Consider the following 123,283-nt stretch of genomic DNA (forward strand, 5'->3'; position numbering starts at 1 on the left):
TGTGGGACTCCAGTTTCGTTCTGTGAGGGTGGCTGCCTGGAAGGGCAGAGCTGGAGCCAGCAAGGTGCTTCCTGCTAGACTCTGTACAATTATCCTGGAAGCATGGGGAACAACTAATCAAGCTACCCTCAAACAGACTAATCAGTCCGAGTTTCTGTTATGAAGCTCTAGCACAATGTTGCTGTGTCTGCCCTGCCAAGGAGGTTTAAATCTCATTTAAATTCAAGCTAAAATACTCCTGCTCTCATTAAAAGTAAAATGATTGAAATGGCCATGAAATCACTTTTATTAATGTTACAGTCTTAAAGAGTTCATCCATGGAGCAAAACAACAGCACTATCACAGGATCTGTTATTCCTTAAAGGGGAGGAAAGGAAGGATTTTGATTATGAGGCACCTCCCAGCAAACATAAACATATCTGGAATTGGACTTGTACATAAGGGCTTGCTGAGGAAAGCCTCAACCTTCAGGACTCCAAATTTCTGTAATATTCTATTCCACGTTTCTCTTATTGTAATAGGACTAGAGATCACCCTCCCAGCTACCTTTCATCCATGTTCCACTGCAGCACTTTTCCTAATATGCTGCTATAAAGGCCCAACTCTTGCCATCCTAAATTCATTTTAAGAAGATATGCTGATTTCAGCGATACAGGCATACAACATAAAATGATCTAACTCCTTTTTCTTCCCAACATCCTGCTCTATTGAAAACAGGCGAAAATCAAACACTTTCCACTCGGTACACACACACAGAGTAAGATATTATTAAATGTTGTCACAGCAACTGGTGCAACAACTGAGTTTGTAAAACAGCTGTTTGATTCCTCAACATGCTGAAATCACTTTGGAAATCAACACCACAGTTGGGGAATAGTTTTGTTTGCAAATTAGGAATGCAAAGAAGGCTGTGGTAAATTAAAAACAGAAGCTGAGCTCTTGGGATAGGAACCAGTTTTCTGTTCTGCATATGTTCGACACCTAGCTCAAGGAATCCTCTACAGCTACTGCTACCATATTCTTCATCTGTTCTCATCAACTTTTGGCATAAAAATTAGTGGTAAAAAATAAATCTCTTTGCAGAAAAATAAAAGGCAGGTCACGAAGGCCTTGTGTTCCTGATGAAAGAGTATAAAGCAATTTGAAGGGAGTCAATGCCCTTATCCAAAGCTGTGATTGCTCACTGCCATTGTGGTGCAGTCCTCAAGTAATGAGCTCTGGTCCTCAAAAGACACCGTGTTCCAGTGTCTGACACAAATCCCACCCTTGTTATGGAGCAAGACTTTAGAGTCTTTCAGTGCACAGCAAATACAGTATCTGAGCAGATCTTTTAGACAACACCTTCTTTGTACAGTATTGCATGGTGCTGCAAGGCCTTTCTTATAGAAGCAAATATGGAACAGCTCCATAATTCTGTGGGAGACCTTTTCCTGTTTGTTTGCCAAGCTGTAGTTAAAATTCACCCGAGAAGTCCAGATCGGGTAGGAAGGATGTGAAGGTCGTGGGTTTGGGCAGACACCTACCAAAGGAAGATGAACACACAGAGTACCAGAAGTAAAACCACCTAATTTTCATAGGAAATGGGCTGATACTTAATTGAGAATGGTAAAACAAAGGATTTGTATGTATGCCTCAACTGTTCCACAGAAGGGCTGAGCTCCTTTGCAATCTGTGCTCCCAGCAAGAAGGCTGAAGAAACAAAGGCTCATTGATGTGAGAAGGGAGGGAAGTTTTTAATAGAGGAATCCCAGGAGCCAGCCAAAGAAGCATTATCTTGTATTAAAAAAAAATCTGCAAATAATGAAATTCAGAGAAAAGAGAAGCCAATTTTCTTTGCCTGGCCCATGAAATGAGCAGCAAATAAAAGAAGAAACACGTGTACAAAGGACTGGAGACTAAATCTTCCCAGCAATGTTCTTCTTGGGGTATGTTGCTCAAAATTATACAGGGATCCATGTTCAGAAATGCTTGGGAGGTTCAGTTCCTCTTGATCCCAACTGGAGCTGTGAATTCTTGGTACTGTGGAAAATTAAGTCCCAAAATGTTCATTCCAGAACTCAGACTCCCAACCTAAAACTAACTGGGTACAAGCAGGAGAATTGTTATCAGAGATCTTATCTTCAAACTGATGCCAGGACTTGTGGGAACTAGTCACATTAGCAGAAGTTACCTTTCCAGTCCAGTAATAAAATGAAAAAGCAAGATAATATTTCAGGCTTGGGTGTGATGAAGCAACATTACCAGGAATGGGGGAGAAAAGCATAACTTTTAGCCTCTGTTGGATGAAACAAATATATGTTGTTTAAAGACATGAAAAGAAGAACCAGTAAGAAATTCATGAGGAACCATTTCATCCCAATGCCATTTGTTTTGGGGGTGGAATAATCTCCTACATTCCTAACATGGAAGACAGAGGTGGAAACTTACATATGGATTTTGTTTCTTGGCCTGGTTTATCCTTTTCTGGGGTGCAGATGCTGGCTGACTGTAACAGGGACTGAGCTTTCCTTCCTGCATGTGATGCCAGAGTGTGTCTGAAACCAATCCTAGTATCTTAGAAGTAATTTGCAGGGTTTTTAACTGTGTCTTTGTGACTCTGTAGGCTGCCCAGCCTTCCGGGTAGGGTGCAAATTGTTATTTATAAAAAGCATTTTCAAAGTGGATCTTTGAACCTGCTGGACTGCACAGTTTCTCCTGTGCCATTTTTGATCCATTGTATAAATACAAATTTTGGCACGTGCACAACATTATAAACTGCATAATTGTTTTTATTAGAGTTCTGTGAGTTTGGAGGTACCTGTGCTTTAATTACCCTTGGCACGCTTCCAGGAAAACACTTCTAAAATGTAGTGCTTGCAAAGCCTTCGTCGGGCCACCCACAATGACAGCTTTTATTTTTCCTCTATTAGTGATGGACATTTTCATTTCATTTCAGTCTGGGTGTGTGACAGAGCCCCCGTGTGCTGAGCTGCAGCTTCCCCCTGCTCACTTTCCAGCCACAGAGCAGTCGGGACACCGTGGCAGCCACTTGCGACGTTTGGACCCAAGCCAAGAGAATGCTGTTTGCAAAGTTTTTTAGGTTGTCTGTCTTGCTTCCTTGGTCTCCCCTCCCCCTTTCAAAAATTGCTGGTGACACTAGAAATGCAAGTCAGTTAATCTGCTCTAACATCTAAGCACCAGCCTACAGCAGAGATGGCTGGAGAAATGCAGAACATTGCTTGGAAGGTGGGTTTAGTTCCGCTCCTGAGCCCAAATCTCTTGTGTCGCAGGACGGAGCAAGGACAATGGTAACAAGTCAGCAGGATAGCTGGAACTTCATACTCCATGCCAGAAAATGGGATGTCCAGCTAGCACAAATAAATGTGTAGAACTAATCAAATTAGGATGGACGTGCTGTGCAATACAGAGAAATGCATGTAAGCAGAAAATTGTGTTTAATATTTGTAATCAAAAGCATTTATTTGGGACTATAACAGCCCAGTGCTACGTGCAAATTGGGTGAGGAAAAAATGTAAACATTGTTTCTTTGATTTTACGGAGTTAGGGTGCAACAGGAATGCTAGATGGAGCTCCTTTTCCAGGGGCTGTGATTAAAAAGCTATGTGAAATGAACTTAGGGGCTTATTGACAGAAAATATTACTGCAAATGGTGGTGGAAACCTATTCCACAATGATTACTCTTTATTGCAGGGAGTTTGCCAGAATTTATAGGATGCAAACTGAAAACTGTGGGTTTAGAGACAAGATGAGGATATGACTTCTGTCCTAACACCATGTTTTAAGGCTTCTGCAGAGAGCAAATTTAATAGAGAAACTGGTGAGATAGTGGAATTTTATTCTGTGAACTTTCAGGTCTTTAAGGATCAGGAATTAATGGAGGAACTACACTAAGTCAACCAGTATGTGTTTTTGTTACTTACAAGTTTTCATGTCAGCTGAAATATAGTTACCCATAAAAACAGAATAACCAGTGAAATGGTGTAGCCTATGCCACGTGCCACTGAAAAATGCAATTAACCATCATGCAAAAGCAACTCTATTCCAGTAGCTCATATGGTAAACTGAACACTGGTCAGAAATGCAGAAACATGCTTTTGGGAACATGCTAGACTAGCATTTTCCATTCCTCAGAACACTGTAGTCAGCTTCAGATTTTGTGGAAGTAGACAAAGGAGTCCTCGGAGTTTCTATTTATGAGAGTAGACTTTTAAAATTTGGGATGGAGGGGGGAAGAGGAGAGTGCAGGAGTGGATCTGCTGTCAGCTGCCATTCCAGTGCTGTCTGGTACTTTATAACCTGCTCTGTGTAGTCAGAGCAAGTGCAGAAGGTGCTGCAGCTGTGGGGAAGCTGAGCAGTGTCCTCAGACCATCAGCGTGTCAGGATGTGTCCTCATCCCAAACCTGAGGGGCACCAGCTCTCTCTGTTCACAGCCTCCTCTGCACAAAGGATCTTTCTGGCAGGGAGGATACAATGATTATGTTCTCAGGTTCTCTAACCCACCCCAAGAAAGGAGCTGTAGTCGGTCATGGCAGCTGGCTGATTTAGCCTCAAATTGTACAGTATTGCATGGGTCTAGATAATGTGCAGATAGCCATGCCAATGGGGTTTGATACCAGCTGAGCACATCCCTGCAACTCCACTGAATCTATAGGAACCCTTCCCCAAGGTCTTTTTTAAATTGTTCATATTTTGTTCAACCAGTGGTCTCATCCTGCTACAACAGCTGCTGAACTCTCTAGACAAATAATATAAATTCACAAAATGCCTTGAGGTTATTGAATGAAAAATGCAATGAGAAAGGAAAGCCTCCTTAGCTGTTTTGTTGAGTATGGAGCACAACCAACTTTGGAGCATAATTTCACTAGGAGGCCTCTTCAATTTGTGACAAAGATGAACCTGATGGGTTTTAAAAACTACCAGCTCATTCTAAAGAGGGTCATTTGTAAAGGGGATTCTAAGAAGACTTCTCTGCAAAGAGTTTCACCCAGCATGTGGTTAATCACCACTCACTAGAACTGAAGGCAAAGGGCTTCTGTGGCTCACAAAAGGGAAACTTCTTCATGAGGATAAACACAGAGGGGGTAAAGACGGAGCTGGAAGAATCCTATGGAGTGCTTATATGAATCCTGAGTAACCCGGCAAGTATGTAATTTGACAAGAAATGGTCTCAGAAACAGTCAGGCAGGAATGGACAGTTGCAGAAACTGAATGCTGAGTTAGCAAAGGAAAATTCTGTTCTGATTCTACTGTGCATATTCACTGAATATTGATTAAAATGAGCCCTCCCTGCACCATTTCCCATTGGAAGTACTCTGCCTCCAGTCATCCAACCATATGTGGTTTAACTAAATTATACAAATTAATTTTAAACACAAATAAATCTGGAAGATAATCTAGATTGACAGCTCTCTGTATTCTGTGAATTGTTTGCTCATCTCAGTGGCCACAAATGTCCCATATGATGAAGAGTTTACTCTAACAAAGATGGCAATACGAACATGGTGGTGTTTTAGCCCAGGGCTTGTTTCTCCTGCGTGCCTGTCAGTCATGTTAGCAGTAAGCACAGGATCATAGAACCAGAGAATGGTTTGGATTGGAAGGGACCTCTCTTTCCAACACCCCTGTCATGGGCAGGGATGCCTTCCTTTAGACAAGGTTGATTCAAGCTCCATCCAACCTGGCCTGGTAATCCCAGAGATGGGGCAGCCACAGCTGTGTGAGTTCTGTGTGCAGTTTGACTCTATCATGAGGGTCATGACGGCATAGTTCTTCGGGAAAAAAATCCAGGAAGGTTTCTTGGAAAATAAGGATTCAGAATTAGAAAGAATAGATTCCTGAAAAATAGTAATCAAGTTTTCTAAGATATGTTCACAAGTCAAAACAAGAACATCTAACATCTTTGCATGCAGACATCAGGACAGTGGACAGACACTTTGCATGCAGGAGTGGTCTGTCTAGAGAGGGGGCTGAGACATCCTGGTGAAACTTGGGCTCTGCTCTTGGTTGGACCTTGGTGTGGGGAAAGCGAAGCAGTAACTCACTGCTGGTGTGGAGCAGCAACCTCCTACTCTGCCTGGCAGCTCTGAGAGAGATCCTGACCTCCCAAGTCAGGGTCTGTTGGTGATCTCTTTATGCTGGAGATTGCTCCAAGATTATTGCTACCTGCAGGGCAATGCTGCTCCAGGGTGACAACCTTCACTGGCTCTGCACAGTTCCTTGTATTCCTCGGCAATAAAGGTGTTTCTCACATGGGTAGAACACAATTATAACAGGTGGATACAAAGCAGAAGGGGAAAATGATGACCTATTAAGGACCTGACAAACCTGATCAGAATAAAAAATTGGTGGGAGCATCCAGCCTGAGAGCTTAGGGAGGATAGAGCCCAATGAGACTGCAGTGTGGTAATGGCTGCCTCTGAGGAAATCAGTGTTTATGATTTCTGAGGTGGGACTTGCTAGGGCGAGGGGGGAGGAAAGCCCCCCTCTGACTGCATTGTTTACTCCACTGCTGGCTGTGGAGCTTTAGCTTTCTCTGATGTTTTGCATGGTGTGTTTGCACATGGAACGAGCTGCCTTGCAGGATTCTCTGATGTTTATGACCGTCACGGCTGGGATCTCGATCGACTTGGGGAGCAAAGGATGATGTTGTCTGAGCGTGTTAACTGATCAATGTTGCTGCCTATGGGCCAGGAAAGGTTGGGGTCCCCTGCCTAATGCCAACTCAAATTTAGATGCATGTCATTTACAGTCATACAAAGCAGTGTCACATTTTTTTCCTTCTTCTTTGATTGTACCCAGAAACTATAAATCCCCAGGGTGAAATCTTAACTCTACAGAAACCCAGAGCAAACCTCCTTTCAGTGATGCGTGGTTAATAGGGAAAGTTGTGTTTTTATTTCTTAAACAATTCTTGTAATTGTTAGAAAACTGTATTTATTTCTCCCCCCTCACAGCAAATGAAATGTCAGTTTTCATGGTCAAATAGTCTACTGAAAACAGTCAGGTCTATCTGTTCAAGGTGCTGAGGGCTGATAATAAATTTGCAGCCCAGTAATTTTATATTTTTCTCCTATTATCTGCCATGCACAGCATATTTGAGGTGTTCTACACCACTGGGACCGTTGTAAACCTGTGGCCAGTTCTTTCATTTGAATATACTCAGTGGGAGGTGGCAGGTGCGCTGTTACAAAATTATTTTGAAACTTTATCACAATATATTCAGCAAGGTGATAATGTTAAACCTGCTGGAAAATGGAGAGAGGTGGAGCAGAAATTCCACGTCTAGGAATTTATGTAATGTTTAAAGACAGGAAATGCTTTAGAAGCAAAAATATCTCAGATCTGTCTAATTCACTGCCCCAGACTAGTTACCACAATACTCCTGGTGAAAGGAGCAGGTAGAGGAGATGACCTCCATCTCACCTCATGTTCCCCAGCTCCTGTGCCAACTGGGGCAAAGAGGCACCTTAAGCTGACACAGTTACTGCTTATTTTCACTGTGTGACTGTGGGACAAGGGAGATTTTGAGTGAGATTGGATTGAGACACATACTGGAAAACTGTCTGGCACAAAAAGGAGATCATGAGGTGAGGGACACTTCCAAGTGCAGCCAAAATCATCAGAAATAAGTTCTGTGTTGATTTCTAGCCTGGACCAATCCCATCCACTTCAATACTTACTTGCTATTAGATTATTTGGATCTTTGATCCTTTCCTGAAATTTCTGTAGAAAGGTTGGGACCAGAACCGGGTGCTGTGTTTGGCTCCATTTGTGTGAGTGACTCTGTGAAAATCAGCTCCTCGATGGACATCGGTGTTCAGTGTCCAGTACTTGTCACAGATGTGTTCACTTCCCAGGCACCTTAATGTTTTTGTGATTTGTTTCTTTATTTTCCAGTGATGCAACTTTAAAAAAGAATAGAAAATAACAGCACATTGTCTACATGTAAGTGGTGGAAGCTGCACAGCTTGTCCTGGACTGTGCTCCCCCCGCAGGATCCAGAACTCTGTGAAGAGAGGGGATCTCATCAATGTATGAAGTCACTGTGCAAAGCATCAGAGGCGTCTGAAGGAGGAGTGCCAAGGGGATGGAGCCAGGTGCAACTTGGAGGTGCCCAGCAACGGGATAAGAGGCCATGAGCAGAAACTGATGCCCTGCAAGTTCCACCTGGACATGAAGAAGGAGTTCTTCCCCGTGCAGTGGCTGAGCACTGGAAGAGATTGACCAGAGAAGGTGTGGAGTCTCCCTCACTGGGGACATTCCAAAACTCTCTGGCGACAACCCTGTGCCCGCTGCCCTGGGCCGACCGCGGTTGGACCAGCTGATCCACTGCGATCCCTTCCAGCCTGCCCATCCTGTGCCAAGCCCCTGCGGGCCGGTCCCCCCCATTCTGCAGGTTCCCCGCTGTCTGCACATCCCCCCAAGTGCGCCCGCCCGGCCCGGCCGGGCCCGGCCCGGCTCACCCCGCAGCTGCTCGGCCGTGCCCGGCCCCAGGTGCCTCCCGCGCGTTGTCCCGCCCGGCCCGGCCCCGCTCCGCCCCGCTGGTCCCGCCCGCCCCGCTCGCCCCCCGGGCGCGGCCGCGCCAGACGCGGCGCCGGAGGCAGCGCTGCCCCGCGGCGGCGGCGGCGGCGGCGGCGGCGGGGCTTAAAGCGCTCGGGCGGCCGGGCCGCGCTCACCTGGGCGCCGCTCCCCGCGCTCCGCCGGCCGCCGCAGCGGCTGCGGGGCAGCGCCCAGGTGACCATGCGGGGCGGGCGGGCGCGCCCGCCGCACGCTCCGGGCAGCAGGTAGCGCTCGCCAGGTGCGCGGCGGAACATGGACTGTCTCCTGCTGGCCGTCTGGACCTTACCTGCCGCGCTTCTCGGCGGCAGCTCCATGCAGTTCCAGACTCTCCCGTGGCTCGGCAGCGCTGTAAAGGCAGGTCGAGAGCACTTTCTCTTGCAGTTGCCTAGTGTACTTTCATACCAGGTTGCTGCAGTTTCTGGTGCCTTGTCTTTCTGCCTTGCCTTGTCGAGGAAACTTCGCCCAATACTCCTTTTCTCTCTCCCTCTTTTATTTTTTTTTTCTTGCAGACCCTTCAGCTGTGGTGCCTCTGTTGCATTTCTCATGCAGCAACTTTAACCAGTGACAGCATCAGTGAATTGACTCATGGTTTGTATAATTGTATAGCTCTTTCTATGTCTGTATGTGAACATTTGCATGGATTTTTTTTTTTTTTTTTTAATGGAGTGAATATTTAGAGAGGAGATGTCACAGTGTTTAGGGAGCATAAAGTGCAAGCAGGCTGGCTACTGTGGGATGGTGAGCCATGGGCAGGGATTAACTTGTTAAGCCCTGTGTGCTAAAGCTGAAAGGAACAATATGTAGCAGCAAAGAAAATGAATGAGATGGTAAATACATCCACGTTTCCATGTGCGATTAGAAAGATGAATGCGTGTGTAGCCACAACAGAAAAACCTCATGTGTCTGTTGTGGAAGCAGTGAGACAAAAGCAATGAAAAAATTTGTGTGGGGGAGCAGGAGGAACTGTGCAATGCAGGCTAAGGAGGGGAAAAACCTGGAGAAAAAGGGCTTGTGTGAGTGGGAGCTCAGGAGTCATTTGTTCTCAGGTTGGAGGGACTAACACGTAGATGCTGATGGCTTTGGGACTTTCGAAGAGCAGTATATGCTTTGTATTGTGTGTGAGTAGGAACAAAGTACAATAGAGATCCACACCAGGGTGCAGAAAGGAAACTCCTCCTGCACCCTATGCTCTGCTTACTGGGGGATTCCCTCTCTCCAGCAGCTGCTTGCATTTTTTGGCCACCAGCCTGCTTAGCGCCCTCAACTTCTGCCATTGATTAACACCACTTGAGGAAAGTGAAAGCTCTTGATGCATTGTTTCCACTGTCTTAGGAAAAGCAACCTGTCAGTGGTTACGTTTTCAGCCTAATGTGTGTCCAATAAAGTCTATTCAGGCAAAGGGATTGATTGAGAGTGTTTGCAACATCTGTTACAACACAAAAAGGACGGGGTTTTCTTATTTTTTTGATGGTGTTATTTCAATTTAGGAAGAGAAATTAATTGTTTGCCAAGTGCATGGACATCTCTAAGTGTCCACAGAAAAACACAGCTCACAAATTAAATTGGGTTGGGAAGCAGTTTTTTCAGCATAATTACTTAGGCTGCCAGGAATGGGTGCAAAGATCCTAGTTCATGAAACAGCTAAAACTCAGAGCCTGGTTCCAGGACACAGGTAATCCCTGCATGGCTAGGTCGACACCAATGGTAATGTACTGCAAGTGAGGCACCTGCTTGTACAGCCAGCTGAATTATGGCCTCTTTCCCTCGCCTTTTTTTGGGTGGTTCTGAGTAGATCAGAGTGTTCTCCTGAAAAATAATTTTGTAATATTTTGCATATTTTATCCAAAACAATAAACTTCTTTGACATGCAATTAGCAATGGCTGACTAAAGGTTATTAGGTAAGACGTAATCTCTTTCTGCTGGAGGTCAGTTACAATTGAAACCCAGTCTAATAAAGTCACTACAAAGAGATGAGGTCTCAGTTAAGGCATTAATAAATTAATCCTTTAATCCATTTGAACAAGTGGTACAGTTCTGCAAGGTCTCAGTCATGGTTACCCCTACAGTGATACAATATTTGCTGCATTCTTTGGGAAGGGAAAAGCCTCTCAGAGCGGCCTTCACATTTGACAATAATTAATACAGGGGGAGGGGAAAAATCTACGGATCTGCTGGTGATGACAAATGTCTTCAGAGGAGCAGCTGTGGGAATGTTCACAGCTATGCTAGTTAGTCTGTGCCTCTCAGTGGGGCACAAAGGAAACAAACACAGGCTGAGAGCCTTTGTGACTTACAGGGGTGAATTTATGCAGGCGAGACAGCACACACAGAGCCTGCAGGCCAGCCCCAAAATGAGGGAATGCTCCGTGCCATAGGAAATGCCTGATACCGTGTCAGAGTGCCTTGTTTGTGGGATGCCAGAGCTGATGGCCAACTCTTTATCGTTACAGATTATGTGTTTGTGACACCTGTCAGAGTGGATGCCAGCGGATCGTACATTTCACATGATGTTTTGCACAGTACTAGGAGAAAGAGATCAACTCAGAGTTCAAAGAGTTCCTTGCACTACAAATTTTCAGCATTTGGACAGGAACTTCACTTAGAGCTTAAACCTTCGACCATTTTAAGCAACAGTTTTATTGTCCAGGTACTCGGGAAAGATGGAGTGTCAAATTCTCAGGAACATGAAATTGAGCAGTGTTTCTACCAGGGATTTATAAGGAATGATAGCACCTCTTCAGTAGCAATATCTACATGTGTAGGCTTGGTAAGTGTCTATTTAAAACAAATCAGCATTAAAAGTATTTTCATATGTGGAATAGTAGCTGAAGCTATGTAGTTCATATAATATTCATGACACCATAAACCCTTTTCTGCTTTTTCTAGTATCACTAGTTGCTATTGTATTTAACAGAAGAGACTTCGTTCTGGCCAATGAACAGTATCAAAACCTTTGTAATTTTTGATGACAGTCTTTCAGAAAAAAAAAACAAAAAACCAAGACTAGCTGGTAGTCCTAGTAATTATCCATAGCAATTTGTTACAGTTTGTAATAGTTTATACATTTCTGCTCACTCTTAAGTAAAAGTTCTTCCTGCTTTTGTGAACTGTGGTGAATAAAAAAAAACCAGTCCACAACATTGTGAAAAAACATTGACAATCATAAAGTTTGTCAACTACCTTAAGGAAGGGTGAATTTCCTAACTTGGCAGGAGTTATGAACAAATTTCCCTTTGTACCTTTTGATAATTCAAGCATTATTTGGGTTTACAGGTCTTGATGAGTTGATCTCTTATCAATGTGTTAAATATTATCATTGTGTATTTTCCATTTATGGCTGTCAGCCAAGTTCATGAAAAATCATTATTCACAGGTGATTTTTTCAAAATATGTTTGACAGTGCTCACTGCCTGCAGAGAAGGCTTTACTGATGTAATTTAGGAGAATTGTCGACAGAATTAATAGCTAAGGATGTTTTTTAGGCTTAATCGCTTGTACTTGCAAAGCAGTCTGCTATGGCTGCAGAGGAAGGCAGTGACATTGAGTGGGAAGTCTATGAAGTCATCTGTGTGCTTTGTGGTTGACTAAAGGTCCAGAGGATATGTTGGGTCACCCTCTAGAAATCTGTTTTGCAAAGGTACTTGTCTCTGAGGGCTATTAAACTGTGTGACGGGACCAAAGAAGGAGCACTTGAGACAGCCAGTGTTTCCTTTGAAACTGGAATCACTGACTTGAGAAGCCTGTTCATTAGGAAGGGCTGTTGATAACTGGTTGAAGTGGTCTGGGTTATATTTTGAATGCTGTTCCCTTTTTCTTTTTTTTTTTTTTTTCCCTCCCATCAAGTTAGAGGAATCTTAACAGTTCAACTGTTCAATTTGACCAGTTGCAAATGAGAGTTTGGAGCAGATGCCAGGAACTGGGTTGGAGCTTTGTTTTGCTTTTAAAGTTGTGTTTGTGATGCTGAACTCTTAATATCAAATGTGGTCAGTTGTTTTAATGGAAGCTTCATGTTCGCAACTACTACATTTTATGAAATTTACTTGGAAAAATACCCTGTTTTCACTCATTGCAGTATTTTGTCTTTTTGCTACGGAAGTGCTCTACATACACACAATAGATACCGTTTGGGGGATCTCCCTTGTTTCGCCACGTTTTGGTTTTTAACATGCTTTCTGAGCTAAGTGAAGTTGGGCTTGTCAAGTCTTGTCTGGAGAAGGAAGGTTCAAGCCTGCCTCAGGTCACAGAGGAACAGAATGTGGTGATCTTAACTGAGAATGAAATGGATCTTTTACCACTGTCTCGACACAGAGGTTGTTATGACTGGTAAGCTTCACTTAGAAAAGATCCAGAAACTGATCAAAAGAGAAAAAATATTGTGGTATGAACAAACTTATTATGGAAGTACCTAGATTATCAACAAATAGAATCTCTGTTTAAAATTAATTTCAAGGTTCAATAGATTTTGCCTTAAATTGTTGTTTTAAACTAAATGAATAACCCTTTACTTACAATAATCTCCTGTAGGGTAGATATCCCAAAGTATAATTGTTCCTCTCTCTCCCTATCCATCTATTAATTTCAGTGCACCTAATGAATCCCAGGCAAATTATCAACAGGATTCCGAGTCTTTCAGTTTACAAGGCTGTTATCTTAAAGATGTCGTCAGCTGTCTGTAATGACACCCACGTCACTTTTCACTGGGATCCAAATTCAGTAATCATATGTTAAGTCTGGACGCTGTGCTCTGATCAAGAGAACCTTGTGAATAGCTTCTATATCCTTTTTCACCAACTACTTTTGTCACTTGGTTGCCCTTCTTTCCTATTTGCTTTGTTCACTGCAATTAAACCGAAAGTGGTGTTTCTTCTATATGGTTGGTAGCACTAATCTTTCCATTGTTCCTTTCATTAGCAATAGCTTCTCTACAATAAAGCTGCAGTGACCCATTCTTTCAAGCCTGGAACACCACAATGTGATTTGGAAGCAATTGCATTTCAATAGACTACGGGGACTCTTTGATCTAATTTTTTGGATGACCTAGAGTATTCAGTCATTCAGCTGTCTGTTATCTGCCAGTGCCTGCAGAGGAGACTTTGGGGAGAGGCTGTATGAAATGGCTTGTTAGGCAGGATGACCTTAACTTAACACTGGAAAGGAGCAAGAATTTGTTGCTTTGGTCTAGATCTGTTAAGAGATGTGTGTATATTACATTTTAATGGCTTAGTTGACAGGAAGGCCCCACGTTTTTATGCTGATTTGTTGATTTGAGACCAAATGTTTCCATCAGTCAACACAATTTTCTTGGTGTGTCAGAAGGCAGAACTGGATCTTTATCTGAACAAGTCTCTAATAGAGTAAGTGAGCATTTCAGGAGAATGTGCACAAGATTACTGTGAGTACTACCTCTTTTCATCATCAAACTGCTTAGACTTTCAAATGGAAACTTGCTTTTTTCTGTCTTCTGCCCTTTTTCTGCTTCAGTCAGCATCCTTTGCTTGCTGGAGCATCTGTTATACTGCAAAAACCCAGTCCTTTTACTTGTTTTGCAAATGAAAACTGTGTTCTTGACCTTCTGTGGAGAACATGATATATTCCTTTCGCAGAAGTTACACATTTTTTCACATATTTTTTAATGAATTCTCCCTCCCTGGGATAATTTTTTTACTCTTACAACTTTACGACAAGGGGATGCTGCTTCATCCCCTTTTTACATCCTCCAATTCAAACTGTTCTTTCCACATTCAACCTTTTGTCCCCAAAATCCTGATTTGAGCTAATTCTTACTTACTATAATTGTATTTTTATTACTATTATTATTTAGCAATTTATTATTACTTATAATTGCCTTTAGATGGCTCATTGAGAGGCAGAGTACTCCAAATCCACAGACTACCATGGTTTTTCAGATTTTTCTGAATGATATTATGCTGGCCACTATTAGAATAAGAAATGGGTTTTTTAGGACCTACTCAGTAGGATTGTGTCTATTCCCACCTCTTTCCCCCTTTCCCATTCTCATCCACTTTGTGCTATTTAATCTGGAGATCTGTTGTAGGTTCACCACCTTTAACTCCACTTCCATGATGGAATCTGAAAGACTTACTGCTGCCTTCCTAGCCTGTATCACAGTGTTGTTTGCCTCTCTTTATAGGCCAGTTTTTGTCTCCTTATGTTATGTTTATGTGTACAGAATCTCCTGTATAAAGTGAGTTGTTTGCAGTCGCACAGTAAATCGGGGCAGAATACAAGAAAACCTCAGAGGTCTCCAGCTGTATTGTAGAGACATTTTCAAAAGTAATTTATAACTGTGCTTTTTGGAGCAGAAGTTGTGTTCCCCTTGTGAACATGAAAGTCAAACAAGTTTATAATCCAGTACACAACATAAGAATTGGTGGCCCTAATGAATGACTGGTTTGTTATACAGCATTTGTGAGCTACAGGACACAGGTGAAGGGTCTAGATCAGGTACAAAATGTGTGCCCAGAGGAAATAACTGTTTATCCAACATAAAGAACTCTCCTGCCATTCTGTCACAGAGAAGATGTGTGTGTATTTTGGGTCAGAAAAAGGGAGTTCAGTTCAGTGGAACAGTTCAGGTCCTTTAAAACTATATGACACACAGTGTTATCTTCCAGGCCAAATTTGGCCCTGGCATGGAGGCCTGAGAGGCTGCACCTGCTCACACCAGAGGTGGGCTGTTCTGTCCTTTGATTTGTGTACCTCAGTTAGAAGTAGTGGTACCCTCCTCTGGTTTTGGCAAAATGTGTTTGAATCTGTCATTGTAAAGAGCTTCTTGTCTCAAGTTGTGTTATGTTTATTAGTGTCTAGTCAAAGGAAGAGAAAGAGGAGGGAGGGATGAATCATGTTACACTTGAGCTGTCAGAGGATTCTAGACAAGAAGCGTTATAGACATAGCACTGAGAGATAAACAGGAGCTGTATTAATTCAGTGGAGGGAGGTGTGTGTGTCTCTGAGGGCAGGGTTTTGCTAAAAGTATCAAAGCAGCCACAAAATTAAAGCTTCCTGATGCAGTCTGATCACCTAAGAGGCAAGCAGGCCAGGCAGCTCATGTACCCACTCTTTGTAGTCATTTAATTGCACCTGTATTATTTAAGTTGATGCTAACAGCAGCCTCCTATTCCTAGAGCTCACACTTTAAGTCCAATTAAATATGTTGAAACAAATCCTAAGGTTCTTATGCAGACAGTCTGCCATTAAACTTGTTGAGGCAGACTGCTGGTGAAAGTACAGAATAATTGCTGTTTGCGATGAGGGTCCTTTAGAAATAAATAGCTGTAAAAATACAAAAAAATTTGGCCGAGTGGGACCTTCAGGAGAAGTTAAGTAGAGAGCTGGTGGTTTTTCTCATTCTTAAAGGTGTTCTTAGTCCACCCAGAAGCTGATACACAAATTATATATTTTCTGCCATTGTACCAACACAATGTGAACAGCATATTTCATGGCAGTTCTATGATCTTCTTGTAATCACACACTATTGCATCTCCATCCTTTATAAACCACAACCTGTTTTTTACAGGGTCATCCTTTTGTCCGCTATTTTGGTGGACATTTTTCCATTATTCCTTTACTCTATATTGCGGTAAATATGAAAATAAGAAAAATCTCTACAGGAAAATGAGATGACAATGGGAAATAGTAATATTCTTGAGGATATTTTAGGTGATACTAGAAAAATACAAGGCAGTGTTTCTGGTCTCAGCATTGACCTAACTGGTGATGAATTGTGTGATTAGGTTATTGATCAACCTTCTCTGTATCTGTCTGATAAGCTTTCTGTTTAACTCTGCCTTTAGCTGTGCAAGACAAAGACAGTGTTATCCCAGGTGTTTTGGCACTAATGGCTCCTGATAGGTAAGAAGTGGAATTAAAGAGGATTAATGATGAGAAAGAATCTACTTCTGCTTGGCAGCAAAAGTAATAGAAGCTGCATATCTCCCTGTTTTGTGTTAAAAAACCTGGAATGTACATAGAGGAAACTGAGCACAGTAGGCTGTGGCTAACCAACTGCTCTTGAGTGTCCACAAGAGCTGGTCCTCTGTCACTTGTGCCTGCTCTGTCATTGCTCAGCTGACAGCAGAATGTGAAAATAAATGGTTCATTGGTGTGTTTCCAACCATGGGCACCATTGCTTTAACCCTTGGAGTGGTTTTCCAGAAACAGGGAGTATCTATTTGTACGGAGATAGTTCACCCTGCCCCTTCTTGTGAAGCAGCAGTCTTATCATTGCTTCCAAAGGAATCAGTAGTTGCTATCTATGCTTGAAACATCAGTGTTTTTCTTGCTGTAGCAAAGCCTTTCCACTGAACCTAGTTCCCACACTTTGCCTAGTCCAGTAGAGAGAATCTTATAGACAAATGCCCTTGTGAGGGTCAGGAGTGGATGACCTGCCTGCACAGATGTGACCCCATCATAACAGGATGTCTTTGATGTCGTGAGGATTTTTATTTTCAGCGCCACTATTTTCATGTGGGCCATACCATCTCTGCTGCTGAGAGGCAGTGTATTCTCTTCTGCACAGCTGGGAACTGCTGGACATCACAAATAGTTCTCCTTTTGGAGGCAGATTTTAATAACTAATAGAGGCTTTTAGTCACTGATTAACATAAACAGGATTTTATTTCTGTCTTTCCCCTTTTCTTCCTCCACTTTGGAAGTGTTTGAGGAGGATACCAGGTTGGCAGACCTGATGTGTAAAGGCTTTTGTTTACCCAAAACACAATGACAGTCTGTGAAACTGCAGGTGAAGTCCAGCTCAAGCAGCCCCCTCCTGGAGATCTGTACCTGACCCACAGCACAGGAGTGGGAAGCACAGAAGTGTCTTGGTTGTGCCCTGGTCTGCACACAATTCACTTATTTTGAGCAAATGCTGCTATCAAATCTCTTCTTAAATACTGCTTTTTCCCCAAGCTTATTGTCTCCTCACCCTGTGCAGAACCAGAGCCCTGATCATGATGACACTTTTGTGACATACTTGCACTTGAGTTGACTTCAAGTCACTCAAGGCTGCTCAGTCCTAACTACTCCGGATGCTCACTGGGGGTTCTGTCACCAGCTCCAGAAGTCCCTCACATACATTGGCTCCTCAAATTTTTGTTTGTTATGGTATTGGGCTCAAGTTCACAAGATATTTATGATAATGTTTTCTAATTTGCAGCTTTTTAGGGAAGGGTTTGTCGTCCTGATATACAGCAGGTTCTTTACTCTTTGAAAGAGAGAATCACTGGGTCTGCTGTCCAGTACTGCAACAGGAGGGAAGATTCAAGGTCCAAGACCTGTGGTTTGGAAATTTGCAGCTCATGGATCAAGATAAAAGCTGGAGCTATGATAAATAAGGCCTCCACGGTGATGATGCCCATGATATATCAGTCAGTTCCTCAAGATCATTTTAGAGCTGTTTGCATCTGATTTCATTCTCTCCTGAGCATTATTGTTATTGATTTACAGAGATAAAGACTGCTAGGGATTTTCTAGAAAATGCCTACTTTCCAGGAGCTCTGTGTGCCTCACTTTGTCATGGTCTTCTCCCAGTGAGCTGGCAGGAGATGGGTTAAATGTACTTATTTCTGCAGTGAGAGCTGGCAGTGGACCTCCAGTGAGTTTTAGCAGCTGAAACCCAGGCTTGATTTTTTTTTTTTTTTTCCAAAAAACACTTATTTTGTCTTCAGAAGGCTCTGGCTAGCCCTTAAGTGGTATCTTGAATTGAATTTTAATGAATAATTCAATTGCAAACAAGGTTTTCTTCTGTCTTTTTGATCATGTCACTGGGAGCAGAAATGTTGGTTCTTTCTTGCCTTTTCTTATCCCATTTTAATCCCAATTCTGTTGCTACAGGTCTACCATAAATTACTATATGCTAAAGGAATTTCCTATTGATTTGCTCTGACAGTGATTTGACCAGCTATGTGAATAGCTGATGGAAGCAGAACTTATCTTGGGTTCAGACAGTGGAGCATTGACTAGAGCTCTGAGGTAAACATTTACAGAAGAAACCTGAAATCATAAAGCCTTGCAGCTCAGCACAGTTTACAAACATGTATTAATTAAGCTTCAGTGTTGGCTCTGCTCTGTGTTTGATGAGAACAACATCCTGGCACATAATGGGTTGACATCAGTAACCTTTTATTGTTTATCGTGCTCGGAAGTCACCAAGAATGAGGGTGAAGAAATGTCAAATAATCAGGTCAGATGTGAGTGAATGAGTCCTGATGGTTGGAGCTTGGTACCGTGGGAAACATTATTGTCCAGAGTAATTTCTGGAACATGCAATTTCTTTTTTTTACAATGTTAGTTCATAAGCTGTGGAAATCTGCAAACAACTTCTACAGTCAGATGAAAACCCTTTTCCTGAATCTCATATGTGGCTGCCCAGCTAGTGACTGCCAAAAAATGGTAAAAGACAAAAGTTGGATGGCAAAGATAATAGGTCTTGAAGTTATTACTACTGCAATAACAAGGCCCAGATCAAACCTGCTTAAGAGAAGAGGAAGCTGAGGCAATAACGTGATATTTACTTGCAGAGACAATGGGGTGTTGCCTTTTCACTCCCCTGGGCATTTGCATTTCAGGCTGCCCCACTCTGTACACAGCACACTTGGGGCTTTATTCTTTGAGGGCTGGATTCTTGCTGTTCACAGTGGGATCACTTGAATGCTTGTGCCTGCCTGCCTAATATATGTTAATTGAAGGACTTTTGTGTCTCAACATCTTTATTAATATTAATGGAATGAGATTTTTAATGGACCTATACAAAATATGCTTGACCTAGCTTGAGGCCTCACTTTTGTTTTTATACTCTGCAGCACAGTGTGGCTTCTGACTAATTTAAGAACGTAATATTATATTCTGTGGCAGAGTACACAAACTAATGAAACATGGATTACTCTTCAGACCTGCAGTTTCCTTGCCATGAGATATAGAATTGATATAACATCAGAATGTAATTAGTTCTTTTTAAATTATGAAATTTAAAAGAGGTTTTCTTTTTCTTTGTGAGAAGTATTACACTTCAGTGAAAATATTTTTAAAGTAATTCTTTCTTGATCAGGCCTGTCTTATGCCACACACTTTTTTTGGTTGTTTTTTTAGGAAGAAGTCATCAAAACAGTAGGCCTTAAATTAGGCTAGATTAAACCTCAAGAAATATTTCAAATTAATATTGCTGTTAAAGTACAAGCTGTTCATGGTGAGGGATAGGTATAAATGGTGTAATGCAGCATCACTTCTCTAACAGTGTGGCTACCCAGTGTCATTTCTTGTTAGCACTTGACAGAAACCTATGTTGCTTGTTTTGTTAGATGCAAATATAAATTAAATGTTAAAATAACCTAGTCTTGGACTAGGGCAGAGATGATTTTTGCTTTGCAGTCTGCTATGGATGATTATGGCATATACAAGAAAAATGCTTCTGTCATGTGTGCACTTTTGTTACATTTTCTGATAAAGAATAATTCCTTGTAGGGTGCTCTACATTTCATTGTTTGCAATAAACATCTTTGCAACCACTGTGGAGACCAGTCTACCACAACAGGAGCTCTGGGCTCTGGCTGTCAGCTGGTTCTCTTCATGCTGGAAGCTATGCTGGAGGCCATATGGATATTTTTTTACACTACATCACATACTGGTGGTGGGACTATTATCCTACCCCAAGCAGCAAAAGCTTGAGCAAAGGGGCAGGACAAAAGTTTCCAAGCTGAGACAGCAGTGAGCTGCTGATGTCTGCTGATTCCTGCAGCCCAGTATTGTCCACTCTTGATGACAGGCATTTGTTTGCTGGTTGATGGGCTTCATCTAAGGCTTCTTGTGGTGAGTAAAATTTTTCTGGTGACTGCTTTGGATCTGAACCTGGCCTCGGGAAGTGTCTTTTATTCCTTCCTACATCATCTTGGCCCTTAAATCAGTAGGCACACCACTTTTTTGAGATACACTGCTGCAATTGCTGTTTGGTTTAGAAAGATATTTTGAAAAGGGGAGGCACCACTGGCTCATCGAGAAAGTGAAACGTGTCTGTTGCTCCTGGCAGACCCCAAAATGCTTGTTGGACATAGTCTGGGGTGGTGCTGTATAATCAGATTTCACTGAATCAGAAGTTAGATGGAGGCAAACAGTGTGCTGGAGGGCAAACCCTGTCTGCAGGCTGAGCCTTGCTGTTCTCATGGACTGCTCAGACCAGAGCAGACAGGAGTGAGATGTGGCAGGAGCTCAGGCAGTTTCCAGAGAGTCAGCTGCTACTACTACTGCTGGAAAGTGCAACCAATTACTTGGCATGTAGTGCCTGCAGTTGCCAGATAGGTTTCAGTGCCCTGGTGCCAAGTGCTGTCATTTCACTCTGCTGCCAGAGCATCCTGACAATGAAGGGGCAAAGGAAGCGCAATGGCCACCAGAAAATTCAAAGCCACATGTAAATGTCAAGGGGTTATTTGGCTTAACCCAAATCCAGTCCTGATAGAGTCAAGTCTGGTGATGGGGATAAACAAGGATGGTACTTTTTGAGGCCTGTTGTCCTTGTTAGACAGGAGATGCACTTGGCAGGTTTTGAGCTGTGAAACTGTGTGGGAACATTATCATATGTCATCACAGAACACCTGTAGGGGACAAGATGTCATTCATCTCCTGCTCATGGTAGGAGAGCTGAGTAATTGCAGAGAGGGGAGCAGGTTACAGAAATGGTCAATTGATTCCTGTGTTTACCAGAGAGAGCTGGGTGGTCATTTGAGCTGCCTGAGGCACAGAGCCCTGCAGGTCTTGGTAATGAAGACCACGCATGATCCCAGGGACAGAACGGGGTGCAGCATCAGGATAATGCTGTGGTGACACAGGTTTGTGTTTTCCATCATATGGGATGAAATACCAAGGAAAGGACAATTTTGACCAGCAGCTGGATCAGTGAGGGCTGATATATTACCAGTTAAAGCTAGGAACAAAAATGTGCCAGACTGTGCTCTTGGCCTCTGAGTAATACACTGGTTCTGTTTACAAGTTCCCAGCTTTTGCATTATAGTGCCATCAGAAGTTTATTTTTGTTTTAATTTTCCAAGCATTTCTTGAAAATTAGCTTTCTGGTGCTCAGAACAGCACCACAACACTAAATTAGTGGCAAATAGCTCAAGGGCTGAGGGAATAGTATATTTTTTTTTGTTGTGGCTGTTCACATGATTTATTTAGACATTTGAAAGCCTACAGTTTGGGAAAGTCAGGAACCCACTCTAATGTGAGAAATAAAATAGAAGGAAATGTTATTCCTACAGAATGAAGGTCTGTCTTCTGCAAGCCAGCATTTGTGCAAAGCCAAGGTCATTCTGTCTCTACAGCCCTACTCCTATGTTAAGATTAGCAGAAGATAGGGAGTATTTCCCATTGGGAATGTTTCCTACCTACCATCAGCCTGCTCAGAATGGTGCCCAAAATATCTCCATGGATATCCCACATCCTTTAATGACAGTTTAGCCTTTGGACCTAATTGCCAATAAAGAGGAAGAAGAATTCATATACTGATATGTTCTTTTCTATACCAATGCACTGAATTGGTGCCTATTCTTTATTAAATCTTTATCTCTAATGGTGAATGCAATTCAGCGTCCACTGTATCCAAAATATGAATATATTTGTTTTTCTATAAACATGACAATGTTGTTTATAGCTGTAGTCTTTTCTGCTTTCAATAACTTGTTCAATCATTATTATTATTATGATTTAAAGCAACACTGTTGTGCTTCTTTCAGGAAAGGAATTGGATTTTAAAGAGAAGGTTGTTGTAGTTTGCCTTTAATTTTTGTAGTAAATGGAGGGTATAGGTTTTTTTGCAAAAATGTGTAATGTGGAGGATGTATATAAATGAGTCTCACATGACTTCCTTTATTATTTGTTAAAATATGTTAAAGGAATAAGTCAATGTAAATCTGTATTTTTTAAAATTTGCTATTTAAAACAAAACCAATTTTATTTCAGATTGGTGAATCTTGTAAGAATTAGTATAAATAATCTGAAAAACTATGATCAGTGTCCTATTTTAGTCCTTTTGAGGGGCTCAGTGGAGGTGTATAAAGAGAAGCCCTGGAGCGATGTGATCAAATGTGAAATCTTGGGGTGAAATGTTCCGACAGGACGGGGGTTGTAGCTTAGACCCTCTCTTATCTTGCCAGTGTTCTTGTGTGTGCTACCTCTCTCTCCCCAGCAAGATGCCTGACTGATCCACAGCAACTGATGGGCAGTTTAAAATTACAAAGCTTTCGGTTTCCTTGTTCCTAACAGATAAAGAGAGTGGGCATTTCCTGATTATATGCTATACACTCCAAATATTTAAGTTCCCCATGGTGCTATTTGTGCCTAATTTACTTCTCTAGCACATTAACACTGCTGGTTTTCTGCAGGGGGAGGAGTGTGTGCTGTAACATGCTGTGAAGAGAGGAAATGTTTCACAAGAGCTCCTTCTGGCTTTTCCTCTGTTTGCCTTACCACCTGGAAAGAAGAAAAGGTGGAGGGACTGACTGATGATCCAGATGGATTGCAGGAACAGTCACATCTGTGGTCAGATGTGTTAAGCTGGGCAAATCACACTGGGAAGTGGCAGTATTTCACTGCAACTCCTGAAGCACATAGAACTTCCAGTAGGAAAGTGTGTAGGCAATGAGGAGGGCTGAATTACCATCAGCCAGTGACCCTGGGGCAGGCTGTGTCCCTGCAGAGGCCACTGAGCAGCCAGATTGTTTTGGGGAAAAGTTGGGGATATGATGCTGAGAGGGATGGGGGTTGAGGACAGGCTCCAGCAGAGCAGATACCATCTGAGAATAATAAATCAGAGGCTGTGCAGGTCACATGGAGCTTCAGAAAGAGTGGAAGAACCACATTTATCACTTTTCATGTTCACTTTTCTAGTTCTTGCCTATGAAAGCAGATGAATTATCTCCTGATTATGGGAGTTGGGTGCTTTGCTGTACTAATTATTCCACCCATGTGGTACTTCTCAGCAGAGCAGGCGTGACCCAGTTCCTGGCTAAGGGCTCGAGATGCAAGAGCAGCTGAGCTGTGCAGCACTTCTGCCACTGCTGGCTGTGCTGTGCAGCCAGCTCAGGTCCCGTGCTGCCAGGATGGAGCAGAGAGCACCCTCAGACCCTGGCAGTAGGAGCTGCAGTGGAGACTGGGGTGTCTGTGACTCTCACACTCCCCTGATGTCCCAGAGCCTCTGTGACCCTAGCAGCACATTCCTCTTCTTGGAGCTTTTTCTTAACCTGTGCTTAACCTGACCTTTGCTTAACCTATTGCTCAGTAGATTCATTGCAGAAACAAGGTCAGGCTGCTTAAGAAATTTTGCCTTCTAAATCTTCTGCTGTTACAATTTTTTTTACCATCCCTTTGTAACTTTGCAGCATTCTGAACTGTCGACAAATATCTCCCTTGTCTTCACTGTATCTTTATTTCAGTCAGAAGGCCTGTAGTGTTTTACATAGTGACATCTGTTCATTAGATATCTGGTTATCTTGGACCAATTTAATATAAAGAATATCACACAGAATAAAAACTTGCTTTCAGACACTACTTTCCCTTTTGCCACTTAACATTTTCCAGCTTCCTGAGGTTTCAGAAATATCACAGGGTTACTTTGAGCTTTGATCCACAGACTATACTTTGAGAGCCTTATATGTAAGGTATTGTGCTGAAAACACTCTACTGTACAGATGCTTTTGTGAAGAAATGCTGTTCACTTGCACGGAAACCCTGGCAAATGGTGTTTTGGTGACACAACACATAATTGAATAGATTTCTTCAATGAAAAGACACAAGTAAATGTTCTCACACTGTCTTTTTTCCTGTTGTTTTCTTAACACTCATCCCTGCTAAACAGTTGCATAATTCAGATGCTTGTACTAAAGTCTGATGATGGCAAAATCAGTGTAACCTTTCATGAGCAGTTTAGTTCTGCAGGTCTGTTCAGGGGGTCCAAGTCAAACATGGGACTGAATACCTGGAAGTCATTGTTTAACACTCCAAATGATGCTTTAGACCTGTGTGTTGGGCTCTGACCTTGTCATGGGCAGCATGTCAGGAGGGGTAAATTGGGTTAAAAAATGGATTTACCTCACCTTTCCACAACCTGGGCCAGTATTAAGTAGTATTTCTGTGTTCATTTTAAGACAGTTGTGGAATTATGTTTTATTTTACACCAAACCAGGACCTTGTTGTGGTGGGGTTTGCATGTCATCAGACTTATTTCTACTACAGAGATTTAGAAAATAGTACCAAAAATTATTTCTCATCAAACTTTCATTTATAATATTATTAAAAGTAGGAAATCTGGCTGGATTTGTCACAGACTAGCAAAGTTTTTAATTTGCTCCAGCAGAGCAGTTATGACAGGTTCACCCTTGGGCATCATTGCCTTAAAATAGAAGCTGAGGCTAATTTGTGGGAGATGAGTGAATGAGTGCATAGCTTTAAAGCAGGCCCAAGGTGGGTGTAGAATGGCTGAGCAGTGCAGATCGGTGGCATTTGACTACAAGGAGGGAAACAGAGACTGTCTGGACAGGGTACACTTGGCAGTGTAATATGGTGAAGGCAGGTTTTGTAACTGTAAGCAGGGTCTGCAAATAGGAGGCTTTTTCATGCCATGGAATGTAGCTAAAGTAAGCCCTGAATGCTGAGGGTGTTTGTATGATCATGGAAGTGTTTTGTGGAGTTGCCATTGTGCAGGTTTTTAATCTTATGGGAAACAGAGAAAAGGATGAGGTCTTATTTCAACTTGGTGGATTTCTGGGATGCTTCTGCCTTGTACATTGGGTTTAATTGTGTGAATTACAGTCAACGTGATACTGCTTTACCTTTTTGTGGTGGCGAGAAGAGATTCAGACACACCTAGGCTGCTGTTCTGCTTCAGAGAGATGACTGCAGCAAAAGGGCAGAGGATGCCATGGATTCTCCCCTGCTCTGCCTCTCACAGGGGTGTCACCCTGGTGCAGAGGGGTGGTTGAGGGAGTGGCCGTGTGGTGTTTCATCCCCAGCTGGGTCTGATACCGTGACACCAAGTAGCACCCTTTCTCCAAAGGTGTGTGACAAGTGGGAAGCCCCATGGCAGAGGAATCCCGGCTCCCAGCCCAGCTCCCAGCCCTTCCCAGCTGGCTGTGCTCTGTGTTTCTGGGTCCCTGCTGTGGCCACCTGGCAGGAGCCTGTCCAGGATGTGCTGATGGACAGGGCTATGTCTGGGGCCGGTGTCCCTGAGCAGGGCAGTGCCAGCTGGGAGCCCTGTGAGGTGGCACACACCTGGCTGTGCTCTGGGTTTGTGCTCGGAGCTCGCTGTGCTCCTGGATCACGGCTCTGGCTGCGGCATCCTGAAGGCTGGGGCTGCAGCTTAGAGTAGAAAAAGTGAAGGCACTTTAACAGAACAACCAAGCCAGGGTCAAATGTGATCCTTCACAAGTCCCTCATGAGCATTTTCTGCATTGATTACAAAATTCTGCCTATTAAACTGATAAATAAGGAACAGAGAAGCTGAAATGCTGAAGAGCAGGGAGTTTAATCCAGATAACCCAGGCGCCAGCCTGACATTCTCACTCTTGGGCCATCTTTGCTTCTTGTTTTTCATTCCCTTGATGTCCTAAGCTCTTTTGTTCCACTCCCTTTCTCCTTCCCACATAGATATTTCAACATATGGACATGTCTGTGTATGTGGAATATCAGCAAGGCTGATACTTTGCTCCCTACAGAGTTCCTTGTGACCACTCTCTCATGTAACTAATCCATAGCAATGTATACTCCAACAAGGAAAATTAAAAGGTTGGGAAGCACTGACCTAACTTCTTAGTAAGCAATACAGCTGGCAATCAGATGTAACCCGAGCTCCTCGTTATTGGAGCTGCCTGAGCTATTCATAGCAAAGCAAAATTGCTATGGGAATTGAGCTGGATTTATTTTGTTTGAATGCAAATTATCCCAGGTCAGACAGGCTCAGATCTTCTGCCCCCTCAAATTCATTTGCATCAGCTCAGGCAGGGCAAAGCTCTTATCTGGAGGATCTGCGCTGGGGAAATGCGGGTATGGGTAGGGAACCACCAGATGTGGAGAGCATTTGCCTTGGGCTTTGATGCAGTTGGGTGTAACTAATTGCAGCCCAGAGTCCTGCCCAGAGTGAAGGTGCTGCCATCAGGTAGCTCCAAGTGGAGTCTCAGTGCCTGGGCAAGCGTCTTCTCCCTCTATTGTCTGCAACCCCAACAGGGTCTCCTGTAAGGGAGAGGGAGTATTAGACTTTGCCTAATTCTCACTTACAATATGAAATGTTCTGAAGGGTCCAACTACCAAAGTCCCATCATCACATGAAAGCTGTTTTTTCACTAAAAAAACCAAAAACAACCCTATTCAACTTTGATTCTAATATACATGCTAATAAAGGGTAAAAAAAGGTTTCAAAAACTCAGCTGAATATGGTTCAAGAAATCAGAAAGAAAATAAAACACTGAAGCCTTTTGGCATTATTTTAAAAAATCTCATAATTTATAGTGTTGTTTCCTGCAAGGCCTGATTCATGACTTTTAATGTTTGGAGTTGCCTGTCTGATAGGGAGGAATGTTGCTGATCAGAAACACTCAAGCAAGCATCTGTTAATGCTAAGTACCTATGGAAAAGGAATTTCCAAGTACTGATTTTAGTTATATATCATCAATTTTTTGTTGTTTTGGTTTTGTTTGGTTTTTTTTTTTTTAGGTTTTTTTTTTAAGCCGTTCTTTTTCTGTGTCACTCTGCCCTAATCTTATTGGTTTTGCCTTTATTACCACTCCAGGAACAGCAGCTTCATTAAGAAGGCATGCACTTTCTCTAGAATATTGGTACATCTGAATTCCTGCCCTGTAAAATTGATTAGCTGTACAAAAAGAGGGAGGAGGATCTTGCCAGAACATTTTCATTTCACCTAATCCTTTGAGCAGCATAAATAATTCATAGCAAACCCACCTTAGGGTGAAATGCTGCCCTGTCTGCAGATCTGGGCATCCTGAAGGCATGTTTCAGATATTTAAGAGGATGTAAATGGTGCTTTGTTTTGTGCTGTTATAGTGACAGGACAGAGAGAGCTGCATTTCCTGTGCTTGTGAAGGTTTCTAAAGGCAATCCTGCTTTCACCCGGAGTGCTCTCTGAAGCTGTGCACCTGGTTACATGGGATGTTAGCTCAAGGGACACACTAAGCTACCCTCTGAAGTCAGTTTTTCTGTTATTCTTGAGGTACCCTGAGTAACTAATCAACTGTCAGCACATGACAAATAGTGGGCTGCCTCTTTTTAGGGAAAGTGAAGCATAAATGCACTCATTAAACAATCCTGCTGTTTCCTGTTTGCTTTGTGATGGATTTCAGAACTGTCATAACTAATAAAAGCTCTAGATTTTATCTTACAGTTGCAGGGATTTGCTTAAACAGGCCATACCCAAGTGCTTGTACAGCTACCAAGGCTAAATTTGAGCTGTTGGTTTTAGCTAATTGCCTTCCAAAACCTTTATAGGGAGCAAAGAGCCCCACTGATGGAACTGTAAATGAAGTGATCCTGACTGTAACTTGGTAAACCTCTGGCACTTCATTTAAATATTATTGGTGTATAGTTAGTGTGGTTATGCTGTAGTTTGCTATAGTGTTTTTCTTCTAGTCATTTATCATGCCTGTTCCTGGGGTGGTTTCTTTTCGGTTTTTGGCTTTTTTTTTAAACCCAAAACATGAGAAATGAGTGAGCTCACGTACTGACAAGCAAGTATTTAATCTGTGGCAAAGCAATCAACTTTGTGTTAGTTCTAGAATATCTCATTACCCTGCAATAAATACCAATTTAATACATTTAAATACCAATGTGACTGGTTCAATTACCGTAAGTGGAGGAACAAATAAGAATATTTCCTTATTTGCCATATGGTGACAGGGGGTTGCATAAAGACATTTGAAACAAGCTCAGTCAACTGCAGAAATACAAAGGCACTATTCAGAGATAACGTTCGCTTTGTTCATATAGCAATAATTAAAGACATGCAATTTTGTTACCTTGTTTTAATTGCTGACTGTTCTGCATAGCACTTCTTTTGAGCAACCAAACAGAGTAGTCTTTCATGGCTAACTCAGACTGGCAATTTAAACCTTGTACTCTCCTGCTGTCAGATCGTCAGGTAATAAAATACTATATTGTTAAGAACCCTTAACATTTTATATTTGCAAGAAATCCATATTATGTTAGAAAACAGAATAATTGAGTTATTTTTCTGAGTCAGATTCTACAGAAAAATGCCATCTGCTGACAATTCTCAAGTCAGAAAAGGCAACCAATGATTCTAATACTTCTTTCATGATAAAAAATATTTTAGTGTGTATAAGGGCCATTAACTTAACCTAAACATTTGCTGTGGTACAGAGCCAGGTATTCCAGTCTGGTGAAAATCAGTAAAGGTCTGCTGAGGTTATTCTCATCAGCCAAGGAGCCAGTCATATAAAACATCACTTTTTACTTCCCTGACTCTGAGGCCAGCATTAGGAAGTGCCCATTTACAGGCTTGATACTTTTCTGGAGGATGGGTGAATTTTTTGGCAAAATAAAAGCTAGGGAAAAGTTTAGTTAACTTAAATTCTCTCTTCTCTTCAGCGTGTTCACATGCCTTTGTGCTGCCTGGTTTGGGATAGGATCAAAAATGAACATGCTCTTGAGTTTTACTCGTGGGATTTCTGACTTCAATAATACATGTGTATTATTGGAAACCTCATGAGAGTCCATTCTCACTAGTTTCCCAGAACATTTTCTTTCCCAAATTGGTATAAAAGCACTCTGGAAATTCTTGCACAGACAGTGTTCAGCTCAATGGGAGCTCCTGGGTGCTTAACACTCTGTAAAAGTCTGTCATTAATTTAACAATCTATGTATGGATTTAGGGTCCAGACTTTTCACTTTTTGTGGGTGGATCACGGATCATTGTGTCCCTGTCAGGGTGTCTCAGAAGCTTGTTCCATTTACCCAGTGCTTCAGTAACACGGGTGCATTGTGCAAGTGCCTTTCCAGGGGGACAGAAAGAGGCAAAATGCCCCTCAGCCTTGTGGCTGCTGCTGTCCCCTCTGCAGCTACCTCCCAGAAAAGGGGCTGTGGGTCAGAGTGGAGAGGGAAGGAGCTCCCTTAATTACCATGATTTACTGCCATTGGCTTGCCTGTTTGCTCCTGATGCTTCCCGAGGGTAAAAATAGCTTTCACCTCAGCAACACTTTCTGCAATCCAGTCCCTTTCTCCTTTCCAGATATGCTGCTTGTCATTTTTTTTCTACCTAATTTCACATCTTAATTTGCTCATTTTGATTATATTTTCCAGAGCATTGACACTGTGACCCTAACTTGAGAGGGGCTCAGTAAGCCATCTCTCAAAAAGTCAGTCAGTGCTATCGGGTATCTGCAGTTCCAGGTCAGGCTGTACTATCCTGCTGGCTATAATTCTTGGAAGAAGTTTTGCTTATGACTGTAGTAAGGTTATAGTCTCACATATTTTTCAGACTACCAACTTAACCCATCCCAAGAGGTGAGTCTACTTCATTACACATACCCTAAAGAAACAATTTATTATTTAAGCTGCTTACACGATGCAGGATTTCTTTGAACAGCTTCGTGATGGTATTGGTTGAATACCCTTGCTTTGGAGGAAAGAAGAATTCATAAGATGAATATTGGCAAACTTAACATGACTTTATTCTTCCTGGGATTTTTTGGCATAATTGAGAAAATGATACATTTACCACATTTTCAAGGCTTAACCAAAAACCTGTTCTAAGCAGCTGGCACTTTTCCCTGCTCTCTTGCCATGGTTTTGTCTCTGTCAGGGTTTTGCACAGGGACTGCCACCTCCTCACGGGTTTCTCCCGGGGGACATTAGAAATGTTTCTGAAATTGCTGCTGCCGTGAACGCGCTGTTCCGCAGTGCTGCGTCCACACGTGGATGATGGGCTGTCCTTCTCTCAGCATCCAGGCTCTGAGCAGACCTGTGGCTCCTGGGCTGGGCTGGCTTGCTCTGGCAAGGGCAACAGAAAGGCAGGAAAGTGGGATGGTGGCAAACGCCAAGGTGGTTTCTGTACTTGCTGAGGGCATTGCCATGATGTGCTCATAAAGCCCGAGGGAAAGGCCCCCCTCATCTCCCCTCGGTCTGGGGTGGAGTCTGAGCAGAGGTACAGGACTTACAGTGAGACCTCTCTCCCCTTCTAGCACATGTTGTTGTATGTTGGTGTTTAAAAATTGACATCTGCCCAATTCCAGAGACCAGAATTTGACATCTGCCCAATTTTTGGCCAAAAGGCAGCTTCTGGCTGTTTTCAGGGAGCTCTAAGCTGAGTGAACAGCTTTGTGTTCTCTGGGTCTCTGCCATACCCTCTTTTGGCTTCCAAGCTGCCCTTGTTTCCCTGTAGGAAATGGTCTGGCAGGCAGAACCCCCAGGTGGGACAGCTGGGTGAGGACAGTCTCTCCTCCAGCAAGGGAAAGCTGTGGTGACAGAACTGGGCCTTTTGTGTTTCCTTTGTGGTGCCGAAGCACTGGAGACTTAACAGAGCATCAGGGCAGGAAACAAGAGTTGGATGGAAATTAGCTGTAGGTAAGGTACTTTCATGAGTTTTCTCTCTGCAAAGCGAAAGAGAAAAGACTCCAGTATGCTGTAACATGAGATGGCCCCAGCCACACTGTGATGTGTATATTAGATTTCTAGGAATCTTTGGCCTCAGATGGTTTTAAATAACCAGCAACCAAAGTTCATAGGTCATCTGCTCTCCTTATTCTTTGCTTTCAGGGAAGTTCTTAGTTTACATTTTTTATGTGTTTTAACTAGAACTAAAGACTGTACTTTATGTCTCTGTACTTCACATTCTGTAATTCTTGTTGGGATGTGTTTGAATCAATTATTTGGGTTTTTTTAGAAGCTGGACAGTTGTGAAATAACAGAAGTCTTGGATCAATGTCCACTGAAGTCTGTGGAAAGCTTTATGCCAATTTCAGTTGGCCTTTTGTCAAGTCTTTTAAAACTTTTCATGAATATTTGAAACTATTTTAATGGGTGTGAAATGACATTTAACTCTTCCTTTTTAGTGATTTTTACATCTTGAGCATGCTCACATCCACATAATGGTATAGATTTCATTGATTTCTTTGGCCATTGTTTGTTAACACCTCCTTTTATGTATATGCTCCTAACATAAGGCATTCTGGGTATGAGTAGTATTCCTTAGAAATATGTGCATGCTTTTTCATACCTCATTTAGTTGAGATGCTCTAGTACTTGTGCAAACTCTAATTTAACTTTACATCAGTCAGTATTGAGTAGTTATGTTTAGCAGAGACACTGAAGTTCAATATTTCATCTGTTTTAATTCTCAGTTTCATTTGTTAGGCTTTTACCTCATTATTTGCATCTGGTTTCTTAAACTCCTCTAACTTTAATATGCATAAAGCTGTTGCCTTCAGTTTAATTAGCATGTAATAAAAGTGCCTTGTATGCAAACAAGGCATACAAGGTACTTGTATGCAAGAGAACCCTCAGCCACGAGGCCTTTCCAGTCTGGAGTGAGGATTTGTCAGCACTCAGCTTTGTTAAATTATGGGAGAAGCAGAAGTTCTGCAAATCCTTCACTCACTGTCACTGCGCTGCTTTTAATGGAGGTTCTGTTTTTTCTGGAGATGCTGAAACTACAAAGTGAATTAGGTTTACAGGCTGGTAAGCTGCCAAAGGCTCCACCCGAGTCTAAGAACACAAGGGAGCAAATGGGAGCAGAAGTAGCCCCTGCTGTTCCAGTAAGAGGCCAATGGGATGTGTTAGGGACAGATATGTTAGTGACTCTGAAAATTCTTCCTTGTGGATTGAAAATCAGTGAAAAATCTACCCGGTTTTGTATAGTTAAGATGATCTTTTTCAGTGGTTTAAAAAAAATCTCCTTATTTTTCAATTTACAGTCTATATTAAATAAAAAAAATCTTGAAGCAGATGCCATGTTGTCATTGCCCTCATCCAAATCTCATTTGGAAACTCTTCTTCCTTTTGAAACACACCAAGAAAACAAAACAAGTTCCTTACCTTGGTGATTACAGCCAGATATTGAGGCATTTCACAGAGGTGTATTGGATCTGAAAATTCCTTTAGCCCAGAGCTAAGCAAATATTTCATAACAAATAACGAGAGGAGGAGGAATGTTGCCTTTTTATCTCTTCTCAACTTTTCTGCAAACAAACTGCAAGTTCCTCTAAATTAATGATTCAAAATTATTTGCTAACCACACAGGTCAACTTGTGTCTTTCCATTTTCTTCCCAATGGCATGGAATATCCCTACCAGAAGGATAGCAAATATGTGTTATGAGGAAAGAAGAAAACAGAAACAGCATATTCCAAGTGAGCAATCTCTTGGGTGTTCTTTCCCACCATATTCTCACAATTATTGCTATTATTAGTGATAGCCACAGTGGGATACAGAAGGAATAGACAGGAGTCCTTGGCCTTTTTCATGCTGTGTTGTCTAGACTTACAAGAATGTTAGATTTTGTCATCCTGCTTCCTCTCATGGTGTTATAATTGCACAGAATCTGAAATAAAAATGGAATTTTGACCTATATGACCCTCTCCTCATTGTGTCCTAAACCGATCGAGGTTAATGGAAAGTCATTAGTGATTCAGGAAAAATCATATGTAATGCATAAAACTATTCTGAATGTAGAAAACCCAATGCATAAATTTCCACAACAGTTTTGACAGTATTTGTTCTGAAGTATATGAGCTGGATGAATACATTAAATTTAACTCAGACTTATGGAGATATTTCATGTATTTGTAGAAAGAATTTCCAGGAGTACACAGTAACCAAAATCTGGCCTTCAAAAACTGGAATTCCTTCTTGATGTAAAGCTGGAAAAGATGAATCTGTGCCAGTCTCCTGCCTCTGTGCCATGGCATTTCTCAGCTGGCATGTGTGCCGGCCAGCACAGTGGAGCCATAGGCCACTTTGCCTCACCCACCACTACAATTTAAGAACCTGCAGGAAAAGAACCTGGCAGCTGCTGTCCCACTGCCCCCTTTGCAGTACTCCAGAGCACTGTGGCTCTGTCTGAAGCCAGGTCAGCATTCTCTGCATTGCTTTGGAATTCCCAAAGTGATTAATTCAATACAAATGCTTGAAACCATCCCATGCCTGGAAAAAATGGCAAACGGTGTGTGATTGAATGAGTGTCCAGACTGCTCTGTGGCACATCCCCTTTCTTCTTGACAACCTCACAACTTCATAAAACTGGATGTTATCAAAAATAACGTGTCTTTCATTCACAGAGCATTTTTCAACTTGGAGGATGAGTTTAATGTAAAACCCAAAGGAAAAATGTCTTATTGGAGCTTTAGGGTCATTTCTGTTGGAAAAAATGTGACAACACTTGTAAGGCACTCAGTCAACTATTGCCTCTGTAAAGGTGCAGCAAAATACAAGCAGGGACCAGAATTCAGTCACTTCTCCCCCAGCCATGAATTCTTAATCCACCTTTATAATGTTAAATATAGAAATTATGTTTGGGGCTGAGACTTCATGTGCATCAGGGACAGTTTCTTACAGGAAAATGTAGAACTCCCTTTTTTTTTCCATATGGTTCAAATCATTTAGAAAATGAATCCTACAGGAATAATTTCAGATGTGGAAACCTTAAAAATGGGGAAATAAGAACCAGATTCACTACATTTCTGTTTTCCAGCTGAAAAAAATCTCTTAGCAGTGCCCAATTATCAGTGCCTTTGAGATAAAGATTGCCTCTCAGAACCACTTGTAAATTGTGTGATGACACACATCATAAGGATTAAAATATTAGTCATCTTCCCTACAGTAAAGTACTTTGTCATGACCAAATGTGATCTGACATTTGAAATATGCTGAATTATTTCAGTGAGCAGGCGAGTTAAGTTCCTATCAATTATTTAAAACCTTTCATTGATTGAGGCCATTTTAACCTTCTTTTACAATGTTAAGTAGATACAGGCTGAGATACATAATTATTAATTCATGTCAAAGAAAGGAGAACAGAAAAATTGTATCAGAATATAATTTATGTGGGTATTTATTATTATTATTATTATTATTATTATTATTATTATTATTATTATTATTATTCAGAGAGCAATTAGACCCTCTCAGTTCATAGTGTGGAATCTCTTCTATTGCCAAAACTGAGATTACAGTGTGACTTTGTGAGCACTGTTATTGGGCCCCTGTGAAAAGTGCTTATACCAGGGAGTACTGCAAAGCTGCCTTTGATTTGGATCAACAGAAGAGGATTTCTATGAAATGAGTGCAGTGGATGACTGTAGTCCGTTGAGGACCTGTAGATCTTTGATAAATCTTTCCATCTGGAATAGACTTAAAATCAGTTCCTGCATTGGTTTAGTTAACGGTTAAAGCTGTGAAGATTCATATGTAACTTTCAATTTTCACGTGCTTTTCACTGTGTTGAGTTTTCCTCTTGGAAAACAGTTCTTAAAGTGCAGAAAATTCCACAGATCCTTAAAAAATATAGTGCTTACATTAGGCATTCAAACTGCTCTCCTTGTCATACCCGTGGCATTCGGGCCTTGGGAGGTTGCACTGAAGAAGAACATCCATTTTAGAAGGCAAGAGGTGATACATATGACGTGTCTGCATTTCCAAAAATTTTTTTAGGAAGGAGGTTGGAATCATGGTCTTGGAGGACTCAAGATATTCAGCAAGATGGTTTGCAATTGACATTTGTTTGTCTGCACATATTTTTCTGAAGCCTAAGAGATATGTAGTCCTCGTGGGATGTCAGTTTTGGCAGGACAGTGTTGGCACATGGTAGAGCCTCACTGATCCAAACCAAAAATCTGTATCTAGTATTACGTATATAATGTAATAGAATTACCTGATGAAACTTCTTTTTGGTTTTTGACTTGGTAAAAAGGGGTGTTTATTACAACATGTTTTAGAAAACCAAGAAATGAAATAAAATCATAACTGATTAATGAGCTGCATGGAAATACTTCCTCAATGCCACCCACATTTCCCTGGCCCTGATCCTGGAAACACTTCATCACATGTGCAGTTTTATGCACAGATCCTATGTGAAAACTACAGTGTAGTTTTCCCATACTTGTGTCTTTCAGAGATCCAAGAAGGAAAACAATCAGATACTTGCTTTTACTGATTAGCTTTCCCTTGTAGGAAGGTATACATTTTATATTGTGTTTAAATTATGATTAAATTGCAGGGAGCTGATTACTGAATGATGTTCCTTAAATGTTCAGATGCTTCAGCTTTGTGCTGCTGACCTTTGATGTAATTCTACTTGGAATCCCCTTAAGTCCTGTTTGGTAATACCTTATTGTGAAAAAGCTGTGAACCTTAATTCAACTATTTTCTTCTATGATGTGTGCACTTATGAGAAGTTGTATTTTCCAAAAGCATTTCCTTTTTATGTATATCTTGTACACAAACACCCACACAAACCAAGCGATATTGTGAAGAGTGGGTTCATATTGGGAATTAATGGGAACTTAATTCCCAATATTAACTTAATTAAGAGAAACTTAAGAGAAACTTCTCTCTGTTAGACTGGGGATAAATTAATGGGAACTATCCATGCTATTGTGTGAAGGTGCTGTGCTGCCCATCGGTCATAATTTTAACCACTACACCATCCCACAACATTCCTGGTTTGTGTTTTTCCAAATGGGAAACCTGGCCATTTCCGAAAGGAAACAATGCATATTTAAATGGGAAGAATACCCAGTTCATAACTTGAATAATCGGTAACGTGAGTAGCTAACCGGTGTCAAGGTGCACATTGTGGGCTTTGCAGGGAGGTCACGGTGTGTGAGCTGACAGCCTCCTCTCTGATTTGTGGTGCCGTTTCTCGTTTCAGTCAGGTTTGATAAGGACGCGGCAGATGGAGTTCCTGATCTCTCCGTTACCCCAGCAGCTGGCACGGGAGCACAACTACACGTCCCCCGCCGGGCACCACCCGCACGTGCTGTACAAGCGGACTGCCGAGGGGAAGGTGCACGGGTCCCCAGCTCAGCCCCATCCCAAATCCTCCCCTCCTGGCCGCCGCAGAACGCGCGCGTCCCACGCGCATCCCGCGCGAGCCAGCGGTTACCGCCACGGAAGGTTTCAAAAGCAGCATTTTTGTGGACGGCGCAAGAAATGTATGTAAGGAAACTTTCTCTCCTTTCTTGAGGTAGAAGCTGTTTCAGGCTGTGTGGTGGTCCCGAGGTGTGCTTCACATCTCTTCACATCCCTTTGGGATGGAGGTGTAATAACTTTAAATTATATATTTCTAACATAAAACGCATATGAGAAACTTGAGTTTTGCTCTAAGTTCATAGAATCATCTCTTTTATTAAGCCATCAGAGTCACTGTTTAGTTTTCTTGTTCTTTGTCTACATTAAAAGATCGCAGTGGTGATTTTTTTTTTACATTGACATAATTTTCAGGAAGCAGTTCTGCACAGTCATGGATGCCATGTCCCTGAACTTCTCTCTGTTAGATTGGGGATAAAAAAATAACTAGGCTTGAAGATGGAGGAAAAAGCTTCAAAATTATTAGTTTCTGAGAGGATAGAGAAAATGTCTTTCAGAACTCACCATTTGAATAATGAAATTTTCAGCAGCTGAGATCTTCAAAAAGAACCACCCATGTAAATTGTTTAAATAAGATTTTGGAGCCATGTCTTAAAAAATATATTGAAATATGTTATCCTGCCAAGATCCATTCTGAGTCCTTCATTAGGCCCTCAAATTGCAGAACATTTTAGAGCCCCCTTGGACCCTATATCTGTACTTTTAGCATTCAGTTGAGTCTTTTTGAAAGCTGATCAGCTTCTGAGCTGAGGTTCTTAATGACGGTTTCCAGGATTGCAAACAGTATTGAAAACAGTGCCTGAGTCCACTTATATTCTTCCAACTTCCTACAGAAGTTCTGAAAAAATGAGCAGCTTCCTTTTCCAAAGGTGTGTAAGGAGAAAATAAAGAGAAGGGAAGGAATGAGAAAGGAGTTAGTGGGAAGGTGGCTGTCTGAGACTGAGGTCTGAAAACAAATGGCTTGTTAAAATTTCATAAATCCTTCTCCCCATGTTTAAAAGCCAACCCTCAATTGCCAGATGCACAAGCCTGTGATTCAACCTGTAAACATTTGCCTTCTACTGCAATCCAAAACTGTCTCATTACATCCTCCCTCTCCCTCCTGTCTGGTTTTCTTGCTGCAGAGCAGGGCTGATGGTGCTCTCTTATCTCCCTGCTCTACACTGGCCCATTTTGTTTGGATTGTCCACTGTGAGTTTGTGCTTTATTTACTGCTCCTCCTGTGAGTGCTTGTCCAAAATGAGAATTATCCATATGCTCTTGAGCTTTTACACAGTCCTTACCCCTATAATAGATGAGAGCATCTTGAACACTGTAAATGTATGACCTCCGGGGATGTGAGAAGATATTATTGTTATTCTTGTCTTACAAATGGGTCACAGACAGGAGAGGTCAGAATTAACCAGTGATTCTGGGAACCTAATTGAGAAACTGAATTTTTCTTTAAAATACTTTGTGCTTTTGTAAGTCTACATGTATATCTATTTATTCAATAATCCCACTTACAGCTATGAGGTCTTAGCTGCATATTCAAGTAGATTTTATGTTAAATGAAGAACATGCAATTAGCATCCAACTATAATGAATTTAGTAAAAGTGATTTACTCATCATTGTTTAGGAACTTGATGTCAGTCACACTTTTAGGATCTGATTCAGCAAGATGGCATTTAAGTACCTTACCCTCAAAACTATTTCTTTGCACACTTATGTGGTCTTTCACTTGGTGCAGTTCATACCTGTAAAGAGAAAGGAAGAGTTCTAAAAAATGATAACTTACGTACACACCCAGTTGTGGTTAATTTATAGAACAAATCAATCTCATGTTCACTGAATGAAATACAATCACATGTCATTGTTAATTGAGTAGAGGAAAATACAGGATGCAGAAGAAATTACCCCAGTAAATGGAACACTTTTTCTATGAGTATTTGGTACTGTTTTTCTTCTTGCCCTTTTTTTTTTTCTCTCTTTTTAAGTCTTTACATTATTTTCCTGGTCTTATTCTGAGATCTGGAGTCATATCAATTTGAAATTTTCATTGAAATCCAATCTGGTCACCTGGAATAGAGTTTCAGCTCGAATGAACAAAGGGATGGAGAATTCAGGCTGACAAAATGTGGTTCTCTGCTATTAACCCTGCCTAGTCAGGGTTAATTTATCCTAACCCAAGAATGAAATCAAACTTGCTGCGCAGTAAGAGGGAAGAGCACATTGCCACTTGGGAGTCATAAAAATAACTTGTTTCACACCACCTCTTTTAAAATTTCATGTGCAGGGACTTTGTAAGCACTAGAAAAGCCATTTCTAAACTCTTTGTCACAACCTAAATGCTTTTAGATCATGAGAGTTAACTGGACTATAGTTAGTAAAACATGCACGAAACTGCTGCTGCTTAGGTTTTATGAGTAGCAATGAAGTAAATTCAAGAGCAAAACTTCTCTGCTCATGGATACATGTGTCCAAAGCATTGGAGCTGCATTGCCTTCAGAAGAGTACCTGGGCACTGAAGTGCCTTGAACCTGGCACTTCCCCCTTGGGTGAGGCCTGTCCTTTGCGTTGATGTGCCTCCAGAAAAGAAAAGTTCTTTAAACTTGTAAAGGATAGTTGTGTATAATGAGTGATACACTTGAAAATCACCATAACCTGGTCCATTGTATACTAAATGCATGTCAGAGTGCTGAGTTCTTGAAAGCAGATCACTGTTGTGCATTCTATGTGTTCTTGATTCCCCAGCTTGGCAGGGTAGAAAGTAGGGTCTGTTTTAGCTCTTTGGAATAAATTTCTGATGAGGAACAGGCAGGATTTTTTTCATTACCTGAGACTTTCTCACTTGTGTTGTTACAACCGGTGTCAAAAAAAAACCCAATATTACCCAAAGAGTTTGCTAAAGTGGCCTTTGAGTTAATTCTTTATGCAAAGGCAGTGTAGGTTTCTGCAGAAGGACCTGTGGGTACGAGGAGCCCTGAAGAATGTGGGAGATGGATTTCTCTTCCAGTTCCCTGAAGAACTGGAGTAGAAACCACTCTCCAGCTGTGGCACTGCCTGTGCTGCACCAGCACAGAGGGAGAAAATGCTCCCTAGAATTGGGATGTGCACTGCCTGCTGTCAAGCCCTCCTTGGTGTTGCCTGACTCAATAAATACATTCCCAGCAGGAATTATCTCACTGGCAGTTTGGCATGGAAGGCCAATGTCAGTCCCAATACCAAGCTGGCAGGAATTTACTTGTGGTGTGTATTTCTGATTTCTGTACTGCCCATGGACATCTGGTGTGGAAAGGAATTTTTTGCCAACTGCTATGTAAGTAGTACATGCCAAACACCTCAGGAAGTTATCAAAAGGACAGGAAAAATGCAGATACTCTGTTAAAAATTCTGTTGTACTTTTTTTGCACAGATGCTACCATTTTATTAGATTAATTCCTTATTTTAAACTGCTTATTGAATACGAATGTGGTTCTCCCATTTCCTTCTCTCCCTGTAGCAGTCCTTCCCTCAGGAATGAATCAGGTCTTTTTTAATAAATATGGAAGAACTTAGCCAGAAGTATTAAATCACATGCTATAAAAATAATCTAAGGCTTTAAACCTGTGATACTTCATTTTCTGATGAAACTGTTCATGGGTGATCTGAACTCTTTCCAAAACAGTTTTATTTCCTTTTAGATGCACCCAAGCCACCCACAGAAGAGACCTACATTCGCTCAGATGAGTATGGGACTTCTGCAAGGTTCAAAAGATCATCTGCTAAAATTCAGAAAAATGGAAGTCTAAATGTTGAAACCCTTGTTGTGGCGGATAAAAAAATGTTGGAAAAACATGGCAAGGAAAATGTAACAACATATATCTTAACTGTCATGAACATGGTAAGGTGTGGTGTCACTGAAGTGTCTTTTGACTGGGGAATATTGTGTCAGAGTAGGATCTTTATTAGACAAATACTGATAAAAAGAACAAAGACACCTTATACAAGCCCTTCTTCAAGCCTCATCTAATGCAGTACTTTTATCAAAGAGGCTTTAAATACACATCTTTAGAACATCACAGCTCTGGCAGCAGTACTGTAGAGTTAAAAAAAAGTTAGAAAGCATTTAAAATGTTAAATATTAAAATACTTCCTCTGTAGTAAAATAAAGGCAGATACTCTGAAATTGAAACTTTAATTTAATATCATGAAGCTTTATCTGTTTCATCTCACGTCTCCTAGTAACCCTTATTTGAGAAAGCACAAATGTATTTCCATAAAATTGATATAATTTGACTATGTTTTCCTGCATAGCCTTGCTCTTTACTTTTGCATTGAAAAGCTTGAGCTTGAACTTTGGCTTTAATTCCATTTGATCCAGGAGACCAAGGACAGATCAAAGCCTATTAAAGTCAATAGAGAGTTTTCAAATTTTTGACTAAGCATAGTTTGGGGCATAATTCTTCTGCTTTGAGCTCTTTTGGATTAATCCTACAAGGTATATAACTCCATAAATTAGTACTGAAAATTGAAGTCCATGGCAATAACTCAGTAGATATGTTTAATCTATTAAAAAAGGATTATGCGTGTAGGTGATATTTCCTCTCCAATAATCATTGCAGGTCTCTAGTCTGTTTAAGGATGGAACAATTGGAAGTGATATAAACATTATTGTTGTGAGCCTGCTTCTTTTGGAACAAGAGCCTGTAAGTTGTGTCAGAATTTTTGTCTGAGCTACTTCATTTGCTGCTGTTCTTGGGAGCATTGGGTGCTCCCATGTTATGTGCAGGGAGGTTTCTTAAGGCATAGAGTGTGAGAAGAAGATTAAAACTGCCAAAATCTTCAAAATTACACTTTCTACTTTTCACTGGTTCTTGGGTTTTGATTCTAAATTCTTCATTTCATATAAATATTCTTTAGAAACATTGACATGCTTCCAGTAAGATAAAAACTAACATTTGCTAGTGTTTCCTTGAGGAAAAATGGCTGGAATGAGAAATCTATTTAATAAGTATTTAAATAAATGGAATAATTTTGAACTGGGTTTTCCAGGGGGTGGTGATCAGAAGTGTAAAGGAGTCAAAGGTCCCAAACGGAAGAAAACATGTAACAAAAGGTGGGAGTGGAGCCAATTCTTGTGTCAAGGGTGCTGAGACAAAACAAACCTCCAAAAATCTCTTTTGCTGAAAAGAAACTTGTGAAGGGTCGAGCTACTTTGATAATACTCTTCTTCCCCAGCAATTACAATACATTATAATCACAGTATTAAATATGGCTTAGTGTTCAGCATTCTCAGGAATCAAATACATTTGTACACTAATTCCAGCCACCAGCTTTGGAAATATCTGTGTTTCTGGAGAGAGACCTAGTTTTATTTTACAGTTGTGAGAGATTGCCTCATCAGCTGACTCAGCCATCACAGACAGTTAACATGGGAATACATAAGCTGATGTGGAACAAATATGAAATACTAACTCTCTTTTCCCTAAGCAACTCTTTCAATCTCCTTTCTCACGCACTGCTGGAAACACCTTGTCTGTGTGTCTGTGTCCATGCCCTCCCTGCAGGGTGGGTTATTGATCAACCACCATGCTGACCAGTCCCTGAACAGCTTCTGCCAGTGGCAGTCTGCCCTGGTTGGGAAGAACGGGCAGCGCCACGACCACGCCATCCTTCTGACAGGCTTTGACATCTGCTCTTGGAAGAACGAGCCCTGTGACACTTTAGGTATGACACCAAAACAGGGCTGGGAAACCTGGGGGTGGCCACAGCAGGAGATGAGTTGGTTTCAAATAAGAGAGTCCATTTTTGCACATTGTTAGTCTTGTTTGTTAATCTTCTTGAAGAGGACAGGACAGTATTATTTTTGGATTGTCACCTCTTCAAGGAATATTTTTGATTTTGAGAATATTTCTGAGTCACTCTATTTTCTTTTGTGACTGCTTGCCTTTTTTGAATGGGATTCCTTCCTAATTGGAGAGCAGTGAAGGCATGGGGGGGTGGGTTGGGGGGAGATTAATCTTTACAAATAAAGTGTAGTTGGAGAGGTTAGGTTTGATTTATACTTTTTATATAGGAGTTCCTTTATTGTCAAATAAAAGTCTGCTGTAATTCCTCCATGATAAACTTGATGGAGTAGACAAGTGTCTCCATGTGCCAAAATAAACTGGCTTATTAGGACCAGTGCAGTGAATATGAATTTGGAATTATGTAGAGGAACAATCTATTTCACTGCTTCCTTCTTTCAGGATTTGCACCCATCAGTGGCATGTGCAGCAAATACCGCAGTTGCACCATTAACGAAGATACAGGCCTTGGACTGGCTTTTACAATTGCTCATGAGTCTGGACATAAGTAAGTTTCTTCTTCTGTAAACAAAGACGTAACTGAATAGAAACATAGCCTATGTAATATAAATCAGTTAAATATAGATCATTTGGATTGGCACATTCTAAATACAAATCATTTGGAAGCCCAGTGAGTGGTGGTGTACAGGGTTCCATCCAGCCAATGACTGGTCACCAGTAGTGCTCTGCTGGGCTCAGAACAAGCTAGTCCTCTTTAAGACCTTTGAGATTCCCACGCTGCTCCCATATTCTGGTAGGCAAATCCCTTCTGGTGTCCCTCCTGTGGTTGCTCCAAAAAGAGAGAGGTTGCTGCAGAGTACTGCAGCTACACTGGAGAGGTGATCTCTCTGAGCCTCTTGGAGGTCTCCTTTTCCCAGAAGACCCAGTGTTTCATAAAAAACTTTGAACCTGTCCTTTGTTTTCTCTGCCTGTTTAATGAGTGATTTGGGTAAAAACAACCTTTGTAATGTTTTCTGCCTTTCTGTATTTATGTCCATTGGTTTTCCATTTGTTTTCTAATGTACAAAGACTAATTTTCTTAGAACCTGGTGTCTCTCATACAAAACCAGGAATAATCTTTTGTGGCGCTTCAGCTATTCTTCAGATTGTTGAAATAAATCTAAACAAAGTGATCAGCTTTTGTTCTGCTGTTTTTTGTAGCGAGTGCTGCCTGCTCCCCAAAAATTTGGAATTACTTTTCCACAACTTTGTGCATGGTTTTGATTTCCAGTTTAGCACAGTTCAAGCTGGAGTCTGTCTCACTACTGGCAGTAGAGAAGCAGAGTTTCTCTGTGTGGGACAAGCCTAACATCAAGGCTTAGTTAAAAAGTCTATATTTTTAGGCAACATTAATGCACAGAAAACCTTTGGAAAGCAGTGGTGCTGTATTCTGCTGTATTCTGCTGATTGGCTGAGGCATGAAGCCTTCCCATTCTGCCTGACTGCATCAGGACTATTCAGTTTTCATTGCACTGAAATGCTCTGCAGTGCACATGATGACCTAATGTCTACATGAGTGACCCTTTCACAGGTTTCTGTACATCTGAAGGGAAACAAGGAATTAAAGAGTAATCCAGCTGCCACTGAGGCCTGTGGGAATTGTGCCAAAGCATTCAAAGAACCAGATATGTAATATGAATATTGTGCGATCCTCCTGTCAAACTAATCCAGTTTCCCTGACCTCAGTACATTTTTAATGCCCTTTGATTAGGATTAGGAGAGAATCAGGCCCATAGCTTATTTTTAAAGAATTATCACATTTAATCTCTTGATGTTCTCCTCCCTTTTTATTTTTTCTTATTTGCTTTGAGAGATTCAAATTGGAATTTTTCTTTTCCTTTTTCACCACTGTCTTTGATTCACATATTATTCAACCTTTCCTTGGTATACTTCCATGCTCCTAATAAAATGTTTCTTATCTCCTGGGAAAAGCCTGTGCCAGACACAAAATGTCTTTATGATCATTTGTCATGTTCATGGTCCTGAGACTACCCAATATGTGATGTAAGCCAACAGAAGTTCGTTTTTGTGATACAGAGATTCTTGGAAGAAAAAAACCTGTGAGAGTTTTGGAGGTGCCGAGGTTCACTGTGAATGTATTAACCAAAGGTCTTACGGGGGGAATATCCCACTCTGTGATCCACTGAAAGCTTCAGGGGTTAGACATTTTACTGTTTTGTTAGACATTTTGATGATTTTCTAAAGTTTGTGTTTTTATCTGAAACCTTAACAGTTCCTCTGGGTGTTCAGAGCCCATTGTGTCAGTGGGATATAAACTGGGGATTCTCTGGCTGCAGTGCAGTGGAACACAGTATTTTATGAAGGGTTCTAAAAAACTGGCTCAATTGGTACTTTTTTTGTCCATTTATAGGAAGAGCCATATATTTTAGGAAGTCTGGAGCCTCAGCTGGTGGCAACACATGCAGTAACTCTGATGAGCCTGTAATGATTTATAGCAGTAGAGGCTTGAGTCCAGTAAATGAGATATTCCCTGCACATTCACAGATTGCATTTATAAAGTTGCCAGTGTTCTACAATATTGATGTAACAGATGATGAAATTTCTATCCCAAACACATTTAAATTCACAGATGTCCCATACAGTCAGTAAAATCAGAACAGGGAAAGGAAAACCTCTAAAAATTAGCTTTATTATATCCATAAAATACCTGTAATTTGTAATTATAATGTGATTTTTTTATTATTGCTTATTATTCTTTATATCATCCTAACACCTCTCCTAGTGAAAGCAGGGCCTCCTGATGCTCAGACTGAGAAAACACCCCATAAGAGGCAGTTTTCCCAGTAAGAGGCACTATTCCCATTAAACAGTTCCAGTCTAGACAAAATGACACTGTATAACAAAGGTGAGGAAACCAATGTGATTTCCCTCCGATAATATAGCAAGTTAGTGGCCAAAATTAGAAAAAAAAATAATATTTTTATATTCATACTTCTGTATCCCATTCATTCACACCCATTTCCTTTGCTACAAATGCAGCTCTGTAGTTCTTCCCTTCGATCAGCAAGGCAGTTATGGTGTGTAAAGCACATTCCTATGGGTGGTGTTTCCCTGGATTGTGATCTCCACAACACTCATGTTAGCAGGCATTGTCCCTGGACAGAGACAGGCTCACACTGCTTTGCAGGTTTTAAGCTGACAGATCCTGAGGAAAGGCCAAGTGTGGCTGAACTCAAGATCTGTGATGTCCATCCACCTCACCATGGAACTGTTCTGCTTTGGGGCTGAGAAATGGCTGAAATGGGTAAACTGGGAAACCTTGGGCACAGGTTGCAGCTCCTCTGTGCAGAGTCCTGTCACTGGCTCCCTGTGCAGCACCAGTGTGGCTCTTCCTTGGAGCCTGACCATCCTTTCCCATCAGTGTGTGATGACAAAAATTGCTGCTAATTGGAACTTATACCAATGCTAATTTGTGTGCTGCGTAAATTTTCATCCCTTTGGAATGAAAGGGATGAACTCCACTTTCCCTGTGGAGTTCAAGCATAGAGCTGTTACCCGGAAAGTGTTTCTTTTCCCCCAAATTTTGTCTTGCTTCTGTTTAATCTAGACTATCTCTCTCCCACCTGGTTCTCTTTTCAGCTTTGGGATGATTCACGATGGAGAAGGAAATGCTTGTAGAAAAGCTGAGGGAAATATTATGTCTCCCACACTCACTGGAAACAATGGAGTGTTTTCTTGGTCCGTGTGCAGCAGGCAGTATCTCAATAAATTTCTCAGGTAGGTCAGATGTAAATCTGGGCCAGTGCCAGGGAATGCAGCTTTAGTGACTGGGCTTGAATTCTTGAACAGCATAAAAATTACTGAAGTGTGAAATTCTCCTCCTTTAACATGTGCTCAAACCCTTGCAGTGTGTGAGCCCACACGCTCAGGCTGCTGCAGCATTGAGGTGGTGTGGCCTGGAAGGGCTTTTTTGTCCTGCCTTGTTTCAAAAACATGAGTTTCACCCTCCAGGATACCCTGCAGTAATGACTGGCATATCATTCTTTCCCAGGCATTCCTGTCAGCAGCTGGGTTTATTAGAGAATGAGTAGGAAGTGTACACAAAAGAGGGCAGACACAGTGGTACCAAAGTCATTACAAAATGTAAATTAACATCAGTGGCCTTTCTCACTAGAGTTTCTAGCTCATGTCACGAATAAAAGACATTTTACATTTTTCACATCCTGTTTCTGGGAGAAACAACAAAGGAGAAAGGAAGGTTGTCAGTTTTTTCCCCAGCGTGTTGTCATTAGTCAGTGATGCCTTTAGAGGAACTGTTCTTCAATCACTGTTTAACTCATTATTACATTAATATTTCCCTTTTTTTTTTTTTTTTTTTTGTATTTTTTCCCCTTATTCATGGTTAGACTATACAGAAATACTAAAAAATGGGTAGGAGGTATTTTGAGCAAGAAGCAACACAGGCATTTTAGATGTCCTTAGAGTGAGAAGCAGGCACCTCGGTAGTTATGTGGATCTGGTCCTTGAATTCCCAGTCAATATCTTTGAGTAGCAGCCAGAAAAGGTAATGGAAGTCTGGGTTTTTTTCCATGCTGCAGTGATGAAATATATTTTGTGTACAGAAGCAAACTGCAAGCTAAAAAGTCACATGAGCCCTCCATCCTGCCATATGGTCCCAGAGACTTGGGAGGCAAATCCAGCATGGAGTGACCTTCTGTACTCAAGGGTTCTCAGGCAGAGGCGAAGAGAAAAGGTGGAGCTGGGAGCTGTGCTCTGCACAGCCCAAAGCACACACCCTGCAGCAGCCTGCTGGCAGCTCCACAAGGGCAAATGCTGCAGTGGGACACTGTGCCTGCTGCTTCTGCTGTTCCTGATTTGGGGAATGCACTGATGGGAAAGGCACAGATGAGATCAGCTCACTCTTGGTTATTCAGGAATACAGGGAGGCAAGGAATTTGACATCATTCTTTCTTCTTGTCACAACAGTCCCAAAGCCTGGGAATTCCTGCTTCCTTAAAACTTTGCAGGTCAGGCTACCAACAAGATGTCAAGAACTTTTGGTTCCTGCACATAGATGTTCTTGTTTCAGAGCATACCTCTAAAACTAGTTAAAGGTACTGTATACCATATTACGTATTTGTGCTGGTCTGTAGCAAATGAAAATATTTTGATGTCAAGATCATAGTCATGATTAATTTACCTTCTCATTATAGCACAGCTCAAGCTGCCTGCCTGATTGATGAACCTAAGCAAACAGGACAGTATAAATACCCTGACAAACTGCCAGGGCAGATCTATGATGCTGATACCCAGTGCAAATGGCAATTTGGAATGAAAGCAAAACTATGCAACCTCAGCTTTGTAAAGGTACCTATTGATGCACTTTTGAGAAGTTACAATGGTGTGAGAGAACTGCAGTACGCTGAAAAAAAGTACAAAAAGTACAGGGTTCTTCAGAGGCCTAGGCTATTTCTCTGCCTCATCTGGCTTGGCAATTTGCTTTGAAGGTACTGGCCTCTTCTGAGGAATATCCCAGTCCCAGGGGAGTTTCAGAAGGAAATGTGTTCCTTCCAGGAGTCATAAGGGGGGCACTTGAATCCACATGAGCCATGAACCCTTGCCTGCTGTGCTAAGGGAAATTAGCAGGCAGTAGAGTTGTGATCAAAGCTTGTGTGGGGTAAGAAGGACTCAGTTTCTTGTGTTTTACTTTTATGACAGCAAAAGGCCTGGGAGAGATCTATGGGGTTATTTTAGAGCAGTGAAATGTAACTTATGCTCTTGACTTCATGATGAATGATTAATTTAGATTAACCTATTGTTTTAATGACTGTTACACTCCTTATTGGTCTCCTCAGAGAAGGCATTTTTTAAAATAAGCTGGAGTGCTCATTCTGAAAAAACGTATGGTAATTTCTTTTACTCCTGCTATTATCCTGGAGTATTATGATTTATTATATACTAACCACATTATTCAAGTTGTGGCAGCTGTGTTCCTTCCACAGCTAATAGACAAGGAAGAGGGAGTGAACAGCACTGTGCACAGACTGCCTTTCCAGATATCTTCTCTGGTTTAGAAAAATCCTGTCTCTTCACAGTATTATAGTCCCTGCAGACATGGTGAAATTTTAGCCATGAACTTTTAAACACTTTGTTTGTGTTCTATTATAATCTCACACTCAATATAATTTTAAGAAATATATAGTGAAATGGTGCATAAACAAGAAGGCAATATACCGTGTACATCTGTGCTAGGAAACTTTAACCCAGGCTTTTCCAAATTCAGAAAAGTTTATTTATATGTCTTTTAAGGTGTCAAAAGCATGTTTCATTGATTGTTCTTTTAAAATACCAGGAAATAATAGAAATTATGAGCACTGTAGCAAGTACTGTTTCCTTTTCAGGATATCTGCAAATCCCTTTGGTGTCACAAGGTGGGTCACAGGTGTGAGACAAAGTTCATGCCCGCAGCAGAAGGAACAGCTTGCGGTATAAGTATGGTAAGTTGTTTTATATATAAAATATTGTCATCCTGACTTGAGTTTAGACTCTGTTTGGTCAAATACAAGCTCCCATCAAAAGCAGTTTTAGCCAGATCCCTCCAGATTTGCCATTTTGGGCTTTGAGATTGCTTTGTAAATGATTCCACTGTGATGCATACTCAGGATGTGGCCTCCCAGCAGTACCTGTTTGATGGCAGGGCCTGCTGCCTCTCCCAAGGAGCTGTAGGATCAGATATCTCTGGCAAATCTAAATCAGTAAGAAAATACATGAATTATAACAGAGGTTAAGTCAGTGTTTCAAATTCTACTCTGATATGTTCATACCTTAAGCCATACTATTTACTGTACAGACTAAGGCCATATTTTCACCAGAGATCACCACTGAAAGAGCTTATTTGTTTGAATCAAACCTTTTAATTTACACTTATCTTATTTGTTTGTATTTACCCTCATTTTTTTGCATTTATTTGAGTTGAACCTTCTAATTTACTCTCATCTGTAGTTATACAAAATATTTTCTTTACCTATAAGGTTTCTTCCAGCAAAAAACTGTTTTGATTTTCAAGTTATTGACAAATGTTCTATTTTGCTTTTTCTCTTTATGCAGTTTTTCATAATTGAATCATAAAGGGAAGACAAGTTAGAATTCTAGGAGGCTGTGTGTAAATTACACAGGAAGTGTTGAGGCTCTGCAGCACAGGGACATAAAGTAACACACATTTTTGGGGGAAGAGTAAGGCAAAAAAGCACTCTTCAAGAGAACAGTTTTGAAAATTTGCTACCTCAGGGATCTTCAACTCAAAACTTGGACAAATATTAAAGCATCACTTATCTATGCCACTGTATGGATCAATGTCTCACTCCAGAATCCTCGTCTTGCTGCAAGCTGCTCTTTGCGTTCAGTGGGTATTAGGATCAAGCACTGGAGTTTTAAATGGTTTTGTTGGGTTTTTGGGGTTTTTTTTTGTCGTCTCCTGGGTGCTGCTGACTGTGTTTTCTGTCCCTGTTTTGCAGTGGTGTCGCAGAGGACAGTGTGTCCAGTACGGTGACCACGGGCCCAAGCCTGTCCACGGCCAGTGGTCTGCCTGGTCCGAGTGGTCAGAGTGCACTCGCACCTGTGGAGGAGGGGTCACCTACCAGGAAAGGCACTGCAATAATCCAAAGTAAGACATAGATATGGATGGAAAGGCAGTGTTTTTATGCTATTCATGTGACTAGGACAGAAAATGAGTACGGTCCCTTTCTGCAGGGAAACAACGTGTGTGGAAATGTTTGTAAGGCTTTCTCCCATGCCCGCTAAGGGTGGAACACAGCTCTATGCAGAGGCTGGCTGCAGACTGCTGGGGTACCTCAGCATCTCCAGCCCAACCTGCTTCATTTATTTTGGGATGCTACAGTTTATCAAATACCTGCAGAAGTAAGGAAGCACTGTACAGACATTTTTACATTTTACACTTTTAAATTTTATGTTTAAGGAAGCACCATACAGACATTTTTATACCTAACAGAGAGTAGGGGAAAAATATCTTAAAAGCTATTAAGACTTCCACTGAGATCATATTTTCCAGGATGATAAGGACAGATGTCTTTGCATGTCTGTCATGTTATTTGCATTCTTTTACATTTCATGAGTCAAACAAAAGTTGCTGAACCTTGCAATTGTGTGCTAACTCACAAAACATTTTATTTATTTGCCTCTAATAAATATCTTATCTCTGTAAAGACTATTCATAATGATAAGTATTTAAAAGTAGACTTAAAGTGTTAACTGACCAGCATCTTTCCCAAGTACTCAACTGACCGCAACCTACAAAAAAAAAAAGATTTCCCTGTTTTATTTAACACACAAATTCAGAAATTCAGCAGGCATAGACACATGTATTCCTTATTGCACACAGTAAAAGCAGCATTTAAACTGCAGTAATAAAAAAGAGAGAAAATATGACACAGTTTATATGAGGCTGTAAAGAAGCCTCTCATCTACTATTCAGTGCTGCAGTATAATATCCACGCTTCATATACTATGTTATAGGAGAATGTGAGTTAGTTAAAATAGTCTTTATTACCCACAGTCAAGCCAATTTTTGCAGATATGTAGCAGAGCGTTTTGTCAACCTTTTTTATTATTTCTTTGTTCATTTTCATAAATAAAATTACTTGGATATTTCCCTTTGTTAAGCAGTTTAGCACAAGAATGCAGGGTCTCAGAGGCCATATGTATATGTTTTGGTCTTCCTGCTTTGGTTCCTGCTTTTCTTGCTGAATGTGTATGGCTGTATATTGTTCTTTGCATTTATGCATAAGCTCCTCCTTGCTCTCCTTGTGTGACAGGAGAATGTCCAGTGGAAATGGTTTAGTTTGGTGCACTGGTGTAATTGTTAATGGTTTCTGGGGTCTTCTGACAGAATCTCTTCAACATGAAGTGTGTCAGCTGCTGTAGCATTTGGAACTTTCCTTCAGAGTGAACTGTCTGTTCTAATGAAGTAAGATTTGATGTAACCGAGTCATACTTGGTACCAGAGCTGGATCATGTTTACACTAGATTTAATTCCATTGTATTAGTGATAATCCAGTTAGGGCAAAGAGAAGAGGGTATAATTCTCTCTCAGAGCTACATTGATGGAATGACGGGGGTATAAATAAGCCACACAACAGTGCACAAATATGTGTGTACTGTGTATTTGCTATCACAGCATTTTGTATGGATGTGGAATCAGAAGAAAAATAATACAATCTATTTTCAATACTACACCACACAGAATGATTTAAGGATTAATCCTGTTCATTGTTAACCTCTAAAAATGAGCAGCAATTCAGAATATGATTTCTTTCTTAATTTCTGAAACATATTTCAGATGTTTATATATTTTGGTACATATATGTATGTTATTTTCTGTGTGGTATATTTATGTCACTTTTCCTAATCCAGGTTTGTGTAGGAGCTAATGATTTTTTTATTCAAAAGTTTGATAGATGATTTTGGATAGCAAACTTTTGAAAATTACAAAGCATTTGTCATTTCTGTTAATTAGATTAGAACAAGGGTGTGGATCTGTGAAGAGCTGACTAGACTCTAAAATGAAATCAAAATTATGAACATTGAGGGAAATGTCTCAGTTTCTGGTGATTTTAAAGGTGACCCATCTTACCAGAAATTTAATGGCAAGTGAAGAATACAGCGTCAGGCTGTTGTGTGTGAAAATCTTGTTACCTGTGTGAGTTTGTGGAATGTTCCTTATGCAAATAATATCAAAACAATTCAATTCCTTTCCTCTTGCCAATTTTCAGGCAGCCCTTGTGACCACACCCAAACAGCTCTGGGTATGGCTTTGGAATTCCCACTGGAACTGTGCACAAATTCTCACTGACAAACACCCATGGGGATCATCTGCAGTCCACAGAGCTGGGCAGATTTGCTAAAATCATTATGTTCCTGTAAATTGTCACAGTGCAATTTCATGGGTCTGGTTTTCATACACCACAGCACTTTACAGTTGAGGTACTTTTCCAAGATAGAAATTGATTGCATAATTTAATAGTTTAGCTGGGAAAGAGCCCGAAGAGTGCCCGAGAGATTTAAATTAATACCTGAATCATATCTGTGGGACTGCATCCTACGCCTCACAATAGTGCATTGTTCAGCAGAGCAGAATGGAGTTGTAGGCATTTGTGCAGTCAGAAGACTGAATCAAAACTGCTTGAACACACTTTTTAAAATCTTTTGTGTATAACGTCTGTAACAGTGATTACAGAAAATTTGAGATGTAAACTGATGCAAATTAATGATGCCATTTAAAATACTTCTAAAAAAACAAAGACTTTGCGGACCTTTCAGAATAATAAAGCTTTGTGATATTATCATAATATGGCCACAAGATGAGCAGAAGGGTTCTTACATGAAATTAAATTATTACAAAAATTGAAAATTAGGAGTCCAGAATTTCAGAGTCTTAATTGATTTGGTATTGCATTAAATACTTTCCTTGATCACCTGAATTTCAGGATTTCTCACTCTGTGTTGTGTTGCAGTCAAGATAGTGGTTTAGGAAATCTACCCTTAAAAGGGTACTCTAGAATTAATTTAAGCTACTCTTGTAGCATTTTAGTATTTGAGTCTTATATGGAATGGAGTACTTACCTGTTTGCACACAGACTCCTTTTCCAAATCTATCTTTGGAGACTTTTTATTGTTGGCCTTTCTTACCAAATTTCTCCCTTTTCCAATTATCCTGAGCAAGACCTCATGCAGGTCAGCCTGTTTATATCAGTTCTGGAGGGGGTCACAGAGGGGTGAAAGCTTTAGACTGGGTCCGTACTGGGGGAACTGTACCACTACAGAAATACTGGAATGTCCTTCATGCAGGGCAATCCACTGTAAGTGTGGATACACCAACAGCTTCTGGAGGCAGTCCACCCAAAATCTACTGGTATTACAAACATCCTCAAGAAAAGCATGATTTTCTCAGTGTAGATAATAGTATTTCCACAGATATTTGCATTTGTAGATCTCCATCTCTTTTCCTGTGAATTACTTAACTCCTACTGACATCTTGTTGGTAAAAATGAAGGTGGAGAAGTTTCCATCACTCTCAAGCCAACAGTTTCAGTAATGGGAATGTACTGTAATATTAAAATGCTGTCATGGAGCTGGGAAACAGAATGCCTTGTTCAGAAGTGTCCTGGATCAGGACAAATTTGGGAGAGAACCTCCAGAGGGGTTCATTTAGGCAGCAGATTCAATTGGCCCCTCCCCACAGCCGGTTCGGGGAAAAAACCTCCTTGGAGAAAAGTGGATAAAAATGTTTATTAAACATGAAAACATAAACAATATTAAACAGTAAAACCTCTTGCTGTTCCAAAAGAGAGACAAACTCAGAAAGTCCCTCGCTGGGCTGCAGCTGGGCTCACTCAGTCTCTGATCCGTCCCTCTGGCTCTGGAAATGCCGCGGCCCTGGCCTGACCCGCTGGGCCACAGGTGCGAGCTGCCAGTGCTCCTCTGGGTGTTCAGTCCAGAGCAGGTTTGAGCAGGTCCAAAAGAAAAGCCAGTCATGGGAAATTCTTCACCTCAGCTAGCTAAAACTAACTGGAAAAGCAAAGGAGAGCTCTGTCCCTCTGTCTGTCCGCAGACAACGCAGTCCAGGAGGAGTGGAGGAGTGAGTGCCGTTTCTGAAAACAAACTCTGCGCTTCTTCTCGCCCCCCTTCACTCCTGGAACAAGTCTTAAAGGTGAAAAACTTATTATTCAGCATAAACAGAACAGACGATTGGGGATAAAAGCATAACGTCATCCTAGGACATTCCACTCCTTATCCCCATATAGTCAGCTTACTACTAAAGCTAATATATATATTCTAACTCTACAAACACATCCAATATACAGCTATACAAAGACAATTGTAGTAACATTCAGCAAACAGTGATATTTACACATAGTTCTCACCCAACAATCAGATCTCCCTGAGGCAGACATTGTGTTCTTCCATCTCTCTGCATTATCTACCATGTACAAACTGGTCCCTGAGCAAAGACAATCCCACGAATGGGTTTGTCTCTACTCGAGGCAGAATTGATTCACACTGCCTTCCCTAACAAACCTCTGACATGCACCACTGGGACTTTGTCTCCATCTACTATACGCAAAGGTTCAGACTGGGCAGGGCCCACTCGATTGGTAGAGCCTCGGGTGTTAACTAACCAGGTGGCTTTTGCCAGATGCTGCTCCCAGTTTTTGAAAGATCCCCCAGCCAATGCTTTCAAGGTGGTTTTTAACAGTCCATTGTGCCTCTCCACTTTGCCTGCAGCTGGTGCATGGTTTGGGATGTGGTACACCCACTCAATGCCATGCTCCCTAGCCCAGGTGTTGATAAGGCTGTTCTTGAAATGGGTCCCATGGTCTGACTCAATCCTCTCAGGGGTACCATGCCTCCACAGGACCTGCTTTTCAAGGCCCAGGATGGTGCTATGGGCTGTAGCATGCGACACAGGGTCGGTTTCCAACCATCCAGTGGTGGCTTTTACCATTGTGAGCACGTAGCGCTTGCCTTGGCGTGTCTGGGGCAGTGTGATGTGGTCAATCTGCCAGGCCTCCCCATAGCTGTGCTTGGACCCCCACCCACCATACCATAGGGGCTTCACTCTCTTGGCCTGTTTGATGGCAGCACACGTCTCACAGTCATGGATCACCTGAGAAACACTGTCCATGGTTAAATCCACCCTTCAGTCTCATGCCCACTTGTAGGTGGCATCCTTGCCCTGATGGCCTGAGGAGAGCTTTCTTAGTTTGGAGGAATTTTATCCCATCCTTAAATGCAAGAGTGCATCTGGAAATCATGATCTAGCCATAAATAAATAATTCTATTATATCGCTTATTTGGTAGCATTTATTTGGAAGGAGGTTGCTTCTTTTCCTTATACTAAAGCAGATTTGGTCTCTGGGGTTGAAGGAGGTCAAAAATTCTCCATGTACTGAAGCTGTAAAGAAAGTCTGTACAGAGTTGAGTCAGCACCCAACAGTTTGGCTGCTTTAACTCAAAACTCTCACCAATTGCACAAAATCAACATAAACACTCCCTGATTTCATTGATGTTCTGTATCTTCCCTGCCCTTCACAGGCTTGATTGCCAACAACTAGAACAGTAAATCTGACATTAAGACCTTCACCATTATAGCCAGTATCAGTGTAGCTGGCAGGTGACCTCAAGAAAAGTCAGTGGAAGTTGTGTTTTTTTTCCACAGCACTGGTGATTTAACACAGTTTTAAATACAATAACAGGTGGGTTTGCATCTCTTTCTCTGAAAGACTGTTTTGCAGCCCAGAATTCTGGAAAAGGCAGATATTGTGTAAGTAAAACATTTAAAAAAGCAAGTCCCAGCTTGGTTAGAGGGTTAGACATATGGGAGTTAAAACTGATACCACAGCAAACAGAAGAAGCACCTGGATTTTCTCCTCCATGTTGCACAGAGCTGTGTCCATGCTACGCCAGGCATGAGCAAGTCAGGAGTTGCATGGGATCCTTGGATGTGGGGAATAGTTAGAACATAGTGTTTAGGGATTTCAACAAACAATATGTTTCTATTGCACATTCTATACTCTTAGAATTTTAAATTTTGATTTTAGTTAATATATTACTGTTATTCAGTATCTTTTCTATTAATCTGGGTTTTTCCCTTAATGTGTGTATAATATGAGCAAAGCTGTCTACTCAAAGTTTATATCTTGTCCTTCAAGTATTGAAGTTCCCTAATTTTTAAAAAAGTCATTATATAAATAAGTGCAAGTGTAGCATTGGTACATTTCTTTTTGCTAGGTGCTGGAAATGTATACTACAACAAAGAGTTCTTAGAATTTGTTATTTTGAAGACTTGGCTCAGTGCTTGCAGATGTGTATCTGAGCATTGTGAAACTGCACAAATGACATCAGTGAACTGCTAAGTTCAAAAGAGCAACTCTCGCATTTTATATTGTTTTACAATATCTGTGGACAGACCAAATGGTTAAAAAAATATTTCGTTAATGTGAGGTATGAGCAAAGTAATAGAATATGATCTTTCCATTCAGGCCAAGATGAAGGGAAATGCCCAGGTGAGGTTTGCTGAAGTGGATGTGACATGTTTAAAATTACCTCAGAATTCCAGCACTTTCCTAAAGCAGGACAACTATGCACAGTCCCTGTTTCCTCTGTCTATTTAAAAGCACATTTTTTCCAAATGATTTACAAAATAAATTAACAAGCAAATGCAATCATTCATTCTCTTTTTGTTTGATCAGTTTTATGTTATCATTTATTAACTCTAATTGTGATAGGTAATTCTTTGCACATGTTCATTCCTCGGTTACAGCTGAGTAAAAATAGCTGTATAACAAGGTTGAACCCAGCCAGCACTAAATAGCCCTATAAATTTAAATTAGTGCAAACATGACTCACCTCTAGATGGTTGCATCTTTGCTGAGTCTGCAGCGATCCAAGTAGACAACTCATGTCAACTGCTTTGCTTGGTTTTAGGAACCATGAAAATTAATGGCCCATATAAGAAACACTGATCTCCCAAGGCAGAATGTCCTCTCCTGTTCCCTGTATTCTCACACGTGTGTAACATGCCAATCACACAAAAGGGAGGCTTTGCAAAATCACCTTTTTCTCTTTTCTTTGTAGGCCTCAGTACGGTGGGAAGTTCTGCCAAGGCTCCAGCCGTGTGTACCAGCTCTGCAATAAGCAGCCTTGCCCGGCAGGCAGCCTGGACTTCCGAGCCCTGCAGTGTGCAGAGTACAACAGCAAACCCTTCCGGGGCTGGTTCTACAAGTGGAAGCCCTACACCAAAGTGGAAGGTGAGAGTGGCCCTGCTGCCAGGGAGCTCGGAGCTCTGGGTGAGCATCACACCTTGTGAGCAGACACAGCTCGCTGGCCCTGGCTGAGATGTGTTTGCTTTCTGGCAGAGCTGGAGCCAGGCTGCTGTGTGATCCTGCCTGCAGGGACATGCAGGATTGATCTGGGCTGGGAATTCGAGTCCGTGTCCTCACCGTGACTCCCCGGCTGTTGCTGCCTCTCTCTCTCTCATTTTATATTCCATATTGCTTAGTCTGAAACCCAAGCAAAACAATTTCCATGGAATTTTCAGCATGGGAAATGTAAGCTTCCACAATAACACTACCAGAATCATCCTTCTTTTGGAATGTTCTCAGATTTCGAAATGTAACAGTAAATCAACCTTTTGACTTTTCTGCTGGTATGGTCCCATGAGAAGTGGAAATGCAAACAATATACTGGCATACATTTTTTTAAGGTCATCTTTTACTAAGAGATCTTTATCAAGTTCAGGTCTCAATAACTATTTCTGTTATTTTGCGCAAGCGAGTTTATTTTTATTTTATGCATCTTAATTTTGTAAATATTTTGAATCAGTATTCACTTTTATCTGCTAAAACAAATATTTTCTCCAGTTTGAAAGCACTACTTGAATAAAAGTGTCTGAATGTTCTCACATCATAGCTGCTTTGTTTAGCACATGTACAAATTTGCTTTTGATGGTAATGTGTGTAATTAAATATATACGTGCACAGACATTAATTCATAGCATGATTATATTTTCTTCAAAAATCTTTGTGGATATTTTCTCAGGTATTTAAAAATATCCTAACAGGTCAGTGTGAACAGGGGAAAGAAGTAATATAGTTTCACAGTATGCAGCAGGATATTCTATAATAGGGCAAAAAATACATCTTGTTTAATAGAAATTAAGGTGGCCTATATTGGTTTTACAAGGGGGAGCTGTGTTTAGTAAAAGAGGTTTAAAATTAGGGACAAGGGGTGTCATTTTCAAAAGTAAGATGTCTCCAAGTAATTCTGAAGTTGAAAATTCCCAGCCTTCCTCTCAGCTGCTTTGTAAAAGCTCACCCAAGATCTATATTTATCATCCTGGAAACATAATCTGGTTTTCAAAATTGCCACAGATTCTTTACCTGTGTAGAAGAGGCTACTGGAAATCCAGCTACTTGATTTAACAATAAAAGGATTCTCTTTTGAGTACAATTTCATATTCTTAAAAACTGTTTTATTTGCTGCACTTCAATTTGTATTAAAACTCTGCATTTCAGCAGTTATGATAATATTTATTATTTCATGACTGGTTTTGTCTGTGCAGAATTCATCAACCTTTTATAACACACCACTTGTGTGTAAGGAGAAATTTGACAATGGTTGGGATTTGTTGGAGGAAAAATACTTTTGTTAGGGGAAGTCTGGCTGCAGTTCTAGCTTTCAGCAGAACTGATCATTTGTGCCATGTTATCTCTTTCCCAAATTTAAAGTAAACTTCAGATAAAGTTATTGCAGTCTCCCATTTATCTTAATAAAAATGAAATTTGAGCCTGTGAGGCAGTGGAACTGAAAGCAGGGTGCAGCAGCAGGGCTAAGGCAATGCTTTTACACTGAGTTTGAATTCTCAATTCTTTGTGTGGACAAGCAAATTCACATGTGCTTTTAAAAAAGCATGATATAAACTACTTTATTTAGCTATATTTCTATTTAGCTACATTCTGGTGTCCTAAGTTGTCATCATGCATGGTTCATCCTTGCAGCTTATCTTCTAGAATACAGGAAGAAACAACAGCCAAGATGCTTTTTATCTCTTTAAGAGTGCAGGTCTCCTAATGCTTCCTTGTCTTTTGTTTGTTTGTTTTCTCCTCAGAGCAAGACAGATGTAAATTGTATTGCACAGCTGAAGACTTTGACTTTTTCTTTGCAATGTCCAGCAAAGTGAAAGATGGAACTCTGTGTTCTCCAAATAATTATGATGTTTGTATTGATGGAATATGTGAAGTAAGATAAAATTAAGTTTCTTACAATCCTAATGTCTATTTATTTTTTGTTAGTGGGCAATTGACTCCTTTAGGGAAAATGCAGCTGTTTCTTCAAATTCCCTTTTATCTGAGTCCTTCACTTGTGCCTTTTGGTTGCAGCAAGTAGGGTGTGATCATGGACTTGGTTCCAAAGCTGTGTTGGATGCTTGTGGAGTTTGTAAAGGAGATAATTCAACGTGCAAGTTCTTTAAAGGCCAATACTTGACCCAGCACAAAGCTAATGGTAAGGAAAACTGTTCCCCATGATCATCAACTCACTGCTCTGCTCTGTCCCCATGCAATATGTATGACTCCTTGCTCATTCATGCAGTGGCTGAGGGTCCAGATGTGAGGAGAAAATCACAGGGAGAGTGAGAGTTCACATTTCTCCTGTTTCTTGGTAACAAGAAGGCTGTGAGCATAAGTCTTGGTCAGTTAAACAATTCTCTTGTTACTTAAGCCACATTTTCCCTTTATACATGTGAATCCTCTTAAAAGAGATTTTAGGATTCAGGCAAGAAAAAAATAGCTGTCAGCAGCTCTGACTGGGGTGGGACTGTGGAACATATAAAAAGCAATACACAGCATAATGCCAAACATGACAGTATTTCCATGTCTATTTTCAAATTGAGTAGTCTGGAAGCTGTTTCAGTGGAAGATCCAGGCACAGGGAGGTGGACTTTTCCTTAGTGTACTTTCACAGGCTTCTTGGGAAATAATCTCACTGTGCTGCAGGTTTTTTATGTATAAAATACAGATAAGATTTCGGCACCCACAGGGGTATTTTGAGGATCTCTTTGCTGTTGGTCATAAGACATGTCCTTACTGCAGTACTATAGGCCAGGGAATTGTCCAGGATGTAGTAATGCAGCCCTGGCTGGCAGCAGGGAGATCCTCTGGTATCCAGGGCTTTGTGAAGACTTTGCATCCCAGTGCACCTCACCTTACAGCCCTTGTGCTTGGCAGTAGTACCTTCCAGCTACTGTAGGGAACTGCAGGAAAAGCTACAGTGGAGCCACCATTAGTGTGTTCCGAATTTTTCTAAGGCGAACTTGCTTTTTCTTGCCTTTAATCACAAGGAAAAATTTCAGGAATTGAAATACCTCAGAGTTACTCTGATTACGGGCCACATGGGGCGGGGAGGGGGGGATGTTAAAATCAGAACTGGTTTCTCCTGGTGAAAACGGACTACCTTGGCGGGTCAGAACAGCTGTGTGTCTTCTGAACTGTGCTGATTTGCAAGCTGGCTCAGGGAGATGAGCTAGCTGTGTGTGTGCCAGCTGCCAACGCGTTGCTGCCTCCTCTCCTCACAGACTACTACGCGGTGGTGACGGTGCCGGCGGGCGCGCGCAGCATCCAGCTGCAGGAGATGCACGTCTCCCCCAGCTACCTGGCCGTGCGCAGCCTGGCCAGCAAGTACTACCTGACAGGAGACTGGACAATCGACTGGCCAGGGAAGTTCCCTTTTGCTGGCACAGTTTTTGATTATCAACGCTCCTTTAACCACCCCGAGAGTCTCTATGCTGCAGGACCCACTAATGAGACGCTGGTCTTTGAAGTAAGCCTGGCTTCTGTTTGCTCTTGCCCTGATGTCCATTACAGAATTGGTAATGACAGCTTCAGCTCTGCACTGGGGCTCTCAGAGAGATTAAAGAATAGTGTTGAGTCATGATAGCATTCAGGCTTAATTGTGTGGTCAATCATGCTGGATTGAAAGGCCTTTCACTGCTTTACCGAGGTCTGAAATTTAGTAAACTGTCACAAATTCAGTGAAAAGGAAGGTGCGTGAAACACCCTATAGCATAATTTCTGAGTTTCACAGTGGTGATGGGGATTATGAATGCCTCCCATACATGGCATACAATAAAATCCAATAATGTAAAAATTAAAGGTACCATTACTTCAATGCTCGATGGTTACAGGTTCAAATAATGCTTCTGAAACTGCAGGTGAGTGGAGCCATTTTCACACCCACCTTGGAATGCAGTCAAAATACCACACACAGGTTCCTGTAGAATTAATTTCTGTTGGTTCAGTTATTCTATTATATATATATTTATCTCACGATCAAATTTGTGTCACCTATATTGTTTGCCAGATGTCCTGTGTTGAAACTATTGTAAGTAGAAAGGAAATTTGCGATTTACATGGTTAGTTCAAGTTTTACAATTTTGAAATTGGCCTTTGCAACTGTTCTAAGAAAAACCTCTTTCTGCATTAGGTTGCTTAGCTAGATTTTCTTCTAAAATGCATCAGAACATCTGAGGGGCCATTTCAGTCTGAATCACCAAAGGCTTTGCTTCCCGTTAGCTCCATTAGTTTGCCCTTTTTAGCTCTAGCAGGTATTTGGCTTTGTAACTCAGCTGTTAAGTCTGTTTTGATGAATCCTTTCTTCCCTGTGAGAAGGAAGGATCCCTCCCCAGCAGGGATTCAGGGCAGTGGGTGCTGTGCTCCCTGGCCATGGGGGCATCCTGCTGTCCTTGCTCCCATCCCATATCCCAGGCTCTGGAATCCACTCCCTTGCCCAGCTTGGGTTTGTTAAACCAAGAAAGAGCAAGAACAGACTGGGACATGAAGCATATTCTTCAAGGGTTATTAAAGCTTTTACCAGTGTCCAGTGAAGTGTGAATCTGGAATACTGAAGAGCCTTGCTGCTCTTCCTCCTGGCTGAGTAATGGACTGAAATGTGTCCTTAGGAACCACTGAAGGCCCTGGAGCATGGACATGTTAGAGCTGGAGAGTGAACACAAGTTTTAGAACAGGAAGTTTGACATGGGCTAAGGGTTTGTCTTTCCACAAATTGCCATCAGAATTCACAATGCCTTTTGCAAGGTTTTTCTTCACTGAAGAATTTTCGTTTTGGTTATGTGTGTTCATAGGCATCTTCCTTTAGTCCAGCTTTGTCTACAAGCTACAGACATGCTCCCCTCTCTGCAAATCATCTGCCTTACACCAAAACCACCACACTTACATATACTGTGAAATGTTAAGCTAGACTCCCAGGAATCTTATTTGTCAGAACCCAAAGTAGATTTGAGCTCTGTTATTATTATAGAGCTGAAGTATGAATAATTAATCGCCTGCAGGAAGACTTGGCTGCATATCATGCACATACTTCGCAGAATAAAGATTAAAGAAAATAAATTAATGCCAAATAACACTTCTATTTTCATCCTTTCAAATTACGCTGAACAGTTTTATTAAGATGTAACATTTAAGTGGAGGCTGTTGCTCCTTTTAGAGCTTATTTAAGCTTCCCTTGTATTTTTACTAAACTACCTACACCACTGGCATTGGTAGCTGGGGATTCTAATGACTAAAAATGTTATGTGTTCCCCAATTACACGTATCTATGAGCTGCATTTAAGATGTATTTCCCCCCCTTTAATAATTTAGGCATTCAGCAAGCTTAATTCTGGAAAAAAAAGAAAAAGCAGATTTTTCTGTTCAGATATCTGCATTATTTATAACTTACCAGTAACTCTAAGAAGAAAAAATGCCAGAAAACTGAAGAAATATGTTTCAAGAAACAAAATTGCTGAATGTCTGCTAGCAGCCATAATAGTGAAATAAATCCTGCTTCAGCTCCAAATACCAGAAACTGATAGCAGGCTTAAAAAAGGAGCGTATAAGCATACTACAGTGTAGCTTCATCTTCATTTTTATCTCACCTGTAATTTTCAAAGAAGCACACAAAAGTGTCCTGCTGCAATTTTTTATTCAACTAAATTAGTTTTATATAAGTTTTTTTCAGGATTTGGACCTCAACTTCTTCCTTCAATCTTGAGATTTTTGTTTTTTAAATTAGGCTGTATTCAAAAGAAATTTAATACTTCTATTCTAGATTAGGGCTGTTGTTTTTCTTCCAGAATAATTCATTGTGAGCCCTAGTAAAATGGTGCCTTGCAGGTATTGAGGACTTGGATAAATTCTATATATAATACAGGAGCTTTTATTTTTCAGGTGGACTGAAAATAGAAGGTTTTGCAGATGTATTTATTGCCATTCACCTATGACTGAATGGCAGATTAACACAGCTCATGCCCATTTAATTCTGCAGTTATAATTCTGGTAGAGATTTGTATGGTCCAGGGTTTTGCCTTTGTTTCTGCATGCAAAGCAGGCTGCAGGTATCCAGGAAGCTCAGGCTGTGCACGTCCTCGTCCTCCGAGCAACATTCCCAGGAGAGGATGGGACCAGACAGGTCTGGCAAGTCTGTGCTCAAGGCAATCACTTCCTTTGAAACCCAGTCATCCTCCAAGATATTTTCTTGAAAGAGACATCTGAAACATGTATTGAGAGAGCAGAAGGAGATGCAAATAAGAAAAAAAATCCACATTTCCCATTGCCTTGCACACCACAAGTTGAGCCTTGCAGTTCTGTGAGATGTGGTGTGTTTATTTTTTATTGTACAGTGTGTTCCTATACATCTGCTTTTCTGCCAGGCTTTTCAATAGTTCGGCTGAGCACGTATCATTTCATCAGATATTGCAGTCCTCAACACTATTCAAAAATGGGTCAGATACCAGAAAAATACATAAAGGGCTTTTCTTATTTACCCTAGAATTTCACCAAACCCTCCCCTCCATATCTATACTTCTATATATTATAGATATGTAATTATGGGAATGAATCATACTAAAAAAGACAAAGAGTACTGACTCTGTAATTTAAATGGGTTGTGGGAGAAAAAGTACAAACTGTAGTGGCCAGATATTTTCTGAAGAGGAGAACATGGTGAGATGAATGTGGAATTAATATGCATGACTAGTATTTCATGAGCACAACTGCTGGAAGGGTGAATGCATGATGAGGTTTTAGGTTTCATCAGGATCCCTTCTGGATTGTTCAGGAATTGATTTCACAGAGGAAGGGAAGGGAAAACCCAGTAAACTGATGTCCTTCAGAATTTGTGTATCATTGTCCTTCTGAAGTTAACACTGATATTTTTGGTGATTATGGGTTTTCAAAAGCCAGTAAAAGCTGAAATGAAAAATATTCATAGATTCAGAAGACAGTAGCTGAAATGGCCCAATTGAGATTATGTGAAATAATGGTCAGTGGTCAGAGGGGTAGAAATATGGTAGATGCCAATCTAGGATGAGAAGTTGATACCTGCTTTTTAATATATAGCTTTCATAGCATATTTGTCTCATCTTAAATGGAAACGTGCTGGATTTTTTTTTTTTTTTTTTTTTGTGTGTGTGTAGCTGAATACCTTCAGCTCATTTATCTGTTATTTGACCCTAGGTAATCCAAGGTCAGTTCATCCAGAAAAAGACCTTTTCAGTGTTTTTCTGTTAACTGAAAGATATTTAACTTGAGGAAAAACAGTCAGTATATTTATCATTAATTATCTAACTTTGCAAGCATGGGCTGCCAGTGGGCACCACCAGCTGCTGAAAATCATTTGGAGAAGGAGAGCCTCCACAGGGCTTTGTCACCTGTGGGGCTCACTAGGGACATTCATTGGTGAAATATTCAGTCACCCTCCATGACTCACTAAAATGCTGAGAAAGATTCTGAAAGGGCACAAGAAAACAAAACTTTATGTGGGCATGAAAGAGGCTGCATGGCCAGGGATTAAGGAACTGATTTAAAACCATGAGAGTTTTGTAATTTTGTGTTCCATTCTATCAATAAGCAGATGAAGGAAGAATTGACTGATTGGAGAAGTCAAATACAATTGGAGAAAGTAAAGTTTCCCAGGATGAGACAGGATGAGAATCCTCATTGAAGTTTACCTCAAACTTGGTGAAACATTAAATCAAGAGATTGCGACATCTTTGTGAAAGAAAGAGTTTATTTTAACATCAATAAGTAACAGATGGAAAGGATGCTTTGTAAAGAGGCAGACATCCACAGGAAGAGAAGGTGAATGAAGCTTCAAGGCAGGAATACATCTAATTAAATCCAGTAAATCACTTCCTCTTTATCAATAGGGGAAAAGAGGAGAAGGGAGGCCAGGTGGAATGGCTTTGCTGATGATGTAGCTGCCACTGGGAGAAAGCCAAGTTGCAGTTATAAAGGATTACATTTATTATTAGCTACTAGATGATAAATTTGTACTGATTTCCCCTGAAGAGAAAGTAGGCTAAAGAGACCTAAGATGTACTTATAAGATACAGATGTTGACTCAATACAATGGATAAAAGGGTTCTCCTGTAGTGAGGAGAGATTAGCTGGACAGCATCCCTGAAGGTTGTACATTTAGCTTGTGAACAGTGAAAAAATGGAACATAATAACAATGGAAGATAAATTTGAAACAGCTGAAGTAGAAATGAGATCATCTAGGACCCTTTCAAGGGTACTTATTTTTATTTTTTTTCCTTTTAATGACCTTAGTGAACTCGAAAAACAGTAGTTTGTCATAAGCTTTTAGTTAGGACTGTGTTTAAAGTTATCTTAGAAGTACTGAAGAGATAAAACCCCTTTTGTTTTAAGTTTTGGCTTAAGTACCCAGTGGGTAATTCTTCCTTTACTGCTTTCTAAGCAGGTGTTCTCCCACTTTTCTTTGAAGCCCTGGTGCTGCCACTGTCAAGGATCCCATCCAGTAACTGCCCACTGAAGACAACAGAGTAGTTTCAAAACTTGTTTTAAACACTTTTCCACCAGAACCATATGCTGCATGCTTAAATATACCAGAATAAATTCATAGAAGTCCGTGGAATTAACCTTAATTGAACAGAGAAATCAGAATATGGCTTAGGATATTGGCTAGTATTTATTAAACAGCATGTAGATCCCCAGTGGATGAGAACTGCAGGTCTCAAGCAAAGCACAGCTAGGCACTTGACCTCACACAGACTTCCCTGTCTTCCCTCCCTGCAGATTGGTACATCCCCCTAAAGAAATTATCCAAGGCCTTCAAAGAATGGGAATGACCCAGGAAGTGTAGATGATGTTTGCAGTGTAGATGCAGCTTGAGGATGCAGAGCAAAGGCACCGTGGATACTGGGATTCAGTTTGGGCTCTTGCCCATTTTGTGAACTGGGCACATGCAGATGAAAATAGTCCTTTTTACCTGGATTTTTTCCCCTATGCTCACCGTCACTCTGTAAGTGATTTGTAAATATCTGTTAGACCTCCACAGAGATAGAGTCTTTTTCTCAGCATGCTACAAGCCTGGCATTAGTATTCTTTCCTATACATTGAATAAAACATCATGAAAGGAATAGGAACTTAGCTTATATCAATTAATCTCTCTTAATTCAGTGTGCTGCAAATAATTTCACATGCACATCTTACAATAAAAAAAATACTGGAAAGCACCAAGTCAATCATAACAAAGCAATGTTAGTAGATTCTTTAAAAAATTGATCTGCAAAATAGAGTATTATATTGGAAACTTAGGATGGCCATGAGAAAAATATCTCAAACAGAGGAGCAGATGCCCAGCTAGTTTAGAGAATTTATTGGTTTAGCTTTCATATCAAAATTAGCAGCAAAAGGAAAAGGTTCTTTACTCAGGAGAGTTCAATTTATCCATTGTTTTACCATTTGGTGCCGTAAGCTAAAGGCAGAGTTCTTTTCCTTCGGAATAGACCCAGCAGATTCCAGCCACAGAGCCTGTGGTTTTCCAGCTCAAGAAGCTGTAAATTTTATAACTCTGCGCCCCGCGGTCAGAGCTGCTGAGTGCTGTGTCTGAAGTCAGGTGGTTGGTGTGTTAAAGGTAGACATTAAACAGTTCTGTTGAGGAACTGGAAATGTTTAAGGAGGTTGTTTGCCAGCTGTAAATTTGGGAGCAAATGCCAGTTGGCTGAAAAGATGCTGGAATGCATCCAGTTAAGTAGACTAGCGCTGGAGGTCTTTCCAAATTTGTAGGTCTGATAACTTGGCTGAATATGCAGACTTCAGTTATTGGGTTGTTAAGAAGGGGCTTTATAATGAATGTTTGAAAATACGATAGAAAACTTTTTATATGCTCGTTACTTTGGCAAAATTGCAACTTTGCAACAGTATTGCATTCCTGATGAAAACTCGGTCAGACATTATACACCATGTACTATTTTTCAGCTGAGCACCAGGGACTTCAAAGCATATGTTTTTTTGTGCCCTGCAATATTTTTGTCTCCAATACTGCTCCATAGTTTGATTTTACCGCTTTTTCTGCATGTCTGGGATGATACTGGAGGAGAGACACCTGCCAGTGATGCAGCTCCTGCTTGGTACACATTCCCTCTCCTCGCCTGCTGGGTGGGAAGGGGCTCTGGCTTTGGCTGCTGGCCAGGAAATGGAGAGGAAGTTCCTTTCTCCAGCCTGTTAGAATTGTGGCTACTTCCCAATGTGCAAGGAGGGGGTGTAACCCAAAGTCTAAAAATGTGTATGGCCCAGCTTGGCTGGCATGCAGGATTTACCCCCCAGGCACCCAGCCGGCTGCGAGCTCCGTGCATCGTGTTCCCTGCTCTCTGAAGGGATGGATTCCCATGGGGCTTGTTCCCACTCGCCCCAGACCATCCCCTTCACTCTGCTGAAGCACCAGCAGAGGATTGCTCTAACAGGAGTAAAGCTGCCACTCTTACCTTCTCATCCTCCCCCTTTCCTGTTCTGAATTCCGTGTTCAGAATGCATTCCATCTGTTCCTTGCCTCCACTGTCACAAAGAGCACTTTCAGAAGACAAATGTTCAGTCTAATACTTCAAGATATTTTTATTAGAAAAGTTTTAAACTTTGCTGCTTTTTGGCCACTGGCACAGCACAGTTTTATGGCAGTTGTCAGAATCAAATGAGATGAGAACTAACCCTTACACGAGTTTTTGTGGTATGGACAAAACCTCCTCCTCCTTTGACACAACTTATTAAAAGGCCAGACAGAATTTCAACCTCTGCTCTTGAAGAAACACAGAGCACCCACTGAAAGGGGAGAAAGTGTTTCTGGCTGCCTAAGATGCCGAGATCTGTGCTAATACCTTAGACTTGGATGATGAGTAAATGTAAATTAAAATATTTTGAGGTCTGGTCTTCAAGAAGAATCAGGAAGGCACTGTTTTCAATGAAGAAAAATTAGAGGACTTAGTTCTTTCTACAATTAACACACTGCTTTTTTTTTTTTTTTTGAAGAACATGCTCTGAATCATTATGCTTCAGATATTTGTCTCAATTTGTCCTTGAGAGAAGAAGAGTGAGCACATTGTTGCAACCTGTTTTATCTGCAAAGCCATTGGACTTGGGGTTCAATATTCAAACTGTAGAGCAGCTGTTTTAACAGCTGGACTTTTTGCTGTCAGCAGTCTGATAGATTTGTGAAAATAAAAACGTTACTTTGGCAAAATTGCAACTTTTCAATAGTATTGCATTCCTGATGAAAAGTCAGTTGAACATTATACATCCTGTAGTATTTTTCAGAAGAGATGTTTCCTTCATCTGAAGGGGCTGTTAAATTTTACCACATTTACATCAGATAATGATGAATAACCAAGGGGAAAAAAAAGTCCCAAAAAAGTTACACTGGGACTGGTTTGAATAGAGTATAGCAACTGGGGTGCAGAAGCACACCCTGAGGAAGGAGCCTAGAGTGAAATATAAAAGCTGTGTGAGATGCTCATTAGTGAGCCCCATGTGCTGGGAATGCTGGACACTGTGGGGGTTTCCTGGGGAGCCAGTAAGAGATCCTGAGATCTGGGGTGCATCTGGAATGGGCAAAGAGGAGTTGCACAGCAGCCTCAGTTCTCATGTTTCCTAATTTCAGAGTATTCCATTTTCATCCTGTTCTTGTAAAATAGTTGTGATATATACTTGCATCTATAACTCATCCCTAAAGCAGATCTGGTAATCCTATTTCTACCAAGAGTTTTCATTCAAAATAGGGGTCAATAATCACTCTTAGATCTATTTCTTCCATAACCTCACTGTTATTCTAAGGTATTCATGAATTAAGCTTGGATGGATGAAAAAATTCACATGAAATACTGGATTTACCTGTGCTTGAAGGAGTTTCTAATATGAATCGTCCCAGGAGAAGGCATATACTCTATGATTCATTTGGAAGTATTTGCCTTTTGCAGCCCTAATTGCTGTTTTCTCAGTTTGGATCATTATTGTGGTTCCCTGACTGAAATAAAATCTTTGGCTACTAAGAATGGAAATGATAGCATCCATTTTTCTTTCTTCTAGAAAAGTAAACACTGTGCAGTCCAGATCCTTCATGTGTTCAACATTATTGAACTGCAGGTCATGTAAATTTGGTATGAATTTTCACTGCCGTGGGCAATTTCTGTTTTCCAATAGGTATATTTTCAGAATACTTTAAAACCCTTGGCTACATTTCAAAATGTTACCATATTCCTTGGTTTTAAACAACATAAATGTGAGTTTGTTGCTATTTTATGAAACCAGTCTCTGCAGAGATCAGTTCCACTTGTATGGATTACTTAAGTTCTCAGGTCAGACATTGTGTAAACTTCACTGATAAGTTATTAATATTTTGAATGGCAATAATTAACATAGACTTGAATTGTACTTTAAATGCGTATCAAAAAGCATATTTAGGAACTGGGTGAACTGTACCTGCTCTTTATGTTACTGTGACAAGACCCATATTGGTGATGAGTTAAGAGTCATTAGAGCTCTGTAACTGTAAACTCCCACACTGCTTCTACTAAGTGTGGATATAAATGAACTTTGCTGCCAAAAGTTTCTAAAATAAATGTTGTTAAGTAGAAATTTCTCCCCAAATTTAGGTATGTGTCAGATGTTCATGCATCTTGCAGTGATTATAATTCAGCCTTGAAATGAATACGGTGAATGAAAACTGCAATATAATTCACCACTAAAATCATACACCCTTGAGAGCTGGGCTCCCTGAGTTAAATGACAGAGATTGTTATTATAGTCAGTACTCACACTTTCTATAACTTTTCCAAAACATTATGCTGAAATAGTGAATAAAAGATTTTTCTAATTTTTTTTTGCTCTGTAGACACCCAAGGACAGGTTCTCTCCTGCACTGAAGCTTTATCAGCTTCAATCACCATGAGAAAAATTCCAGCTGAGGGTCTTACAAACAAAATTTATCACCAGTCCACATAGAAAAGAGTTTTTTACAAGAAGGAGACTTGTGTTTTATACCCTTAGCCCCAAGAACTGAGGAAGCCACCTCCAGCCCCACAGCTGTGCTGCTGCTTTGCCCAAGCTTCTGCCAGGAAAGCATCTGAGTCCTGCTTGGTGGGCAAAGGCTTCCTCCTTGCTAGATGTTGTATGTAGGTAAAACCTTACCAAGGGAAGGCCTTGCAAACCATGGCCCAGACCTGCTAGGTAGAAAAGGGCTGTGGGAAGGTGACTCAGCTGAATTAGAGATAGAAAAACAAGTTATATAACCATTATGTGTTCACATCATGGTGTATGGTGGTAGGTTGAATTATGTTTGATATGGTTTAAAGCTGTGTAACTGAGAAAGGCCTGGATTTTGCAATAAAACAGCTCTTCTTTGCACTGCCTGGGGACTCTGTGTCACTACAGACCCTCACCCACAGCTAGAAGGATCAGCCAGGGCTTTGCTTACTAAAGAGAGGTGATGTCTCCCATCCCCAGATGCCAACTCCGTGTCCTGCAGTGCCCCAGGCAGGTCCAGCCCCTCAGTGAGTGCAGGGTCAGAGGTGATGTTCTGGGGGTGATGTCCCACCTCTGCTGAAGGCAGGGCTGCTGCTCTGACCCAGTCAGGTGCCCCTGATTCTCTTTCTGCACCTTCTCTTACATACCTGCAGGTGCTTTTCCAGACAATGCTTTGCTGTTTAGGAATTGTTCTGATGGTCTTTCCTTTGGGTCTCCTGAAAATCCTCTCACAAGCATGCTGTGTGTCTGTAAATTTTGTGTGTATCGTGTTTAATTCATCTTCCTTCAGACTGACAGAATCCTTTTATTTTTTTACCTCCTCCCCACCTTTAAAAAAAAAACAAAAAAAAACCCCAAATATCCCTCTACAGATCCTGTTACAAGGCAAAAATCCTGGGATTTCTTGGGAATATACATTTGGCAAAACCAGCCTTGAAAACAAGACATCTGTCAGAAAACACAGCTACTCCTGGGTGACGGTGCAGTCTGAGTGCTCAGCGACCTGTGGTGGTGGTAGGTGACTTTCCCATTGCCAAGCCTCTACTTTTTCTTTTTTTTTTTACAGCATCTCAAAGCTTTTCAGCTGCCTTTAATTTTGCAAATATATACTGATGCATACAGGGGTTTACACCAAACACCTGGTCCTTATTTTTTTATCTGATAACTTAGAACACAGAGGAAATAACTTTGTATGGCCTTTAGAGTAAAAATATTCATGACAGTGAGTAAGTCTTTTTTGTTTAGGTCAACCTGTATGCATATCATATCTTCCTGTTGAAGTAATGTGGAAATTAATTATGAACTTTGATTTCCTCTCTTGTACAGGCACCTATTTGTTTTTATAAAGTCTGCATGTTTTGTCAATTAAAGTAAAACTGGGATGTTATGAAAGCAAAAAGCTGCCATGTGGGAAGCCTGTAATACCAAAGGATATGAATGGGCAGTGAAGGAAATGCTCCTGTATTGGCAAAATGTTCAGGTGAAATTCAGGAATACCTTGCTGGTGCAGTGTCAGAACTTCACAACATCTCAGTAAATGGTTTATGGAAGAAAGATCCACCAGGAGCACTGTAGCCATAAAATATTACAGCTGTATTTTCTTCCTTCCCCTTAAAAGGCTGCAACATGAATATAAAAACTATGAAAACAGCCTTGTTTCCAAATTTGATTCACTGTGACCAATGAACCATGTGTGAAGTGAATGATATATCTCAGTTAAAAGATAAATCTATAAAACCACTTAAGGCATTTCTGTAATTCTCCTGCTGCTGACACTTGATTAAGTCTAATGTACAAGTACCTGCAGAACTCTGGAGTCTGTAGAGATTCACTGTAAAAAGTTTATAGAATGTTTATTTGTAGTTTTCAAGTGGGTGAGGAGGGCTCTAAGCAAGCACTGCTGGTGTCTGCAGGGAATTAGGATTTGAATAATTACTAATTTTTGCTGGGGGAACAGTCTTCAAATCTGTTGTTTATAGCTAGAATGTTTAATCTGACTTCAGTAGTATCTGTGCTACAGAGAACAAAATCAGTGTTAAAAACAGGTTGCTGCATATTTTATTTATTCCAAGTCAAGGATGTAGCAAGGATGAGTTTAGACTTGTTTAGTTAAAATTGTTCTCTACTACTTTTTTTCTCTTATATGTCAAATACAGGTTTATAATAGTGTATTCTTTTCTTATACTTCCACAGGACACATTACAGCAAAAGCAATTTGTTTGGAAGATCATCGTGCACGAGTCAACACCTCCTTTTGTGGACCAAGGACAAAGCCTTTGACTGAAACAAAGCTGTGCAACACAAATCCCTGCCCAGCCTAGTAAGTCCTCTGGGGTTTTGTGCCTGCTGGCTGTGCCCTGTGCCTGGCTGTGCTACAGGGGGAATATTCTTGGGGTGAATTGTTTTCCTGCTGGATGAACCCCTGGTGCTCTGTGAAGGGAAAGCAGGAATTGTTTAAGATGCTCTGCCCAAGCCTCCCAGTGGGGTTTTGGGTCTGGTGCCTAAAGCAAGGGCTGCCGAGGGCTTTGTCCCTCTGCTGGGGTGACTCAGAACAAATCCAGGTTTCCCAGGGGCTCCTTCTGCCACCTTTCCTCATCTTGAATCACTAAGCCTATTTCCTGAGTAAAGTGCTACTCCCTATGTGGAAGCTTGGCCCCATGACTCACATTCCACATATTAGATTAGGTTAAAAGAGTCTTGTCAAGTGTAATTAGTGATTTTTGGACAAAATGCCCCACAGAGTATTGTGATGCCACAAAGAGGACTATCTGAACCAAATGAGCTGTCAGCAAAGCTTCTGGTGCCCACAAAACTATATATGAAGACACTGCCTTTGTGAACAATCTTATTTTCTAAAAGATGTAAGAAAGGTGAGATGCAAAGGAAGACATTGACATATAGATAAGCACTTAGAACCCAGCTGGTCTAAATCAATTTAAAAACCAAGGGAGTTAACACTGATTTATAGTAGCTGAAGTAGGGGTCCTTTGGAAAAAAAAAAGTTCTGTGCTTATATAATTAAACACAGTATTATGTGTCTTAGGATAAAAATGGATAGATTAAAGGACACAGTGGCCATCTTTCTTCCACTGGTTATTTCACTTTTGGATTCCTGACTTTGCAACCTCAGCATTATTTTAATTTTATATTAAAGATCAGAAGAGCTGTATTATGTTGGACTACACATTTCAGCCTCCAGAGCAGGAGATTTTCTAAAGGAATATGTTGAAAAAATTAAGAGTCTTTTAGTCACTGGAAAGGAAATACACTTGAAGGTGCATTGAAGCAGAAGAAATAGAGGAAGGGTCCAGACCTGGCATCATGTGCTGGTTTTGTTCTGGGATGATAAAATCAACAGTAAAAGCAGTTGGCTAAGCCTGCTCCCATAGTTCATAAAATATCCCATTTAATGATGTTTAATAGGAAGCATTCCTCATCCCCCCCAGTCTAGGAGAGGATGGTGGGGCAAAGCAAAAGATGCATATGTTCTGTAGTGAGTTTGGTTTTACTTAAAAATACATACTTTGCAATATGTTGAACATACTGAAAAATAGTCCAGTAATAGTTTGGAATTTCCTGCAGATTTAAAGAGTACAGAAGAGTACACCAAACCCAAATACCAAATTACACACTATGACCACAAAACAATAGAGATAAGGTTTAAATAATGATACCTTGTGACGAGAGCCCCATGTTACTGCTTCAGCAGTTTCTTTACATTGCGTTTAGCCACATGATTTTCTCAATACCAATTTTAAGTAATCTTTGTAGCCAAACACAATGTTTTCATGTGCAACTTATCTTCTGCCAGGACTATTTTTATCCAATGAACACAGAAATGTATTGTCTGTGATGTCTGCAGCAGTCTGTCTAAGCTTTTTCTGCTTACCTTTGTTTTGATGTGGCATCATTATGCTACAAAGCTCCACCCAAATCAGATTCACTTATATTGGCCAGACACAAAATTTTAATTTCTGATAACCTGAGATCCTGATGTATTCTGAACATCTGCTGATATATATTTACCATGAAAATGCTGAATATTCATTTTGACACATAGTGCAATGTTTTTTGTACTGAAATCACAGTTATTCTATGATTTACTACTTTAAAACAAAATTAATGAGTTGAACCATAAAACTAGTACAAAAAGAAAACATGTAAAAGCCCCAAGCACCTCTAGGGAAAAATTGTTCAACTCACTAATTAATTATTCTTAAAATCCTTAGGATATATTAATGCATGGAGGGTCTACATGTAGGACCATGCCTTAAATTAACAGGTTGCCATTCAGCTGAGTGAAACTGTGCCAGGATATCTCTGCTGAGGAATCTGCCCAGAAACTCACAGCATGGAATATTTCCCATAAACCCAACAAGACTGCCAACAGGAGAAAAAAAAAAAAAAAAAAAAAAGTAGGATTAATAAATACCATGGAGGAAACAAAAGAACATTTAATAGCCAGCAAAGAAAACAAAACCCAAATACACCAGGCAGAGCAGGCAGGGGATGGAGGTGACAGATGAGATACAAGTGTGTCAGTTTGGGGACATAAAAGAGGCTCCAGACTTGTAGAAGTCAGTGAAGAATAATTTCTGCATAAAAACAAAGGCTGATTAGTCTGAGTGGGACCAAAATACTGTCCCACACAGAAAGGCACCAGCACTGCACGCTGCTGTTGTTGGATTTCAGAGCTGCCAAATCTGGTCATAATTATTTAGTTATTTGAACTAATGAAAGATACTCTTGGATCACAGCCCAGATAATCTTGGAAAATGGAAGTTTACTAGAGGACATTAAAGTAGGTTTACTGCCCTCTCTTCTGTGAAGAGGAGAGCTTTCCAGGCAGTTATGGTGAATAAACTCTTAAAATGAACACTTTCGGTCACTCCACCAATGGCCAGAAACATCAAGGCAAACTAATTAGAAGTTGTAAAATGGATTAAAACTCTTTTCTCAGAAGTTTGTAGTTCAAACAAATATTTATAAATCAGGCAAAAATGAAACTTCTGATGTTTTCTGGAATTACAAAATTACTAACTTTTCACATTAATATTTCTTTGTCCTTAAATTAGTGCCTTTTCCATTTCTCACTATTTTTGGCAGTTCCTGAAGTTGCTAGATACTGAGAGCTGGGACTTCTTCTATTCCCAAAGACATTTTTCTAAAATAGGTTTTTTATGAATTTTTTACAATTAAAATTAGCTTTGTTTTCAGGCAGCTGTGAATAGACAAGCAAATGGGACACTGTGCATCATTCACACATGACGAAGAAAGCTTTCTTGTCACTAAAATTTTATGTAAGCAGCTATTCCAGTGGTCACGGGATTGATGCTGTGAGAAACTGTGGAAGCAGGATTGGCCAAGTGGTCAGATGTGAGACAAAAACCTTTTCTATGACATAAATTACTGAAAATTTGTCGAATTGTTTAAAAATCTTCAATTTCAGTGCAGGGTCTTTGAATAAGAGTTCTCAGTGAGTAATCATTTAGTAATTCATAATTTCTTCTGCTTTTTCACTTCTGTTTTCCTATCTGGCTGTGATTATGATCTTATATTGGAAGTCTTCAACGCAAAAACACTCGGTTGCATGTTTGCAAAGTGTCCCACAGTGCCTGGGGACCCACTCAGAGCTTCAAGAATAGAAAATAGTGAGCAGCTCCTGGCATTTCAAAACTGAACTTAGCCCAGGCAATTGGCAATAACCCCTCAGACTTTGTGTCACTTGAGAGCCATGATGAGTAAACTGCAGCATCCCCATGCCTGAGCACACATTGCCCAACAGCTTGTGCTGGTTAAATTGCCTCTGTTTTATTTTTCTGCATCCACTGTCTGCCAGATTTATTCGTCTGAGGATATGTAAATCATTGAGTTAAAGAATCATAAAGTCACAGTGTGCTTTGGGTCAGAAGGGACCTTAAAGCTCATCCAGTGCCACCCCTGCCATGGCAGGGACCCCTTCCCCTGTCCCAGGCTGCTCCAGCCCCAGTGTCCAACCTGGCCTTGGGCACTGCCAGGGATCCAGGGGCAGCCACAGCTGCTCTGGGCACCCTGTGCATCCCCCACCCTCACAGGGAACAATTTCTTCCCTTATATCTAATCTAAACCTGCCCTCCTTCAGCTTAAAGCCATTCCTCCTTTTCCTTGTGCATTCCCTTGTGAAAAGTGCCCCTCCAGCTCTTCTCCAGGCTTCCCTCAGGTACCAGAGGGATGCACTTAGATCACCCTGGAGCCTTTGTTTTTCCAGGCTGAACAGCCCCAGCTCTCTCAGCCTTTCAGAGCCTTTTCATTTCCTCAGGACATAAGTGGCAGGACTCTTTTAGAAATCAAGTTCATTTTTTTATGAATACCAGTAGGGCCAGTAGGGTTTGACAGAAATGCCAACATTTGTCACCCTGTGTGAGTGGAGTGTATCTCAGCACAAACACGGTCAGTACGTACTCAGCTAAATTCTACCTGATCTAATTCTATCTTCGAAATACTCCACCTGCCTCAATGGCAGCATCTCTTTCAGTCCCTGTGGAATTCCAGATTCCATGTCAGAGTCATAGGCAAGCTGGTTCTAGTGGATAAAAGCTATAAATAAACAATACTTGTTTTTCTAGTTGAGAGACTTATATTTCATCCCTAGCAGAAAGTTCCATGCTTTGACAATAGATCATTAACTGCAGCTTTTTGATTGCTTGAACAGACCACCAGGAGACAGGCTGAGCAGGATCTCTGGATAATTCACATTTGATAGGTGGCTGTTTTTGTTGATTTTCTACAGGTAATTGCACTCCTGTTTGTAACGCACATTTCCTCCTTTAAGCTGGTCAGCAGGTGAATGGAGCACATGCAGCAAGTCTTGTGGAGGGGGACAGCAAAATCGTCTCATTCAGTGTGTCCAGAAAAGGGCTTTCCAAAGAGAGGAGGTGGTGGCCCATTCCCTGTGTCCTGTCACCACCCCAGCACAGGTGCAAGTGTGCAGTAGTCAGGACTGCCCACCCGAATGGAGCCCTGGCCCGTGGTCTCAGGTAATTTGGAGAAAAACTTATATTTTTTTCTGCTGGCATAATGAAAATACTGAAAAAAAATCTCCCTGAAAAGAACAGAGCAAACTTTGTGGAGATCAGTGCTTTGCAAGTGGCTTTTTTCTTGAAGACAATTTGCAAACCATGTTTGTATAAACATGTAAACAAAATGTGCATTGTAACCAGCCTTCAGAAGAGCTGGCACACGAGGGCTTGCCAGACGTGGGCACATGGTGTTCTTTTAGGTACATACAAACAGATGGATAATTCTTTCTGGATTCAGAATTTAAAGCTCTGTGACCAGCAACCCCCTATGAGATTACTTCCCAAGGAGTATTGACTTCTCTTAGAGATGGCAGGCAGTCAAGGGATGAAGAAATATTGGGAGTTAGAGTTGCATATTAATGCACATGTGTATATGGACTATGGATTGATAAACTTGTGATTTACACATTCACTACTCACTTCTGTGCTTTTGCCTTTGTTAGAGTAACTCCCCTGCAGCAGTGCTGCTGCAGGTATTGCCATAAGGGCAAATTCCTTTGTGCACACACTGCTTTACACACCTGACACTGAAACACCTGAGCTAAAAACACACAAAACTCACCTCTGCTCCATGTTTCACTGCTATTGATGCTGTTCATGTAAGGATAAATGAAGTATCCTTCAAATAAATCACTCATCTGGGTTTTAAGAGAGAGCTGACAGAACCCTTAGAAAAGGATCTACATTAATTTTATTTTTACATCTTCATTTAGTGAAATTGAAGATGGATTTCAATTAGCTGAAAATTTATTACTTACGTGTTCTATTCTTGGTGCTGTTACTCTTTAGGTGTTCAAGAACATCTTGACCTCAGCATCCCCAGCTGAGCAGGAACTGCCTCTACAGGGAGTGCCCTGTAATGTACCATAACAAATGAGTAACTATTCAGTAGTCCAGCACAACTCTCAAAAATAACTTTTTTGTCCAGTGTGTCTGAAGAAAACCTGAGTGTGGCAAATTATATAAACCAGGTTTTCAAATGCATTCCCACTTACAAACTTCCTTTCTTCTAAGGCAAATAAATAAATAAATAAGACAATTACAAAAAAAAATCTGTTTTCCTCCTCTTTAAGAGGTGTAAAATTCAAGTTGCAATTTTTAAATAAGGCCATAAAAATTAAGTTCACCCATCCTGCTGAAATATAGGGAACAGGCCTATTGTACAAGTTAGTAAAGGTTTTAAGATTCAGCTGAAAACTGCTTTATTGCAGACATAAAGGTGTTAAGAGGAAAAAAAAACATAACATCATAGAATCACAGAATGGTTTAGGTTGGAAGGGACTTTAAAGCTCATCCAGTGCCACCCCTGCCATGGCAGGGACCCCTTCCCCTGTCCCAGGCTGCTCCAGCCCCAGTGTCCAACCTGGCCTTGGGCACTGCCAGGGATCCAGGGGCAGCCACAGCTGCTCTGGGCACCTGGGCCAGGGCTGCCCACCCTGCCAGGGAACAATTCCTTCCTAACATCTAATCTAAACCCAGCCTCGCTGCACAAATCAGTGTTGTTTTAAATGAAAAGATCATTTTGTTTGGGGAAGGATTAAACCCACAGATTTTCAGCAGGCAGATATTTCTGTTACATCCTCAGCACAATGGTGCTTTCATGAAATCTTTTAAAGACATTTGTAATTTGATATACAGAGTGATTCTGCCTTGGAACATGCCCATAATTATTAGTAGAAAGAACAGTTAGAAGAGGATGCAAGAAGGTAGGAAGCTGGCAGCATTATTTCAGGGCTTTGCTTCATTTCCTCACAAATGGCTCATTCGGGCATTTTGTTGTATGTAAGGTGGTGCAAACTACAGCATGCCTGTTCCACTGAACCATGGCTCAGCAATGGTTATTTATTCTGGTGACTGGTCCTAAGCTGCAGCTGGCAACTAAAATATCTCCTTAACCATTGTATCAGATTCTGTCTCTTTTGGTGGAGGAGTTATGTATCAATTCCCTGGGCTGTTTCCTCTGCCTCGATCTCATCCCTCTAGGCCAAGGTGAGGACAAAATGAGAAATAGCTGAGAGCATCTTGCCATGGAAGATTCTGTGGTGGGAGCTTAGGACCAGCTTTCAACTATGCTGAGCAGGGAAAAAGCATTTTGCTCACAAGTCCAACTTACCTCATCTACAGAAAAGAGATATTACTTGTCTGTTCTACATGGGGGCTGAGAGAGTTCACAGGTTACATTTAAGAAAATACTTAGGACAATGTCTTAGAAATGACACACAGATGTTACTGTTACTTATTTACCAGTAGAATTTCAAGTTTACTTCTATCACAATGGCAGCTGTACAGCACATTAGCCATACTTTCTGTGCTCTGCTGGAAAATGCAAATTATGCCAATTTTTATTTCCTCCAGTTCAAAGAAGTGTTTCTTTCCATCACAGTGCTCCAAGACTTGTGGGAGAGGTATTAAGAAACGAGATGTCTACTGCAAGAGTCCTGGTTCTCCCAAGGTGAAATTCTTGCCTGAAAGCATGTGCAGCACAGAGCCTAAGCCTGAGTCCCAGCAGACCTGTGTGCTTGGGCGCTGTCCCAGAAACGACCGGCTCCAGTGGGTGATTTCTTCCTGGAGTGAGGTAAACTGGTTTGGTTTCATGGCTCACTGCCTGCCCGGGCTGCTCTTGGCAATGCTGGCTCAGGGACACACAGAGACCACGGGGAGGAAAGACAGCTGAGCTGTGGTTTGAAAATCAGGTATTCTAGGCGAGGAGCTGTAAACCCCAGATGTGGATGGATGTACCCCAATGCCCTTGTTAATCAATGACTGGAGTTCATATTTCAGTTTACACTTTACAGAGCATGGGCTTTGTGGGATTAGTTCTGCGATGCTTTTATAATGCAGTTTGGGGTGTCTGACACATCACACCTTCCCCTTTTCCTGCATGTGCTGGGGAGGCTGCAGAAGCTGTGCTTTGCCTCTGCAGTGCTCAGCCTCCTGCGGGCCCGGCCTGCGGCAGCGAGAGCTCAAATGCGGCGAGAAGAGCATCCACGGGAAACTGGTCACCTTCCCTCAGAGGAGATGCAGGAACATCAAGAAACCAAACACCAACCTGGAGGAAGCTTGTAACAAGGGTGCCTGTCCATCACAGACCTTGTATAACATGGTGTCTGGCTGGTATTCCTCGCCCTGGCAGCAGGTAGGAATGGGAAGTCAGAGGTGGCATGGCACAGAGGAGCTGCCTCCAGTGCTAACAGGCCCCTGCACGGAGCCATTCCCTAAGGAGGACCACACCACAGCCACTGAGATGGGATGCAGCTGGTCCACATCCATCATGTATTTTGGTGCAGCTCAGAGCTTTGTCCTGAAACTGAAGAATGTCACTTAAAAATGTTATTCATGCTTGAGAGGCGCTACATTCCACACCCATTTTCCAACACTTTCTTCTCAGTCTTCTTCAAAGTGCATTCTGGTTGAACTACTGCATATCTCCATGCACAGTGTATCTGAGCATCTGCACAGATTGCCTGGAATTCCCTAAATACTATGATTAATTGTGGGATCAGTCTGTATTTGTTTCTACATTCTTGCAAGCAAGCTTCTGTATTTCTGGAACTTATCTACTTTAGGAGTCATATATCAATGAGACACGCACCCATTTAATGATATTTACATGAAACAATGTATGCCTGACAATTGCAATCAGATTAAAACAGCCACATTTATACTAAAGACAACTTTTCATGAAGCACATACAAGTAAAAGGCTTATTAGTTTTAAAATACTTCACAGGTCTTCCTGCAAACCCATAGTGGTTTTCCCCAGATACTGCTATAATTAGGGTGCTGATGGGAGTTTTATCTGTGTTCAGGCAGCAGGGTTGGGCCCAGAGGCGTAGAGATCAAAAGAAATCCATGCAGACAACCAGGAATAGGTTTCTAAAATGTTCAGTTTCTGTCTCGATGCCTAAGTAGAGGAACCAGATTTTCAGCTGAGTCCTTAAATAACCACAAGACACACACGTCTTTGAAAAGTTGGCCCTGATGGGGCTTGGTGGACAGCAGCACACCTGATCCTGACCTCTCTTGCTGTGAAAGTCTCATCCAGTGCCCTTGAAAGCTCCCCCTTTGGTTTTCAGGGGCTCTGAGAGTCTCTGCCATGAAAGCCAAGGTTTTGTTTTCCCTCTGCTCAGTGCACGGTGACCTGCGGCGGGGGAGTGCAGACCCGGAGCGTGCAGTGCCTGCGCCAGGGCCGGCCAGCTGCTGGCTGCCTGCCCCAGCAGAAACCAGCTGTCCTGAGAGCCTGCAACACCAGCTTCTGTCCAGTCCCCGTGAAAAGAGGTAAAACTCTGCCCAAGATGCTGCAGCAGGCTTGTTTCTTAATGTTCTATACTAAGCAAACATCACCTTTGCCTAACCACTGGCCTATTCCTTCATAGATGTTTTTTCCCCAGACTTCCAGATTTACAGTAACTCTCTGATATTAACAGCATCTCTTCTCTTAAAGTAGACTTGGGAGTACAACTAGCACTGGAGATTTTAAAAACGGGTGTATGTTGAAAGAAGTATGTGAAAAAGTCATGCTATTTGGTTCTGGACTGCACCTTTATTACTCTCTTGTTGAAAAACACAAGCATTTTATCCTGGTAGTGCTTTTGATGAATAATAGCAACTTTGGAACTCAACAATTCTTATGAATTTGCCATATATTTTTAGTCTTCTAGATTCCACCCAGCTCCTGGGATTCCAAAATTGCTTTACCTAGAATGTCCTTCTTACTGCTTCTGACCAGTGCATGACATGCAGTCAGGGAACATGAAATTAGGGTCTCTCTCCACTTTCATGTCTACTCTATCTTTCCACCTCTTCAGTATGTGAAGGGAGGGGGAAACAAGAGGTTTTGTGCCACACGGAATGAGGGAAGGGGAATTCTCTCAGCACCACCACAGACAAAGAGTGGTGCATTACCCTGTTCCAGAGATTTGCTTACAGGATGGTTACTGTTCGTGACTCTTTCCTAACTGCATGAAAAATGCTCATGGAGGTCCATGTTTGTCCCAATAATCTGGTTATCTAGGTATGCTTAAGCACTTTAAACTACAAATTTCAAAATACTGCACATAAATTGACTTGTTACCTTTTTAAAACTGGGGGCTGAAAGCAACCTCTATAAAACCTAGGCTGGACTGTGTGAGGAAGGTGGTAATGGAGCTGGGAGCAGAGGTCAAGCTCTGGCCCTGCATCTTGTAAACTGACATTAGCCAACCACCCCCACATCTGCCCAATTCCTGGCATTCCCTGTGCACAAAACCCCTGTGAAAGCCAGTGAGATCCTAACAGACCATTCTGCTGCATCAGCCCCAGACATGCAGGCTATCAGCCTCATCTATCAGGGGACCTGAATCCAAACAAGGATATGGAGATGAAATGGTCCTAAAAGGGATAAGTAAATAGTTCTGCTGTTTTTATCAGTAAATGTTCCTAACGCTTCAAATTAACATTCCTTAAGGCTTTTGCTGTACTTTGGCGTTTCTGTATAACTTCCTTTTCTGTTAGGGTATAGCAAGGACTTTTCTTTCACCCTGTTTTCCCCTGCTATATTTCATGTCTGAAGTACTGTCTGTTATTAATTTTGGATTTGGCTTGTTTCTCTCTCTCCTCACATCTGCAGGAGCCCTTTCCCCTTTATTATACCTGGGTCATCATACTCTAGAGATCAATTATCTCCTTGCTGCTCTCTAACTTTCTGTCTAAAGCAGCAAAAAGAGAGGAAACCAGCTGGGCTGGAATCACTTTGAAGCAAATCAGTCTCTATTATCAGCCATGCAACTCCAGCTCAGTGATCACAGGCAAGAAATTAATGTTTCAGGGAGAGTTTGCACACTTTCCTAGACAAACTGGGTCATTTCCATCCCTCTCTAGATGCAGTTACGGTCACCATAACTCGTAGTAAATCCAGCTGCTTCAAATGAATGAAAATCTAAACAACTTATAAATACTTGGGTAAATAGAAATAAGGACCTGACTGCCTGATCACCATCCACTGAATTTTGTGGGACTCTGTGTTCCTTCCAATAGTCCTTGGATTAGGTCCCAATTTCAGCCTTACCTCTGCAATGTTAGCATTGCCCTCTGATCTTCAAAGGGGACATAAGATTTATTAATGTGGCTTCATTAGTGCTTATACTTTTTTTTTTTTAAACAGTAATTTCTAACTTTTTTTTTAATTCACCCTTACATGGCAGGAGAGGTCTTTTCTGTCTTCATCAGAACAGGTTTCCTTCCTTGGTGTGGTGTGTGCTTTTCATCTCTCGTCTGCTGTGGGCCCTCCCAAATTCTGCCTGGTGGCAGCAGGTGAAGGAATGGGAAGTCTGGTGCTGAACTGCAAACTGGATCCCTCCTGACACTCCATGCAGAACAGAAAGGCAGTGCAGTGGAGTGGAAAGGCTGCACTTCAGCCCTGAGCTCCCCAGTTCCTGTTCAAGAATAGTATTTTCTTTCCCTGCCATTAGAATTTGAAGACAAACTCATGTTTTTAAAACCAGAGGAAAAATGGCATTTTAAAATAATAATAATTATTAAAATTATTTTCTTTTTCACTCAAATAAATTTGAGGGTGATAAAGGCATAAAAAATCACCTTTGCCATCATATAAAAGGGAATAAAAAAAGAGCAGTGGTGATTGAACCAAAGAAGTTGCTATAGAGAGATGGATATGCTTCCTGGCCAATGGAACATGCAGAAGTTGTCTGTGCTCTGTGAGGGAGCATTTATCTGCTGTGACTCAGTAACTGATCTGAGAATGCAGACAGTGGTGGCTAGATTTTTGTTCAGTCACCTTGTAAATTCCTTTTATTGACCATGTAAACAGTAGTTCTGAGAGCTGAACAAAATCTTTACCCATGCTCACAGGAGATTTCACATCAACTATAAATTTTGCTAAACCCCATTGAGTCTTACTGCTCTTTCAGACATGGTGAATTTGTTTATAAATCACCCATATGAATCATCACTCTCCTCTTTTAAAGAAACATAAAGCATCCACTGCAAAACTGGAGAGAGGAGCAGCTACAAGGTGTTTTTAAAGCAATGGAGCTGTGTGTATAAATGACATCTGTACATAAATTGAAGAGTAACAGGATTTTAATTGAAAAATATAATTTGACTGTATTTGTAATTAAAAGCTGGGCTTTTGAGAATTAACCATGGTTAGCAAGTCTCTTCTCCCATTACAGTTAATTAAGATTTTGCCAACATGGCATAGTCAAGGTCCTAAAAGCCTGATTCATGACACCTAACTAAAGTGTCTGCAAAAAGAGATTTCTGAGGTTCCCTGCAGAGGAAAAGGAAGATAAAGAAGTGTCTCCAGAAAGTGCTGGAATGCAAGAACAGAGGAGAGCCCTTTGTGCAGGGCCCAGGCATTCCGAGTTCTGTGAGGTCTGTGTGCAGCTGAACTCCACGTGATGATGGTGATGGCAGCCAGCAACTGGTATCAAATATGGAGCAGGCTCATTTCTATGAGTACCCGGCTTTGGAACAACATTTATAATCAGAGATGTAAAGACAGATGGGTTTTTTTATCCTCTAATGTGGAACTTCCTCCTGTCTTCCTGAGCTACAAAGTGTGCTCCAAATTTTTTAATTCCTTCAGCTTTTGCCCCCCTCCATAATATTAATTCTATCTCAATCAAGTTAACAAATCTCTTGGCAAAAATTTGATGGCTCTTAAAATAAAGCAAGAAACTAGTATTTTTGAGATGAAAGCTCATTCATGTTTCCTCTCCTTTGAATTGAGTCACCCACTGTGTTTTTAATATTACCAAAGGCATACAAGGGTGTGGGACTATTGCCCGACTTGCAGACTTGCTAAAACACAGTCTTACCATATTTCTTGGGTTTCTCTCCTTCAGATGATCCTTCTTGTGTGGATTTCTTCACTTGGTGTCATCTGGTGCCCCAGCACGGTGTCTGTAACCACAAATTTTATGGCAAGCAATGTTGTAAATCATGTACAAAGAAGAACTGATAGCAGCGTTCATCTGAACCCTTCAGTGACAGGAGTCTCTCCTTCAATTTATGTTGGAATTGTGTCTGCTTTGAGGCAAGACATGGTGCCACATAAACCACTGATGGAAGAGACATTTTTTCTAAGGGAATGTCTGAGGTACAGTAATTGTTGGATATATGTTGAAAAAGGAATGTTTCTTTCTTATTTTTTCTTAATTTGCTGACCTCACTAAAGCACAGGGTACTATGGATCACTTGAACACTGAGACTCGAGGGGAAGTTCTTTCTTTAAAAGTGTCATTTTGCACTGTCACATGTTACAAGGAAGAAAATAAGGCAAGGGAGCCTTTTCTGGCTGATTGACCAGAATGCAAAGCAGGAGAGCTTGGCAGCTGGAGGAGGAAGCAGCGTGGCAGCAGGACAGATCACACCATCAGAACGTGTCCTTTCCTATTTTTTGTGACTGTTGTCCCAGGGTGAGGAAGCTGTTTGCTACCCCAGAGGGACATCCATGGCTGAGGGCTGGAGAAGGCAGTGTCACACGTGTGGCCACCAGAAGTAAATAGTGCACTACAAAGATATTATGGTGCTTCTCTACCAGACTTGCTGCTGGAAAAGCAAGTTGTGCATCATTCTAATGTTTTTATAATTTTTGAAGAATTCATTTTCTGCTTTGTGTAGAAACTCAGAGGTGGTTAACTAGTAACTTGAAATGTATTCCTAGAAATATGCAGCATTAGAATATTTGGACTTTAATATTGCTCTGTAACAAGTAAAATAGAATTTCATATTTCAACTAACTCAAGGAACTCAGATTGATTGAGCTCAATGGTTATATTTTCAACTTTCTAAGCTCATTAGATATGTAATTTTAAAATTTAAACTTGATATTTTTAAGTAGTTTTGTTTCAGAAGCTAATTGTTTGAATGCTAAGATACTGAAGAATCTTCAGTCTTCCTTCTAATCTCAGATCTCTCTGCAAATTTTGGTTCATCCATTACCCAAAGGAAATAAGAATATTACAGTCCAGCAATTCATGCTGAACTTCTCTAAACAGTTATTTATTCACATGTTACACACACAAAACAAAAACAAACCATAAAAAGATAAGTTGATTATTCACTCTTACCAAATAAAAGTCAATTCTATTTTTATACACCCTCCTAATACTTGTATTTAGTTCAGAATCTACCAGCAAACAAAAGAATTGTAAAAACGCTAATATTTGTGGCTGTTCAGTATCGAGATGTTTGAAGGCACCATGTATCAAATGGTGCCATTCAGAAGGTTTCTGCATCGAAAAAACCCCAACCTATTTGCCAAACCCATTCCGAGACAGAGCTGTGTCCTACTGTAATTTTCTGGGGAGTGCCTATGAGGGACATATTTATCTAATTCCACCCAATCCCACAACTTTGTTTGATGAATGTAGTTCAGTTTGAGTGTTTTTTTAAAGTATAGTTTCGGTGTAGGATTAGCCAGCTCAGCACTAATGCCAGACAGTGGTCACTTAAAATTAGCAGTTCCTTCTGAAACAATTTAAATTAAAAACATGCATTCTATGTTGCTTTAGGAAATGATTGGAAACATATCTCAACCTACACTGCTCTGTCTTGATATTGGACATTGTGTAATTATAATCTTTTTCCTAGGAAAACTACAAGGTTGTTTTTGTTTTGTTTTTATAATTGTCCTTTTTATTATTTGATGTAAAATAATTAATTTATTAATGCATAGCTTTTCCTTTATATTTCTTTGCTCACTTCCTTAAGTGAGAACTGAGGAAAGAAAATGGTAGTGTCACAAAGTATGAATTATGGTGTAAAAAAGCAAAAACTATAAGTGTAATATTTAATTATTTTATAAGCTTTGTAATAAAACACTCTAACTGTTTCATTATATTTGGAATTGTAAAATTCATGAATAAAATATGGAGGTTATAAGTAAATATCAAGTGTTATAAGTGCTGTGTGCATTCCCTTGAATCTTTGTTGGTTGTCCCACAAGGAGAAGGTTATCCTGTTTTTCTGCTGCTGTGTAATTGGGAAAATGAGCCCAAAAAGGCAAAACTGAGCAGAAATCCATGGTTTAATTTGCATGACAACACAAGAACTAAAATACACAACAATACATGTGCAAGACAAACCTGAGCTGTCACTCCTCTCAGAAAAGACAGTGGGAACTGATGTATCCCAGAACCAGGAGGATTCTGCCCAGGCTTTATCTGCAAGGTGGTATTCAAGATAAGGGGCTTCACTCAACACAGCAATAGGTTTAAGAGCCTCTCCCATCTGCCTGAGGATACTTGATTTTTCTAAAACTGGCCAAGAACTTTCCAAGGCAATCCCTAGGAGGGAGGGTATCATTTCACTGATCGTTTCAGATATATTCTCCAAGATATACTGGTGCTTTTCCCTTCATTCAATCACTCAGTGTTCTCACAAGAGCCAGATATCCAGAGGGCTGTTGATAGAAATACTGAGATGCCTCTGACACACAGTACAATCCAGTAAGCAATAACAGATCAGTATGCTCCTGAAGGACTCCCAGCAAGAGCTCTTTGGAATGGGATTTGGACTAGTGATTTAAATAATTAATATGCCCACATGGGAATTCAGACTATTAACTGCTTAGTGTTTGGGGCTAGAATTTTGGAACTCAAATGAACTGATGGTTGTCAGTGAATTACAGTGTTGGAGGGAGATGTTGAAAGAGGAAATATTGCATAAAGATGTGCTATTGTGCGTTTGGATCCCCCCCAAGTCCACAACTGTTTTATTGCTGAGCCCTTACAACGGTATTTGGTACACAAAGCTTGGCAGTTTTCTGGAAGAGTGTAGCTGCAAGGCTCACTTTATAAAGCAGAATGGGGTCTTTTCTCAAAGGAATAGCTCAATTTCCTGTGGTCAGATTTCATCACTCAGGTAAAGGATGCATCTGCCCAAAACTCAAACAGATATTTAATGAATAGGTTGATTGTGTAAATCAAACTCAACTCTCTCAGATGCCCAGAAGACATGAAATGCTGGAGACAGATTAATGTTTCACTGCATGTGGTTTTATGGTAACACGATCCATGTCCCATATTTCCTTTATTTTTCAGCAAATCCTATTCAAAAGCATCAAGAAAATAAATTAACATTATTATTTCTGTTGTAATTGAAGTGCAGCCTAACAGAGTCACTGAGAAGCCAGTGTTCAGGGCTGTGTGCACAGATCAGGAGAGGCTCAGAGTCCTGAGTGTTCCACCAAAAACTAAGGAAAAAATCACATTATTAGGGACCTCATGGTTATTAGGAGGAAAAGTGCTGCTGGTGGCTCACTGTCTGTGTGGACAGTGCAGGACATCTCCAAGGCAGCTCTGTGCAGGTGAAATCTGAAGGAACAATACTGAGGAACTTTATCCTGATGCTGCTTTGAAATTAAAAATGAGGCATGTTCAGTGCTGAGTCCTAACCAAAATGGGACTGTCCTAGGAGAAGGGAAATCCACGTGGATCACTTACCTGGCAGTTACTGGGGACTGAGAAGTGAGGATCTGGCAATGCAGTAAACCTCCTTGTCAAAAAAGTCCTGAAATAGGGAGATGCAGCTTTCAGGACATACTTCAAATTCCTCCCCAGGCACTACTGTATGAACATCAGCGAAATCAAGGTGACCTCCCTGCCTGCTTCCTGCTCACTGGGCACCACCACTGTGGGTATTCTTCATCCCCTGCTCTTCAGGACAAATCCAGGTCCAAGCTGGGCTGGAATGTGTCCTTTGGTGTAGATCACACTCTGGAGTCCTTCCCCTTCCCACAAGCACAGTCCATGGCAGAGGAGCAGTTGGACCGAGCTTAACCAGCCCTGCAATGGTTATTGACAGCAGCTGCCTCACAGTGCCATGGGCAAGCCACAGCCCCTGCCTGGAGCACAGGGAATCAGAAACACACTCTGGCCTTCCAGCAGCCAGCACACACCAGGCAGGGCTAAAGGAAGGGGAGAAACCATCTGACACCTAGGCTGAGCTAGAGACAAAAGCATTATTCAGTCATGAACAGAACCTGTTTTATAATTTCTGGATTCTGCCAATGGAGGCAGGAGCCTTCAGCTAAATTCTAATTTCCAGGCTTACTTTGTAAGCATTAAATCAAGCTATACATGTCAGCCTCAACACGGCTGTGTGCCTACTGCAAATAATGACAGATCTTTAATACCCCTTTGCGAGTGACCTGAGCCTTGTCCTGCAGGGCAGCCTGCTGCTGGTTAGACCACAGGTGCCTGGACAGGTTAATAAAGTCTCCCCAAAAGACAGGAGGACTCTTGAGCCTCTGCAGTCCCCATGGGTTTATTGAAGAACGAAGACAAGGAGACGGGAGCGGGAGCAGGGAGCACCTGCACGCAGGGGGAGCTGCAGGAGTGACTGGGGAAGGAGGGGCTGGACTGTATAACTGGGAAAGGAAGGGGTGGCTGGGGTACAAACAGCCCAGTGGGAAGGGGGTGTAAGGGGGGAGCAGGGATGGAGTGGCATAAACTGGACCAATGGGAGCAAGGGGAAGGAGTGGTTAACTCGAGAGAACTAATGGGGAAACAGAGAACGTAGAACTTGCTAGAACTAAAGAATGGTACAACCAGTGATGAGCATAAACTGGGGAGGATGCGACACATGATGGGCAAATCTTCATTTACATGGGAAGGTGGGAATCCAGGGGCAATACTTTTCCTTGTACCACTGTGGTTTCCCATGGCATTCCTGGACAATCCTCCCCAGGACCGCCTCCCACATCCCTTGGGCTGCCAAACATGAATTCATTATATTCTGCTGTGATAATGTTCACTAATCCTTTCATATCAACATAGCAAAGCTGACAAAAAAAAGCCCATTCAAGAAGACTATAAATGGGTTTTTATAGGAAATGTTTACTAGTGAAGCTCTACCTGTGGAGACCAAAGAGATTTTGGAGGAAAGCATACACAAGAATTTTGGTTTTTGGGATCTTCTTTTGGACCTTCTCAAATCACCACACCTGAATTTTGTCTGTCTGATAAGAGAAACTGAAGGGATTCTCCACAAAGCAGGAATGCTCTACCTCTGCTTCCTCTGCTTCCATGGAAATAACAGTCCTCTATTCTCTCTGTTTATAGCTCTCTCCATTGATATTTTAAGTGGATCAGAGCATTTCAGTCTTATTGCTGTCAGCAAAAAGCTCATCAGCTCAGGTTTTGTAAAAATAAACTGCAGATGCCAAGCTGCCCAGGACTTCTATGAGTCTGGGCTTTGCTGCTGTGTGGGGAAAAATCAACCAACATAGACAATAACAGGCTGTAAACACAGCTCTCTCCCATTAAATATAGGATATACTTCTTCAAACTGTATCATTTCCCACAACTTTACTTGGAGGGGTTTGGTGTCCACTTCCAAACTACCAGTTGCAAACCCAAAAGTGTGTATAAACAAACTGGAACATCTCACTTGAAAAGCATCCAGCTATTGACTGAGGCTCTCAGGCACTGTAAGTCACCACGTCACACAAACCTGAGCTGGCCTCGTGTCCCGTGGCCACTTAACAGCTAATGCTGACTTTTTGTTTTGTTGTTTCCCAGTTGCAGTGGAACTTTTAATGAAAATCATGAAGTTGGTATAAGGTTATTGTTCAGGTAAAATCAAGTGTCAGGATTAGCCTGCTAATCTCCAGCTCCAGCAGAGCTGTGTGACGTTTGGCACATGGACTGGGGAGCAGAGCAGTGCAGGTCCAACAGGCTGGTACAAGCACTGAGCTCTCTAAGACATGCTGTACATCTGTCCCACTCATCAGCTATTGCATTTGCTCTTTAGCACAGTGACTCTACCCTAGAACTTGCACATCGTTGGGAATCCTGCCCAGCTTTACCACTCTTCTACTAAAGAGTAAGGCAGAGTAAGGTGATAGTAAGGTAGTGGTATGAATAGTAAGGCAGAGCTAAAGCACCTGTGCCTTCATGCCTCAGTGCAGGCTGGGTGAGAGCACCAGCGAAAAATCTTCATCTGGGGATACAGAATTTCACAGAACTACTATCCCTGCCCTCCGTCAGTGGGCAGCCATTCCCCCATGTCCTCCCCCATGTCACTCCAGGCCCTTGTCCAAGGTCTCCTTCCAGCTCTCTTGGAGCCCTTTGGGTACTGGAAAGCCTCAATAGGGTCACCCCAGAAAGATTCTAGGTTTTGGTGCACGTATTTTAACCTCTTCTAGAATCTCCTGTGAATTTGAATATTTGACCTGCTGTATTGACTCTACTGTAGGGTCACAGATTGTGTTTTTGCAGGTTCTTCACTTGTGCTGGGCAAGGGAAAGAAGTGGGACAGAAGAGTGGATGCTGTTTAGATTCATTCTTTATTCTACACCTGTGACATAGCAGCCTGCTGTGGTCAGAGACCGGATTTACTAATACCAGTGATCACTTTCAGCATTTAACCACCTCTCTCTAGATCACTATATCCAGTATCCCCTTTGGTTAAATGGTTCATTTTATTTAGGGCAGGAACAACTCACACTTCATGTCTGTATAAGGGCAAGTGCTGTGGGTCCTGGTGTTAATGTGTCATTGTCCTGCTGATAGCCCTGATCTGCTGAGAAACTGTGACTTAGAGGGAGATTTAAACTCTTCTTTTAGTTCAGAGATTCCTCTAATCAGGCCAGTATTAGAAAATGCTATTCAAACTCATCCACATAGATATATATACAGATATACTGTATACTTACAGACTGTTTATCTAGATCTTGTTTTAAAATTAAGGTGGAAAAAACACCCAAACTATTCTTTATGTGCTATGTCTTCTTATCAGGAAACAGCCAGGCTGAAGTAGTTCCCCAGTTTCCTAGATTGCACAATCCCACTTTGCCCAACAAGAGAGTGCTGCAAGAACTGGGTTGTTCTTGGTGCTGGCTTTTGTAAATGCTCTTCCCTGAACTTCTCATTAACCTTCTGAACCTCATGCATACTGGATGGATCCCAGCCAGCATCCTCCACTACCAAAGGACTCTTTGAAAGGAGGGTTTACACCTCAGGTTCCAAATTGATTTTCTGTGGCACACTAACTACATAGAAGAGGAAGGCAAACAGTGGATTTGCCTTTTTAAAAACAGCAGTTGATTAAAAAATAAAGTACCAATAATGTGAGAATCATACTGTCCTGAAACCTTCAGACATTTTGGCACATAGCTCTGTCTCTCTCGGACAATTGCATCCCCTTTTTCACTGCTTCCCTCCTCCTGTTCCAGAGATCCCCCCTGGAGCCATCGGGGGGTGGGAGCAGAGTGCGTTGTGAAGTGTCCTGGGATAATCCACTTTGACAGGGAACTGTGCTGATTAAAAGTTATGGCTTTGGAACAGCAAAGCTCCCACTGCTGTCCATGTAAAAGTTGCTGCTTTCTGTTTAAACCTTAACCGTCAGATCTAATCAAGAGAAAAGAAGGACCTTTTTATGAATTCCATGAGAAAAATTCCCCTCAGGTGTAGGTTGCATGGTTTGATCAGCTCCAGTATCATGTTTTAGCATTTCATATTAATCCGGTTGACTCTGAGCCAAGAATTTAACTTTCAAACTTGCCTGACGGCCAGGCAAAAACATTTTACCAATTTGTTATTATTTCAGCTAAATTTGAAATATGCAAATTAAGATTTATGGTAAATGAGGGCTTAAAACTATGCATTTATCTCCACGTGGAAAAGGTATCATGTCGCTGCAAGATGCCAAAAAACACCAGAGCTGGGCAGAGAACAAACAAATTACAACTCCCAGAAGGCACTGGAGAGTTGTACGTCAGCATTTGGTGTCCTGATCACAGGAAACAAACTATTTCACGGTCTGAGTTTTCTGGAAGATATGGAGTTGACCCAGCCCTCAGACTAAGTATCTCATGTCACCGTTTCCAACTGAAAACTGTTGAAGCGTCAGGTAAATCTGGGTTTCTCAACAATGAAAAGAACAATTATTGTTTCATGGAATGTAAGTATCCTGTTGAAAACATAGTGATGGGGAAAAACTGATTAAGTACAAATAACATTTATATTCCTTTCTTTTCTCCCATCCTCTCCCTCATTTCTCCATGCATAAGCAATTAAGATGATTCCCATATGCCAGTTCAGCTTTGCTGCATTCCCAGTCAGGCAAAGAGATAAAGACACTGCCAATTGCCTGCCTCCTCTTCCTGGGGTAGTCCAGAGGAGCACAAACCACACAAGTCAGATCCAGAGGTGCTCTGGAGAGATGCATTCGTTGCTGTGTGGTCTAATTCCCTGCTCTGTATTCTGTGAAACTGAAGACAATAGGATGACACATGGACTGGAGATAGATCTGTGCATACTTTCCTTCACAAGTCAGGGTTTCCAATGAAAAGCATTGGAAAACAGATACATTCCCAAAGTTCATCTCAGCCTGAGCCTTGGAGTCCAATTTTCATCTTAATCAGAAATAATTTTCCTTAGGTTAAAGGATTCATAACCACATAGCATCAGTGCACATAGGCCAGACTCAAACCACATCTGGCAACAAGGCCTTGAACATGAAGAATTTTCAGTGAACAGCACAGATCTTTTCTCAGTCTGTTCCCTCACATGCAAACCAGAATTTCGAGATTCTGGAAGCTGATTTTCCTCACTGCCCTAGTTTACTGGAAGAAAAAAGCAGCCTTCATGATGCACCTTATTCCCTATTTTTACCTAACTCCTAGAAATACCTCACAGAACTTTAAATTGTGAGGAACTCGATCAAACAAGGCATGAACTCGGTTGATATAAATACATAATAATAATATATATAATAAAAATATAATATAATAATGATAATAATGATATAATTCTGCCTTGGAGAACAAAACTGGTTTAACCAAAGGGATCTGGTGCCCAGGGCGTGCGGGGCTGGGTTTCCTGAGCCTGCCATGGCTGGGGACTGGGAGCTCTCCAGTGCCCGAGTGGGAAACGCAGCAAGAGCAGAGCAGGGCACAGCCCATCCGTGTTCTTAGACAGCCACCTAGTGAGTTTAGCGAAGGAACAACAGCTCCAAGGAAATCCCGTGAATTCTCACAGAGGCTGGAGTTACTCTACAAATACAGCACTAAAACAGTGCTAAAACCCTGCTGAAACTTCGCCATGAGTGCAGAGGGGCTTTGCCTCACTCAGGGCAGTAGCAGTGCAGAAAAGTGCTTCAGTTAATGAGCTGTGAGAGAAGATTTATCATCCCTCTGTGATTCTTGAAGGTAATGTTTGGTGGAGGCTTCAGGTATTGAAAAACATGTCTGAGGTTAAAGTGAATTTCAGAATTTTGTTGAGGAACAAATGTATGGTTTTTTAATATACATACATGCATACATACATACATACATACATACATATATAGATATATATCTCACCTTTTTCTTACATATCCATTGCTAAATCAAAACATTTCTGTTGACTGAAAACAGGACATGATGAACACCATGCAATATAAAAAAAGGGGGCAAAGTCTGGAGGGATAGAGATTCATAGAATCATTAATGTTGGAAAAGACCTCTAGGAACACCAAATCCTTCTGTCAGCTTAGCACCACCATGTTCACCATTAAACCATGCTGTCAAACGCTGTATCCACAAGTTTTTGTATCCTTCCAGGGATGCTGACTCCAGCAGTGTCCCTGGGGATTGGCAGAAAGAGCCTGCTTCATTGTTGGTGTGTGTTGGGCCATTTCTGGTAAGCCAAATTTGTCTGTGGATGTGAAATTAGCAGGAAGTCTTTCAAGAAAGGAGAACCTGTGAGCCCAGTTCACCTCAAAACCAGCACTTGCATTTACTACTTGTGTGTGCTGAATTCCAGCTCCATTAAAAAAAAAAAAAAAAAAAAAAAAAAAAAAAAAAAAAAAAAAAAAAAGAGGAAAAAGCCATTAACCATAAGGACCTACAGAAAAAAAAAACAAACATTCAGGTATGAGTTTTGGAGTTTGCTTGTGCAAAGTTACTTCACGGAGATGTCTGACAAAGCTACATATTTACTGTCTCATGCTCTGGGCATTCACAAAGCCAAAACATGCAAATTTATCCTTGTGCTAGAAGGACGCAATGTGTGGAATTATAATGAAGCAGCCAGAGTCAGCACCTCATCAGTCCAGTGGTTACCTACTACCTATTAACCACTGCTCACTAAATTGACTTTTGCTATGAAGTTCCCAGATGGTCTCTAGTTATAATGGGATCCGTGAAAGGTATTTTTTTTTAATAATCTGAAACAAAAAATTAAAACACTAGTGGAAAACATTGTCAAAATTGTGGTTCTCCAAAGTTCCATCCAGTTTCAATATGCCATTGATTGGGTGCAAGGGGGTGAGTAGGTCATAGAAGAGACAAACCCTGATTATGATACTCTGTTTGGAATGCTGTAGAATTTCTACTTAGATATTTATTGCTGCCCAAAACTCTACCAACAGATAACTGCCTGGGCTGCAGATCATGTCAGTCCTGATCCGCTGCTGTAGACTTGGCCATACAGTTTCTTTGCTCTTACGGACTTGCAGTGTTTGTAATCCCCAAGTCTAACAATGTAATAACATATTAAAAATAGCTATGAATGCATTTTGAATTCCTCTTAGAAATATCAGCTCTACATGCCCAATTAAATATCCTTGGCACACATAAAAAATAATTGCAAGGAAAAGAAATCTCTCTCATGAGGCCAGATGATTTTAATTAGGTCTCGCTTAAAATCCTCCTCGGCTCACATGGCTCAGCTCTCAAAAAAACACTCAGTCACACTAAGGTGCCATGCTGTGCTCCTCTCCTCTCCCTTTCATACAGCTTGCTGCTCCTGTGTCCCAGTTTCTCCCTCTTCCTTAAGAATTTGCTGTCCTCCAGCCCTCAGAGCTCTGGTTCTGAATGCCCCAGACATGAGGCTGGACCCATTTACTGATTTCTAACTTTCCATACCCCAGAGAGATGTTCTGCACATATGGTGTGATACTGTGTAGAAGCTGCACATATGCACAGAGGTTCCACACCAAATCCGTGGAGAAGCAGAAACAGTACTTATTTATTCATTCCAGAGGAGAGTTACAGCCCCTCTATTCTCCCAAAGGCAGGTGTGCTCTTAGCCCAGCAAGTGGGGTCTGAACCCAGATCTCTCTGCCATCCTTGGTGGGCAAGAGGGGCTAAATCCTGATGGCAACTCAGCAGAGCCTGAGGGCATTCCCAGAGGGAAGGTGGGTTCACCCCAGCTGCGGAGATCCTGACAAATTCAGGCTGCTGCCTCCTCAAACCTCCTTCTTACTCTTTTCTGTACCCAGGGAGGGATTTGCTGCTATGGTTCTGTGACAGTGTTCAGACAAGAGACAAGCACTTTTCAGTGTCTCACAGCTCAGATATTTAAGGTGTTGGCACTAAAGAACTGGGGCATCTCTAAAGCACAGTCCTCCATCTCCCCATTTCCCAGCCACAGATATTAATATTTTACAGTAAAATTATTACTCCTTGAGAATTGAAATTATATGGACACCCAGTTTGTTGTAAGGAGTTATTTACAAATACAAGAATTATTTAATCCACTTCAGCATAACAGATATTGGTTGTCGTAGTTAGCAAAGTCCTGCAGTTCTTTCTTGTGGGATTTCTCCTTTCCTGACCCTGAGCGTTTTTAAGCATGGCTCTTGATTTGATAATTTTTATATGTGTGCTATGAGTTTAAACAGCATTAAGTGTCACAAGCCTCAATCTGACCCTGAATGGCTTGTGTTCACTGCAGTGTTTTATCTGACATCTCAAGGGGTCATTCTAGATCTTGCAAAGACTTTTGAATGGTTTTTTGTTTGTTGATTGGTTCCTAAATGCCAAATCAAGAAGTCTGGCAAATTGTAACTTAAAGTATTAAGTTCCAGGTGTTGGACAGACTTACAACGCAGCCCATAAACCTTCTGAAATATCTCCACTGTAGTAGCAGCCTTCTTCTCCACCTGAGGTCACCCACAAGTGTCTCCCAAATGGCCACTGCTTCTCAGCACTTCCCTCCTGCTGGAATTCAGCTGTGAGAGCTCTGAGGTTCTGTCTGTGGCTTCACCGCAGCCAGTGCAGTTCCCCACTCTCGCCGCTGCTCTGGAACATCAGTGAGCTAGCCCGGGTTCTGGCAGGCACTGGCAACAAGGTTCTTTAAATGGACAGTCTTCACAGCCTTCATGAGTCCTCCAGTGCCGTACAGATATCCACACAGAACTTACTGGCAAAATTCACAAGACTTTAGTTATGAGAAAAGCAATGACATTACATTGAGTTGTATTTAATTTGTCCAAAGAGGGAGAGCTGCTCAGTGCCATTGTATTAAGTGTCATACAAGTAATCACAGCTATCAAACTCTCAGACCTGCAGCAGTTCCTCTGGCTCTGAAGCCATGGCTGCACTAAGATTCCTGCCTGCATGGATCATTCTTGCTGTTACTCACCTGAAGCACAAGTAAAATTCATCCCTGTCAGACCATAAAGAATATATTGCTTCTTGGGGATGTGTAAAATATACTTCCTCTATGTTAAATGTACAAATACATTTTTCTCAGGTATGTATGATGCTAATTTCTACACTGTGTATTTAAAATATTTTCTGTGATGATCCCTAGAAAAGTCTTCCCAAGTACCTAACCCTTGGAGTAATGTGTTTGTGTGCTCCCAAAACGTACCTAAAGTCTTTGAGAGTGTGTGAGCCCCGTTCCTGTTTACAGACACCTGCTCTGGTGGAACACCTCTCTGTGAAGCCTGATACAGAGCTTGTTGTTTTTCTTCCTGTATGACATTCTGTTCTGACCCAACTTTGTCACCAGAATCACCCCATGGAGTGCCCTTAATGGCCATAAGACATTATAGAATTACAAGAACGTAAGACAATTTGCAAGATTTTGCAGAATTGACACTTGTGGAAACAATGGTGATAGGTTCAGGCATAGCTGTGGTTTTGTAATAGGGTTTCTGTTCATTTGATAATTTGTTCAATACCATTGCTCTGCTTTATAAAGTGAAAGATCTTGTTAGGGAGGGAAAGGATCCAGGGAACTGAAAGCCAACCAGCTTTCTGTACCCCTGGAAAAATAGCAGACTTCTCATATGAATACCCATTAAGCTGCATCCATTCTTTTGTGGTTTGAAAATAAGGGCAGGACTTGATTGAATATCTGTGATTATGGGTTTAACCTTTAATGATTCAAAGCAAAAATATCTCTCCAGGGTCCTGTAATTTAGAAAGAACTGTTCCATCATCTCCTGTGAACAGCCCCTGTAAATTGAAATTTGGTATCCCCCAAAGCCTCTGGAAAATACCCTAAGTAGACAGGCAAAACTACAGCCATGAATTCTATTGCACAGGACAGTTTGGTGGATTTTTTTGCTTCCCAAGATCTTTAACTACAGAACATTCTTTTAAAGACTTCATTGACCTTTCATAACCCTGAGTTTGGATTATATTATTGTTTCTATCCCTGATGAACTAACTGCAGGTTTATTCTTTAATTTCAAGGGCAGGCAAGAACATGGGAATACAGCTGAAGCTGCTGGGATCTTAAAGCATGGAAATACTAGAAATTAACCTCTGATGTCAGAGTGAAGCCATTTTACAGGAGTCACATTGTGCATTGACAGAACATTCCCATGCCTATGAAATTAAACATTTACTGAAAATTCTTCTACTATGCTTTAATTTTTCAAATCTGACATGCTGACAGCAAGTGGTAGCAGGAAAGCATAGAGTTTATGTTTTTATGGTTGTGTTGTCCTGTGAACACGACATACACAATAACACAAATTTAATTAAGATTTTCCTGAACTTTTTGACAGATTCAGCTGAGCTGCACCAACCACACCAATGCAGCATGTGCTGGGAAGAGATGCTCTGCAGGCAGGACATGCCCAAGGGGCAAAGCCATAGCAAAACCACAAGAAACAAACCCTTATATTTGCTGGATGACTTGTTAGAAAAAAAAACTGATTTTTTCCATTTTCATTAAAATAACCTCTGAGACATGAAGCTGTCACAGTTTTTGTAAAACAGGAGGAAGGATGACCCAGCTGAGAAGCTCGGACAGAGCTGCTGTTCACCCCCACTGCCTGCATGAGTGGTGTGCTGGCATTGATAAAACTTCAGTGCTCAGAGGACAGAGCCAATGAACCCCACTACTGAGCCTGCAGATGGCATTTCTCTCTGTCAGTGTTGCTCAATGCTGAGTTTGAAGAAAGTCCCATAGATTTGGTGAGGTAAAAAACAGCCCAACCTCTGTCTCCATTTTCACAGACAAGAGATTTACATTGAGGCTGTCTGTGAAACTTCATAGAAGAAAAACTTCCCACAGCTCATCTAGAACTTAAAAGAGGTATTTGCTTATTCCACTGATGTTTTACACTCTCCATGTGAGACAATTCCCTCCACTGATCTGCCTCAGTGGTCTTAATTTAAGCAGTGAATTGTTGCATCACAGAAATCAACTGTGGGGAGATGTACAATAACTTCTGGAGAAAGTCATGTCATATGCAAAATCTCTGAAAGCAAGTGAAATTGTTTAGGTTATTAGAAAAGGAATGATAACTCCTTCCTTTATACATTTTTTGGACACTATTAGAAGAAATGCTATAATCAACCAACCTCGGAAGTGGGCTATCATTGCTATTCAGTAGAAGTTATCTGGAAAGTTTTTCCTTTTTTCCCCTTGTTGCACATTAGGAGGGCTGTGGAACAGAGCTACAAAAGGCTGCCACTAGCAGGCCCTGAAAACATGGGAACAAAGACCTTGTTGAGGTGCTGTGGCTGGAGCTCATTGCTGTGTAAGAGGAACTGGGGAAAGGTGGGGCTGGAAAAGCACATCATGGGACACACGAGGGAGGGTGGAACCACCAGACAACTGTTCTGGTAGATCTGAGTGGCATGAGCTGCCTCCTGGATTAAAATGTGTCAGTAGAAACCCCAGCAGTGCAGAGACTGTGCCAGGCACACCAGGAGGGCTGGCTTTGGTTCTGGTCTGGAGAGGAGATGCTTTGGTTACAGTCAGACACTTCTAGGGACTCTTTGCTGAAGGGCAAGTACACACCAGAAGTACCTTTGGCTTAATTCAGGTCATGGTGGAATAATCAGGATGATCCATAGGGGAAACATTGCATGAAGAATGGCAAAATTCTTCAATTTATCACATTCTCTTTCTGCCTGAGAGATCGGTGTAGCTCTCCCTAAGCCTCTGAAAGCACTGTAGATGTACACACAGCAGCTGCACTATGAGAAGCAGGATCCTTGTCTCTTTCCATGAGCAAAGTCTCCATAAATATAGTTAAAATGCTTCCTGTGAGTGATAAAATTCAACAAGGAATGCCTTAACTCTACTCCTTCATATTATAGCTATGTATTTGTGAGCTGCCTTCACCAGCAGCATTCTCTTTGAGCTAATGAAAACTGAAGCAAGTTTATAAGTGTTATCACTTTCAAAAGGTGTTTAATGTGAGTGCCTTTCCTAGCCTGTTACCAAATCCCAGTGATCCCACTGCTTCCCTGGACCAGGCACTGCACAATGCATAAATGAGCAAGTGCATTCATACTGTTTGCCTCAAGGTTTTCAGCATGCGTGGATCTACTCATGTGCTTAAGAAAAAATACTCCAAGTAAAAAGCATGAGTGTGTATTTAAAATTGCCCTTCTGGAATTAGTTCAGCCTATCTGTAAGAATTCTTGCAACTTAGCATATGCTTCATCTTCAGCTCAGAGTGTTAGCCAAGTAATAATCAGCACTCAGCAAGAATTAGAAAGCCAGTTTGTCACAGTGAGGTCATGGGGAAGATTATTCCTGCTTTATGACTCCATTTGTAATAAATTTTCCATAGCCTGTCATGGGAAAGATCTAAAACATATTTATACTTCCAGTCTCCCTTTTCACATAAAATTTATCAACTTGTCTGGTAAATTCAACAGGAGCCTATTCCCTTTTGCTGCTTTTTACATGCCTCCTGCTCAGGAGAACCAATAATCTACATCGGAGTGCAACAGAGATCTTGTCTGCCATTGAAAGTTAATGTGGCATAAATCTAGATTAGCAAAGGAATTTAGGTATTTCCTTTTTAGATAGAATATAACTTCATAAATCTTCTTCTCAGAGTCAAGTCAAACATCTGATGTGCTCACCTCATATTTAGGCTGCTTGTTACCATCTGTTGGAGTATCAAGATTCAATTTCACAACATCATCTTACTCCGTCCAAATATTTATTACCAGATAAGTGTGGGCTTGGGAAATCAGCCTACATGGCAGTGTAGGCCTTTGTCCCCCTCCTTCAGAAACACTTGAAGGAAAATTCAGTGCATTTCTCAGAACAGAAACATTCTCTTCTCTGAAAAAGGCAACAGAAAATGTGAGCTGTGTCTCACTATGTGGCAATGAGACATTTGAGTCTTTACAGCAAGAAACCAGTGTAACCCAGAGTGGGTGGCTCCAACAGGACACCCCCACACCCAGATGGTCAGAATGCAGCAGAATTTAGACAAAATCTATGTTCCTCAGATTCCCCAGGGAAATAGTCAAAGGAGCTGGTTATAGTATTTTTACACAGACCAGGGACTCCTCACACTGGGCATACCCTGGAGAATATCTGGAGAACAGTACGTTTCAATGCCAGCCTCCTGCCTGGTGTTGCCAAGTTTGAAAGTCAGGTTGAAGAAAAGCTCTAGGTTCCTTTCTTTTTTACTCAGTACATGTTAGCAGCACTGTGGTGATGACACAGTTTTAAAAATAAAATAACAAAATAAATCAGACTTAGGAATGTTTTATAATTCAAGACCTAGACCAATGAAATGCTATAAAAAGGCAGGAAAGAAAACATGACAGTTAAGATTTCAACAGGATGGTTTCTCAGATAGGCTTAGAGCATGGAATTGACCAGAAAACTGGAAAAGCATTTATTTACAAGGCATGAAGACACAGGTCATACCTGTGTCCACTCTAAATATATAATGAATATCTAAATGCACATTGTTGAAACAAATTGAGTACAGACAGCTCTTTCTTTTTATATAACATATGGGAATGATCATGATGGAATTACTCTTTCCAGAAAAAGGCTTCAAGGAACTACAATAATATAATTGCTTAGAGAGAGAAAAACAAAACAAAACAAAACAAAAAAAAAAAAAAAACAACAACCCAAACCCAGAATATTTCTTCTAGTAAGAAAGATTCTAATCCTACTTTCTTTGCTCCTATAATTCTTATGCAAACAGCTTCACTGAAGTCTGCTGCATGAAGAAGCTTTCTTCAGTGAGTGAAAAATGATAATAAAAAAGCTAGTAACATTATTAAAGCTTCACAAATAAATGTATTTGTCTTGAGATGGTAAATGAGAGGTTTGTCTTGAGAAATAACTTGCGTATAAATTTTTTTTCCACACCAGCATAGCAATTGCTGCAAGGGTTGTGCAGCATATCACAGGTGAACTGATTCAATGCCTGCTCAACAAGTAGATACATAAGATATCTATACAACAATGTTTCATAAAGCCTGTTTATTTGTTCAATTAATATCCACTCTGCTACTTTTATCCAAGAAGGATAAAAATATTTAATGATACTGACTATCACTGTTCTAGGCCATGTTAATAAAAACAAATCAGTAGAGCAATGCTTCACTACACAGTGTTCATTTTAACTGCTGTGACAAGATTGCCCAGCAGCACCAGCTGTGTGTAACTCCAGGTAATTCAACTGCAGCACGTTGTGAGGACACAACAAAGTCAAATAACTTACTTAAAGTAGCTTCAGAAATTGCAACCCCACTTTTCCAAAACATCCACTTCACAGAAATGTTGTAAACCCTTTTAATGTCCCTGCCCTAGGAGATCAGATGACACAGATATGCCCAAGTAGAAATGCTTGAGCTGACACCTGGTGCTGTTTGACCAATGTACAGACTGCTAAAAACAACTGTAAATGACAGAAACAAAACAAGTAAAGAGGCACAGATAAGACCTAATCATATTTATTATCAAGAGACAGGCTTGAGACATCAATCACACAAACTGGATTCCTTTTAAACAGTACCTGAGAAAGCTTTAAAAAACCTCAAAACAACCAAAACCTAAATGACCAAACTAAGAAATAAAGGATCATTCAGTCTCATTTCTGTAGCCTGCAGTTCACAAGGACAGCAAGTAAAGTTCATATTTCAAACCTTAGATAATTTCCAATAGCACACAACTTGCAGGGGTCCATCCAATTGCTTAGAAAAAAAAAAATAAACCTAGTTAGGTAATAACCTTACATCTTGTCATGAGAGAACAGCCATGAGTCCACTCTGGTCAACAATAAATATGGACCAACAAAGAACTAACACAGTCAGAGTCACTGAATAAATGTAAAAATCCATCTAGCCCTGTAAGAACTGAACAATAAGACTTTTTTCATCAGTTCTGGGTATTTTGTTGATGTTCATGTGATCACTTCTGTCAACGCTAGACAAAATATTAATTTGTGTAGATATGTCTAATTAAGCAAGTTCACATCTTAAGAATTTTTTGATTGCAAGAGGAATGGTGAACTAAAATCTGCATCATTTAAAATGTGTTTTATACTGAGCTTAACCTTCTTGCAATCTCTTTTTCCTGCATGCTGTGCTCCATTTCTTGAAGTGGCTATTATAGAACTTACTTGTCTCTGAGGAAATGTCAGATACCAAACTAAGCAACATTTCTGGAACACAGCATTTTATCTGTCTCCTTGAGTGCTTTGCCATCCTTGGAGCCATTCTTCCAGCTTTCCACAGCTTTGCTTCAGTCTGCAGTTCTGCTAAGGACTGTCCTCACCATTAATCCAAATTCCAGTTCTCTGCACAATATTATCACAAACACAATATTATCACCCAAAACTCAATTGCAAGAAACAGATAAATCCCACATTAGAGATGGAAAAATAGTATATGGGCGTCAGTGAGCTCCTAGGATCATAACTTTATGCACAAACAGCTCTTTTTAATAACTGCAAAGCCTGTTTCCTTCCATCCCTTAAACCAAATGAACATTAGAATGGTTTCTCTACTCCTTAAGAATATGGATTTATTTGTTTCCATTAAAAAAAAATCATTCCAACTTCAAGTTACTCACAGTGCCAACAATCGCCTGAATGTAAACAGCTGAGCCTCGAGCCAGGTCTGGGAAATATCACTCAAATAATCAGTTTATAAGTGTTTTAAGACAACAGGATTTTTTAAATATTTCTGAAAATTGTAGATAGGTATTAAAATAGTGTTAGTATAACAAAAAAACTGCTTATTTTTCTGACATGAAACACCAAGGGCTAAGAAAACCACCCCAAAACAAGAGCAAGACAGTTTTCTGAGAGTTTTTAAGAGAATGGTTGAGATGTTTCCATTCAAACCAAAAATCAACTTCAATCAAAAAAATTATAACTTTTACATCAGTCTACATTTTTAAATAACTTTTCAACCTTTACCCTGAAACACAAAAAACTCCCACTGAACAGGTCTCCGTTCTAAAAATGCACAATTTAGAGTTAAGCATTTATTGTAGCAGTTATACCACTCTATTAAAATGGTAGTGACTGGTGAAATTGGGAATAATGTTTGCACTTCAAACCACAGAACAAACTTCCTTTTTTTTTTTGATTCAAGCAGTTTCTTTTAGTGCATTCATGATCAGACACCAAACTTTTAAATGTTTGATTCTATGAAGCAAATAACAGTTAAATAAGCCTAACCACAAATTCAATTAGTATGGTGAAATGGCTCCAAAGGAAGCACAGTGGTCTGCTGTGACAAACCACAGACCAGGGGAATCCACAGGAGAGTTTAACCCAGTGCAAATTACCCAGCTGAAAAAGGGCAAAGCTGAGGATGTCTTCAAGGAATGCACATCTAACAGCTACAGAAAGTTGTTGGTTCATTTTTCAAGTGAATAAGAGTATGGTTAGCTGCTGCATAAAGAAAAAAAAAATATAAGATCCAGCTACTTTTATGGTTCTTCTCCAAGGCAGGATGGTACAGGTGTAGAATCCTATGAAAATGGTTGTTTCCTTTGCCTACAGAAGGAACGTGGCTGGTTTGCTTGTCTGATGTTTGGTGGTTTCTGTAGAGTTTTCTTTTTCCCTCCTCCCCTACTCCCTCTCTTTTAAGTGGAGAGATCAAATTTAGCTGGATGTTTTATTGGAACTCACAGGGCTTGGCTCATTATTCACTCAGTCTGATTCTATTCAAATACCAGGAAGTTAATATTCCACTTTACAGTTTATCACCTGCTGTCAGAGCTCTGGTGCCTCCTTACAGCTCCCAGGGTCTCCTTCAGTCCCAGGGGACAATGCAGCACCTCCTCTCTCACTTTGCTGCCTTTAATTCTCAATACAGAAGCACAACCCACCTCTCCAATCACAGGTTTCAACTTCAAGTTGTTTTTATTTTCCCTTTACATGCTTTAGAACCATTTTTTTCTTTTTTCCTCATATCACAAGGCTATCTGGAGTAGTAAGACCTGTGATTCTACTCACCAGGATTTGTTGTAAACCTCTGTGCTTCAACCCTCCTGTTTATGATGAGGCGAGCAACATAAAATTTTATCTTACAAAACGAACCCAGTCAGAGTCAGGTCTGTGACACACAAGAAGGGGCTTTTATTGACTTGCAGAAACCTGGCAATGCGGGCTGAGTGCAAAATATTGCACAGGAAACAGCTAAAAGTTCCTCTACAAGGTAGTTGTCCTTGTTCTGGGTTTTCTGACATGTAACTAAATTTCATCTTACCAGCATTATTTTAATAATCTCTGCTGTTGCTGTTTTGCACAATCTGTTTCTTAAATTCCCTCCGGGTTACCTGCAGGAAGGTGAAGGCACACAGTGTTCCTACAAAAATCTTTGCTGAGATCACTACTGTCCCCAGAGCTTTAGTGCCACCAATGTTACTCTGGTCAGTAAGCGTGCACTTGTTTCCTTGGAATACCATTCCCAACCACATCCCAGGATAGCACAACATAACCCTCTCCATTAAGGAAAAGCTAGGGCCCCTGTCAGGGAGCTTTTCTTTAGGGCACTGCACGATTTTCTCTCCACCAAACCTGTATAATTGTGTTCTTTATATTCCAGCTTGTTTCTTTTATTTCCGGTACTTTAAAAATATTCAAGTAGATTTCCAAGATGCTTTGTAATTGTTTCAGACCTATATGGGGCGAAAAAGCAATCGATGCTCCAATGGAACAGTGCTAATAAGGTGACTATTCTACCCATTTACTATCTAGTACATAAAACTGTTGCTTTGACTGTTCCATATATAAAATGTACCTCATGTCAGACAATTCTTAATGTTGGAAAAGCCGTCCAAGGCCATGGAGTCCCAGCTGTGCCCGATGCCCACCTTGTCCCCAGCCCAGAGCTCTGAGTGCCACCTCCAGCCCTTCCTGGGACACCTCCAGGGATGGGCACTCCAGACCTCCCTGGGCAGCCCTGCCAAGGCCTGAGCACCCTTTCCATGGGGAAATTCCTGCTGGAGTCCACCTGAGGCTGCCCTGGCCCAGCTGAGGCCGTTCCCTCTGCTCCTGTCCCTGTTCCTGGAGCACAGCCCGACCCCCCGGCTGTCCCCTCCTGGCAGGAGCTGTGCAGAGCCAGAAGGGCCCTGAGCCTCCTTTGCTCCAGGCTGAGCCCCTGCCCAGCTCCCTCAGCCCCTCCTGGGGCTCCAGCCAGGAGAGAATACTGCTGCTGCACAAAGAGCAATCTAGAGACCTGACATAGGTGCCTTTGAAATAAATGGGCCAGGAGACCTGCTCCTTTTTGAGGCCTTTATTGAGTGACCAGCTCTTGGTGGGGGCCCGAGGGGTCGCACACACCACCGCTGCTCCCACGTGGCGACACAGAGGAGGAGGAGATCGGGTCTGCTAGGCAGCAGAACCGGGGCTTCCGTCCTCGCGGGCGGGACCAGGAAGGCGATTTTTGGCTCGTCGTCTGGGGCCCTGATTCCGCAGTCGCACTGTTTAAGTTAGGGCGGCATGGCGGCGGCTATTCCACGGGCCCGGCGATGTCCGGGGACCTCTTGCCGATTGTCCGATCTGGTCCGCGGCCCCGAATTTGGCGTGGCTCGTTGTCCTTGGCGTTCTTTTTGGGATTTCGTGTACAGTTTGTGATTTGCATATTACTGGAGGTGGAGTGGCCACCATTTTGGGGAGCAGCAGCGGTAAAAACCCGACGGTCACACAGTGAAGGGCAAGCGGAGCAAGGGAGAAACATAACAAGCGTGCACATAAGGGGATTTTAATGGGGTTTGAACAGTTAACAGCATTTTAATTAACATTTTCAATATAAAACTGAATTTATTCATAACATGTTGCATTAGACATAAATTGGAAATTTCATCCCCCGTGGCACCCTCGAAGTTCTGGGTGTGTGGAGAGAATGAATGGTATCCTTAGGAACCATATTACCAAATTAATGATTGAGACCAGATTAGCATTATTATGGATCAGAACTGCTCCAAGAAAGGACATGGGAGTTTCTCCCTATGGAATGTGGTTTGGGTTACCTTATCTGGGAAGGGAGGAGAGTTTACCAATGGCTGAAACTAATTACTTGTATCTCAGAAATTATTTGCAGGCAATTGCACTTTCTTTCACGGATCTTAGATGAAAAGGGTTGTTACCCCAAACATCACCTCTAGACTTTCATATACACCAGGTAAAACCAGGAGATTGGGGTCTAATAAAATCTTGGAACGATGCTACCTTAACAGCAGCATGGGAAGGTCCCTTTCAGGTACTTTTAACAACTGAAACAGCTACCAGGAGTGCAGAAAAAGAGTGGTCTCACGCCTCTCAAAGGACCAGTGGAACCTCCTCCCCAAACTTGGACATTGGTACAAGGAAGTTGTGGGAGATGGCCATGGGAAAGATAGGGCTAGGATGTCATGGCATCCCAGCCCTGTCTTCCCCATGGCCATGCAAAAGTTGTTTTGTTTGAGGGATTTTGTGGGGGTGAGCCATACATTTTCTTTGGGTTGTGGCACAATCCATCCAGCCGCTGCTTGGACACAAAGATGATGATGGTGACAGTGACTTTCACAGTGTCCTGGGGTGTCTTGGGAGGTGTCACTAGGGTGGCCATTAAGTCCTCAAATGGGTCAGGTGTGCACTGATTAGATTGTAAAATAGGACCATATGTTAGGAATAGCTGGTGTAGTGTGGGTGGCACTTGCTGTCACTGCTAAGGTGTCTGTAGAAAATAGCAGGCTCCAGCACAGTGTCGATGAATGGAGGCAGAGATCTCTGAAGTTTGCTCTTGGGGAAAGAGGTTTATGGGGGTGCAGAAAGGTTCTGCCTCGTCCTCCCAGATGCAGCATGTGGCCGGGCTTGAGAGGTGGGGTAGGGGAGAGACAAAGGGATGTTCTAGGAGAGGGGAAGCTCCAAAAGGAGGAAGGAGGTTCCAAGAGAGGAGGAAGTTCCAAGAGAGCGCGTGGCCCCTCGAAGCCTCCTTATAAAGGGGCTTCAAGGTGGGTTGGAATAAGGCATGGCCAATGGGGTTACAATCTGGACATCAGACCATCACTTCTGCGTGTCCAGGTCCTTCCAGGTGAACACTGATTTCTGGGACTTGCTTGAGTCATCAGTGAACACTGTGACCACATTTTTGATTGGGGTTTTGCTTTTATATGATTTTGGGGCCAAATGAAGTGCATCTTTGAAAAGCTTATGTTTGGGGTAGTGGATCAAAATCTGGCCAGGATAGCTATCTAGGGAAATTTGCAAATTTCATTAGTTTGTAACACTAATGCTAATTAGTTAGCATCCAATTATTCCAAATTAAACTGGAAATAAATGCACGCCAGATCGCAAGCAACAAGTTCAGGTGGAGCTGTTACTGTTTTGCAGGGTCGGTGCAGCAGGAAGATCCATTCAATAATAAGGAGTGGGTCTCTAGAGGTGTCATCCCACTAAAATATCAGGGCATGGAAGTTTGGGCACTTACCAAAGATGCCGATGTTCAGGGGAAGAGACCAATCCATTCTGTGCACCTGGTGAGACTGGATGGCATGCGTGACCCTCTCCAGGGCGCCAGGAGCCTCAGGTGTCAGCAGCCATTGGGAAGCCAGGTCACTGTCTCCCCGTAGCAGCTCAAAAAGCGGTGCCTGTTCTTCAGTGGTGAGGCCAAAGAGAGGTTGGATCCAGGTGAAGATGCCACACAGCTGTTGCATGTCTCGCAGTGTCCGTGGATCTTCGTTGATTGTCAGGTATAATGGTCCTTCTGGTGCTTAGAAAACCAAGGTACTTCCATGGACTTGAGAGTTGGATTTTCTCCTGCGATATTTGGAATCCTGCACCTTCGAGGCTGCTGTGGTCTTGGCAAGCACTGCGTCTAGGTATGACTTGGTGGAGGCACAGATTAAGATATCATCCATGTAGTGTAATATGATGGCTTCAGGGAATAGTTTGCACACTGGTGATAAAACTTGCGCTACAAAAGTCTGGCATAACACCGGGGAAGTTTTCATCCATTGCAGCAAAGTGGTCCACTGGTAGCTTTTAAAAGGTTCTCCGCGGTTGACTGAGGGAATTGGAGAATGCTAATATGGGGGCATCTCCAGAGTACAAAGGGATGTTAAAAAGCAGTCCCTGATGTCCAGGACTGCAAGCTGCCAATCCCGGGGAAGCATGGAGGGAGAGGGGAGGCCAGGCTGAAGGGGACCCATGTCCTCAATTACATCATTTGACCCTACGAAGGTCTTGGAGCAGGCACCATTTGTCTTTGCCAGGTTTTCTTATCAGAAAGACTGGGGTGTCCCAGAGGCTGGTAGATGGTACTAGATGCCTTGGGCTTACCTGCTCCTCGGCCAGTTTGTTGAGCGCAAATAATTTTTATTCGGTAAGGGGCCACTGGTCCACCCACACTGGTGTGTGTGTTTGCTTACCAATTCAAAACTCTGCTATTTTAGTGTGTGCACTCTGCAGTGGCCCACACTAAAAATCCCACTTAGGGTCAGGAATGTCAAGATGGACCCCCCACTGGGACAAAATGTCCCTGCCAAAAAGTGACATGTTAGATGAAACTACAAAAGACCAAATGGTGGCAATCTGCCCCTCAGGCCCCTCCACACCTACCAGCAGTTTCCTTCTCATGGAATTGGCAGCTTGCCCGATGCTGGAGATTGTACCACAATGGGGAACCAACTCCCAGTCACGAGGCCACTTTGCCTTGGAAGGATGATAATGTCTGTGCCGGTGTCTGCCATCATGTGTAGTTTGATGGACTTTCCTTTCTGGGAAAATGACAGAAGAAATAGGAAGTGACCTTGTAATCTTCAAAAGATGATTTAATAGTGAGCAGTCAAAGGCAAGACTGGACTGACCTTTGCATTTGCCACCAGAGAGACTTTTGCTTCAGTGTGGGCTACAATCCCTCAGCTGTTGAGTAGTGGGAATATAAGTCAAACCAGACCTTGACAAAAGAGGAATAGGAAATGACGTTCAAAGACTTTGGAAATTGCTGGATGGAGTGTCACGGCTTCTATGCTTCACCTCTACATCCCTGCAGTGTGCTGTTCCAGTGCACAGGACTAGAAGAAAGAACAGGAAGCAAATATGGGTAACACAGAAGGTAATTTTGATGCTGCAGTTACGCTCTGAGGTTTGCGTCATCCGAGCAAGCAGGGATGGAACTGCTGATGGGAGGCACTGACCACAAGTGTATCTACAACTTACTGTACTTGGAGGAGAACTATGGACAGCAACGTGAACTGACAAATCAGGAACTTGCAAATACACTGAATTTAACACTGACCTCATAAAAAAACTGATTCATCATATTTATAAGTAGTTCACAAAAGGAGCCAGTTTGTGCTGACCAGACAGGGTAATTAAATCAAGGCCTTCAGCAAAAAAAAAAAAAAAAAGGGATAATAAAAGGAAAGGGTGGATTGTGAGAGACGATGTGATATTTTGCTGAAGCCAAAAGGTTGCTAGGTTAAAAAATGAAAGGTGTTGGTTCTATGTGTTGTTGTTTGGATTGTTTGGATTTGTTCTGGTTGGCTCAGTGTTGGTGCTGGAACACCATGACCTTCCCAGTGTGCATGTGTTTATTTATTATATTAAGAAGAAATAGCCACTGGTGTCCCTCTGCAGGAGTGAGGGAGGATGACCCTTTACTACATGGGCCAGAGAAGTCAGTACTTGGGTTTCTCTACAGAAAAAAACAAATCTCTCTGCACCCCTTGGCAGCTCCAGCTGCTTGCCCGCAGTGTATTTAATCTTAGTTTTACATGAGATGTGGTGATACGTACTCTGGAGGACTGAAGGCTGCTGCGGGGCCAAGGACATCTGCTACTGCGGCACATAGTCTTGGTCACACATCCCACCTCAAGCTGCTGCCACTGGAACCCCTCAGCCTTTACTGAGTCCCAAAGGGTGACCGACACCACCGGTCATGAGCTTCCCAGGGGTTTGGTTTACCCTTTCCCAGAAATGGCTTTTCCTTTAAATACTGTAGTTGGAAATTGGAGAGAGATCTGTATGGGGCCTGCCTACATCCTGCTAAGGGGTATCCTCATGCAATGGAAAAACTTCAGCAGGACAGAGGAGTCTGCTTATTAACTCCAGGACAGAAGCAGCAGTTTTTAGCCTGGATGCAGCCGAGGAAGCAGGAGCTGCCGCACGATGGCATTGTCTGCTGCAGAGAGAGCAGAGGCTCCTCCAGCTCTGAAAACTCCGCAGGAGCCTTCCCTGGGGGCAGAGCACAGTGTGAGCTCCTTGCACTGTGTTCAGGATAAGGTTACACTGCCACTAGACTGGACTAACCCTCTCAAAATGGCTTTTTCCTGATGGAGGAATCTTTCTGTTCCCATTCCTGGCTGAGGTGTTTGAGCAGAACAGACAGAGCCTGGCAGGAACCTGCTGTTGTGCTGCAGGACTGTATGAGTGGGGTGTTGCCTTACACTGAGGGAAACTACGAGCAGCTATTTTAGAATTAGACAGTCAGGAATGAAATTAAGCCAACCGAGACAAACATTTATTAGTAATGAAAAAAAAACAAAATGAAAAAGAGTTACTCTACTAAAGATGGCTAGAAAAGACAGAGCAAGAGGAAGAAAAATGGGAAAGGAATTGGTGGGAGAGAGAGACAAAGGCCTGGCTTGGAGGCAGGGAGGGCTGGACACAGGTGGCTCAGGGACACAGACGAAGCAGGCAGGGCATCGGTCAGGGATGCAGGGAGACAGGACAGATGTGAGGACAAGCAAGATCCAGCGAGGGCCTCAGCAGGCTGGAGTCAAAGCAGAAACAAGACACAGAAAGCCCCCAGATTCAAAAAGCAAGAGTCAAAGCCCACCTCCCCCCCTCCAAAAGCAAAAAGCACAGTCTCCAAAGCCCACCCCCCCCCCCCCCACTCAAAAAGCAAGTTTCAAGAAAACCCCATGGCTTGTGTTGCAGTTATTTTTATGGCCCTGTCTCCTCCCAAAGTCTGCCTGCTGACAGGAGTGCATTAGCCCAGGCCAATGTCCCACTGCAGTCCATCGGCAGAGACCTTTTTCCATGGACTGCTGAGTGTCTCTGGGGTACAGTGCCTCTGGGATTCTCCTGCTGACACATGAACTGGCTGCCAGGCAAAGGTCCCCAGAGACAGGGCTTTCCTCTGTCCTCTCCTCGGTGCCTCCTGCACCTGTGCAGCCCTTCCCCATGTGCCTCTGACAACCAGGGTTGACACAAGTCACAAGTAAAGTGGCTCCTCACACAGGGTAATATGCTGTCACTGGTTTTGACACTGATGGGTCTGTGCCACAGTTTCCTAATTAAAGGCCTCAATTTTCTCTTGTTTTAATGATGTAAGGTTACCTCCTCCCTTGTAACTTCAGTTGTTCCCTTTCTGATGTTGCTTGCCAGCAGCAGGGAATATGATCACTGTACCTGTCCATAAGAATCTTTGATAAAATTCTTGGCAGCTCCCTCTAAAACTCGGCAAGACTTGGCTCTGTATTTAACTGAGGAGGCTGAGGTGCCCTGGTTCACTTCTGCCTGCTCATCCAGGGAGCTGTCTGATGGTTGTGCTGTTCGGTTGTTGCTGTAGAGCTTTTGAAGTCTCCTGCAGGCCTCAGTCTCTGTAGCCCTGAAGCTGGAGCATGACTGGAGGAAGTGTATTCTGTGTCCCTGATGCTTCTTGCCCACAGTACCTCAGACCACTGAACACTTAAAAGATCTCTTTCCTGTCCTAAAGGAATGTTTTATTTGGATAGGGCTCACACTTTCAAAAGTAGTTCACAAACCTTTTTGAACAGCTTCACATAGATTTTCTTTTTTGATGTGCTTTCTTCCCATGAGTTCATACCAGATTCTTTTCTTTAGGTGTGTTTGTAGGGCACTGCCTTTTGTCTTCATTTCTTCATGTTCCTACCCACGCTTCTCTCTCAAAATAGAGAAGGTTCAACACCCCTGCCACCACCACCTTGTTAAAATAAGAGAAATAACCAGCAATGTTGACTTTCTGGAGCATTGTTTAGCTTTTTCTATCTAATAATTGCTTATATTTTAACTTGATTAACCCAACAGTAAATTTAACTTTTCTAGACTGAAGAAATTAAACCATTGAATTAAAGATTTGGAAGTAGTATAAGCCGCTTCTGTCTTCCTCTTAAGGGGGTGTCTTCAAGGTGATTAGAGATCCAGCCTCTTAATGCAGAAATTCCTTTTTGGACTACACATGCTTGACAATCCCACTGATTTCAAGGTCTCTGGGGAAACTTGGGTGACATTCAGCAGAAATAATTCTGATGCTGCAGCTCAACCAAGATAGTGTTGGTATTTGGATCTGATTTAGTAACACAATCCCCTTCTCTAGCTGAGATTCCAGATACTAGTCAGCATCTCCATGTTTAAAGAGAGATGTTGGCTCGTTACCTGCCATGAAAGGACATTGCTTAGCTCATGATTAAAATATGAAGCCAGAAGTTTTCTATATCTTTTTCTTATGTGGGGGGAAAAATATCTCTTTTTATAGTGCAAAATGCCAATACTCCTAGAAACCTCAGTTTCCTTTGTCCTGACTTCACATCCCGTGTTACTTCTTCCTAAATTTTATTTTTGGCTGTAGAAATAAACTGCATTTTGAATGATTTCTTCAAAGACTAAGGCAAATGCCAGCACTTGTACTGTGATTTTACAAAGACATTCCTGCTGAATTCCAAATTCTTGTCTAAAATGGTTACCAACTTTAATTTAAATCATCTGATAAATTAACCAGCTAGACTTTAGATATAGAATTACTTCAAAGTAAGAGAAAATCAAGCTGCATGCTCAAGAAGTAGTTGTGGCCCTCCCTTTTTACCCTGAAATAAAAAATATTTATCCAGAGTGCCCAAGTTTTCTTGCAGGTTTTCTTACAGTGGATAAAAAAGATCAAACAAATGATAGTTTACATGGGTACCCAAGTGTGTTATGTCATACAGGGAGATAGCAGGTGTGATCTAAGCTTTCATAGAGGAAGATCATTTCATGAGGACTTCAAAGCCCTCTACTGATGTTTCAAAAAGACAGAAACTCTTGAGACACACAGAGATCACAATCAGGCAGTGGCAGGGCATTGTGGCAGTAAGCAGTCCTCATTTTCACCCCTTAACTGGGACTTCAAAGTCTTATGTGGCCAAGTTCTGCCATTCATCTTTAAATACCTTCTCTGATCACTTGTTCATGATAATTCACAACTTACCAATATTCTAATCCATCTGCACAATTTCTAGAGGGAGAAGAATAAGAATGCTGCCCCTATACAACAAGATGTGCTTGCCACAATGAAAGAAACCTAAGAATGCTCTATGGGCTCTCATCTCCTGACCTTTTCCACTCAGAATTTCCAAACACACTGACAAACCCCGGAGTTTATTGGACCAGATCTGATTTCTCAAAAGACTGGAGCACTGAAGAATCATTTTTCTTGTTTGCAGCCTGGCAGGCTTGCTATGCATCTTTTACATTAATTTTGTCTCCAGAAATCACCTTTATCTGACGTTTAGCTGATTATTGTTGAAAAGCACATCTGAAATTATTCTAATACTTTTTCAAAGCCTTTAAATTATTTCCAGGTGTTAGAAAAATAAATTACTTGTTGGTAGAATTGCTTTGTTAACTCTAGAGCTTAGCAGGCTTCAATGATTTCAGAGCTGGGGGAGGTTAGCAAAGCTTGGAAAGAAGAACGTGATTCTGATAGCAGGCATGGAGAATGCAGAATTTACAGGCCACAAGGACACTTTGAAGAACTCCCAAGATAAGGAGGAAACTAACAAATTTAACTCAGCAACCATGCTAAAATCAACTCCAGCCGGGTAGAAGGCAATTCAGCCAGGGGAATATTGCAACCACCAGCTCACAGCCACTGACGCAAGAAACCCAGTGTCTGAAAAGAGAAAAACTGAGCATAAGACTAGTTAGCATGGGAAGCCAAATAACCATTTAACCATCAAAGGCAGAATACCAGTTAATAAGAGAACCAGATAGCTTTTAGCCAGGGAATGCTGATGCCTTTGTTTGCTAAAATGTTGTGAAGTTTCAAAAAGCCAGCCTCTGGTGGCTTACCCCCCAGATCCCTACTTTGCACAAACAAGAGCAGAAAATAGAAATACCTTGCCTTGGTGTGTGAATTGGCACTGTGCAGTGGGCAGCGAGCCCACAATGGGGTGAGAGAAGAAAAAGAATGGCACAGTCAGTCCTCTTGTGTAGTTACACTGCTGCCAGCAAATGGTCTCATTTCAGACTACAATGCCTTTTTTTCCATTATCTTCCAGTACAGTGAACTACAGCTACAGATGGAGTAAGTACATAGAATCACAGAATCGTAGAATGGTTTGGGTTGGAAGGGGCTTTGAAGTTACCTCATTCCAGCCCCCTGCCATGGGCAGAGACATCTTCCAGTATCCCACGGTGCTCCAATCCCCATCCAACCTGACCTTGGAAACTTCCAGGGTGGGGCAGCCACAGCTTCTCTGGGCAGCCTGTGCCAGGGCCACACACTCAGGATTTATTCCTGATATGAATTCTAAATCTACTCTCTGTCAGCTTGAAGCCATTGCCCCTTGTCTTGTTACTCCAGGCCCTTGCTAACAGTCTTTCTCCATCTTTATTGGAGCTCCTTCAGGTACCAGAAAGATCCAGTTAGGTAGCCCTGAAGCTTCTCTTCTCCAGACTGAATAATCCTAATTCTCTCAGCCTTCCCAAAATGATAAAACCAGAACACTTATCTTAGTGTTATTATAATATTTAGTACTGTGCCATTATCAATAGTATAAGCTGACCCAAAGAAGTTCACTAGCATGCTTAAGTATAAAATAAGGAACTACTTCTCAAGGTGAATGTGGCATTAAGATTTTTCGGGCCCATTTCCTAATTTATGAGTTTACTTATTAAAATCAGTAAAAAATAAGAGAGATGTGGTTTTGCTGTGGGATAACTCTGACAGACAGATAAACCCCACGTACTTTCTCATCTCTGCAATGGGGTGGGGCAGAGGGTCAGAAGGACAACACTGAGAAAACCTGTGCGTCCAGAAAAAGACAGATTAGTAAGTGAGGCAAAGCTTTATGTGCAAGCAAAGCAAAATGATGAATTTATTCCCTGCTTCCTAGGCAGGCAGATGTTTGGCAATTTCTAAGAAAGTAGGGCCTCAGCCATAACTCCAAATGTCCCCCTTTCCTCCTTCTTTCTCCCAGCAGTGTCTGCTCAGCAAGATGCCATGTGGAATAGGATTCACCTTCCATCTGGTGGGGTGTCCCAGCTGTGTCCTCTCCCAGCTCCCCATGCACCTCCTTGCTGCTGGGGTGGTGGGAGAAGCAGAAAAGGCCTTGATACTGTGTAAACACTGCCCAGCAATAACAAAAACACTGGTATATTACCAGCATCGTTGAGGTTGTAAATCCAAAGTATGGCATCACACCAGCCACTGTGAAGAAAAATAACTCCATTGCAGTAAAACAGAATACAGGTTGTGAACCTTGCCTGCAAACTCAAATGCATTTATTCAGTGAAAAACCCTGTTTTTACCAGCCCAAGTGAGATGCAACCTAGAAGCTATGTAATGAACAATTCCATTAGCATCTTAAGAGTGTTCAGAGGAAACCAATCTCTGAATAATTGGTGTTTATGTTTGGTTTTATTGGTAATTTTTTTTCCTCCATAGGGAGAGTAGAAAAAATACAGGGAGAGTAGAAGAGAATACAGCAGCATGCTCAGTTGGTTTATTAAAATCAATGAGTTAGAAAGCAGTAAGTAGCTATGGAACTGAGGAAAAGAGAATATTAATAGACCATGATAAAACACTCCACAGAAAGCACAGTAATGCTAAAGAGTATCCTTTTCCTTTCTGCAGAAGGCCCATCACAATGGGCACAACCAGGGTGGTACAAAAAGCTGCATCAAGAGATTGTGGGGGAAAGAGAGTTCTTTGTGTTGTAATGCCTATGAAAATTCTGTGCAGTGACAGAGCTCTTGTAAAAGCTGTAAATTGTACAATGCCTTCAGGTTCAAATTCAAGCTAGAAGCATCTCTGCTCCCAGAGCAGCAATCTTTCTGTCACTGCTCTTGGACTGTAGCTTCAGGAACAGGCAACACAGACCTCAGCTTAGAAAACCTAAAAGCTCATTTTGGTTTCCTTGAGCAGATTCAGAAGCCACCAGTATTAGACATGTGAATACTTAACAAGGAAAAAAATAAGAGCCTGAAAAAAGGCAAAACAGCTTGGTAATTTGCAGAAAGTGACTTTGATCAGAAACAAAATGTGTTAATAGATTGGTCTGAAGATGGCATTCAATTTTCCTGGCAATATTGTGCACTGTACTGTAACAGTGGGTAACAATTGAACATAGCCAGTAGGATAACTGGATATGCTTTTCAAACTTATTCTTAGTATTCATTGAATTATTCATTGAATTCTTATCCTTCTGTACACTTCAGCTCTGCTGTAAACTTCAAAGACATTTTTTCACAAGCCTCTAACAAGTTACTCTAGGTCCATAATTACTGAGACCAAATTGAGTCAAAATGCCAAGTGGGATTACTCTTTCTCAAAGCCTGGAGTCACACAGAATGAAGCAGTACTTAAATCATCATGTGCATCCCATACACATAACAGTCCAGTTACAGACCATTTTACTTACAAAGGGAGATTCAACATGTGCAACAATTTTTTACTTTTGCTACAAATTACCTTAAAGAATAAGCTACAAATAATATCTTGAATCTGTTTAAATTCAGGGATGGCATTGCAATACCCTAAAAAATTCTAATGGTACCTAGTGCTGGTGCAGTAATACAAGGGAACTGTAATACACTGTGTGTATTTCTAGTTGTTATTCACATTAGGTAAAAATGGCTCAACTCAGCTTTACAAAGCAGGAAGCAAGTCTTGGAGAGTTGAAATGATGGAGCTGGGACAATGTAGCCAGTCTGCTTTTTGTGAGAGATGTTCTTAAGCAGTGGCAGTAGTAATGTACTCATCTCCCGTAACTTTGCTCCCTGTGATTTACTATCCACCTCTGCAATCCACCTTTTCTGACCTTTTCTTCCCTACATTTCCTCAGTTGAGTACCAGAAGGAAACACAGAACCTCAATGTTACTACCAAAATAATGGTTTTTTTTTCAAAATAAAAAATACTCAGAGCTTTTAGAAACACAACAGAAGTGTTGGAATGTATAAACAATAGAAGATATTGAACAGTATTTTTACATTATACTACATCAGCCAAATAAATGGATAATAGGGCTTGAGGAACAAGGATATAAATGAAGTTTTGTTAAAAGGGCTTATTTTGGTCTCTGTGTGGTAACTGTCATCACCATGATGTAATTACTTCACAATCCATTTAAAGTTTCCTAAGTTGTATTCTTTCATGATCAGCTATGATTTATTTAATTTCTGTTGTATCCATCACTGAATTATGTGAGCACAGTCTCCAAACAAGCCAAAAGGTAAAGCAGCAAAAGGATGCAAGAACTGAGCAGCCAACAAGATAAGCCATATTGGCTTTGCCAAATCTTCTGTGAGTGTTTTCATTTCTTTTCCTCTTTGGTTTAAAATGCAACACATTTTCATTACTTCTCATGATGGCAAGGAACTCTAAACTGCATCTGCTGAAGGGAACTGTGCAGTTCTTTTTAGTGCCTATGATCAGAAAATTGCTTCATTGCTGCTATGATTCATACAGAGCTTCACCAGCTAGAGAAAGCCCCTGGCTAAGATAAATAAAATAATACAATTATCTTAATGCAAATCAACCTTAGGAAATGGAAGTCTCTTTTGTTTTTAAAAAGCCCAAACAAACAAATCTAGCATCCTATACTCTTGGAGATTCCTTTGGAAATATCTTTGTTAATACATTCTACACAGGGATACAGGTGGGAAAAGACACTAAACCAATTTTCCTATTGATAAGAGATGTTGTGGACTATAGGGCATCACAACAGCTTAAATAGGTGTTCTGAACATGTTTTCAAAACATAATTTCTTTCAGATTTCTTTTTGGCACTAGACAAAATTTGGTGACAATAGACTGCAAAAAAACCAATGTTTTAGAAACTCAATGTATTAAAAACTGCCTTGACTATGCATTAAAGCAGCCAGAACATACATCACTATGATTTTCTACTTTAATTTATAACTACTAGAAAAATAAATAATTTAACCTAACAAAAATATTTATAATACTTTATTCTAAAAACATGATTTATGCTTCAGAGAAAATTACTGAGATAAAAATTGCATTCTAACTGAGGATTTGTTTTTGCCATTTATGTGTTACTTCCTTTGAGCAACGGGGTTAACCCTTGTTCAGATCTTCTTGTTCCTGTTAAGAATAGAAACTGATACAGAGACACAAGTCCTTCTTGAACACAAACCTCATTGTTCTTCAAAAATGAAGTGGTGTCAAGTACATCAAGAGTATCTAGTGGGGGATATTTCTTTTGCACAATGGTCCACGGGTTGTTTGGTTTACTTTGGTTTGGTTTGGTTTGGTTTCATCTCCACACAGCACCAAACTTTGCATTTAGCTCATCTACTTCAGTTTTTGATCAACCTTCCACTGGGTCTGTATTTCCAGTAGCAACTTCAAATTCTTCCTTTAACTTCCTCCAGAAGTATGGCAACACTACAGTCAGATTTATCCTGAATGGTTGCTCCACACCATGAAATTCAGGCATGAACCCTCAAAACAGTATCTGATGCTGGCTGAATAAAGGAACCTTATGTTCTGTAAGTAAAAGATCTGAATCGAGAGATAATGTTGCCTGCAACTGCCAGCATTTATCCACAAGTACACTGCTCCATTTCCCTTCCTTTCTGCATTTTAAACATCACTTTCTCAAAGAAGAGATATCCCCAGCTTGACCACCAGGTACAGAAGGTGATGAAAGAACTCCTAATTCCTTTTTGCTCAGGTTCTCACCACATGTTCATTAATATTGTCACTGCTTGTCTATACTCATCAAATTGAGTTCTGTGTTTTCACTTTTACAGGTCCAATCACCGGCTGCTGAAGTCAGAGGAAAGCCACCACTGGAATGCTTTTACTGAAGGCTTAAGTGATATGAATGACCATCCTGTAGCCTGTCTCTAGGGTGGCTAAATTTACAGTCAACTGTCAGAATAAATCCTGCTTTTACATCAGTGTATGCTTCTGTACAGCATCATCAAATATTCTTAAAGAAGTGCTCAGGAATTAAATCAAACTAATGGAATCATATTATGCAAAAATACCTGCTATACATTACTTCAGTTGCCACAAGTGACCTGTGCAATTACTGGTTCTACCATACATCATGTTTCTACAAAATGGCCATCCTTCAACATTTTGACTTGCAAACAGTACCCAGTTAAGGTATTTAGGATAAATTACTTTTGGTTCAGGACCAAGGGGTAACAGAGATAGCTTTAAATCAATATGGGGAGGCTTAATCAGAAGACTCACAAACCATTGCAAAACAAGTGCAGTTTGAAGGCCCCGATTCACTTCTTTGGCTGTTGCAGACTGCTGGAGTGATGCGTGTGAGCTATCCCCTAGTCTCTTCATCATTCTGGGTGTCACTTAGTTGCCGTATGCTATGTGCTTTAGTTTCCCCAGTCACTCTCTGCTTCACCATTCATTTGAGTCAGAACTGTAGCAACTGTAACACTGCCAGCAGAGTGAATCATTTAGAGACAAGCGCATGTTATTCTTTATTCAGCTGCTGCCCGCCTGGTCATGCATTCAAATGGTCAGATCTAAAGTGACAGAACCTTGTATTCCCCATTGCAGCACTGAATTAGCCAAGTGCAGGGAACAGGGAGGGAATATTCATGGTATTAGCAGGGGAGAAAGGGAGAAAAAAAGGTTCCTCATCTTTAAAACAGTTGGATCTTTCAACATACTGATACTTGGAAAAAAAAGTGAATGGCATTGCTTTAATATGTCACACATAAAATTCCTGATGGTGTTAATGAGCTGGTTTTGAATCTCTGTCAAAACATATCTTAAGGACAACTTAAGTGGTTTCTGAAGCATCAGACTTCACTTTTGAAAAAATATACTTGAACTTCTTGAGGTAATGGACTTAGTGAAGCTTCCCTGAGGCTAGTACTATTTCTCCTTTGCTCCTAACATGTATTTATTTACTGCTTCATTCATGGCAGGCTTAGATGACAAATTCTCAGAAATGGCCTTTTAAAAATACATTATCTAAAAGTTTTCACAGACCACAGAGGGAAAAAAAACCCTAAATTGCAAAGGAATAGGAAAATTCTCTCCATTCCTCCACTATCTCACTTTGTTACTGTTAATGAAAATGTTTTATTCCATTATGTGTTATAGCTAAAATATTTCCAACAGCTTTGGCTTCCTTCAAATACTCGAACACAGAATACATGACTCAAGATGAAATAAATGCACATTGTGAAATTAAGGAGTATTGATGAACTCAGACCACTACAACTCCACAGCCTAAAGAGAGGGAGGTCATAATCCCCAAGAGATGACAGAGAGGTCCTGAAGCTTCTCAGGATCTCAGTTGCTGCCAGCAGGGGTGGCTTGATGGAAGAACTGTACCCACAGGGAGGTCTGCAGGACCACTTGCCATGCACACAGCATGCTGCAGTGAATTTTGGAACTCCATACATACATGCATCATTTTAGGCTGATTTACTCAAACCGTGGGGCCATCCACAAATTGGTATCCATGAAACCACAACTAGTGATCCCCCAAAATCCATGCTTAGCTGCCCTAGGGGAGGCTGCAGGCACTGACCCTCATTAACATAGACCCAAGTGGCTGATGTCCAAGCCTCTTTATTAGGGACCCAAACCAGGACAGTCCCAGGGAGTTCCAGTGGATGGGTGCCTTGCAGGACACCCTGTGCTCATATTAAAGGATTTAGCTCCTCACAGGAGCCAGCAAAGACCAGCACTGATCACCAACTAATGATTGTCATATAAAGGCTTAAAAGTGCTCTACAGCAGTCTCAAGCTTGTGTTTCTTGCTGCAAAGGTGTGTGTCAGTCGTGAGGCAGCTGCCTGCCTGCATGGTTCTTCTGATGCTAAGAGCGCTCACTGAGCTGGGCCCGAGAAGAGCTTCAGGACAAGGAACAGGGCAGGTGTGACTCTGCACACTGGGCTCCCCAGTGAGGATCAAGACCCAGGCATCTCAAATGAAGATTTAATCCACAGTGCCATGAGCTCTGGGGCACAGAGGGTGGCTGGTCCTGTCGGGCAGCCTGGCCTCACACTCAGCTCAGCGGGCTTTGGGCTTTGCACTGGACTGAGGTGACAGTGGGGCTGTTCAGCCTGGAGAAGAAGAGACTCAGGGACCGTCAGGGGTGATCTTATCCCTCTCTACAACTACTTGGAAGGAAGGTGGAGTCAGGTGGGGATCGGGCTCTTCTCCCAGGTAACAACTGACTGCATACTGTAACAACTAACAGGACTTAGTAAAGCTGTACCGGGGAAGTTGAGGCTGGACACTGGGAAGAACTTCTTCACAGAAAGACGATTAGA

At 41.4% G+C, this 123,283-nt stretch overlaps 1 protein-coding gene across 1 annotated transcript; it reads left to right on the top strand.

The window, feature by feature from the left end:
- Positions 1 to 8,776: 8,776 nt before the first annotated feature.
- ADAMTS18 (ADAM metallopeptidase with thrombospondin type 1 motif 18) lies at positions 8,777 to 87,273 on the top strand. The gene is made up of 23 exons (XM_077786294.1): positions 8,777 to 8,913; positions 9,069 to 9,147; positions 11,011 to 11,327; positions 36,452 to 36,734; positions 40,333 to 40,532; positions 41,254 to 41,337; positions 42,199 to 42,358; positions 42,880 to 42,985; positions 46,078 to 46,215; positions 47,652 to 47,805; positions 48,840 to 48,935; positions 49,953 to 50,101; positions 57,091 to 57,263; positions 59,123 to 59,253; positions 59,394 to 59,517; positions 60,587 to 60,831; positions 71,196 to 71,337; positions 72,517 to 72,643; positions 77,135 to 77,339; positions 79,765 to 79,956; positions 80,305 to 80,517; positions 81,511 to 81,658; positions 85,228 to 87,273. The coding sequence occupies exons 1-23, from the start codon at positions 8,812 to 8,814 to the stop codon at positions 85,341 to 85,343; spliced, it is 3,684 nt and encodes a 1,227-aa protein (XP_077642420.1). The 5' UTR covers positions 8,777 to 8,811; the 3' UTR covers positions 85,344 to 87,273.
- The last annotated feature ends 36,010 nt before the right edge of the window (positions 87,274 to 123,283 follow it).

This window comes from Lonchura striata, chromosome 13, assembly GCF_046129695.1.
Source record: "Lonchura striata isolate bLonStr1 chromosome 13, bLonStr1.mat, whole genome shotgun sequence".
NCBI lineage: Eukaryota > Metazoa > Chordata > Aves > Passeriformes > Estrildidae > Lonchura > Lonchura striata.

What these genes read in the sequence shown, in the direction of transcription:
- ADAMTS18 (XM_077786294.1), top strand. Translation starts at nt 8,812, where the DNA reads ATGGACTGTCTCCTGCTGGCCGTCTGGACCTTACCTGCCGCGCTTCTC. An exon ending in GCCCTACACCAAAGTGGAAG is followed by an intron (nt 57,264 to 59,122) that starts GTGAGAGTGGCC and finishes TTTTCTCCTCAG; the next exon opens with AGCAAGACAGATGTAAATTG. An exon ending in ATGAGACGCTGGTCTTTGAA is followed by an intron (nt 60,832 to 71,195) that starts GTAAGCCTGGCT and finishes ATCCCTCTACAG; the next exon opens with ATCCTGTTACAAGGCAAAAA.